The sequence below is a fragment of the Tursiops truncatus genome, chromosome 8 (assembly GCF_011762595.2).
Source record: "Tursiops truncatus isolate mTurTru1 chromosome 8, mTurTru1.mat.Y, whole genome shotgun sequence".
Taxonomy (NCBI): domain Eukaryota; kingdom Metazoa; phylum Chordata; class Mammalia; order Artiodactyla; family Delphinidae; genus Tursiops; species Tursiops truncatus.
The window spans coordinates 26367220-26511398 of NC_047041.1; the positions used below are offsets into that span (position 1 = coordinate 26367220).

A 144179-nucleotide genomic window follows, 5' to 3' on the forward strand; every position below is an offset into this window, starting at 1 on the left:
TTTTTTCTTGGGTGTATGGCAGTTGGGGTAAGACTGTTTCCCTCAGACAGAAGGGGTTGCTTCTGTCAGCTACAAAAGACAAGATATTCCCCTAAAGCTGCCATAATAAGTTTTCTGATGTTTCACGCTTGCTTTCAATTTATCCTTTTTCCTGTGTGTACATCCTGGACATCCAAAATGACTAGCCCGTGACTTCCTTGGCACTCTGGGGGCATGGGTTCGATCCCTGGTTGGGGAACTAAGATCCCACATGCTGTGTCGTGTGGCCAAAAATCAAAAAAGAAACAAAAGAAACAAAACAGAACTACTAGCCCTCACAACAGCCTCTGTAATCCCCATCATGGCCATAGTGACAAAATGCCACATCCACTTGATTTTCCTCACTGTCTTCCAACACCTCACACCACCACTAGTGATAATGTGAGTAAATGTGAAATCACCTCTTGCCACAAGTATCCATTTCCCCTGACAAGGAAGGTATTTGTATATCCACCAAATGCATGCAATTCCAGAATCCTACTTTGAGGCTGTGTTTCTAGGAGCTACTCATGGTACAAATTACTATATTATACAGGTCTGCAGCAGGAAACAGATGGCACACCCAAATTGAGTGAGCAAAGAGTGTAGGCAAGGATAAAGGAAATTACAAGAGATGGTGAAGCAGCCTGGGCTAAGCAAGAGCAAGATGTTTCTACTCAAAAGAAGAAAAGGCAAGGAAAACTGGTTGCTGAACCTATGAGATCTACTTCTGGGCTATGTCAGGAGCTGTGATGTAGAGGAATACAGCTATTTCCAAACCACTGCATGGGAGGAAGGCAAGAAAATACACTCCCTGACCTCTTTCCCTTCCCACCCAGTCTTCTCCTAATGGTTTCTCCCATTTGCAACACTCAACCAAGGAAAAGGGATTCTGGTTAATATTGTGCATAGAAGTCAACTTCCCAGGGTACTGAGCAGGGTGAAGGGTAGAGTAGATTTAGAGGGGGGAGAGCCAGTTTAGCAGGCTTCCTGCTAAGGCAGTACTAGGAAGAGCACAGAAAGAGTGCCTAGTATCAACAGAAATAACATGGTACTGTTAGGACCACCAAACTTCTGGGCTTCTACTAGCCTACTGCTTAAGGTCTAGGCCAGTAGAAGAGTGGCCTTACACCTAGCACATGGGTGCTTTCTCAGAGGTGACCTGCAAAGGTGTGCACTATGCCAAGCGTTAGGCTCTACTTCTGATTAAGTATTCAACAAATTGCACTTTTCATCCCCCTAATGTTGGTTCCCTAATGTTGGTTCCTTTCTAACTTTTCCACTGAAGAATGATCCTAAAAGAACAGTGACTGCATATTCCTAGGCAGGAAAATTCCTTTGCAGTCCCCTGCAACTTGTCTTAAAACTTGGGCAAGTTTGCATTCTATTTTACTATTATCTGTATTGCTTTCATCATATTCTTTCTGAAAATTTAGATTAAAATGAATGCCTCCAGGTGTCCTATTGTAACTCCTAAGGGTGACTGCTAACCCCTAAGGGTATGTATAATGTCCTTTAAATTTCTGCTTAAGTGAGCTGATTATTCTTACACTGTTGTCCCTTTTAAGACATCCAATCCTGATGTTTCCATTCTAATAGGAAAATACAGGATATAAGTACATAACACTATGCACAGACTATGGATGCATACACAAGTAGTTAAGTGCATAAAACTACAAGTGATACAAGTTACCTCTGGAGAGGGAAAAAGGAATAGGACTGGGGGTGATGCCGAAACTTAGCCTCTGTGCACTGGCGCTGAATTGAATCTTGGAGACAGAGTTTTGTGTGAAGTAGAAAAGAACTTTATTGCTTTGCCGGGCAAAGGGGGACACAGTGGGCTAATGCCCTCAAAACTGTGTCCCAACCTGGAAGGATTTGGTGAGGAGTTTTACAACAATGGTTCAAGGGTGAGGTTGCTGATAAAGATCAGGGTGTGTGCAGGGCCTGCATTCCTTTAATATGGCCTCAGGTGTTCTCCTGATGAGCTTCTTGTGGTCCTGGATGTTATCCAACTGTGACCTTCTCTCTGGAATAAAGAATGCTTCATCAAGTAGTTAATAACTTCCATTTGTTGGGGGTTTTAGTTCTGCAGAAGAGCTCAAAGATATTGTTATGTGTATCCCTTGAGGCAGAACTAGGACCCTGCACTATTGTTTGACTGCTCCTCCCTTGTCTCTGCATCCCCTCCCTCACCTGATTAGCAGCTGTTTGAATCTGCCCTTTGCAACTCAGGGAAGGTCATGGAGACAAGCCTATTGCCTATTCCCTACAAACAAGAAAGAGGGAACACAGAAAGGCTTCCATGCCCAAGAGCCCCACAGAGTCCTGCTTGGTTTCAGGGGTGAGAGCTATTTACCAGTATCTTTGGGATAAAAAATTTGACGCAGATATGGCAAAATAGTGTTAAACTAGTTGTTGGTGACACACCTGGCATTATTTCATGAAATCAGCAAAAACTACAAATAAAGGCTCCCAGGCCCAAGCATTCCTGCCCCAGGATTGCTTACATTCATTTACAGCAAATCACTGAATTTAGTAGAGCACAGTTCAGACTCTGGATCTAGGCTATCTGGTTCAAATATGGAGTCCACTGTATAATGGTGGTATGATCTTTATTTAGTAAGTTGCTTAACATCTCAGTACCTTATTTTTCCCACCAGTATACTGAGGATAATAGGACTTACCCTATAAGGTTATAAGGATTGAAGAGCTTGATACATGTGAAGCACTTACAAAGGAAGACAGGTATTCTACTATAAACACTCTCAGACAAAGAATATTAATTGGAGATATGTCCAAAGACTTCTGCCAATCCCAAATTCACAAACACTGATGGCATATTTTCCCCATAAAATAATTATTAGCTCTCTTCACATCCCTTTTAATATGATCTAGTACTAGGAGATGGAACTGTTTTCAGGCATAGTTTTGATCAAAGATGTATGTATATACATGTATGTACAAATCTGTTTAGTTGTTCAAGTTCAGTTGGCAGTCCTTCAGCCAGCGAGGCTATTTAGTTACCCAAATCTAATTAGTTTCTGAGGTTCAGATACTTAGTAGTAAGGATGGTGAATACTTTAATTGAAAAATATATCCAAATCTATTCAGTTCCTGAGTTTGAATAGCAAGGGGTATGTGAATATGTGTATGTGCATACGTACACACATAGATCCACACATAGATCCATCAGAGTTCCTATGCAGGAAACTATTAACAGAAACCATTTTTTTTGCCAGAGCTGAATTATGTTTACTGTACAAAGAAACTAAAACTGTCCAAAATGAGCTCAGGAATAGTGCGAGTGTGGACGGCAGCAAAGGGTAGTGTTGATATGGTGAATGCCATCTGTAGTTAGATCTCCTATACCACTCTGCAAAAAAATGTATCTCCTGTGCCCCATTTGTTCTCAGGAAGCTACTTGAGGATATGATCCACACAAATGAAGGAGTAAATCTAAGACAGACATGAGATATAGGAAATGGGAAATCAGGGAATCCAATATAGGGGAGACACAAGCAATTCCTAGGATGATGGTGAAAAGAGATTCCAAGATGACAGCTGTGCACCAGTCACAGAAGGTAAAAAGTCCAGACTGGACAAAACAGATTATTGCTCCAGAAGCAATTTCTTCAAGATGGATGAAACTGATAAAACAACTGGTATGTCTGAACATAGAGTTTTGGATTTAATTAGCAATAAGTATATAGAAACCTATGTAAACAAAATAAATTATTAAGTCAAGGAAATAAAAATGCAGTACAGGGTAAGAATAACACATCACTTAGCTGTACAGTGTTACAGTAATCTTAATGATGTAAACATTCTTAATCACAGTCAATAATGTAAACACTGAATTACATATGCTGGGAAAAGGGGAGCAGGAAGGGTAAGTGCAATGGTTGGGAAGCAGAAGAACAAAGCTTTGTATCAGGAATTAAAGAAATACCTCAAACTGAAAACAAGTAAAAGCAATATAAGCATGTTACCTGAAGATATGGTAATAAATAACAACAAAATAAAACCAGTGAAACAGTTTGCTCTGGGGACAGGAAATAGGAGAGGAAGGTCAAGGGAGTGGTATTTTTCATTTAGAAAAAGAATTTTTTATAGATCTATTTGATTCTAAACTATGTGAATCCATTTGACTCTATGTGAAACTTTAAGAAATAACAGAACCCCCCACCCCCACACCCCCAGATATCTAGCATGGTACCTGACTCATAAAAATTCAGTAATGTTAATTATTTTATTATTATAATGACAAGAAAGATGACAATTTTTCACATCACCATTACACTCATGCTAGGGATAACAATGCTTCCTCTACTATAAATGCTATTTGATCTTTTTAAAACATGTTATTTACTATGCTTGGAATATATGGGCATGCTTAATGAAATAAAAAATTATAAAACATTCCAAATTTTTTTTTTTACTTAAGCAAAGTATCTAATTTTATACAATTTACACACAACTTTTAACCAATGAAACTATTTCACTTCTTGACATTCAACAATTATAAGACTTTAACTCCCCAAGACATGCACTACAACCACAAAATAGATTCTGTCATCAATATGATGGTCTTGGCATCTTATATATAATGTTTCCACTTTAAATTAAGTCTTATTTACCAAAATAGAAACAGGCTAAGATAATGAACAGGAAGTTTATAAAAAAAGAATACGAACAGCGAATAACAACACTGACATACCAACCTCATTTGTAATGAAAGAAACACAAATTTAAAAAATAAGGTACCATTTTTCACCTATTTTGGCATAGATTAATTTTTTTAAAAAAGATCCTATCTACAGATGACCAGAGAGTATGTAGGTGGGGGGTGAGAGAGTGGTCACACATATAACAATAACTAGAAGTATAAGTTGTACAGCCTTTTTAGAGAACGATTTGGCAATACTTATAGAAGCTCTAAAAATGTTTATTTAATTCCTTTGAACCAATCATTCCATTTCTAGAAATTTACTTTCTTAAGGACATAATTAAACATGTACCTCAAAATGTGGTTACAAGGATATTCAACAAATCACTGCTTATAGTAAAAACTGCAGACATTCAAAATGTCTAACACAGAAGAAAGAACGAGTAAATTGTGGCACACCTCCATTATGGCAGACACTGGGCTTCCCCTAGATGTCATTCCCCCAGACTTTGCCTTAGCTTCTTCCTACCCAACCCAAAAGTGTCAGAGGTCAACTTTCTCAGTGACCTGATCTGAGTCAACAGAAACTTTGTGGAAATTTTCTGGGGGCTCTTAAGAGGAAAAAATCTTCCTCACTGACAAAACTGAGATGTGAGAGGAAAAACAGCCTTTCCTGCCTTTTAGATACAATTTTTATGAAGATGTGAAGCTGGAAGTTACAGCAGCAGCTCTTACAACCACGAGGGAGACAAGCCTAAGGCAAAACCAATAAGCTGAGGCTAGGCAAAAAAAAGCGTCCTTAATGACACCTCTGAACTGTTTATGTGAGACAATAAATGTCCTTGGTTATTTAAGTCGATTATATTTGAACATTATTACCTCGGGTCAATAGCATCCTGATAGAAACCGTACAACACAATACTTTAGAGTCACTAAAAGTTACACTACAGCAGTCTATTTATGAACAGTAGATGTACAGTTCAGAGAAAAAAAAAAATTAAAAATAGTTATGTTCCCATTTAAAAAAAGAGTAACTATGTTAATATGGAATCGTTTGCCAAGAAAAAGGTCTGGGAAGATACTCCAGGTTTTAGGGATAGTTACCTCTGAAATAGTTATCTCTGAAAGGTAGGAATTCGAATGTTCCCTTCTTGTGAATTCACATTTTCTGTTGCTTTCTAAAATGAACATATATCACTTTAAGATTCTCCCACCAGTTTCTATTTCTTCAGTAAATCCAATGCGATTTTGGGGAGGAAGAAGAGGTAAACATGCATTCTAGTGAGCTATCCTGAACTGGGAGTCTGCCTTTTTAATAGGAAAAGTTGTTTCTTCTTTTTTAAACTGTTTTGTGAAATAAAATTTGATACTCTCAGGCATTTATTTTTTAGTGAATACAGAAGATTACAGTTTTCATTTCCCTTTTTACTTAGAAAATCATATCATGACTTTGTACCATTTCGTATTGAAATTTCTTCTGTGAAGCAAAAACAGTCCCAAAATGAAGGATCTTCAGGGGTCATAGGAACAGCAGATGATATTAAATCATTAAAGGTGAGAATAGTAAACTGCCTCTGGGTTGGTTTAGAATCACCTTGAAATGAAACCTAAAAGGGTAAAAAATTAGATTACCTCAATGTTATACTGCATATTAATCTTATGGTCAATTTTGTAATTAGGAAAATAAGAAATCAGTAATCACATTTCAGCAATATTAAATTATACTTCAATAACATTAAATTACAACACAGTAGCATTTCTAGATAATTGCTTCTACTCCTTATATTAGTGTTGCCAATATAACAAATCAAGAAAAATATGAAATAACCTGATTCTCAAACTTTTTGTAGATAAAAATAACCTGTGGTATTTGTTTAAAATGTAGATTTACTGAGCCACACATCCAAAAATTCTGATTCAGTAGATGAGTCAAAAAGGATCCCAAAATATATAACTTTAACAAGCAGGTGGGTTATTCTGATAGAGAGGGACCACCAGGCAAACTTTTGAGAAATACTCTAGAGGGTGCGTCTGATAAAATACCCATAACCACACAGAGATGCAACACTTCATTAGGAAATGACTCATTCAACACTAAATTTAAACTATATCTTATACTCCGTGATAGAGCCCTTGTTCACAACTCAGCCCAGTGTGGACTGTCTTTAACATTCTATACATTCTACTAAAGATAGTACTTGGGTCTTCTACAGTGCTTTTACAAGGTTAATATCTATTTTATATGATGTAATTCTCATAACTATGCTGATATGGTTGTTACCTCAACTCTATAGATGGGGAAATTGAGGCTCAGTAAGATCAATCAATTTATACAAGCTTACAACACAGGTTAAATGGTAGACCTGAGCCTGAAACTCAGCCAGGTCTTCTGAATAGTACCCTCACCCTTTTCTCACTATGCCAGTGCTGCCTAAATAGGCTGTCTCCAGGGAAATAAAAAGAAAGTACTGCCATGTGCAGACATTACAAAAAATATAAAGCTCTATGGAATCATAAGGTATTAGCAGAAAGGGTAATGCTGAGACTTCAGCACACAAGGACAGGTAACCTGGGTTGGAACATCTTCAGATTACAGGGGTCAATTTTAACATGTCATTCTTTTAAAAGAAAATAATCTATGAAGAATTTTAATCTTTTTAATCTGTCAAAGGCATGATCTGTAGACTGAGCTTTTTTTCTAAAAGTAATGATGCATACATATTGATCACACTACATTCTCTCATGCAGATTCCCTAAAAATAGTAATAAGCATATAGTTTCAATTATTGTGACATTATCAGTATTCCTTAAATAAATACTTCCACAGAATCACAACTATATGTAGGCTGAGAGCCAAGACCCTAAGGTTTCTTTTTTAAAAAATTTCTCAACTTACCAATTAAATAGCAGAAGAAAGTAAAAATCGATTTTGATTGGAAGAATTGATGTTATGCTAGAATATATCACAAGATCTCTCACATTTTTGACACTTTGGAAATAATTTAGCAGAGTATTATAAAAAGGGGAAGGAGTTCAATTTGACAGATAATTCCATTACTCACTATCCCTCAACTTGGTACCCTTAATATTCAAAGACAGCCCCAATTCACCAGGAAATAAACCACTGTTAAGATGACCAAGACAGTGATTATCTTGAATATCTACTGAATATATGAATACTAGGACAGTACCACCAAAATTTTTTGTCATATTTAAGTGTATTTGAATGTGAAGAAGCAAGTAACATACTTTTAAAACATTTCTGTGAAATCCCAGATGATCTTAAGGATTAGATAATGAACACTTCTAAAGTCTATAATTAAAAAAAAAAAATGCCCAAACCTCTAACCTGATATAAACCAAATGATTATTTCCATCAATAAATAACAAATTCAACTTTAATACATGCTTTTTAGAAAAAAATCAGAGAAATCTTAAAATCTTACATCCTGATGTCTAGATCCATTGGGTTTCCTAAGAGCTACTGCAACAAAATGGTGCTCATCTATTTTGCTTTCCTGAAAAATAAAACATAAGTAAATAGAGAATACTAAATATAGAAACATAGATATATTTCTATTTACATTTAAAAAATTTCACTCCCCCCAACCATATACACACATACATACATATATATCTCCACTCCCCCTGACTTGAAGGAATAGTCACATATATTTTGGCCCTTTACTCTGTAATATTTCAATATATATTTCCTAATAGGGACATTCTCTCACATAACCACTGTAGTTAATAACTTTGGTAAATTTAACATTAAAATAATACTTAAATCTACTATCTGTACTCCAACTTTTGTGAATTAATCCAGTAATGTCCTTTTATATCATTTCCCCACCTCCAGTACAGGAGGCAGTCTAGGGTCAAGTATTACATTCAGTTGTCACTGTCTTCCTAGCTTTTCTTTTGTCTTTTATGATGTTAGTATTTTACAATACAAGCCCCATCCCCCACTTTTTACTAATAAACGTTGGCTATTTTCAGTCTGATGGTTCTTAATGATTACACTTATATTATACATTCTTAGTAAGAATACTACATAGATAAAGTATCCTATCTAGAGGCACATCTAGATAGCCATCTGCCCTCACTGGTGATGTTAGTTTTGTATATGCTTAAAGTGTACATTTAAAAAAATTAGATTGCAGCACTGGTTTATAAGCATTTAGTTAACTACATACTACAGCCAATGGAAAATCATGGTGGAAATTCATAGGTAAGACTTAAAAATAGACATTGAGGCAGTTACCAGAGAAAAGTATGAACAACTGTTAAAAACTAAACAAAATTTCACCAAAAAGCCACTTTACTAAGGCAGTCTTCCATAAGACATGAGTTGAAATAGGAAACTACAATCAGAAATAGTATTACTTAGGGACTTTTCATCCTTCATCCTCTTCCTCATATCTTCATATGTTAAGATAGCCAAATTAGCAATAAATAAATAAATAAATAAAAGAAATTCAAAAGAGATAAATTTAGGAAAACACTTCAAGAGAAGAAAAAATAACTAGCTAAGTATGAGAAAACATTTAATAGGTCAAAGTTTGTTACCGTAAACAAAACTATTCTTTTTGAACATGGTTCTCCCATTCTTTACACTGAATGTATCAATAATATAAACACTAACATACAGAGATGTTTTGGCTATAATTATTTTTGGAAAACAACTTAGATCAGCAGTTTTTGTAGTGTCTGTAAGGCGGAATATTAAGAGGTAACCGTGGGCAATAACTAGTTTTCATCCAGCCTGTCCACTAAAATGCCACTTAAATGCTCAATTTGTTTACTTACCTCATTATAAGCTAAAATTCAATGAGACTGATTTCAAAATATTCACCATATCTACTCGGACCTCATCAACATCACATAAATATGAAATTTGAAAACAGCAAAACTAGGGAAGTTATTTTACAATGACTCCAGTTTATCAAACATTAATATTCGATGTCTCACTAGAATAAAAGTTCTATGAGGTGATCACCTTTCCCTAAATCCTTTCTGCCTAGTACATCTATAATAAATGTTAGTTGAAAAAAGAAATGAACCCAGCAAGCTAGCTAGCTAGTTAAGCTAGTACATTCAATGCTACTGAACTTGACTTAATTTTAAGACTTTATAAATTTTCAAAAGTTTCCTAAGCTTATAGTTTTTTTATCCATAAAACTATTGTGAATAACAAAATTTCCTTAAAATCTCCAACAAACCCAAAGGGAGCAAGAATATTTTACTTTTTCAGGAGATAGTTTAGCATTAGATTACAAAGATTAACCTGCTTTAGTCAAATTTTATGTCATTTTCTTAGTATGTATTTTCACCTTATAAACAAAGTAAAATAACAGTTTAAGGTATAACTTAAATCATTCAACTTTTACAATGTTTTCCCAATGGTAAAGTACTAAAGAAAATCTCATAAATGTTAATATATCTTTTTTTTTACATCTTTATTGGGGTATAATTGCTTTACAATGGTGTGTTAGTTTCTGCTTGATAACAAAGTGAATCAGTTATACATAGACGTATGTCCCCAAATCTCTTCCCTCTTTCGTCTCCCTCCCTCCCACCCTCCCTATCCCACCCCTCTAGGTGGCCACAAAGCACCGAGTTGATCTCCCTGTGTTATGCGGCTGCTTCCCACTAGCTATCTATTTTACGATTCGTAGTGTATACATGCCCATGATACTCTCGCACTTTGTCACAGCTTACCCTTCCCCCTCCCCACATCCTCAAGTCCATTCTCTAGTAGGTCTGTGTCCTTATTCCTGTCTTACCCCTAGGTTCTTCATGACATTTTTTTTCTTAAATTCCATATATATGTGTTAGAATATGGTATTTGTCTTTCTCTTTCTGACTTACTTCACTCTGTATGACAGACTCTAGGTCCATCCACCTCACTAAAAAAATAACTCAATTTATATTTATGGCTGAGTAATATTCCATTGTATATATGTGCCACATCTTCATCCATTCATCCGATGATGGACACTTAGGTTGTTTCCATCTTCTGGATATTGTAAATAGAGCGGCAATGAACATTTTGGAACATGACTCTTTTTGAATTTTGGTTTTCTCAGGGTATATGCCCAGTAGTGGGATTGCTGGGTCATATGGTAGTTCTATTTGTAGCTTTTTAAGGAACCTCCATACTGTTCTCCATAGTGGCTGTACAAATTCACATTCCCACCAGCAGTGTAAGAGTGTTCCCTTTTCTCCACACCCTCTCCAGCATTTATTGTTTCTAGATTTTTTGATGATAGTTATTCTGACTACCGTGAGATGATATCTCATTGTAGTTTTGATCTGCATTTCTCTAATGATTAATGATGTTGAGCATTCTTTCATGTGTTTGTTGGCAGTCTGTATATCTTCTTTGGAGAAATGTCTATTTAGGTCTTCTGCCCATTTTTGGATTGGGTTGTTTGTTTTTTCGTTATTGAGCTGTATGAGCTGCTTGTAAATTCTGGATATTAATCCTTTGTTGGTTGCTTCATTTGCAAATATTTTCTCCCATTCTGAGGGCTGTCTTTTGGTCTTGTTTATGGTTTCCTTTGCTGTGCAAAAGCTTTGAAGTTTCATTAGGTCCCATTTGTTTATTTTTATTTCCATTTCTCTAGAAGGTGGGTCAAAAAGGATCTTGCTGTGATTTATGTCAGAGTGTTCTGCCTATGTTTTCCTCTAAGAGTTTGATAGTTTCTGACCTTACATTTAGGTCTTTAATCCATTTTGAGCTTATTTCTGTGCATGGTGTTAGAGAGTGTTCTAATCTCATACTTTCACATGTACCTGTCCAGTTTTCCCAGCACCACTTATTGAAGAGGCTGTCCTTTCTCCACTGTATATTCCTGCCTCCTTTATCAAATAAAGGTGACCATATGCATATGGGTTTATCTCTGGGCTTTCTATCCTGTTCCATTGATCTATATTTTTGTTTTTGTGCCAGTACCATACTGTCTTGATTACTGTAGCTTTCAGTATAGTCTGAAGTCAGGGAGCCTGATTCCTCCAGCTCCGTTTTTCATTCTCAAGATTGCTTTGGCTATTCGGGGTCTTTTGTGTTTCCACACAAATTGTGAAATTTTTGGTTCTAGTTCTGTGAAAAATGCCAGTGGTAGTTTGATAGGGATTGCATCGAATCTGTAGATTGCTTTGGGTAGTAGAGTCATTTTCACAATGTTGATTCTTCCAATCCAAGAACATGGTATATCTCTCCATCTATTTGTATCATCTTTAACTTCTTTCATCAGTGTCTTATAATTTTCTGCATACAGGTCTTTCGTCTCCTTAGGTAGGTTTATTCCTAGATATTTTATTCTTTTTGTTGCAATGGAAAATGGGAGTGTTTTCTTGATTTCACTTTCAGATTTTTCATCATTAGTGTATAGGAATGCAAGAGATTTCTGTGCATTAAATTTGTATCCTGCTACTTTACCAAATTCATTGATTAGCTCTAGTAGTTTTCTGGTAGCATCTTTAGGATTCTCTATGTATAGGATCATGTTATCTGCAAACAGTCACAGCTTTACATCTTCTTTTCCAATTTGGATTCCTTTTATTTCCTTTTCTTCTCTGACTGCTCTGGCTAAAATTTCCAAAATGATGTTGAATAAGAGTGGTGAGAGTGGGCAACCTTGTCTTGTTCCTGATCTTAGAAGAAATGCTTTCAGTTTTTCACCATTGAGGATGATGTTGGCTGTGGGTTTGTCATATATGGCCTTTATTATGTTGAGGAAAGTTCCCTCTATGCCTACTTTCTGCAGGGTTTTTATCATCAATGGGTGCTGAATTTTGTCGAAAGCTTTCTCTGCATCTATTGAGATGACCATATGGTTTTCCTTCAATTTGTTAATATGGTGTATCACATTGATTGATTTGCATATATTGAAGAATCCTTGCATTCCTGGAATAAACCCCAACTGATCATGGTGTATGATCCTCTTAATGTGCTGCTGGATTCTGTTTGCCAGTATTTTGTTGAGGATTTTTGCATCTATGATCATCAGTGGTATTGGCCTGTAGTTTTCTTTCTTTGTGACATCCTTGTCTGGTTTAGGTATCAGGGTGATGGTGGCCTTGTAGAATGAGTTTGGGAGTGTTCCTCCCTCTGCTGTATTTTGGAAGAGTTTGAGAAGGATAGGTGTTAGCTCTTCTCTAAATGTTTGATAGAATTCGCCTGTGAAGCCATCTGGTCCTGGGCTTTTGTTTGTTGGAAGATTTTTAATCACAGTTTCAATTTCAGTGCTTGTGATTGGTCTGTTCATATTTTCCATTTCTTCCTGATTCAGTGTTGGCAGGTTGTGCATTTCTAAGAATGTCCATTTCTTCCAGGTTGTCCATTTTATTGGCATAGAGTTGCTTGTGGTAATCCTTCATGATCTTTTGTATTTCTGCAGTGTCAGTTGTTACTTCTCCTTTTCATTTCTAATTCTATTGATTTGGGTCTTCTCCCTTTTTTTCTTGATGAGTCTGGCTAATGGTTTATCAATTTTGTTTATCTTCTCAAAGAACCAGCTTTTAGTTTTATTGATCTTTGCTATCGTTTCCTTCATTTCTTTTTCATTTATATCTGATCTGATCTTTGTGATTTCTTTCCTTCTGCTAACATTGGGATTTTTTTGTTCTTCTTTCTCTAATTGCTTTAGGTGCAAGGTTAGGTTGTTTATTCGAGATGTTTCCTGTTTCTTAAGGTAGGATTGTATTGCTATAAACTTCCCTCTCAGAAATGCTTTTGCTGCATCCCATAGGTTTTGGGTAGTTGTGTCTCCATTGTCATTTGTTTCTAGGTATTTTTTTAATTTCCTCTTTGATTTCAGTGATCACTTCGTTATTAAGTAGTGTTTTGTGTAGCCTCCATGTGTTTGTATTTTTTACAGCTCTTTTCCTGAAATTTATATCTAGTCTCAGAGCACTGTGGTCGGAAAAGGTACTTGATACAATTTCAATTTTCTTAAATTTACCAACATTTGATTTGTGACCCAAGATATGATCTATCCTGGAGAATGTTCCATGAGCACTTGAGAAAAATGTGTATTCTGTTGTTTTTGGATGGAATGTCCTATAAGTATCAATTAAGTCCATCTTGTTTAATGTATCATTTAAAGCTTGTGGTTTCCTTATTTATTTTCATTTTGGATGATCTGTCCATTGGTGAAAGTGGGGTGTTAAAATCCCCTACTATGAATGTGTTACTGTCAATTTCCCCTTTTATGGCTGTTAGTATTTGCCTTAGGTATTGTGGTGCTCCTATGTTGGGTGCATAAATATTTACAATTGTTATATCTTCTTCTTGGATCGATCCCTTGATCATTATGTAGTGTCCTTCTTTGCGTCTTCTATTAGTCTTTATGTTCAAGTCTATTTTGTCTGATATGAGTATTGCTACTCCAGCTTTCTTTTGATTTCCATTTGCATAGAATATCTTTTTCCATCCCCTCACTTTCAGTCTGTATGTATCTCTAGGTCTGAAGTGGGTCTCTTGTAGACAGCATATATATGGGTCTTGTTTTTGTATCCATTCAGCCAGTCTGTGTCTTTTGGTGGGAGCATTTAATCCATTTACATTTAAGGTAATTATCGATATGTATGTTCCTATTCCCATTTTCTTAATTGTTTTGGGTTTGTTATTGTAGGTCTTTTCCTTCTCTTGTGTTTCTTGCCTAGAGAAGGTCCTTTAGGATTTGTTGTAAAGGTGGTTTGGTGGTGCTCAACTCTCTCAGCTTTTGCTTGTCTGTAAAGGTGTTAATTTCTCCATTATATCTGAATGAGATCCTTGCTGGGTAGAGTAATCTTGGCTGCAGGTTTTTCTCCTTCATCACTTTAAATATGTCCTGCCAGTCCCTTCTGGCTTGCAGAGTTTCTGCTGAAAGATCAGCTGTTAACCTTATGGGGATTCCCTTGTGTGTTATTTGTTGTTTTTCCCTTGCTGCTTTTAATATGTCTTCTTTGTATTTAATTTTTGACAGTTTGATTAATGTGTCTTGGTGTGTTTCTCCTTGGATTTACCCTGTATGGAACTCTCTGTGCTTCCTGGACTTAACTATTTCCTTTCCCATATTAGGGAAGTTTTCAACTATAATCTCTTCAAATATTTTCTCAGTCCCTTTCTTTTTCTCTTCTTCTTCTGGAACCCCTATAATTCGAATGTTGGTGCGTTTAATGTTGTCCCAGAGGTCTCTGAGACTGTCCTCAGTTCTTTTCATTCTTTTTCTTTATTCTGCTCTGCAGTAGTTATTTCCACTATTTTATCTTCCAGGTCACTTATCCGTTCTTCTGCCTCAGTTATTCTGCTATTGATCCCTTCTAGAGTATTTTTAATTTCATTTATTGTGTTGGTCATCGTTGCTTGTTTCATCTTTAATTCTTCTATGTCCTTGTTAAATGTTTCTTGCATTTTCTCTATTCTATTTCCAAGATTTTGGATCATCTTTACTATCATTATTCTGAATTATTTGTCAGGTAGACTGGCTATTTCCTCTTCATTTGTTAGGTCTGGTGGGCTTTTATCTTGCTCCTTCATCTGCCGTGTGTTTTTCTGTTTTCTCATTTTGCTTATCTTACTGTGTTTGGGGTCTCCTTTTTGCAGGCTGCAGGTTCGTAGTTCCCATTGTTTTTGGTGTCTGTCCCCAGTGGCTAAGGTTGGTTCAGTGGGTTGTGTAGGCTTCCTGGTGGAGGGGACTTGTGCCTGTGTTCTGGTGGATGAGGCTGGATCTTGTCTTTCTGGTGGGCAGGTCCACAGCTGGCAGCATGTTTTGGGGTGTTTGTGGACTTATTATGATTTTAGTCAGCCTCTCTGCTAATGGGTGGGGCTGCGTTCCTGTCCTGCTAGTTGTCTGGCATAGGGTTTCCAGCACTGTAGCTTGCTGGTCATTGAGTGAAGCTGGGTGTTGGTGTTGAGATGGAGATCCCTGGGAGATTTTCGCCGTTTGATATTACGTGGAGCTGGGAGATCTGTTGTGGACCAGTGTCCTGAAGTTGGCTCTTCCACCTCAGAGGCACAGCACTGACTCCTGGCTGCAGCACCGAGAGCCTTTCATCCACACGGCTTTTTTATGAGAAGAAATTCTGCAGAATCATTTCAGAAACTGAGGGAGGAAAGTGAATGAAGACAAAAAAGGCCCTTTTCCTGCAATCCCTGGCCTCCTGGTATGAAGACACTAGGACAACATTCAATATTTCTACTTTTTAAAGCACTTCCTTTCAAAAGCAAAGAATTTCTGTTTCATCTAATTTCATCATTTGAAACTTTTTGTTGGTAAATTTAACTTTCCTAAGAGAAACCAGTTACGAAAATTGAGAGCCTATGAAATCATGAGATTCCTCTTGGCATAAGAATTCATATTTCTTCTAGAGTATTAATTTTCCAGGTGTGAGATACAATACTCAGGTAAGTGGAAAATCCTTTGGAGGATTTGTTGTAATAAATAATGGATTCTTGATGATGTCCACGCTAGCATTTTAGGTCTACAACAGATACAATGCTAAGTAAGATACTGCCCCTGCCTTCAGGGAGCCCTGGGAAAGTAAAGCAAGTAGAGAAGTACAAAGATTATGAGGCAAAATGTGGTATGTTGTAAGAAAGAAAAAAAAAGCTTGGTCTTAAATGAAATAAAGAAAAGGCTCCTGAAATGGATTTAAATTGTTCAAGGAGAAGGCAAGGTGGAGATTGCGGCAGGGTGGATGGGTGGGTGGTGGTGAGAACACAGAAGAATTGAAACAAATATAAATACAAGAGGGTTGGAGATATTTAAAGAATATCAGATAGCAGGTTGTGATTTGGCTGCAATGTGGAGTGTATATAGGGAAACGACGGCCAAAAATGAAGAAGGATGAAGCAAAATAATGGAAGAGGAACCCAGTTAGGAGGCTACTGCATTAGTCTAAGTTGGATGTAAACAGTGCCCACACTAAGCGTTTTCAGAGGGGAGCATGTCACTGTTAATTAGAGGGTTTGGTATAACAAACAAGGGGAGGAGGAGGGGAACTTAAAATGGGTCTGGGCTTTCTTAATCCTGGATGACTGGATGGTGGTACCATCAAAAAAAGTAAAGTTAGAAAAAGAAAATAACTTGAAGGGCAATTATTATTTTGACTTATCTGCAGAATTTGTGGTGTCTGTGTAGTGTTCAAGGAGAAGTACATAGCAGTGAGAAATAGGAGTCTGAAGAGTGAAAGAAACTGAGTTAAAGGTTTGGTAGTCATACGCAGAAAGGTAGTGTGCTTGAAACTGCTAATTGTGAGAGTGGATTCATGAAAACAGTAGATGCCTGGGAAAATGTCTATAATTAGAAGGTAGCAATGAAATGTACTTCTTAAATATAAGAGTTTTAGGGTTCAGTCTGTTGTCTTCTTTTCTATATACTTCTAGATGGTTTCACAGACTACCTTCCACTAACAGCTCTCGTTTAATGACAAGCCTATTCTTTCCTTAAAGCTCTCAGCTTCTATTTCATAGCTAAACTCTCATCTTGAATGTTATTCAAAACACTAAGCAGATTTTTTAAAAAATACTCATTTGCTTTATAATTTTCATTTCATATTCTTCTTTTGAGTCTCCAAGTAAATAAACACTCCTTTTTCTCCCAGGATGCAGAATTTTACCATATGTCCTATGATGGCACTGTCCTTTAGTTCTGCTTAAATGAGGATAGTATCCTTAGCCTTCTGCACCATTAATTTGTGTGCCAATAGATACCACATATCCACACGTGCAGTCTAGACCCTATTTCTGGTATCCTGCAGGCATTCTTTTAATGCTGCCTGCAGGAACAGGGCTATTTTTTCCACTTAGCTTATCAATTCTCACACTAGGAAGAGAATCTATGAGTCTGAAGTAGTTCAGTTATTCACTGGCTATATGCATTAATTAATGAAAACTACAGTCTCTGACATGTACTATTTCTAGGTATTTGTCCCACCTCCAACCCAGGTAACAGTACTTTCTAAAATACCTTTAAAGGTACTTTCTAAAATACCCTGTGTGCTTACATTTAGTCATCAAATACGTATTTCTCCCATCTCCAACCCAGGTAACAGTACTTTCTAAAATACCTTTAAAGGTACTTTCTAAAATACCCTGTGTGCTTACATTTAGTCATCAAATACTTATGGAGAAAAAACCAAGCCATGGGGCTAATCATGTTTGGCTATGACTCTGTTTCAAGAAGTTGTGTCTACACAGTACAGAAAGGAGAGAAGAGCAAGATGGCTACAAAGTTGTCCTGTGCAGAGGTTTCATTTGGAGTTACCCATGAAAAGTAGGGAAGGGTTGAAACTTCTTCCTACCTTGTTTTCAGTTTACTAAAGCAGCTGGACTCTACAGAGTAGGAACAGAAGGCAACTTATTCTCTCTCACCATTTCCCTTTAAACAAGTTCTGACAATTCATTTTTCTGTTTCCCTGGATGAAATCTTGATCAGATCTCATAAATGACATTTCTGGTCATTCTCAGTATCGAATTTTCTCTGAAAAATGTTTGATCCAAATTAAATTTTATTCTAATTTCATAAGAAATTCTTCCTCCCACTATCCTAGCTCAAACCTAATTCAGGGTTGGAAGTCTCCAATAGGGAAAGGAAGTGATTTCCTCTCTTCCTAACTGCAGATGCTCCCTCATTCACTATGCTGCCACCTCTAGTTCTTCTAGTGTGGGTGAATTTAGTGTGTATGAGTGAGAAAGGAAAAGACTGAATAAAAGGGAGGAAAGGACAGTGAAGATCATTCACGCCACGGTTGTACACTGAAATCATAGCCCTTCCTCAGCTGCATACCTAAAGACTGGTTCTTTATCTTGTGGGGGTACTTGGAGATGCCCAGACAGGAACCTCCCGTCTGTTTCTTGACTCTAGGTATGCCTCCCCTGGCTCTACGTTCATCATTCTCCCCTCAAACCCTGGCTTCTGGCTATCCATACCACCAGATTCATTCTGTTAAGTTCACTCTCCCCTTCCAGGCCTGTTTATAGTATAAAAATAATCCACACTTAAATATATGCATCTAACATATATTATTTTTATATTTTTCTAACTGGTACACTGAATGGGTAAAACACCCAGGTACATTCAGTAAAGAATTTAATTTTTCTTCCATAGATGTCTTCAAATATGCCCTGCTGGATCTCCCTTCCCACCTTCTGAACAAGCCCTTAGACAAACCCCATAGCTCTTCAGTCACTTTCAGCTTAAAAAAAAAATCCCATTTCAATTCTTAGAACACATTCTTCTCCTTGGCCTCACCTTGCTCTTCTGCTCTGGTTTCCTTAAGGTAAGGTGGCAGAGAGGAAAGGGATGGAGGAAACAGGCAAAGTAATGATCAATGATGTTGTAATCTAGTTTTTAGAACTCTGGGTCATATCAAGTATCCAAATGCTGGCTTAGTGAGCATCTGAGGAATTTTCAGAGAACTACTTCCAGTTCCTTTGTCCCGTACCACTGCCTGGAACTAGCAGTGCATTTAACGGCTGACTTCTTGTAATTCTTACCCTCATCAATTAATACACAGTAGAATGCACAATGCCTCCTTTTGGAATTCCTCTTGGGTAGGGTCCTTTCAAGACACTTCAGGCCCATTTTCCACAGCATCTATTTTGGTCCACAGGAACTCAGACATCTTTGTCACCCAAAACGTTTAAGCACAGCTGGCCCAATCACTGACTCTTCCCTCCTCACCCTGCTACTAGGCCTACTCCATCTGGCACCACAAAGGATTTCCCCATGAATGAAATGGCTGACGTTTGCCCCTTTCAGTATGAATTATTTTTTTAAACAAATGTATTAAAAAATACAGTATCCTAATATAATATAATTTACTTTTTAATTCATAGAATCCCTACCTTACATGGTATGTTAGCAGTTTTGACACAACTCTCTTTCTCAAGATACTTTCTGCCCTTGGATCCTCCTAACAGTACTTTCGTATTTTACTTCTTACCATTTTGGTCATTCTTTCTTATTCTCCTCCCCACTCCACCTTTAAAAAGTATTCTCAGGACTCTGTCCTTGGTCTTTCTCAATTCTACCTTAGGTAATCTCATTGCCGCAACTGTAAATCCCATGGCTTCAACTACCATCCACGTGTTAATGATTATGATTTTTTCCCTTTAGCCCAGCCTTTCATTCTATTTGCCTGCTTGACAACTTCACTTAGATGTTTTTATGGTATCTCAAACTTAAATCCCGCTTGTTCTCTAGTATTCAGTATCTCAACAGATGGTCATATAAGTCACAGAATTGATCATGACATCTTTATCACCTCACTTCCTTAACCTCCATATACCATCATAGACGGAACATGGTTTTAAAATACAATTCTGATCTTACCACTCTCTATTTAAACCTTGTTAAATTCCCTTGAGAAAATTAGTAAACACCTTCTATTTTATCCATTCATCATGAATTCTTTATTCTGGATACTGACTTTCTCTGTACACAATTCTGATGACTATGGGAACAACCACATTATAATACAATCCATTTGCTGGGCTCTGGACACTTGATACAAGTTGTAACACACTTCCTTGGCTACAATGATTGGTCAAGAGATAAGCACCTAACACCCAACCTAAGCCTTTCTCCAGGGCTTATAGGGCTTGAACAGAAAGGGAGTTCACCAATCTCTTAGGGTTTTTAAACTACAAACTGTTACACATAAGAGTGGTAGGCAGTCATGTTTCCTGCCACACAGACCAGATAAAGTTAAGAAAGCTGGTGTACAGAATAAGAAATGTGGGTGGGAGAAAACTAAAGCCAGGAAGGCAAAAGTAAAAGATAAAATGAGTTCTGAGTTTTCCAGTCCCTAATTCTAGCCAATTCTGAAACCTGGTTATATGAATTACTCTAGTAACCTACAATAATGTCTTTTTGGCTAAAATGAATTTGTGTTAGGTTTTTCTCACTAGCAACCAAGAATTCCTAGTGACAAAAACCAAATAAAGAAAGAGACCAAAATATTAACCAACCCATAATGCCCTACATGATATCATCAGCCTAACATAGCATCTCTCTCAAATCCCCTCAACACAGTACACTGGCAAAATGGCATCCTTTAGTTGTTCATACACACAAAGCTGTTTTATTCCAGGGCCTCTTTTCCCCTCTCTTTTACTTAATGCAATATGACTTATCTTTCAAGTATCAGCTTAAATGTTATTGTGCTCAGAGTATCCCTGACTTTACCTTCAGAGCACACAGACTGGATTCCAAATGTGTCTAGTTTCAATGACTAGCCTCCCCAAGTTAAGCGTATGCTCACATGCACAAAATAAGAAAATGCTTATAGTTATAGCAATTCTGATAAATCTCTTACCTCAAATGCCCATTCTTTTTCTTCTTCCCCATCCAGAAACAAACGTGTTTCTTTATAAACTTGGCCTATATCCAGGTTTAATGGGGATATATCAAATTCAAGCCGCTGCAATTCAAATCCTAATCCAACACCTATTGCTTTTATGAAGCTTTCTTTCAGTGCCTAAGATACAGACAGACATTTTCTCTTAGAGCTTTAGTAAATTGTTCATAAAATCTACTGTCCCCAAAACATATGGATTTTTAATTCTTTACTACTTTACAGCTATAAGCTATTTATTTTTACCCTTATAGTAGCATGGAAACAAACCAGTTGTGAGAACTTAAGACAAATCATTTAAGCTCCCTTTGCCTCCATTCCCTCATGTATAACATGTAATAATAGTAGTACCTTACTAGTGGGGTTGTTATGATAATTAACTAACTTATGAAGGGCTTACAATAATGTTTTCTGGCACATAATAAATATTATATGCTAAATAAGGTCTCATGTGTATGAGATCCTTTAAGACAGAAAACCTTATTTATAAATACTGATAAACTGTCTTGTTTTTAGCTTTAAGAGTATCTTCTAGTTGAGCATTAAATATATGTTAAATTTTCTTAAATGTCATTGGAATATAATAATGTGTACATAAAAATCATGAAGTTCCCAAGTAATGACTTATTTACTTCAAACACTGTATGAACTACAGGTTTACCACAGGACTTTTGCTCCTGTTTTTAGCAAAGATAATGGAATCAACACAGGGGCTTACTCTCAAAACTAGAAAGAAATTATACCCAATTCCTATAAAACATATCCAGCTGAGTCCATTCATCCTTAAAGCTTCTGATTGTTTCCCATTCTTTGTTGGTAAACTTTCTTTTCATAATATGAAAAAATTCTGGAATTGAACCACGACCTGTCAATTGAGGAAACAGAGAATTACCAAAATTATTAGACAGCGCATAAAAGAAAACTATAGTCCAACTTTACTTTTAAATACAGTCACAATAACCCTAAACAAAATATCAGCAAATCAAAATAAGCTGAGAGAAGGGTAGCTTAATAGAACAGTGAAATTCTGTGAATTATTAAATAATTAAGGAGAAAAAAACATATGGTTCTATATAGATGCTCACCAAAAATTTGATAAAATTTAGCAGCCAAGCTATTATAAATCTTAAATAACTAGGGGAAATTTCCTATATATGAGAGAATATCAGAAATCCAAAACAAGTACTCTTAAAATAGAGCAATAGTATGCTGGGGTTTAAAATTTTGCTTTGCCATTTCACAGGAAAATCAGGGAACAATTTCTTTACTATAATTTTGGGGGAACTGGTAGAAAGCTAAGGAGTGTTCTTTTATCCTAAGTTATTAACATGACTGGAAAGTTAATATACACTTACTTCCTTCACAATAACTGTTTTTAAACATGTTTTCTAATATGACTTTTCCAAACAAAAACAGATTTTAATTTCTGTTCTATTGGCTCATTTTTTAAAAAATCTCAAGTATATCCTTAGCTCCACTGTTCCATAGACAATAAAATTTTACATAGCATCCTAAAAATGAATAGAACTCAAAGGATCTGACTCCCAGAACTAAGACACAAATTAAAATATATGGTATGTCTTTCATATATTTTTTCAAAATATTATAATTATGTGTTTGTCTATCTTTACTACTAAACAGAAACCTTCTATCATCATTCATTTACTTATTGTACAAGTATGTAGAATGTGTACAAATACTATACCAATATGAATTGACCTAATGGTTAAAAACAAATCAGTCATGGTTCTTAGCCTCACACAATTACAGCCTAATTGGTCAATCAGAAAGTCTGGCAACAAGGTAGGTGAATCACAAATGTTTACTATATGAATAAATGTACATTAACTATTATGTGGTAAATTACTCCTAAATGCTCTATTGCCCTGTATCCTTAGTTCATGATTGCATTACTTCCAGTAAGCCTCTTGAAAGTAGTCCCTCTGCAGATTCTGTTAACATAGCTTGTCTACTCCGCAACTCCCATTTCTAAAATACTCAACTCCAAAATCTGACATTCCCAACTGGCTGCAACCATAGCATGTCTGGAAAGAAGAAATATGTCAATTCCCCTACTTAATGCTTTACTGGCATTTAACAACTAACTAACCCCATGAGAATTCAACATTTAGAACGACAACTATATCATTCACTCTAAAAATACCCAAGTGCTCGATGCCAGGAATATCATGATAATCAAAACAGACATGGGTCCTTATGTTCATAGAGAGTTTAAAGTTTCTCCTACAGTAACCAAGTACCTTTTCCATAGTTACCTCAAGGGTAGAAAATATTAAAAACGAGCTCTCCCACAAAATCGTCTACAATTCCCCCACTATCCCTACTTCAAAATGGTCAAAACAGTCTCCTCTTGTTTACCTAGGAAATATTTCTAATGACATTCCAGTGATATGTGGTTCTTCACTTCACTTCTTCACTTCCTTGTTTGTTTTCAAGTTCAACAGACTCATTTAATTAATCTGTCTACTCTTTAGTCCTCTACTATTCGTAAGAAAGATAACTTTACAATCCATTTTTATTAATCGACTAATGTTTATTGTTTGTATCTGTTCATATTAATGTTAAAAGGCTATTATTTCCTAAAAGCCCTGCAAAGCTGTAAAGTCATTTCACGCAACAGCACTGAAATATTAAACTGGGACCTTAGGAGTTCCAGGGCAGGGCAGGAGATTCTTACCCTTTTGGGTCTATGAACCCCCTTTGATAGTCTGGTGCTTATTCCTCAAGCCCCTTAAATAAAGACTGTCTTATTAAAATGCAATGCATCACTAGTACATACTGGCTTGACAGATAAAACACTAAAGAAAGTAAAGAAAGCAAGCTTGCAAAAGTTATAAAAGTAAATCTGGAGATTTTAAACACTGGGAGCACTATACCTACATAAATTGTAAACTGTTTCCTCTTGAATAGATTCGGGTACAAATAGTGTAAATAAGAACAATGAGAAGAACAGCTACCTTGGATTTTGGAAGACAGCATTATATATTTTGAGTGGAATTGTAGTTTTAACAGAATACTATCCAAAAAGCCTAAAATTTAAAAAGATATGCCTGTTGTCATCTATAGTGTCATTATGTTCGTTGGTTTCTTCAAGTTATAATTCCATAACCTTCAAGAAACCCCCTGATTTTTACATAAATATGATGGGGCAATCGAAGAAAAAATTTAAATATTCACACTAATAAAAAAAAAACTCATTTAACATAAAAAGCAATCTAGCACAACCACTGGAAAAGAATCGTAACTGATCATGTACAGCTTAAAAATATCCGATATGAGTGTGTTTTCATATACTTTTGAGAGCATCATATCCCACAAAATAAGAGATTGACAGCAACAGAAAAAGATGACTTTGTAAATATTCAGCCAAAGACAACAGCGCCACATTGTGGCATTATGGTGAAAATACACAGTGAATGAGTACTCTGTTAAGGACTTAGTTTATCTAGGAAATTGGAATTTAAAAAAAATCAGTAGGAAATACCAGAATAGTACGTTTGCCCCTCAAACTAGCTGAGACAGCACAATTATTAGACACATAAGTTGGCAAAGCCTCCTAATAATACCAACACATATTCATGTCTATTACAATATTTGATTTAATAGACATATAAGAACTTAAGTTAAAAAAAGATAAAGATAAAATAACTGAGAAACTTACATAGAACCACTAACCAGGTTTAGAAAAGCCAGATCCCTCATCTTATAGCTTAATCTTTAGGGAAAGCAGCACTAGATATTAACTAAGTGTTCTGCAATGATCAACTAACCAAGGTCACAGAGCAACTAGAAAGTTTATTAAACAGAGTAGTAACCTACAACAAAATAATTTATAGAGTTGAGCCTTGAACAAGGCGGGTTTGAACTGTGAGGGTCCATGTCTTCCAAAACTCATGCCCACACAGAAACTAAAAATGTGACCTTATTTGGAAATACAGTCTTTGCAGGTGCAATCAAATTAGGATGGATTAAGGTGGGTCCTATATCCAATGACTGGTGTCCTTATAAGGAGAAACATTTAGACACGAAGAGAGAATACAGGGAAAAAGGCAACATAACAATGAAGGTAGAAAGTAAACTGATATAGCTACAACTCAAGGAATGCCAAAGATTGCCAGGACACTAGGAAGAAGCAAAGAAGAATTCTTTCCTGGAATCTACAGAGGTAACATGGCCCTGTCAACACTTTGACTTCTGGCCTTCAGAACTGTCAGAGAATAAATTTCTGTTTTTTTAAGACACCAAGTTTTTGGTACTTTGTTAGGAGCCCTAGGAAACTAATACATTCATGCACACAATTTAATTCATTTATACAGACACACTCATATACTCTTAGCTTTAGTGTTATACCCCTGGAGTCAAATGTTCAAATCCTGGCTCTAACACTTCTTTACTATTATTTATTTAACTTCACTATGGCTGTTTCTTAAGCTATAAAATAGGGAAAAAGAGCTGCATAGTTTAAGAAATAAACATATAAAGGGCCTGGAGCTATTAAGTACCAAATAAATGTTAGCTCTAAGGCTATTGTGGTAGTTGTTTTATATATATATCCTCTTTTGTGAAATGTTTTATCAAGTCTTTGTCCATTCATTACGTAAGTCTTTCTTTTTTTAATGTATTTTTTTTTTTTTTTTTTTTGCGGTACGTGGGCCTCTCACTGTTGTGGCTTCTCCCGTTGCTGAGCACAGGCTCCGGACGCGCAGGCTCGGCAGCCTTGGCTCACGGGCCCAGCCGCTCCACGGCATGTGGGATCTTCCCGGACCGGGGCACGAACCCGTGTCCCCTCCATCGGCAGGCGGACTCTCAACCACTGCGCCACCAGGGAAGCCCTAATGTATTTTTTAAAAATTAATTTATTATTTATTTTTGGCTGTGTTGGGTCTTCGTTGCTACGTGCCGGCTTTCTCTAGTTGATGTGCGCGGGCTTCTCATTGCAGTGGCTTCTCTTGTTGCGGAGCACGGGCTTCAGTAGTTGTGGCATGTGGGCTCTAGAGCACAGGCTCGGTAGTTGTGGCGCACGGGCTTAGTTGCTCCGCGGCATGTGGGATCTTCCTGGACCAGGGCTCGAACCCATGTCCCCTGCATTGGCAGGCGGATTTTTAACCACTGTGCCCATTAGGTAAGTCTTAAGTGACTTTTCTATCAATACTTACAAGTATTTTAAATATTAACAATATTAACCTCTGTCTGTCTTATTTGCCCCAGTTTGCGAGAAGAGATTTAATATAAAATCAATTACATATGCTAACTTTGCCCGTTCTTCTTATCTTTGTAAGTTTAAAAGGCATCCTTCTTTCAGAAATCTGGCCAAATATACAATTCTATTGTGTTCTAGTAATTGTTATTAAAATTTAATTCTAATTAATTCTGTTGTACACTGTGTAACAAGGATCTAATGGCTTTCAGACAATTTTACTCATGAAAAAAAAAGTTGATGGGTTACAATCTTTCTTTTTGTTGGCTCTATAAATTACATCTAATATAGTGTTTCCCAAACGCTAATAGGTCTAACAATCACCTGAGAAATTGTCTGAATATAGAATCCTTGGTTGTATCTAAGAAATTCTAGTTGAAGAGGTCTGGGAGGGTTTCAATGAACCTGCATTTTTTTCAAGGAACCTGCATTTTTAACAGGCATCCTGGCTGATTTTAATATCCTGGCCACCATTTCAGAAACACCATTCTATACATATAACAGTAATAACTATCACAACCACCTTAGAGCTAACATTTACTTATTAAGTACTTAATAATTCCAGGCACTTTACATGTTTATTCCCAATCTAGCCAATGCTAGTGGTGGTATGACTGTTGAGCCATCAGTATGTAAAACATATACACACAAGTTTTAGGGGAATTAAAGATTTAAATGTTAAAAAAAAAAAAGTGCAATTTTAGAACAAAATCTAGGAGACTCTATAACCTACAGTTGGAGTAAATCTTTTACCAACTTATTTTTTTTTTAAATGAGACAGAGTTCAGAATTTATCAAGGAAAAGTTAGATATATTAATTAAATAAAAGACAAAATTCATATGGCAAAAAATACAACCAAATTCAAAAGATAAACAAATAATAGAGTGGGAAAATAGTTGTAACAGATTTGGTCAATGAAGTGTCAATATCCATAATACATAAAGAGCTTTTATACATGGATTAGAAAAGATTAATAAGTAGTTCACAGAAGAGCAAATTCAAGTAGCTAACAAGCTACCCTAGTGATTAGTGTAATGCACCATTTAATAAATAATCTTTAACCGCTGAATTGAAATATTATGTATAAATACTGGGCACTAACCTTTAACCCTCCTAGCTGTCTATTCTTTTGCTAACACCACACTCTTTTGTTTACAATGCCTAATATAAAAAATTGTTAAGGCAAGTTCCCTCTCACTAAACTTCGTATACTCTTCTTAGATATCAGTTCCTTCACAAAAACTTTAAATTCATTTAACCCAGTTCCATGGAATTTTTCAGATTTTGTACTTGCAAATCCTTAAACAGGTATCAATAAAATCTAGTATTGAGAGGTCATATATTATAGAATGCAGTGTCTAAAAATATAGGCTTTGAGGTATGGGTTCAAATCCATGATATGCTACTTTTCAGCTTGGTTGCCTTGGGCAAATGTCTTAACCTACTCCATAAAATAACAATAACTTATAACTTAGGCTTAAGAGGGTGAAATAAGATAATGCATAGAAGGCATTTAACACAGAGAAGTTGTTCAATAAATACTAGTTCTATGTTGTGATCCCACTCAAATCCTCTGCACAGTGGAAAAGACCCATCCTGTAACTTGGAAAGGGGGAAAACTACCTGCCAGTAAAGACCTGGTTTTCCAGCAAGTTCAGAGCACAAAGAGAAGTGTGACTTATTTAAGCTGCTTGCTGGCTGTAAATCTCCAAGTTAAAAAAAAACAAAAAACAAAAAACAACATTTTGCACATCCTGCAAAATGCAGATCCAAAAAGAATGTAGATCAGCTTAGAATGTAGATCACAAACAATAGTGGAATACAGATCTTCCTTGACTTACGATAAGGTTACGTCCTGATAAACGCATTACTAAGTTGAAAATAGTTTAGGTCAAAAATGCATTTAATACCCCTAACCTATGGAACATCACAGCTTAGGCTAGCTTACTTTAAATGTGCTCAGAGCACTTACATTAGCCTACAGGTGGGCAAAATCATCTAACACAAAGACTATTTTATAATAAAGTGTTGAATACCTCATGAAATGTACTGAATACTGTACTGAAAGTGAAAAACAGAATGGTTGTACTAGTTGTTTTACCCTCGTGATTGTGTGGCTGACTGGGAGCTATGGCTCACTGCTGCTGCCCAGCATTATGAGTATGGAATGGCATATGGCTAGCACAGGAAAATGTCAAAATTCAAAATTCAAAGTATGGCTTCTACTGAATTGCTTTTAAACCATCATAAAGTTGAAAAATTTTAAGTTGGACACTATAGACTGTAGCAGCAACAAAGTTGGAAACCGAATCTGATGGATGCAAATGCAGGAGAGAAGAAGCTAGGGAGATAAATGCAGGGTGAGGAAGAAGACTCGAAGGAAGAACTATTTTAAATCACAACTCACTGATGAGAACAGTTTATATTCCAACTAGAATCTGATATGAATATCATTTTTCACTGTAGTTGCATAACCACTTTTTAATTTTTCAACAAATTTTAGGAATATTTTGTGTGAAACTGAGAACTCCTATTATTTGTACATTCAATAAATATTTACTGAGCACCTGCTATGTGCTAGACATGCTGCTAAGTACTAGGTATACTGTGGCAAAAACAAAACAAGCATAGCTCCTGAACTTATTTAATGAAGGAGAACAGATAATAATCAAATAGCTAAGTTATAATTACAAATGAGAAAGGCCATGAAGGAAAACAAGATCAGGTGGTCAGGAAAGTCCTTTCTGAGGAGGTACTGGTACTGGCTACTTCTCATCCTTCATGTCTAAGGTACTCACGAAAGAGTGGGGAGAAGAACAGGCAGAGCGATCAGCTTTTCTGAAATGACCTGAACAGGAAAAAGTCTACTACATTCAAGGTAATAAAAGATGAGTATGGACAGAAAATAGTGAGCAGAGAGCAGCTAAAAATGCAAATGGAGAGATAAATGAGAATAAGACGATAAAATCATGTTAAAGGGACTGAATTTTATTATGAACCAACCTAAAAGTTTTAAGAAAATTGCTTTAAGGAAATTTTTAAAGACCACTCTAACTCTGTACCAAGAATGTACTGAGAGAGAACAGAAGTGAAGAGGGGGAACCAAACAGGAAGCTATTAAAATAGTGCTATAAATAGTATGGTGGAAAGAGACAACAAATAGGCTCTACCATAGCTACCATATAATATCACCACTTACTTTATACTTACTGTACGTAATTTACATAACAACTGTTCAAGAGGAGTAGTTCTATGATACAGTCATTTCAAAGTTATTAAATTAGTATTAAATCTCAAAATATTGAGTCATTTTGTCCTGCCAATTAATATCCAGCAAAGTTTATAACAAAAATGTGAACTTGAAAGTATAAACCTGTGGGGAAAAATATTTTCAGTCTTTTCCCAAATTTTAATAATTTTTATACTGTATCTCTTATCTTGCCTTGTAAACATGGGAACCAAACTGAACAATTCATACTTTTATACTTTATACAATCCTTACTTTTATACTTCTAACTGCAAAAGCCTTTAGTGGTAGATAAAAATTAGAAAATGAAGGAAAAACAACCAATATTTCTCAATTGGGTACAGCAAATTATAAAGATGACCCACAAAACACCTCACCCCACTCCTGACCACAGGGTTGGGATTGTATTGCACTGGCAATTTATCTATACTAGGGCCCCCAATATCTTATAATCCCTCTTCTCTGGATATCCATTAAACAATTATTTACTGAGTGCCAAGTATGCACCAGTTACTTCTGTATAAGTTTCCTCTCTCCATTAAGTAGAGAATAACGTGGTGGTTACAATAGGGTCCTTCTAGCATCTGGCTAGAAGGGAGAAACCCAAAACTTCTTACATCCATCAATATATTCTCTCCTGCCCTGCCATAGCAGCAATGGGAGAACTGGGAGATGGCGGGAAATGATCTGCACCTAGCAGAAATGTCTAATGTGATAAGGAAAGACTCCACAAGTTCCTACATGATGTTGACCTGCAGACAAAATGGGAGTAATAGAACTGAGTCTTACAATATACTCACGATGCCCCCAAAGTCTAACTCCATCTTGAGAGTTGATAATCTAATAACAATGCCCGAAACAAAGTACAATACTTCCCTTGCTCCTATACTGTTTTACCCTCCACCATTTAGCAACTCTTGGAAACTTTCCCTGCTCAATTTCCTCACTTACTCTGATAAGCAGAGCATTTCAAATGAATCGCCAGTGAAGTAAACCAGTGTCTACTTTCCTGAGAAATGATGCTGTGTCCATTAATCTTTCAGACACTAGTGACACAGTAACAATACTAATGGCAACTGGAAAACAGCTCTTCCCCAATGCATTACTGGATATATCAATAGCTTTTTGGCAATGAAAGAGCCAAATAGGAAAAGGCCTGGATACTGTGATTAGTTAAACAAGAGCAATGAAAAAAGATGGTGGATAAAAAAAGTCTAATAAAATATAATTAACAGAATCTTCACTTTTTGCTCAATTACCTTCCTATCATTTATTAAGTTTCAATTAGTACTTACTTGTTTATCTGGTATTGACCATAAGCCAACATTGCCCATTAAGCCAACTGTAATTAAATCTGTGTCTCACAGGCATAATTTCTAAGCAGATATCAACCTGATGAGCCAACCATTACTGTGTAATTGTACTGACTGCATTCTAAGGAGCAATGGTCTCTCCAATAATTTCTGATTTTTAGGGAAAGGTCACATAAGGACCACAGAAAGCTATGAAGTTTATGGGCTCATTTGCATGCTCACTCTGAATCCTCTGTAACAGTGGTTCGTTGATAAGGTTCACAATAAGCCTTCTATGACCCTGCAAAAAACCAGATCCTCTCTCAGAAAAATGTACCTGTGCATACAAAATGTAGCAAACAATTTCAGGAGGTTAAAAAAAAATGACTTGATGCTTATCCAGGGTCAAGAACCCCTGCTATCATTAGTATAGCCTCCTTCTGAACAAAGTTAAGAATAGAGGTTTAATAGATTTATGAGCAGGTCAGAGAAAAAGCTGTTGGTGGGAAAATTCAAAGCAAAGACACTGACAATAAAGATGAGAGAGGAGATTCACAGCAATACCCTGAGGCCTAACTACTGCAGCACAAAGTGCTTATTCATTCATTTGACAAATATTTATTGCACATTATTTTGAACTAGGTAGGGTGCCAGACGTGATAGCAGATATAGCTACTATCAGAAGTAGCTAACATAGTTCCTGCTCTCATACAGCTTGTAAGGACCAGTGGGAAGAAAATCAACATCCTGAAAAATAATTATAAAATGAAATATATAATTGGAATGAAGGAAATATACTTTATGAGAGCCTAGAACAAAAGAACCTGGCTTAGATTGAAGGTCCACAAAGGCTTCCCTAAAGTAAGACTAAAGTGAAAGCTAACCAGTAAATAAGTTACCTATGCAGAAATGGGGGTGGGGGTAAAGTTATTACAAATATTCCAGTCCAAGGGAAACATAAGCAAAGATCCTGTGGTAGACACAGTGTGGAGATTAGGGAACTGCACTATGAAATTAGGAAAATGTTGGTTCTCTTATTTTAACAGCTTTCTTCTTATCCTGTTACTTATCTTCTGATAAAAATGATAGTATGCTGTGTCCCACCCACCCCATAATATACGTAAGGCACTTAGGAAAATGCCATGGCACACAGTAAGTGCACACTAATGTTAGTGATGATGAAAGTTATAGAGTAGTTGAGAGAACTTGTGTTCTAGTAAAATTACCTAGGTATAGTCAACACCACAATAAATGTTAGCAGTTCCTACAGCCACCAATTACAAATTTCTAAGGCAAAATATAAACAACTTAAAATATTTTAATAATTGCTTGCTCTTCATTTCCATTTATATAAATGTGCTACAAAGAGCTATATTTAGATACAGTACAAATACATGTTATCTCTACTTAAGGACTACAATATACTTTACCACTGAGATTATTCTTTTTTAAACAAACCAACAACTAATTGGTTAATTCTGGGAAAGACTTAAATGAAACCAAGTTCTTACAATACATATAATTACTATTTTTTTAATAGAATGATACTCAAAATTGACTCCCTGTTGAGTTCAATTTGATTGAACATCTACTACTTAAATAAAAAATATTGAGCTATGGAAAAACTGTTCTTTAGAAAATTTAACAGTCTTTGAGAATAGTTTCAAATTTAGTCTTACTTAACAAGCTGAGGTATAATTCAAAAAGAAAACCTTTGTTTTCACTTTGCCTCTAGGCAAAGTATTATACGAATCCCCAGTAACGAAGAATCTATCTTTTATGTAGAAGTCTGTTAACATTCAAGAAAATATATAGTAAACAAAGGATGTTGGGGCCCTCAAGCCAACAGCCACCCCCAACTGTGCACCCTGAGGGGATTCAGGATGGAGAAAAGCAGGATACTGGCCCTAGACAGTTAAGGTGCATATCAAAGGAATAATTTCAGTAAGCCCAAACTCTTGCATCTTCTCATACATAGAAAAGTGCTAAATTCATTAATGAAATGTTTGGTTTTCTTTAATTAACAGTAATCTTTTTATGTTCTGACTACCGGGTTTTTGTTGCAAAAAACTCCTATATATCCTGGTTCCTCCCTTATCTCTTTGGAGCAGTCTCTCAGAGCTATTTGAGAGGCTGCTTCCTGGACTTGAGTCCTCAGAAAGTCTGCAGAATAATTCTCAAGTTTTGGGTTGTGCATTTTTTTCAGTCGACAATACCCTGCTCTCTCAGATATACTACCCTTGAGTACGAGCACATTTTTCCTAAACTTAAATATCTACATCTCCTTGTCTGATATTATTCAACAGGTAAGAACTAAGAGAAAACACTTAATAACTCTTGTACTACAAAAATGCAACATTACCTGGAAAACTAGTCTTCATTATATCAATTCCAACTTGTAGCTCAGACTCCGCAGCAAGTACAGCATAGTCTCCTTGATGAGAGATGTTAAAGTTGAAATTGGGGTAAGGATTCAATGAGTCTTTCGCAAGGATTGGTTTTCCTTTTGCAGTTCTTTGCAAACGAATATTATTCCAAGGTATATTCAATTTCTCTGCAACTAATTTCCTCATCATCAGACGACCAGCCTGTTAATAAAACATTTGTTAAGTATTGATGTCTGTACTAAAGATTTAGGTAACACTGCCTATAACATACAAAGTCTATTTTTGTGGTTTCTAAAATATTCATTTCTTAAAGTTTTTAAAAAGTACCTAAGTATTAAATACCTGCTTTAAGATTTAAGAAATGCTTATGAAGACAGACAACTTAAAGTCCCTCTTTAGCAATTCCCTCCCTCCCCTTAACAAGTAACCAACCAATGTTATCAAGTATTCATCCCTTCAGTCTTTTCTCTAAGTACCCAAAATATGTTCATTTGCTTTTACTATCTATCCATTTATATGAAATCCTACTATATGTACTATTCTACCATGTATAATCTTTTAAATTTCTAAGTGTTGGGGATTATTTTATGTTTGTATATAACCATCTGGCCTGTGCATTTCATACTATCAAGGTACCACAACTTGACTATCCCCTATTGTTGGATATTTTAGGCTGGCTCTAGTTTTACTATTATAAAAAAAATTCCCCATTGAGCAACCTTGTTGTACTTACATCTCTGTGCATATGTGCATGTATTTCTAGATCATATATACTTATCACTGGGCTCAACAATTAGCAATGCATGACCTATCTTTTTTCACATATACCCCATCCACTCTCTCCCTCCATTAATTATTAAGAAAGAAATGGGGCTTCCCTGGTGGCACAGTGGTTGAGAATCTACCTGCCAACGCAGAGGACACGGGTTCGAGCCCTGGTCTGGGAAGATCCCACAAGCCACAGAGTAACTAAGCCTGTGTGCCACAAATACTGAGCCAGCGCTTTAGAGCCCACGAGCCACTACTACTGAACCCACGTGCCACAACTACTGAAGCCCGCGCACCTAGAGCCTGTGCTCTGCACCAACAGAAGCCACTGCAATGAGAAGCCCGCACACGGCAATGAAGAGTAGCCCCCCACCCCACCCCCCGCCGCAACTAGAGAAAGCCCGTGTGCAGCAACGAAGACCCAACGCGGACAAAAAGAAATAAATTAAATAAATTTTAAAAATATATGTATATTTTAAAAAAGAAATGACTAAAATCACACAAAAATACCTAAGGGTATAACAAGGGATATAATATTTTGAAAAATCTTCCAAGTTTTTTTCCCTTCAGTTCTAAACAATGACTTTTAAATACTGCACGAGTTTGAATTTGACAATTTCTTACAAATTACAGAAAGTATAAAAATATTCACCAATATGCCTTCAAAAATCAATCAGCCCATATTTCAAAAGAAAAAGTGCTTTGACAGAGGAACATTTTCAAGGTAACAGTCTTTGATGGTAATTAGAAGCTGTTTCAAACTGCGCTATATACACAGAAGTTGTTTTGAAACCCGTTTCCATTTGTTGCTAAAAATACGTAAGTAAAATAAACAATTATATCTAAAGTACTGTTTCCCAAGCTATTTAGTCAGAAAGGTATGCCTAGGACTGCATCCTTCCTTGACTTAAGTTTCCCTGGTAAAAGGAGGCTGGACTCTTCCAGTTCCACGGCGTGCAAGGCTAAAGTAAGTCATAACTGTCAATATTTCTTAGGGCCTATCACGTGCAGAAGAATGGTAGGATACTTAACAGGCTAAGAATGTGCTATGGGCCCAAGCAAGGAAAAATACATTTTGATAACTTAAAAATAAGAAAAAAAAAATTGTGGGTAAAAAGAACTACTTTGTAGGCCTTCTCAACACCTATTTTAGGGTTTAGCACGATCTCTATTTTCAATTACAACGGGGGAGGGGCTAATATTTACAGCGGACGAGGCCTCCGAGGAGACTACAAAGACGGTGGAGACCAGGCCGCGCGCACACACGGTAGAGTCAGCAGCACCTACCACTCTCGCCCTGGGGCGGCCACAAACTGGCGCCGACGCTAGCGTGGGAGGGGGGAGTCTCTACAGCCCGGCCCACCATCCCCAACATCTGCTTCCTCGGCCCTCAATACGAAAGACCTGTAGTACCAAAGCTGCCTTAGCGTCGCGTGCAAAGACGAACTGGCCAATGCGCTCCTTCTCCTCGGGCTGGATCGATCGCACCGCGAGCAGCCATTCGGCTCGGCTCGGCAGCCAAGCGCCACAGGAAAAGGCCCAGCGCACGCCCTCCATTGCTGGCACCAAGCAGAATCGCTTAGCGGGGAAAACCATACACTGAAAACCTCACCGCCACCTCGGGCTTGATGGCGCGGACGCTAAAAGTGCCCCACCCACTTCCTCCTGGCGCTCGGGCGGAGGGGGCGGAGCGTCGCGCTACGTCAACTGCACGTTGCTCACCGAGAGCCCTCACTTCCACGCCGCCTACTCTGCCACCTCCTCCCTCGGGAGCGGAAGTGGAGACCCTCCTCTGCGCTTTGCGGCAACGCGTGACCGTCACGTGGGGCGGGGCTTCGGAGGCGAGCGAAGGGAGGGACAAAGGCCAAGAGCGTATAGAACGCCACTCACACTTGGAGAAGAGATAACGGGACAGAGGTGCAAGCCAATCGCAATCAGGCCTGTGGAGGCAGAGACTGGGGTGGAGACTTCGGAGACTGCAGTTCCAGGTGGGTGATTTCTGAGCTGTGAGAGAGGAGTGGGATGGTAGCGTCTTATTCCTGGGGACCAGGATCGGCCCCTATTATCCACAGAGAAGAGAATTTTCTTGGCTTAGGCTACCAGTGCCGCTCCTTCGTGTTCCAGGGCGGGAGAGGTTTCTGTGGCAGGAAGGGGACTGCATGGTGCCCCCAAGAGTTGTGTTTCCCGCGGCCCTGAGTTGCCTTCCTCCCCTGTCCCCTTAGGCCGAAACTCATCTAGACACTCCAACCCTAGCAGCCCTCCCTGAAACCTGCCTTCTAAGGCTGGGGCAAAGACTCTGCATTGCCTCCAGTGTAGGGCGCGGACCCTGCCTGAATCCAAGGCTGCTACCAAGCAGCTAACTGTGTTGAGGCCATAAAGTGACCCAGGTGCGGTTTTTGTGGCTGCCAAGCCTGGGCCAGAGCCCTAGGGAGAAAACTGAGGATTCTGTTGTTGAGGCACCGGTGGGTGGTCCCATTGTTATCAGAGGTCTTTGCTCTGAAAGCAACAGAACCAAGTTGCATAATTTCAGGAGCCCTTCATAATTAACTCTGTGCCTTTGCTCAGTTATTTGCTTGTGATCAAAGATCCTTGCGGTTTTGGTCCAGGGAAAAGTTGATCTGTGTAGATGAATTTAAATGCCTAACTTTGTGGTAGATTAAATGCGACACTGGGATTCAGCCGACTCCCTTCTTCCTTTGGCTGCCAGGGAATGTCAACTAAAAGCCAGCAGTAGTAATTAACAGTTACTTGCGGCTTATTTCCATCCTCTTTAAGATAGGTTTTATTCTGTTTTCATCTATATTTGTTTCTGTTAACTTTTCGTGATATCATCATTCCCCTCCAATCATTTGCAAGTAAATGAGATCTTGAACATACACAAACACAAATCCTCAAAGGGCTGTAAAATGAAGTACTGGCTTCATACATCAGTTTAGCTAATACTATGTGTCAGGTGCTATATCTGCTTACAATCTGGCAAAGAAGATAAGACATGTACAAAAAGCTACAGTAAGAGAAAATGTAAAGATATGTAAAGTATAAAGTACTGTTACCCATACCAGCAATGATTTTAAGTCATTTGTCCACTTTTAACTTTATGTATCTAAGCACCATATTAACACTTTTCCATTCTTGTCTTTTTGAACTGACTATTACAATTTTGGTATATTTACTTTTCTATTTCTAAAAACACTTCTATGTCCATTATATCCCATGCTCGTCTATGCAGTAATTTTTACCGTTGGAGAAACAGATGAGAAAGAGAATTTGTGGAATTATTTAAACTCAGGTTTAGGAACGTATGGTCCACTCTTTTACCTTTCAGCTAAGCTTTGTGTATTCAATCTATAGAGCCTAATAAATGTAGGTAATGTAGTGGTTTTTTGTACTTGTTTTCTCAGAATGTTCTCTTCTCCTCCCATCAGCACATTCCTTGTTCCTCTTTGTCATTCAGGACTCAGCTCAAATGTCATACGAAAGAGAATGTCTCCACAGACACGTATAAAAAGCTCACTCTTCCCACTCCCTATCCCCCAGCCCTGAGCCTAGTACCCTAGTGGACACTCTTTATAGGTTTGTTTAATCCCCTTCCCTATCTACTTTTTAAATTCTTACTTGTCCATCAGGGCTTAGCTCAAGCCTTACTTTTCCTAAAGGACTACTACAGAGTACTTAAAAAAATATATATATTGTCTATATAATTAATTTGGCAATTAATCTAGTACTGCCTTATTGGCCTGAATTATTTATATGTGTGTTATCTTGCAAATTAGAATGTAACTGCCCGAGGGGAAGTTCATGTGTACCTTGCCTTTTACAAATAGTATACTTCAGCAAATGTTTTTGATGAACTTTTAGAATAGATTTTACTCTTCATGAGCTAATACTGATATTTATATTCTGTCTACTTCATTCCCTTTTTTCTTAAGGCAGTATAAAGTGTGCAGTTAATAGCTTGCCTAACTATATTCAGTAAACCCAAAAATGTATTATAGTATTTTTTATTGCATTGGTTAGGGGGAAAAAGGACTAAAGTGATAGCTCAGCAAGCTTGTAGTAGTCATCTTACCAGATCCTGATCTGTGGCTTCTTAGGATTCTGAGAGACTTGTGTTCCAGTTTCAGTTCTATCACCAATTATCTATGTGACTTTGGGTAAATCACATAACCTCTCCCAGGTATCAGTTTCAATGGAAAAGCATCAAATGAGATCATCTCTAAGATTTGGTGATTTTTTTAGGTAATGTTCATTAGCTTTTTATTCTATTGCAAAACCTTGATTTCCCCTTTTCCTTTAATTCCTGTATCTGTTCTATCGCAAAGTTTTATTGGTTCTACTACTAAAATAGAGCTAAAATCTATTTCCCTCCATCTCCAGTCTCTAGTCTAAACCACCATATTTCTCACCTGAAATACTGATTAGTTTTCTATCTTGCTCAAGAAAGGGAAACATTCTCTTGCTATGTCTGTCCTCCATGCCATAAGCACTCCTGAAACAACCTGTCTTCAGAGCTAAGTCTAGAGGTCCATGCTCTTAATCACAGTGCTATAGGCCTCCTTAATTAGACTGAGAAGGAGATAAGAAACTTGAAAAGTGTTGTGGCACAGAAAAGAATGGGGAACTAGTTAACAGTGTGAATACTTCTGAGAGGTTAATAAGATGAGGGGAGTGAAGTTAGCATTTGACTACAAGATGGTAGTGTGGTGACATTGATATGAGCAATTTTATTTATTTTATTTTCATTTTTCTTTGATTATTTTATTCATTTATTTTATTGAAGTATAGTTGATTTATAAAGTTTCAGGTGTACAGCAAAGTGATTCAGTTTTATATATATTATATATATAATATAATATAATATATATAATATATATATAATATATATAAAATATAAAAATATATACTATATATGTTATATAAATATATATAAATATATGTGTATATATAATATATAAATTATATAAAGTACATAAATTATATATAAATTGTATATATAATATATATGAATATAATAAATATATATAATAAATAATATATTTATATAAATATACAAATAAATATATATAAATTTTATATAATATATATAATATATGTTATATAAAATATATATATATTCTTTTCCAAACAAGACATTGAATACAACTCCCTGTGCTATATGGTAAATCCTTGTTGTTTATTGTATATATAGCAGTATGTATATTTTAATCCCAAATTATCAATTTATCTCTCCCCCCTTTCCCTTTTGGTAACCATCAGTTTGTTTTCCATGTCTGTGAGCCTATTTCTGTTTTTTAAATAAGTTCATTTGTATCATTTTTTAGATTCCACATATAAGTGATATCATATGATATTTATCTTTCTGTGTCTGACTTACTTTACTTAGATGATAATCTCTAGGTCCATCCATGTTGCTGCAAATGGCATTATTTCATTCTTTTTTATGGCTGAGTAATATTCCATTATATATACATACACACACACACACACACACACACACACACACACACTACATCTTCTTTATCCATTTGTCTGCCAATGGACAGTTAGGTTGCTTCCATGTCTTGGCTATTGTAAATAGTGCTGCTGTGAACATAAGGGTGCATGTATCTCTTCTTTTTTTTTTTTTTTTTTTTGCGGTACACAGGCCTCTCACTGCTGTGGCCTCTCCCATTGCAGAGCACAGGCTCTGGACGCGCAGGCTCAGCAGCCATGGCTTGCGGGCCTAGCCGCTCTGCAGCATGTGGGATCCTCCCAGACCGGGGCATGAACCCGTGTACCCTGCATCGGCAGGTGGACTCTCAACCACTGAGCCACCAGGGAAACCCCTGTATCTCTTCTAATTAGAGTTTTTGTCTTTCCTGGATATATGCCCAGGAGTGGGATCATATGGTGATTCTATTTTTAGTGTTTTAAGGAACCTTCACACTGTTCTCCATAGTGGCTGCACCAGTTTAGGTTGCCACCAACAGTATAGAAGGATTCCCTTTTCTCCACATCCTCTCTAGCATTTATTATTTGTAGATTTTTTGATGATGGCCATTCTGACAGGTGTTTTGATTTGCATTTCTCTAATAACTAGCAATGTTGAACATCTTTTCATGTGCCTATTGGCTATCTATATGTCTTCCTTGGGGAAATGTCTATTTAGGTTTTCTGCCCATCTTATGTTTGTTTTTTTTTTTTGATATTGTGTTGTATAAGCTGTTTGTATATTTTGGAAATTAAGCCCTTGTTTGTTTGCATCATTTACAAATATTTTCTCCCATTCTGTAGGTTGTCTTTTTGGTTTTTTTTAATGGTTTCTTTTGCTGTGCAAAAGCTTTTAAGTTTAATTAGATCCCATTTGTTTATTTTTGCTTCTGTTTCCATTACTCTATGGGAGAGATCCAAGAAAATATTTCTGTGAATTATGTCAAAGAGTGTTCTGCCTATGTTTTCCTCTAGGAGTTTTACATTTAGGTATCTGGTTTTACATTTAGGTCTTTAATCCATTTTGAGTTTATTTTTGCATATCGTGTTAGAGAATGTTCTAATTTTATTCTTTTACATGTAGCTGTACAGTTTTCTTAGCACCACTTATTGAAGAGACTGTCTTTTCTCCACTGTGTATTCTTGCCTCCTTCATCGTAGATTGATTGACTGTAAGTGTATGGGTTTATTTCTGGGCTTTCTAACCTGTCTCATTTATCTATGTGTCTGTTTTTGTGCCAGTACAATACTGTTTTGATTACTGTAGCTTTGTAATAGAGTCTGAAGTCAGGGAGCGTGATTCCTCCAGCCCTGTTCTTCTTTCTCAAGATTGTTTTGGCTATTTGGGGTCTTTTGTATTCCATGCAAATTAAAAAAAATTTTGTTCCAGTGATATGAGCAACTTGAATAGAGTGAAAAAGAGGAACTTGATTGTAGTGGGTTGCGATGATAACTGGTGGCAAAGTTACTGCAGACAGTTCTTTAAAGAAGTTTTTCTGGGAGTAAAGAAATAGGATGGTAGCTAGAGGAGGGTAAAAGATCAAAGGATAGATTTTTGTTTGATATTTGTTTAAAGATGGGAGATACTAAAATTTGTACATTGATCGAAAATGTTCAATAGAGTGATAGAAATTGTGGATATAGGAGTTTGTGTGTTCACCACTCTAAAGTGTACTCCAGAGTGGAGGACCTTGTCTCTATTGTTTTTGACTGTATGCCCAATATCTGGAATAGTGCTTACTACAATAATAGTTACTTCATAAATTTTCTATTATTTGTTGAATAAATGAATGACTTGGACTCTATTTATCTTACCTTCTCTCAATTCATCATTCACACATCAGCCAGAAAAAAATAAATCAAATCATGTCGCTGTCTAGTTCAGTCTTCCATAATTCCAGTTGCACTTAGAACAAAATTCCAGTTCCTTGTGGCCTATAGGATCCTGCATGAGGTAGCACCAGCCTTCTGTAACCCTATCTCCCCAACATTCTTGCTCTCATTAACTATACTCCAGCAATGCTGGCCTTCGTTCATATCCTAAAACTGAAGGACCCTTTCCCATTCTAGGGCTTTATACATGATTTCTCTCACCAACCCCTTACCTTGTCATTATTCGGGTGTCAGCTTAAATGACACCTTCTCAGAAAGGCTCTTCCTAATATTGTAGTGGATGAGAGCATGGGCTCTGGAGCCAGAGTGCCTGGGTTTACATCCCATCTCCTTGCTTACTTGCTATCTATTATTATCTTTAGGGTTTTGTTCCAAGATACTGAAAACCCATTCTTCACATTTTAATTCACATACACATGTAATGACAAATATGTCATGATTGCTGCCTGTCAAAAGTGATTGTAAGGTATCTATTTATCAATTTCAGATATCTTAAGCCTCATTTTCCCTGTATATAAAATAGGGACAATAGTATTATCTATTTTATAGTAGTTGTTTTGAAAATTAAAGAGTGTGTAAAGCATGTGGTACAGAGCCTGGCACAGAGTAAGCACTACGTAAGTGTTCACTGTTAACATTGTCATTATCTGAAGTTGAATACCACCCGCTGTTCATTTTTATATCTATTTCCCAGTTGTTTCTTCACAGTATTTATTGCAGTTTACAATTTGACAGTCTTCTTTTCTAGATACTAAACATCAGGAAAGGAGGGATCATGTCTGCCTTTATTCTCCATGCTCTCTCTAGTGCTTAATACAGTACCTGGTATATAGTTAGCACTCTGTAATAAGTATTGAATAGAATAGGCCAGCAAAATGCTCTATATTGAAACATCAGTGACCAAACTAATATCAGTGGAAGACCCAATGAAATCAAAGCCCACATCAGTCACAGCACAACTTTAGTTTAATATTCCACTTCTATCAAGTTGCATATGCTCTTTTTCTTCTTTTTTTTTTGTTTTTGCGGTACGCGGGCCTCTCACTGTTGTGGCCTCTCCCGTTGCGGAGCACAGGCTCTGGACGCGCAGGCTCAGTGGCCATGGCTCACGGGCCCAGCCGCTCCGCGGCATGTGGGAACTTCCCGGACCGGGGCACAAACCCGTGTCCCCTGCATTGGCAGGTAGACTCTCAACCACTGCGCCACTAGGGAAGCCCTGCATATGCTCTTCTGTCGTTACTTAATATCAAAGGCTTGGTTCTTAGACTTGATTCTTGTACTTTTATTGAATAATTTTTTAAATCAAATTTTAATGGAACACATTAAAAGTAAAAACAAGAGAATAGTTTTGAAAATTGATTCAATGTTTTCGGCAGGAAGGTATTTCGTTGAAGCTGAGATGCATTCTTATAAAATACAAGACTGTTTTTTGTGCTACTAAGAAAGAAGAAAAGTGCCATTTAAACTATGACACAGCTTTCCATGACTTGGAATTTTTCGTACTTATGGAAAGCCCTTTTAAAAAAAATCATATCAACCTTGTACACACATTAAAAAAAAGTAAGCAAAATCAATTAGCTGAGATGCTCACATTCAGAATCTAACTCTTCTAATTCACCTTCGCCTCAGCATCTCAGTGTCCATGTTTTTCTACATAATGTTGTTCTCTGTTATCAGGAGCATTGATGATGTATCATTTCTTAAATGAGTGTCCATTTTTATCTTTAGGGTTTTCTTCAAAGACACTGATACACATCCTTCATATTTTGATGCACATACATATGTAATGACAAATATGAGTGTTATTTAACTAAAGTGATTATAAGATACCTATCTGTCAATTTCAGATATGTTAAGTGTGAAAGAATGTCTTAAAATTAGTGAAATATAATGTTGAATTTACAGAATATTTTGGAGGAAAAAAATTGCCTTACAGATATTTTACCAAGATTTAAGAATTGTTTAACAATTAATAATGTTATTGTCAAAGTATATGTTATTACTGATTTTAAACATTAATATTTTATATACCATTTGACAACGTTAGTTTAACATCAGTATCATTTAAGCATCACAACAGTACAATGTAATTGGCGTGTCCACTTTGCAGATGAGGAAGCCAAAGCCTTAAAGAGCCTCAATAGGGGTCACTACTAAGTGATGGATCATGTAAGACCCTGTTCCGTCAGCTCTCAATCCCAGGTTCTTTGCCATTTGCAAAATATATAAGTACAGACTTACTCAAACCTAATTTAAGAAATGAAAGCTTCAGCTTCTTGGATTTGTCATTCTGTGTAGAGTATACATGGCAGGCTTTATCTTTTAACAACATTTATAAAAGTGAATAGCTGTGTATGATCCTAATATATTTGAGAATACTTGAAAATTTCTAGTAAAGTTTGCTTTTTGTGACTATCTTTGTAGAAGTAAGAATTTCTTTATACTTATATCATTGTGTTTAATTCTTATTCATGAACAGTGAGACTGAATAATTGACTTAATTCAACACAGATCCAAATTACATTCATATTTTTAATGACAATGAACTTAATATAAAAAATTTGTGGTTGAGTTTTTTAAGTTGATGTTCTCAAGACCTATGCCACTATGAAGAAATATAGTTTTTATCCTTTTGAAAGTCTCAGGTTTGGATACCTTTTAGCTGTTTTGTTTTACATTCAACTTATTTTTAAAAACTGAGGAACCACCAAAAATAAAAGGAAATTTTCTTTGAATGTTCTAAGTGTTTTGAACAAGAACAAAACTGTAATGTCAAAGTAGTTTCTGATTTGAATTTATATATCATTGTCTTTTTCTTTTAATTTTTATTTTGAAATAATTACAGATATACAGGAAGTTACAAAAATAGTACAGAGAGATCACATGTATCCTTCACCCAATGTCCCCAGTGGTTATATCTTACATAATTATTGTCCAAATTCAAAACCAGGAATTTAACATTGATACAGTGTGTGTATAGTTCCATGTCATTTTATCACCTGTGTAGAGTACTGTAACTGTTGCCATAGTCAAGTCTCCTTTGTGCATATCCACCTCCCCCAACCCCCCACAACAAAGTCCTTAATCCCTGGAAACCACTACTTGCTTTTTCATGCCTATAATTTTGTCATTTCAAGAATATTATAGAAATGGAATCAAACAATATGTGACCTTTTGAGATTGAGTTTTTTCACTCATGATAATGTCCTTGTAATCCATCCAAGCTGTTGTGTATATAGTAGTTTGTTCCTTTTTAATGGTGAGTTATACTTCATGGTAAGAATGTTCCACAGTCTGTATACTCATTCATTTATTGAGCAACATTTTGGCTGTTTCCAGTTTTTGACTATATAAATAAAGCTGCTATGAAAAGTTATGTACAGGTTTTTAAGCCCACATAAGTTTTTGTTTCTCTAGGATAAATACCCAGGTCTATGATTATTGGGTAGTATGTTATATGTTTAGCTCCCCACCCTCCAGTTTTTTTGAGATATAATTGATATATAACATTGTATTTTTGGTGTACATGACTTGATATATGTATGTATTGCTGAATGATTACCACAATAAGTTTAGTTAACATCCATCACCTACAGTTACAGTTTTTTCTGATTTGAACTTGTAAGGTCTACTCTCTTAGCAGCTTTCAAATATTCAATACAATATTGTTAACTATAGTCATCATGCTGAATGTTACATTTACAGAACTTATTTATCTTATAACTGGAAATTTGTACATTTTGACCCCATTTACCCAGTTCTCCCTCCACACACACACCCCCACCTCTGGCTAACACCAATTTGTTCTATGTTTCTATGACTTTGGGTTTTTAGATCCCACATATAAGTTAACATCTTACAGTATTTGTCTTTCTGTCTGACTTAACATAATGCCCTCAAGGTCAATACATGTTGTCACAACTGGCAAGATTCCTTATTTTTTATGACTAAATAATTTTCCTCTGTGTGTGTGTGTTGTGTGTATCATATTTTCTTTATCCATTCATTTACCCATGGACGTTTAAGTTGTTTCCATGTCTTGGCTATTGTAAGTAATGCTGCAGTGAAATGGGGGTACAGATAATCTGTTCAGGACAGTGATTTGATTTCTGTTGGATGTATACCCAGAAGTTGAATTGCTGGATCATATGGTACTTCTACCTTTAAGTTTTTGAGGAACCTGCGTACTATTTTCTATATTGTCTATACCAGTTTACATTCACAACAAATGTATACAAAGGTTTCTTTTCTCCACATCCCCAACAGCACTTGTTATTGCTTGTCTTTTTGATAGTAGCCATGCTGACAATTGTGAGGTGATATATTGGGGTTTTGATTAGCATTTCCCTGTTGATTAGTGGTGTTGAGTACTTTTTCATGTACCAGTTGGCCATTTGAATATTTCTTTTGAAAATATGTCTGTTTGAGTCCTTTGCCCACTTTTAATTGTGTTATTTGGAGTTTTTTTGCTATTGAGTTGTATGAGTTTGTTATACATTTTGGAAATTGGTACTTTATCAGATGAGTGGTTTCAGAGTATTTTCTCCCATTCTATAGGTTGCCTTTTCATTTTGTTGATTGTTTCATTTACTGTACAGAAGCTTATTAGTTTGCTGTAATCCCACTTATTTTTGTTTTTGTTGCTTATGTTTTAGGTGTCATATCCAAAACAATCATTGCTATACCAATGTCAAGGAGCTTATTCTCTATTTTTCTTTTGGGAGTTTTATGGTATCAGGTTTTACATTTAAGTCTTTAATCAATTTTGAGTTAATTTTTGTGGATATTGTGAAATAGGGATCTAGTTTCATTCTTTTGCACGTGAATATACATTTCTGCAAACACCATTTATTGAAGAAACTGTCTTTTTACCATTGAGTTTGTGGCTTCCTTGTCAAACATTAGTTGAACATATATGTGTGTGAGTCTACTTTTGGGCTCTTGTTTCTTTCCCACTAGTCTGTGTCTGTTTTTGTACCAGTACAAAACTGTTTTGATTACTATAGCTTTGTAATAGAGTTTAAAATCAGGAAGCTTTGCTCTTTCACAGGATTGTTTTGACTATTTGGCATCTATGGTAGTTCCATATGAATTGTAGGATTTTTTTTTCTATTTTTGTGAGAAATGCCTTGGGAATCTTGATAGGGATTGTATTGAATCTATAGATGGCTTTGTGTAGAACAGACATTTTAATAATATTAATTCTTCCAATCCACAAACGTGGGATGTCTTTCCATTTATTTGTGTCTTCAATTTCTTTCATTAGTGTCTCGTAGTTTTTAGTGTGTAAGTTTTTCACCTACTTGGTTAAATTGACTCCAAAGTATTTTATTGTTATTGATGCTACTGTAAATGGGTTGTTTTCTTTATTTACTTCTTAGTTAATTTGTTGTTAGCATGTAGAAATCTGATTTTTGTATGTTGATGTTGTGTCCTGTAACTTTACTGAATTAATTAGTGCTAACATTTCTTGGTGGAGTCTTTAGAATTTTCTATATATAAAATCATGTCATCTGCAAACAAAGACAATTTTACTTCTTCCTTTCTGAATCTGATGCCTTTTATTTGTTTTTCTTGCCTGATTACTCTGGCTAGAACTTCCAGTACTATGTGAGAGTGGGTATCCTTATCCTGGTAGTGACATTAGAGGAAAAGCTTTTCAGCCTTTCACCACTGAGTATACTGTTAGCTGTGGGCTTGTCATATATGGCCTTTATTATGTTGAGGTACTTTTCTTCTATGCCCAGTTCATTGAGAATATTTATTGTGAATGGGTGCTAATTTTTCAAATGCGTTTTCTGTATCTGCTGAGATGATCATATGATTTTTATCTGACTGTTAATGTGATGAATCACATTTATAGATTTGCATATGTTGAACCGTTCTTGCATCCCAGGGATGAATCATGGGATATGATCTTTTTATTGTGCTGTTGAATTTGGTTTGCTAGTATTTTGTTGAGAATTTTTGCATCTGTATTCATCAGGGATGTTGGTCTATAGTTTTTTTGGGTTTTTTTGTAGTGGTCTTATTTGGCTTTGTTACCACAGTCATCTTGGTCTCGTAAAATGTGTTCAGGAGTATTCCCTCCTGTTCACTTTTTTTGGAAGAGTTTGAGAAGAATTGGCTTTAATTCTTCTTCAAGTGTTTGGTAACTTTCACCAGTGAATCCATCTGGTTCTGGACTTTTCTTCATTGGGGATTTTCTTTTGATTACTGATTTATTCTTAGAGAAATTGGACTATTCAGATTTTCTGTTTTTTCATGATTCAGACTTGGTAGGTGAATGTTTCCAGGAATTTATCCATTTCTTCTGGGTTGTCCAGTTAGTTGGCATATAATTATTAATGGTAATTTCTTATGATCCTTTGTATTTCTGTGGTATCAGTTGTAATGTCTCCTCTTTTACTTATACTTTTATTTATTTAGGTTCTCAATCTCTTTGTCTCTTTCTGTCTCTGTCTCTCCCTCTGTCTCTCCCCTCCCCCTGGATTAGTCAAGGTAAAGTCTTGGCAATTTTGTATTTTTTTTTCAAAGAACCAACTCTTAGTTTTGTCATCCTGTTTTCTATTTATTCATTTCTGTTATGTTTATTATTTCCTTACTTCTGCTAACTTTGGGCTTATTTTATTTTTCTAGTTCCTTGAAATGTAAAATTAGGTTGTTTATTTGAAGTCTTTCTTTTTTCTTGATATATGTATATATTGCTGTAAACTTCCCTCTTAGAACTGTTTTTGCTCCACCCCATAAGGTTTGGTACGTTGTATTTCCATTTTCACTTGTCTCAAGATACTTTTTAAATTTTCTTTTTAATTTTTTCTCTGATACATTGGTTGTTCAGGAGTGTGTTGTTTAATTTCCATATATTTTTCCATATATATTATATACATATAATATATATAATATATCCATATATATAAATTCCATATATATTTCCATATATTTGTGTTGTTTAATATTCCATATATTATCAAGGTTTTCTCCTGATACTGATTTATAGTTTCATATGATTGTAGCCAGGAAACATAGTTGGTGTGATTTCAGTCTTCTTAAATTTGCTGAGACTTATTTTGTGGTCTAAAATATATTCTAGCCTAGAAGATGTTCTGTGTGAACTTGGTAAGAATGAGTATTCTGCTGTTGCTGGATGGAGTGTTTGTATATGTCTATTAGGTTCATTTGGTCTATAATGTTGTTCAAATATGCTGTTTCCTTATTGATTTTCTGGGTGATGTGTCCATTGTTGAGTGTGGGTGTTAAAGTCCCCAACTATTACTGTATTCCTATTTATTTCTCCTGTTAGTTCTGTTAGTATTTTTTTAAATATATATTTAGATACTCTGATGTTGGTTGCATAAATATTTACAACTGTTATATCTTCTTGATGGATTGACCCCAATTTCATTATATAATGCCCTTTGTCTCTTTTGATCATTTTTAGCTGAACATCTCTTTTGTCTGATACAAATATAGCTACCCCTGCTTTCTTTTGATTACCACTTGCTTAAAATAGCTTTACCCGTTCCTTCACTCTCAGTTTATGTGTGTCTTTAAAACTAAAGTGAATCTTTTGTAGTCAGCTTATGGTTGGATTTTTGTTTTTTAAATCCATTCATTCATTCTGTGTCTTTTGATTGATGAATTTAATCCATTCACATTTAAAGTAATTACTAATAGTAAAGACTTTTATTGGCATTTTGATTAACAAAATGTGTTCTGACTTCGTTTTTTACCTTTCTGTTAATACTGTTAGCTGTGGGCTTGTCATATATGGCCTTTATTAACAGTATTAACACACATCACATTAACAGTATTAACAAAATGTGTTCTGACTTCGTTTTTTACCTTTCTGTCTTCTTTGTGACTTGATGACTTTTTGTAGTGGTATTCTTTGACTCCTTTATCATAATTGTGTGTATAACTGCTATAGTTTTTTTTCTTTCTGGTTGCCATGAGGCTTACATAAAATTTCTCATGTTTTTAACATCCTATTTTAATCTGATAACATCATTTTGATAGCATACATAAACTTTACATTTTTACTTCTCCCCCTTTTCCATTTTAAGTTATTGATGTTTTAGTTAATATATTTTATATTGTGCATCAAATACATTATTGTAGTTATTACTTCTTTATGTTTTAACTTTTTTTTTTTTTTTGCGGTACGCGGGCCTCTCACTGTTGCGATCTCTCCCATTGTGGAGCATAGGCTCCGGACGCACAGGCTTAGTGGCCATGGCTCACGGGCCTAGCCGATCCGCGGCATATGGGATCTTCCTGGACCAGGGCACAAACCCGTGTCCCCTGCATTGGCAGGTGGACTCTCAACCACTGAGACGCCAGGGAAGCCCTATTTTTTAACTTTTAGAGTTATAAGTGAATTATGTACCATCATTACAGTATTAGAGAATGTCACTGTATATTTACCATTGCTAGTTAGCTTTACACTTACATTCGTCTTTTTTTATGATGTGAATTAGCATCCTTTCATTTATGCTTGAAGAACTCCGTTTAGTATTTCATTTAAGGCAGATCTAGTGGTGATGAACTCCCTCAGTTTTTGTTGGGGAAAGTCTTTATCTCATTCATTTCTGAAAGACTGCTTTGCCAGTTACAGTATTCTTAATTGACAGGCTTTTTTTCTTTCAATATTTTGAATACATCACCCCATTCTCTCCAGGGCTACAAAGTTTCTGTTGAGAAATCTGCCTGTAGTCTATGGGGGTGGTCCTTTGTATATGATGTGTTGCTCTTCTGCTCCTGTTTAAATTCTTTCTTGTCTGACTTTTGACAATGTAATTACAATGTGTCTCTGTAGCTCTTTTGGGGTACAATCTGTTTGGTCTCCTTTCGGTCTCGTAACTGTGGATGTCCATTTCTCTCCCCAGGTTTGTACAGTTTTCAGCCATTCTTGCTTTAAAAATATTTTCTGTCCTTTTCTCTTTTCTTCTAGGATTCTCATAATGCAAATATTATTCTTTTGATGGTGTCCTGTGGCTCTCATAAGCTTTTTTCACTCTTTTGCATTTTTTTCTCCTCCGACTAGATAATTTTAAATGCCTTATTTTCTAGTTCATTGATTCCTTCTTCTTCTTGACCAAGTCTGATATTAAGGCTCTCCATTGAATTCTTCAGATCAGTCACTGTGTTCTTCAACTCTAGGATTTCTGGGTTTTCTTTAATAGCATTTATGTTTTGGTTGAACTTCTTATTTTGCTCATGCACTATTTCTCTCATTTTGTTTAATTGTCTGTAAAGCTCACTAAACTTCTTTGAAGGGATTATTCTGAAATCTTTGCACACAATTCAGAGATCTCCATTACTTTAGGGTCAGTTATTGGAGCTTTATTACTTTCCTTTGATGGTGCCATGTTGGCTCAGCTCTCTGCTCCATTGCTGTTGTAAGCAAGGCAGTAGGTTGGGCTGCGCAGTGTCCTGAGAGTTCTGATTAGTTTTTCTGGTTGGGCAGGCATGGAAGCTGTATTCAGCCCTAGGCCAGGCTTTCAGTTTGCTTCCCAACTTGGGGGCTGTGTAACAGAATTCACAGCTGGTATGGCTTGCTGGCCAAGGACCTGAATCAGGCAAAACTGTGCACAAAGTTCCTTGGTCAGACAGGTTCACTAGCTGGGCTCTGCAGATGAACAGAGTCACTGGCTTGGTGCTCTGCAAGTGCTGCTGAACTGCTCTGTTTCCTGGATGCTCTGGCCAGGTTTCCAAGTAAGTGGGGCTGGGATTGTGCTCAGTAATAGGTAGAGCTAGGAATTAGCTTCCCTGCTTGGGCCAGCAGCAGCAGCAAAGCGGGCATCAAAGCCAGCAAGGTGGAGATTTAAGGTGGCAGAGGAGTAGGTGGACCTGGAGTTCATCTCTTTCCACAGGATGCATCAGGAATACATCTATAGGTGCAACAATTCTCAGAACACTGGCTGAAAACTAGCAGAAGACCTTGGACACCAGAAATGACTATAAAGATTCCTGCATAACTGTGTAGGATGGAAAAAAAGTAGAGAGAAGGAGGAGGAGAGGAAGCAGACGGGACCTGAACCCTGGGGTGGGGGAGCTGAAGCAGAGGAGAGAGTCCTGAATTTGGGGAAACCCTCTCTCCAACGGAGAAGTTGATTGGGACGGAAGGGAAGCATTTGAGGCTGTTGGAAGAGGGTGAAGCAGCCAGTCTGTGGCAGACGGGACAGAGTGAGAAATACACAGGTGGTCCGAACCTCAGCCCTACATGCCCCGGACTGGAACATGTGTTCACAGGTGTGCAAGGGGGCTGGGAGCTGCTGCGTGGGGATTGGATAACAGGCCCAGAGTGAGAACTGCTGTTGTCTGTGGGGAGATGGACTGAGGGAATGAGAGAGGGGAAATCTGCAGCAGGGAATGCCTGTGGAAGAAGACTGAACTGCCATGGAAGCAGGGCGCTATTGCTGAGTCATACGCAGGGGAAGGAGCCACTATTGTAACCTCTCTCTCCCCACATGCTGATGCCTGCCAACGGACAATAAAAGAAGCGTGTTTAAGGCTGCCTCTTGTTTGCCGGCTGCCAAGCAATAAAAAAAAAACCCCTTAGAGCTGGCCCTCAGGCGCCGGCTGCAGGACAATAATAAAAAGCCTTCTCAGGGCTGGCCATCGCATGCCTGCTGCCAGGTGCCAGAAAAACCCTGGCCAGGGCTGGCCCCCATGTGCCTTACGCCAGGTGCCAGAAAAGACCCTCAGTAGGGCCATATCTCTTGCACCCTTGGCCGCCAGCTTCCCTGTGCATTTGGTCCTGCTGGGGCTCCTGCAATCCAAGCAGTCATACCACCTCTACACCTGGTCCTCACAGGGGCAGACCCAAGAGTTCCAAGGCAGCCTCAGGACCAGACTCCTGTGGGTGGACCACATGCTGAGGTGGGGATAAAACCAAAGCTGAACCCCAGGGACGGGGTGACTAAGGAAGAATATCGAAAATCTTTCTATTGGCTGTATAAGCTACAGATTAAATCCCTAGGATCAACTATGTAGACCTTGCATCTATGGAATATCTAAGTAGACAATGAGTGTTCCCACAAATGAAAACGGTCTAGCTCTGGCAGCTGTGGATTCTGGGGGCAAGCACACGCAGGAATTGGGCCAGATCAGAGTCTGAGTGGTCCCCACAGGGCCTTCAGCAGGTCCAGAGACCAGCCCAGAAGCAGGGGGAGCCTCTTGGGGAGGCAGAGGTGGGCTGTGGCTCACGGTGTGTGCAAGGACACTTACACTGGAGACCCCAGGGAAACATAATTATTACTATTAACTTTATTATGTCTTGATTCATTCTGTTGTTGGTTTTAGCTTTTTTTTTTTGGTTTCCTTTTCTTTTTTTTGTTTTAGTTTTTTTAGTCTTTTGGGATCTCTGTGTTCTATAACATATCTTTATATATTTTTTTATACATTTTTGTTTTTACTTTTCTCTTCTGTGTTCTTTTCCTTTATTTTCTCTTTCTCTTTTTCTTTAATATATATTTTTAACATTTCCATTTATACTTTGTCTTTCTGTTGTCCTGGGTTGTTTCCCTTTTTTAAAATTTTATTTTATTATTATTATTTTAAATCATATTTATCAGTTCTGTTTCCTTGCTTTATTCTTCACTTGGCACACTGCTTTGGTTTTGTTTTTCGGTTATGTGGTTTTGTTAGTTTCAGTCCTAATTGTTTGATTCCATTTTTGATTTCTTCTATTTGTTTCATTGTTCTCTTGCTTTTTGTTTGATTTGGCTCTGTTTTTGTTTCTTTTACATGTTTTTTTCCTTGTTTCTGTTTTTACCATTTCTTTGGAGTTTTCTGTGTCTTTTTTTTTTCTTTAATATATTTTCTATTTTTTAAATATATTTCTGTTTCTACATTGCTTTTTTGTTGTTCTGTTGTCTTTCTCTTTTTTTTAAATACTGTTTTGGTCAGTTTGTATTGTTTTCTGCTTCATTCTTCAGTTGGCACTCTGTTTTGGTTTTGATTTTTGGATTTGGGTTTTTGTCAGCTTTCTTCTTAATTGTTTGATTTCGTTCTTGGGTTCTTTTGTTTGTCTGGTTGTTCTCTTGCTATTTGATTCATTTGGTTCTGTTTTTGTTTCTTTTCTGTGTGTGTGTGTTTCCTTGTTTCTGTTTCTGCTTCTTTTATTTTCTACCATTTGTCTGGGGTTTTGTTCGTTTTTTTTTTTAATCCAGTTTATTGCTGGGATGAGCCACTTGCGGGGTCTTGATCCCTTGACCAGAAGTCGGACCTGAGGCTCTGGAGTGGGAGCACCAACTCCAGGATGCTGGACCACTAGAGAATTCCCAGCCCCAGGGAAGATTCAACACCGAGAGCTCTCACAAAGGCCTCTATCTGAATCCAAGACCCAGCTCCACCCAACTGCCAGCAGCTCCCAGTCCTGGATGCCTCATACCAAACAACAAACAAGACAGGAACACAAACCCACCCATCAGCACACAGATGACCCAAAGTCATACTAAGTTCACAGACACCCCAAAACACACCAACATGGCCCTACTCATCAGAGGGAAAAGACTCAGCTCCACCCACCAGAATGCAGGCATCAGTCCCTCCCATCAGAAACCCTACACAAGAAAGTGGACCAACCCTACCATGGGTGCAGAGAACAGAAGCAAGAGGAATTATGACCCTGCAGCCTAGGGAAAGGAGACTTCAAATACTGTAAATTAAACAAAATGAGAAGACAGAAATATAGGCAAAAGAGCAAGGTAAAAACCCACAAGACCAAATAAATGAAGAGGAAATAGGCAGATTACCTGAAAAAGAAATCAGAGTAATGATAGTGAAGATATCTGAAAACTTGGAAATAGAATAGAGAAAATACAAGAAATGTTCAACAAGGACCTAGAAGAACTCAATAACTGAAATGAAAAATACTCTAGAAGGAATCAATAGCAGAATGAGGCAGAAGAGTGGATAAGACAGCTGGAAGATAGAATGGTGGAAATAACTGCCACAGAGCAGAATAAAGAAAAAAGAATGAAGAGAATGGAGGACAGTCTCAGAGACGTCTGGGACAACATTAAGTGCACCAGCATTCGAATTATAGGCGTCCCAAAAGAAAATGAAAAAACGAAAGGGTCTGAGAAAATATTTGAAGAGATTATAGTTGAAAACTTCCCCAACATGAGAAAGGAAATAGTAAAGTCCAGGAAGTGCAGAGAGTCCCATACAAGATAAACCCGAGGAGGAACATGCCAAGACACATATTAATCAAACTAACAAAAACACAAAGAAAAAGTATTAAAAGCAGCAAGGGAAAACCATCAAATAACATACAATGGAATCCCCATAAGGTTAACAGCTGATCTTTCAGCGGAAACTGCAGGTCAGAAGGGAGTGGCAAGATATAAAGTGATGAAAGGGAAAAACCTACAACCAAGATTACTCTACCCATCAAGGATCTCATTCAGATTCGATGGAGAAATCAAAAGCTTTACAGACAAGCAAAACTTAAGAGAATTCAGCACCATCAAACCAGCTTTACAACAATTGATAAAGGAACTTCTCTAGGCGGGAAACAAAGAGAAGGAAAGGACTTACAAAAACAAACCCAAAAGAATTAAAATGTTAATAGGAACATACATATTTATAATTACCCTGAATGTAAATGGATTAAATGCTGCAACCAAAAGACACAGACTGGCTGAATCAATACAAAAACAAGACCTGTATATATGCTTTCTACAAGAGACCCACTTCAGACCTAGGGACACATACAGACTGAAAGTAAGGGGATGGAAAAAGATATTCCATGCAAATGGAAATCAACAGAAAGCTGAAGTAAAAACACCCATGTCAGACAAACAGACTTTAAAATACTTTTACAAGAGACAAGGAAGGACATTATGTAATGATCAAGGGATCAATCCAAGAAGAAGATGTAACAATTATAAACATTTATGTACCTAACATAGGTGCACCTCAATACATAAGACAAATGCTAACGGTCATAAAAGGGGAAATTGACAGTAACACAATAATAGTAGGGGACTTTAACTACCCCACTTACACCAATGGACAGATCATCCAAACAGAAAATAAATAAGGAAACACAAGCTTTAAAAGACACATTAGACCAGATGGACTTAAATGATATTTATAAGACATTCCATCCAAAAACAACAGAATACACGTTCTTCTCAAGTGCACACAGAACATTCTCTAGGATAGATCACATCGTGGGTCACAAATCAAACCTTGGTAAATTTGAGAAAATTGAAATCGTATCAAGCATTGAGAAAACTGAAATTGTATCAAGCATCGTTTCCGACCACATTGCTATGAGACTAGATATCGATTAAAGGAAAGTAATGTAAAAAGTACAGACACATGGAGGCTAAACAATATGCTACTAAACAACCAAGAGATCACTGAAGAAATCAAAGAGGAAATCAAAAAATACCTAGGAACAAATGACAATGAAAACACAATAACCCAAAACCTATATGGTGCAGCAAAAGCAGTTCTAAGAGGGAAGTTTATAGCAATACAATCCTACCTCAAGAAACCAGAAAAATCTCAAATAAACAACCTAACCTTAAACCTACAGCAATTAGAGAAAGAAGAATAAGAAAAACCCAAAGTTAGCAGAGGAAAGGAATCGTAAAGATCAGGTAAGAAATAAATGAAAAAGGAAGGAAACAATAGCAAAGATCCATAAAACTAAAAGCTGGTTCTTTGAGAAGATAAACAAAATTGATAAACCTTTAGCCAGACTCATCAGGAAAAAAGGGAGAAGACATATCAACAGAATTAGAAATGAAAAAGGAGAAGTAACAACTGACACCACAGAAATACAGAGGATCATGAGAGACTACTACAAGCAACTATATGCCAATAAAGTGGGCAACCTGGAAGAAATGGACAAATTCTTTGACAGGTACAACCTTCCAAGACTGAACAAGGAAGAAATAGAAAACATGAACAGACCAATCACAAGCACTGAAATTGAAACTGTGATAAAAAAATCTACCAACAACAAAAACGCCCAGGGGCAGAGGCTTCACAGGTGAATTCTATCAGACATTTAGAGAAGAGCTAACACCCATCCTTCTCAAACTCTTCCAAAATACAACAGAGGGAGGAACACTCCCAAACTCATTCTATGAGGCCACCCTCACCCTGATACCAAAACCAGACAAAGATGTTCAGAAAAAAAGAAAATTACAGACCAATATCACTAATGAACGTAGATGCAAAAATCCTCAACAAAATACTAGCAAACAGAATCCAACAGCATATTAAAAGGATCATACACCATGATCAAGTGAGGTTTACCCCAGGAATGGAAGGATTCTTCAGTATATGCAAATCAATCAATGTGATACACCATATTAACGAACTAAAGGATAAAAACCATATGATACTCTCAATAGATGCAGAAAAAGCTTCTGACAAAATTCAACACCCATTTATGATTAAAACTCTCCAGAAAGTGGGCATAGAGGGAACATACCTCAACATAATAAAAGCCATATATGACAAAACTCACAACCAAGGTCATTCTCAATGGTGAAAAACTGAAAGCATTTCCACTAAGATCAGGAACAAGACAAGGGTGCCCACTCTTACCACTATTATTCAACATAGTTTTGGAAGTTTTAGCCATGGCAATCAGAGAAGAAAAAGAAATAAAAGGAATCCAAATTGGAAAAGAAGAAGTAAAACTGTCACTGTTTGCAGATGACATGATATTATACATAGGAAATCCTAAAGATGCTACCAGAAAACTACTAGAGCTAATCAATGAATTTGGTAAAGTAGCAGGATACAAAATTCACGCACAGAAATTTCTTGCATTCCTATACACTAACAACAAAAATTCAGAAAGAGAAGTCAAGGAAACACTCCCATTTACCACTGCAACAAAAAGAATAGTATACCTAGGAATAAACCTACCTAAGGAGGCAAAAGACCTATATGCAGAAAACTATAAAACACTGATGAAAGAAATCAAAAATGATATACCATGTTCCTAGATTGGCAGAATCAACATTGTGAAAATGACTATACTACCCAAAGCAATCTACAGATTCAATGCAATCCCTATCAAATTACCAATGGCATTTTTCACAAAACCAGAACAAAAAACTGTACAATTTGTATGGAAACACAAAAGACCCTGAATAGCCAAAACAATCTTGAGAAAGAAAAACGGAGCTGGAGGACTCAGGATCCCTGACTTCAGACCATACTAGAAAGCTACAGTAATCAAGACAGTATGGTACTGGCACAAAAACAAATATAGATCAATGGAACAGGATAGAAAGCCCAGCAATAAACTCACACACATATGGTCACCTTATCTTTGACAAAGGAGGCAAGAACAGACAATGGAGAAAAGACAGCCTCTTCAGTAAGTGGAGCTGGAAAACTGGAAAGCTACATGTAAAAGAATGAAATTAGAACACTTCTTATCACTATACACAAAAATAAACTCAAAATGGGTTAAAGATCTAAATGTAAGGCCAGACACTATAAAACTCTTAGAGGAAAGCATAGGCAGAACACTCTTTGACATAAATCACAGCAAGATCTATTTTGACCCACTTCCTACAGTATTGAAAATAAAAAATAAAAAAAACAAATGGGACTTAATGAAACTTAAAAGCTTTTTCACAGCAAAGGAAGCCATAAACAAAATGAAAAGACAGCCCTCAGAATGGGAGAAAATATTTGCAAACACAGCAACTGACAAAGGATTAATGTCCAAAATATACAAGCAGCTCATGCAGCTCAATATCAAGAAAACAAACAACCCAATCCAAAAATGGGCAGAAGACCTAAATAGCCATTTCTCCAAAGAAGACATACAGATGGCCAACAAACTCATGAAAGCTGCTCAACATCACTAATTATTAGAGAAATGCAAATCAAAACTACAATAGAGGTATCACCTCACACCGGTTAGAATGGGCATCATCAGAAAATCTACAAACAATAAATGCTGGACAGGGTGTGGAGAAAAGGGAACCATCTTGCACTGTTGGTGGGAATGTAAATTGATAAAGCCACTGTGGAGAAGAGTGTGAGGCTTCCTTAGAAAGCTAAAAAAATAGAACTACCACATGACCCAGCAATCCCACTACTGGGCATATACCCTGAGAAAACCTTAATTCGGAAAGATACATGTACCAGAATGTTCATTGTAGCACTATTTACAGTAGCCAGGACATGGAAGCAGCCTAAATGTCCATCAACAGATGAATGGATAAAGAAGATGTGGCACATGTATACAATGGGATATTACTCAGCCATGAAAAAGAAGGATATTGAGTTATTTGTAATGAGGTGGATGGACCTAGAGACTGTCATACAGAGTGAAGTAAGTCATAAAGAGAGAAGCAGATACCATATGCTAACGCACATATGTGGAACCTAAAAATATGGTACTGATGAACCTAGTGACATGGCAGGAATAAAGACGCAGACGTAGAGAACGGACTTGAGGACACAGAGGGGTGAAGGGGAAGCTGGGACAAAGTGAGATAGTAGCTTTGACATATATACACTACCAAATGTAGAATGGAAGGCTAGTGGGAAGCTGCTTTATAGCACAGGGAGATCAGCTTGATGCTTTGTGATGACCTAGAGAGGTAGGACGGGGAGGATGGGAGGGAGCCCCAGAGGGAGGGGTGATGGGAATATATGTATACTTATAGCTGATTCACTTTGTTGTACAACAGAAACTAGCACAACCTTGTAAAACAATTGTACTCCAATAAAGATATTAAAAAAAAAAGCCAGCAAGCTCATGGTTTGGGCCTCACATCAGGCAGAATTGCACATTGAGTTCCCTGGCCAAATGAGATCACTGTCTTGAAAACACAAACTAAACAGCTTTTTAAGAAACTGCCAAATAATTTCCACTAGCAATGTATGAATGGTCCAGTGTCTTTGAATCCTTTCAAGCTTTTGGTGTGATTATTTTTAATATTATATTAGCAATTCTAATAGTAATAGTTCCCTGTGGACTTAATTTTACATTTTCATAGTGGAATCCTCGGAGATATAGGGGGTTTGGTCCAGACCTCTGCAATGAAGCAAATATTGCAGTACAGCAAGTTATATGGAGTTTTTGTTTTTCCAGTGCATATAAAAGTTATGTTTATACTGTATTATTGTCTATTAAATATGCAATAGCACTATGTCTAAAAAAACAATGTACATACCTTAATTTTAAAATACTTTATTTCTAAAAAATACTAACAGCCATCTGACATCACAGGGTTGCCACAAATCATCAAAAGTACAATATCTGTGAGGTGCAATAAAATGAAGTATGCCTTTAATGACTAATGATATTGAACATCTCTTAATGTGCTTATTTGCCATCTGTATGTTCTCATTGGTGAAATATTTCTTCATGCCCTTTTCCTATTTCTTAATTGATTGTTTGGGTTTTTGTACTGTTGAGTTTTGAGAGTTCTTTATATATTCTAGATATGAATCTTTTATCAGATTTCATTTACAGATATTTTCTCCCAGCCCATATCTTGTCTTTTCATTATCTTAACATGGTCTTTCACAAAGGAAAAGTTTTTAGTTTTGGTAAAATTCAACCTACCAATTTTTTTCTCTATTCCATGGATTATACTTTTCCTGTCATATCTAAGAACTCATTGACTGACTCCTAGTCACAAAGATTTTCTCCTATAATTTCTTCCTTCTAAAAGTTTTATAGTTTTACATTTTATATTTAAATTTATGATGTATTTTGAGTTAATTTTTTTATGAAGTGTGATCATTAGATCAAGGTTCTTTTTTCATTTTTTTTGCCTGTGGATGTCCATTTGCTTCAATATCATTTGCTTTAGTACTATTCATTGAATTGCTTTGAACTTTGGTCAAAAATCAGTTGACTTTACTTGAGTGGGGCTACTTCTTAGTTATATTCTCTGTTCCACAGATCTATGTATTAGTCTTTTCACCAGTATCAGGCAGTCTTGATTACTGTAGCTATGTAAACCTTTAAGTCAGGTAGACTGATTCTTCTCACATTATTATTATTTTTCAAAATTGCGTCAGCTATTCTGTTTTCCTTATCATCCCATATATGTTTTAGAGTAAACATCTCTATCTCAAAACAATTTTTTATGGACTTTTCATAGGAATTGTATTAAACTACTATAATCAATATGGGGAGAATTGACATACTTACTATGTTGATTTTTCTAATTCATGAATGTAGCATATCTCTCCATGTATTTAGGTTTCTTTTATTTCTTATATCAGCATTTTGTAGTTTGCAGTGTACGAGTCCTGTACATTTTTGTCAGATTTATACCTGTGAATTTTTCTGTCTCTCTCTCTCTCCCTCCCTTGCTATTGTAAGTGGTATTATTGTTTAAATTGTGGTTTCCATGTGTTCGAGGCTATTTTATAGAAAAACAATTGATTTTTGTATGTTAATATTATATCCTGTGGCATTGTTGAACTTACTATATATATATATATATTTATGGATTATCTGGGATTTTTCATAGACAATTTTATAGCCTATAAATAGAGACAGTTTATTTCTTTCTTTCCAATATGTATGCTTTGTACAGGATTTTCTTGCCTTGGTGTGCTGGCTAGAGCTTCCAGTACTGTGATGAAAAGCAGTGGTAAGAGTGGATATCCTTGTCATTTTTCTCATCTTAGAGTGAAGGTATTCAGTCTCTTACCATTTAGTGTAGTGTTAGCAATAGGTTTTATTGTAGATGTTCCTTATCAAGTTGAGGAAGCTCTTCTCTATTCATTGTTGGCTGAGAGTTTTTCTTGTTAATACGTGTTGGATTTTTAAATGCTTTTTCTGTGTTTATGTGATCATATGATTTTTTCTTTCATAGCATCCTTCATGGTGGTTTATATTGATATTTGAATATTGAACTACTCTTACATCCCTGGATATGGTTGTAGTATATAATTTCTTTTATTTATTGCTGAACTATTTTTGATAATTTTTGAAATAATTTTTACATCATATTTGTCTTTTTTATTTTTGTAGTAGTGTCTTTGGGGTGCTACAGTAAAACTCACTTAATAAAATTAGTTGGGAAGTATTCCCTCCTGTTTTATATTGTGGATGAAATTGTATAGATTGATATTCATACTTTAAACATTTGGTAAATTTAATTTATTTAATAGTAACATGACTATTCAAATTTTATATTTTATCTTGAGTGAGTTGTGGTAATGTGTTTTTTGTGGAATTAGTCTATTTCATCTGAACTATCAAATTGTTATGTATAGAGTTGTTTATAGTATTCCTTTATCCTTTTGATGTTTTCAAGGTCTGTAGTAATTCTCTTGTTTCACTCCTGATATTAATAATTTGTGTTTTCTCTCTTTTATTCTTTCTTTGTCAGCCTTGCTAGAGGTTTGTCTACTTTATTGAACTTTTCAAAGAATAAGCTCTTTGTTTCATTGATTTTCTCTGCATTTTAAAAATTTTAATTTCATAGATAATTTGCTATGTATCATTTTCTCTCTCTTGACTACATTGAGTTTATTTTGCTCTTCTTTTTCTAGTTTTCTTGAGGCAGGAGCTTAGGTGATTGATTTGAGACCTTTATACTTGCATAATGTAATCATTTCCTGAGATAAAGTTTTCTCTCAGCATTGTTTTAGCTACATCCCACACATTTAAGTATGTTGTGTTTTCGTTTTCATTCAATTCAATGTATTTTTAAAAAATTTCCCTTGAGACTTTCTCCTTGCCTCATGAATTGTTAACAAATGTGTTACTTCATTTCCAGGTGCGTGGAGATTTTAATTTTTATTTATTTAAATTTTTTTTGGTTGGAGTATAATTGCTTTACAATGTTGTGTTAATTTCTGCTGTACAATAAAGTGAATCAGCTGTGTGTATATATATATCCCCTTCCTCTTGGACCCCCTCCCCATTCCCCAGTCCCACCTGTCTAGGTCATCACAGAGCACTAGGGTGAGCTCCCTGTACTATGCAGCAGGTTCCCACCAGCTATCTATTTTTCACATTGTAATGTTTTTATGTCACACCTAATCTCCCAGTTCATCCCACCCTCCCCTTCTCCCCCGTCCACATTTCCATTCTCTACGTCTGCATCTCTATTCCTGCCTTACAAATAGGTTCGTGTGTACCATTTTTCTAGATTCCATATATATATGCGTTAATATACGATACTTGTTTTACTCTGACTTACTTCACTCTGTATGACAGACTCTGGGTCCATCCACGTCTCTACAAATGGCCCAATTTCGTTCCTTTTTATGGCGGAGTAATATTCCATTACATATATATGTACCACATCTTCTTTATCCATTCATCTGTCGATTAACATTTAGGTTGTTTCCACATACTGGCTATTGTAAATACAGCTGCAGTGACCATTGGGGTACTTGTATCTTTTTGAATTATGGTTTTCTCAGGTTATATGCCCAGTAGTGGGATTGCTGGGTCATATGGTAGTTCTAGTTTTAGTTTTCTGAGGAACCTCCATACTGTTCTCCACAGTGACTGTATCAATTTTCATTCCCACCAGCAGTGCAAAAGGGTTCCCTTTTCTCCATATCCTCTCCAGCATTTATTGTTTGTAGATTTTTTGATGATGGCCATTCTGACTGGTCTGAGGTGATACTTCATTGTAGTTTTGTTCTGCATTTCTCTAATAATTAGTGATGTGGAGCAACTTTTCAGGTGTTTGTTGGCCATCTGTATGTCTTCTTTGGAAAAATGTCTATTTAGGTCTTCCTCTCATTTATTGATTGGGTTGTTTGTTATTCTGTTATTGAGCTGTTTGTATATTTTGGAGATTGATCCTTTGTCCGTTGCTTCCTTTGCAAATATTTTCTGACATTCTGAGGGTTGTCTTTTCATTTTGTTGATGGCTTCCTTTACTGTGCGAAAGCTTTTAAGTTCCATTAGGTCCCATTTGTTTATTTTTGTTATTATTTTCATTACTCCAGGAGGTGGGTCAGAAAAGATCTTGCTGTGATTTGTGTCAAAGAGTGTTTTTCCTATGTTTTCCTCTAAGAGTTTTATAGTGTCTGGTCTTACTTTTAAGTCTTTAATACATTTTGAGTTTATTTTTGTGTATGGTGTTAGGGAGTGTTCTAATTTCATTCTTTTACATGTAGCTGTACAGTTTCCCCAGCACCACTTATTGAACAGATTGTCTTTCTCCATTGTATATTCTTGCCTCCTTTGTCATAGATTAGGTGACCATAGGTGCGTGGGTTCATCTCTGGGATTTCTATCCTATACCTTTGATGCATATTTCTGTTTTTGTGCCAGTGCCATACTGTCTTGATTACTGTAGCTTTTAATATAGTCTGAAGTCCTCCAGCTCCACTTTTCTTTCTCGAGATTGCTTTGGCTGTTCAGAGTCATTTGTGTTTCCATACAAATTGTAAAATTTTTTGCTCTAATTCTGTGAAAAATACCATTGGTAATTGATAGGGATTGCATTGAATCTGTAGATTGCTTTGGGTAGTATAGTCATTTTCACAATATTGATTCTTCCAATCCAAGAACATGGTGTATCTCTCCATCTGTTTTTGTCATCTTTGATTGCTTTCATCAGTGTTTTATAGTTTTTTGAGTGCAGGTCTTTTGTCTCTTTAGGTAGGTTTATTCCTAGGTATTTTATTATTTTTGTTGCAGTGGTAAATGGGATTGTTTCTTTAATTTCTCTTTCTGATCTTTTGTTGTTAGTATATAGGAATGCAAGAGGTTTCTGTACATTAATTTTGTATCCTGCAACTTTACCAAATTCATTTATGAGTTCTAGTAGTTTTCTGGTGGCATCAGTATTGGTGTCAGAAAAGATGCTTGATACGATTTCAATTTTCTTAAATTTTCCAAAGCTTGATTTGTGACCCAGGATGTGATCTATCCTGGAAAATGTTCTGTGTGCACTTCAGAAGAAAGTGTATTCTGTTGCTTTCACCTGGAATGTCCTATAAGTATCAATTAAATCTATCTGGTCTATTGTGTCATTTAAAGCTTGTGTTTCCTTATTTTCTGTCTGGATGATCTGTCCATTGGTGTAAGTGGAGTGTTGAGGTCTCCCACTGTTATTGCATTACTGTCATTTTCCCCTTTTTTGGCTGTTAGTATTTGCCTTAGGTATTGAGGTGCTCCTATGTTGGGTGCATAAACATTTATAATTATTCCGTCTTCTTCTTGGATTGATCCCTTGATCATTACATAGTGTCCTTTCTTTTCTCTTGGAACATTCTTTACTTTTAAGCCTATTTTGTCTATATGAGTATTGCTCCTTTAGCTTTCTTTTGGTTTCCATTTGCATGGAATACCTTTTTTCCATCCCCTCACTTTCCATCTGTATGTGTCCGTAGGTCTGAAGTGGATCTCTTATAGACAGCATATATACAAGTCTTATTTTTGTATCCATTCAGCCAGTCTATGTCTTTTGGTTGGAGCATTTAATCCATTTTCATTCAAGGTAATTATAGATATATATGTTCCTATTACCTTTCTCTTTATTGTTTTGGGTTTGTTTTTGTAGGTCCTTTTCTTCTTTTTCTCTTGTGTTTCCTGCCTAGAGAAGTTCTTTTAGCATTTGTTGTAAAGCTGATTTGGTGGTGCTCAATTCTCTTAGCTTTTGCTTATCCCTAAAGCTTTCGATTTCTCCATCAAATCCAAATGAGATCCTTGATGGTTAGAGTAATCTTTGTTGTAGGTTTTTCTCTTTTATTACTTTAAAAATATCCTGACCCTCCCTTCTGGCCTGCAGAGTTTCTGCTGAAAAAACAGCTGATAACTTTATGGGGATTCCCTTTTACGTTATTTGTTGCTTTTCCCTTGCTACTTTTAATATTTTTTCTTTGTGTTTAATTTTTGTTAGTTTGATTAATATGTGTCTTGGTGGTTTCTCCTAGGGTTTATCTTGTATGGGACTCTCTGCAGTTTCTGCACTTTGGTGGCTATTTCCTTTCCCATGTTAGGGTAGTTTTCAACTATAATCTCTTCACATATTTTCTCAGATTCTTTCTCTTTTTCTTCTGGAACCCCTATAATTCGAATGTTGTGTGTTTAATGTTGTCCCAGAGGTCTCTGACACTGTCCTCAATTCTTTTCATTCTTTTTTCTTTATTCTGCTCCTCAGCAGTTATTTCCACCATTCTATCTTCCAGCTCATTATTTGTTCTTCTTTCTCATTCTGCTGTTGATTCCTTCTAGTGTATTTTTTTGCTTCAGTTATTGTGTTGTTCATCACAGTTTTATGTTCTTTAGTTCTTCTAGGTCTTTTTTAAACATTTCTTGTATTTTCTCAATCCATGCCTTCATTCTATTTCTGAGATTTTGTATCATCTTTATTAGTATCATTACTCTGAATTTCTTTTCAGGTAGGTTGCCTATTTTCTCTTCATTTATTTGGTGTTGTACGTTTTTACTTTGGTCCTTCATCTGTAACACATTTTTTTGTCAACTCATTTTTTTTAATGTGTGGGGCTTTGTTCCTGTCTTACTGGTTGTTTGGCCTGAGGTGTCCAGCACTGGAGTTTGCAGGCAGTTGGGTAGAGTGAGGTCTTGGTGCCGAAGTGAGGATCTCCGGGAGATCTCGCTCTGATTAATATTTCTTGGTGTCTGAGGTTCTCTGTTAGTCCAGCGGTTTGGACTTGTTATCCCCACCTCAGCAGCTCAGGCCCGACCCTCAGCCTGGGAAACAAGATTCTGCAAGCCGTGTGGCGTGGCAAAAAAAAGAAGAAAAAAAAAGTATGATATCGAAGAATAAAAAATAAAGTGAAAAATAAAAAATATATTGGAAAAACTAGAAATATAAGTGAAACAACAACAACAAGGTAAAACAGAACCAAAACAGGAAAAAAAAAAAAAGAGGCAGGGAAGAAACCAAAAGGAACAGAACAATCACAAAGAGTAAAAGATAAAATAAAATTAGAAAAATGAAAGACTTAATAGAAAAAATAAAAATATAAATGATACCACCACAAGGTAAACAGAACCACAACGTTTAAAAAAAAAAAAAAGAAAAAAATGAAGAAAAGAAAAAGGGGCTGGAAAAAGCCTTGGCTTGGGTCAAGGACCTTAGGTGGTGGTGGGGGTTTAAGGTGGGGGCGGGCCCCTAGGCTCAGGACCTGCACAGCCGGAAAGGACAACATGGCTGGAGGGGGCCTCAGAGCGTGGATTAGAGTGCAGGGGCAGGGTTTGGGCTCTGCACAGCCAGTGGTGGCCTTGGAGTGCAGAGGATCAGGCCCAAGACCTCAGCCGGCTCCGTATGGCCCAGGTGGGCGGGGGAAACACTGGCTTTGTTCCTTTCTGATCCTCCAATCTCCCAAGGGTCTCTCTGCATCCCCGTTGCTCTCCTCACTGTGGGTGGGCCACTCTAGGTGTGGGAACCCCTCCCCCAGCCGCCCCACAGGGGCATCCATCCCATCCTGCCTCCATTTCTTCTCCCCCACGCCACGTCCTGCCTGGTTACTTGGGGGTTCTTCCCATCCCCTTCGGTGTCCGTGGCCCCTCACAAGTGCCTGGTAGGTGCCCTAGTTGTAAGGAGATGTGAACTCTGTGTCCTCCTATTTTGCTATCTTGACTCTGCCCCCTCAGATTTTAGTGTTAACCTTTCTCTTAATTGATTTCTAGTCTCATTTCATTGTGGCCACATAACATAATCTGTGTGCCTTCAATTCTTTTAAATCATTTAAGGGTAGGTCAGGATATGGTCACTTTTGCTATATGTTTCATAGGCACTTGAAAATCATGTGTATTCTGTTGATTAGATTCTGTTGGTTGCTGGTGTTATTGAGTTCTTGTGTATCATTGCTGATTTATTGTGTTCTTGTTCTATTAATTTTAGAGAGGACATTCAGGTCTCTAGCATTATAGCTATAATAAATGCATTTGTCTGTTTTTCTTTTCAGGTCTATCAGTTTTTGCTTCCCATTACTGCACCTCTTTTGTTTGATATGTACACATTTAGGTTTGCTATGTCTTCTTGCTGGATTGACATTATGTGATATATCTCTTTGTCCCTGATACTTTTCTTTGTTGATGTCTACTTTACCTGATATTAATATAGCCACACCTGTTTTCTTTTAATTCATGCTTATATAGTATATCTTTATCTTTTGACTTCCAACCTACTTATATCATTCTGTTTGAAGTGAGTTACTTTTAAGAAGTATAAAGTTGGGGTTATTTTTTTTTTAAATCTATTCTGCTGATCTCTGTCTTTTAATTGGTACGTGTGTATGTATGTGTGTGTGTGTGTGTGTGTGTGTGTGTGTGTGTGTGTGTGTGTACCATTTACATTTAGTACAGTTATTGAATATGTTAGTACTGAAGTTTGCTTTTTGGTTGTTTGTTTTCTGTTTATTCTGGTTTTTTGTTTTTTGGGGGTTTTTTTGCGGTATGTGGGCCTCTCACTGCTGTGGCCTCTCCTGTTGCAGAGCACAGGCTCCAGACTCACAGGCTCAGCGGCCATGGCTCATGGGCCCAGCCGCTCCGTGGCATGTGGGATCTTCCCAGACCGGGGCACGAACCCGTGTCCCCTGCATTGGCAGGTGGACTCTCAACCACTGCGACACCAGGGAAGCCATGTTTATTCTGTTTTTAATTTCTCTTTTTTCTTTTTTCTGCCTCCTTTGGGTTACTTGAACCTTTTTTAGGATTCCATTTTCCGTTTTCATTCTGTTATAATGATTCTGGGTGTATCTCTTTGTATAGATGCTTTAGAGATTGTTCTAGGATTACATCACTTACATATGTACATGTATACATTCAGCCCTCCATATCTGTAGGTTCCACATCTGCACATTCAGAGGACTGAGCGTACTATGCCAGCCATTTAATATAAGGGAGTTAAGCATCTGAGGGGTTTGGTATTGGATGGGGAGGAGTGTCCTGGAACCGATCCCCTGTGGTTACCAAGGGACAACTGTATATAATATATATATGTGCATGTATATAATATATACTTTGTAATTGCTCACTGAGGTTTTTCTGTGATGGCTGCTTAAAATTCTTGGCACATAATTCTGACATCAGTGTCATCTCACTGTTGATGCCTGTTGATTGTTTTTTCTTATTTAATTTGATATATTCCTGGTTCTTAGCTCTATTGAGTATTATATAAGACTCTAGATCTTATTTAAATCTTGTATTTTAGTGGGGATTTTTTTTAACACTGCTCTTTTCGGTTTAGGTTACCACCTCATTGCTGCCAGGTTGAGAAGGAAGTCCAGACTTTCCACTATACCTCTGTTGATACCTAGGAGAGGAAGGGCTCCTTTCTACTGCTGGACAGAATTAGAAGTTTAGGCTCCTCTCTCTGCATCCTCTGATACCAATCTCAGCCTCAGATTATCCGCTGATAACAAGAGGCACCTTGTTATTGCTCCTCACGTGGTCTCCAGTGACATCATTGGGGATGGCCTTGTTGCTGCTAATCGGTAGTGGAAGTCCTGATTCTTTACTTGGCCTCTGACTCTACTCCAGCCAGGAGGGGGTGGAATGCCATGTTACTGCCAGGTGGGGGTAGAAGGTCAGGCTCCCCACATGCCACATGATTGCCACTGATTGGGGGGGTTGTTGGTGGCCACTTGTTACCACCCAGAAATGATTAATGTCCTGACTCCCCACTCAGCCTTCACCAACAGCATTCCTTTGGGGGAATGGGAGGAGGAGAGCTGAGGCACCTCATTACAGTCTGGCAAGGGTGGAATTCTTGGCTCTCCATTCCACTTTTGCTGACATTGGTGGTATAGAGCCCCAGTTTTTTTGTGGTGTTTGTCAAAACTTTTGTCTTGCTAGGTTGCTCTTTTTCCTGGTCCTTTGCCTAAAGAGATCATGTTTTTCTTGGATCTCTTTATGTGTGTGCCCATTGGTGTTCAGTGTTGTCAGCTTCTTCACTATCTATGATATATTAGGCAAAAATAAAACCCAAGGAACTCATCACTGTCTTGTTCCTTGGGTCTGAAGTTCACTAGCCAGCCTGCCTGTTTCTCTCCACTTCTCACAGGCTCTGTATGTTTGTGAGATATATTTTTATATATGTCCAGGGTTTTTAGTTGTGCTTAGCAGGAGATACAGGGAAAAGTATGTCTACTCTACTTTACTAAAGCAGAGGTCTCATTTTTTATAGGAGTAATATTTATAAGAATTAAATTAAATGCTGTGTGAGACCCATGGCCCAGTACCTAACACATGGTACTGGCTCTATAAATGTTAGCTCTTATTTTTGTCATATATGTCTTTCTTATTCAGAATGATCTTAAATTGTCATGGTAAGTTTTGACCAGTACATTTATGGTTGGATCTTTTGAGCACTAAAATTACTTTCTGAGCTTTCATTTGATATTAAAATCCAGGGTCAGAATAGTATTGAAAAGAGCATGGACTTTGAGTGAAACAAGCATGTTTCTGTTAGTTTTGTGTCTTACACCTTATTGTTTAATCTCAGCCTCAATTTCCCATTTTGAAAAAGTCATTATTAATACTAATCTTAAAGGATTATGAGCATTGAATGAAATAGCTGTATAAATTACTTATAAATTCTAATATTTTCAGGTTTGTTATATCACAGATAAACTATGAAAATTGAGTCTCTAACCATTCATTTGCTTATCAGTGTTTACCTGTTAACAGAAATGAAAGTTTTGCCATATAGTATTGTTCTCTGATTTGTTGCTTTAAAGGTCCAAAATGATTCGCTTTGATAGGGATGTAAGTGCTTAATTTAGATTGTTGTAATCATTATCAAAAATTTCCCTCCATATCTCCCCTTTTTTGTCAGTGTATTAACATGCTCAAATTTCTCCCATCTAAAGCAAAACAATATTTCTTAGAATTGCACCTCTAGTCCCAACCTCACTGAACTTAAAAGAAAAATTTATACAAATTTGTTCATTATTCCCTCTTAAAACCACTGTAATCTGGCCTCTCCCCACCCCACCCTCAAATCATCGGTGACTTCAGTCCTTACCTTACCTAATCTCTCTCAGCTTTTGATAATATGGGAACTGCTTCATTCTTGAAATTCTCTTCCTTTGGCTTCCACCATCTTTCCTAATTTTCTTGCATTTCTCTTCCTGTTCTTTGTGAGTTTTTTCTCAGCTGTAGAACTTTTTCACCTGTATCTACTACAGATGTATTTTCCATTATATTTTCAGTTTGTGTAGACCATCACCTGGTATGTAGCAGATGCTGCATAAATAATTCTTCAACTTAAATTGTCTATCCCTTAAGATTAGTTATCCTTGGTGTTCCATCCTTGGCCCTCTTCTCTGCTAATTCTACTTACTTTCCTTGATTGATTTTTATTAATTTCAATGGCTTTAGTTATCTTGTGGATCAGATCCCTCTTCCCCTTTCATATATTTTCCAGTGCCCTTTCTCTTTTTTTTTTTTTTAAGAAAGAAATGCAAAATTTTATTTGAGCCAAATTTGAGGATTATAACCTGGGAAGAGCATCTCAGAAAGGTCTGAGAACTGTTCCAACTGATTCACTTTGTTATAAAGCAGAAACTAACACGCCCTTTCTCTTTGATTGTGCTTATAATCGTTGATTAAGTAAAGTCTCCATGTAGAAATTCACTCAAGCCAAATTGACAAAATAGGACATTTCAGCTTCTCTGCTTGACCATTCTACATAGAGTAAACATGGAGGGCTTTAACTTTTAACCACTTTACAAAAGTGAATACCTGTGTGTAATGCTGATGTATTAGGTGATACTTGAAAATTTCAAATAAAGCCATTTTACTTACATTACTAGTTATAGAAATAAAAATTACAATGTACATTTATCGTTGGTTTCACTTCTTATCTGTGAACTATGAGCCTCAGTAACTGACTTAATCCAAGGTCCAAATTATTTATGTATGTATTATAACTTGGTATAAATAATTAGGTATAAATTATATATACACATACAGTGATATTTAAACGTATTGCAAACCATGTTGCTTTTATTCAACGTTGTACAGGAGGTCTTAGCTACTACTGTAGTACAAAAAAAGAAATAAAATTGGTAAAAAATAGGAAAGAAAAGCAACCTTAGTATTTACAAATATGTAATTTTTATGCAGAAAACACGAGAGAATCAACAGATAAATATTTAGATTAATAAATGTGTTTATTGAGTTGCTGGGATTAAAATTAATATTCATCAATTAAGATAATCCTATTTGTTGTAATAGCTACATCTCAGTGGCTTAACAAAATTAAATTTGTTTTTCATTAAGAAAAAGTGTTTGGATTTTTTAAAGTTGATATTCTCATTACCAGTGCCAGTGAACATGCATATCTGTCCCATTAGATAGTAAGCTCCATGAGGATAGGAGCCACATCTTTGTTACTCACTGCTATATTCTTAGCAGAATGATATTTCTAAACTGTAAATCCAGTGGTATAATGCCACTCCTTAAAAGTTTTCTAAATATTCCTCATTACCTATAGAATGAAACCCAAGCCCCCTTGCATGGTATGTAAGACTTTGCATGAGCCATTCCCTATTTACTACTTAAGCTTTTTTTACCCTATCCCCTGTCCTCAACTTTGTATTTCTCCAAAGGGGCCGTAATAACTCTTATCCATGCCTTTGCATTTATAAATTAATTTTTTCTCTTGGAAATGTCTTTCTCACCTTTGGTAACCATTTTCCTTTTTTTTCTTTTTTTTTTTTTAACAGCTCAAGTACTGTACTCATCAGGATGGCTTCCTCAATCCTCCTCCTCCCCTCTCTATTTTGTCCTTTCCACCCCTGAAAGCAAGTCTGAATGTTGTCCTTCCTCTATGCTTCCATAACACTGCTCATATCTCTATTATGACCCTTATACAGTTTACTTATTTCTTTCCCCACTAGCCTATAAACCTGTAAGAGCAGGGATTCTGTGCCTCATTTATCTTTATATTCCCAAATGTATGCACAGGTTTGAAACCCAGAAGATTTTAAATAAAAGTTTATAGAATAAGAAAGATCAGTGTTAAGGCTGTTGGGGCAATTCAAGTGAGAATGATGAGAGCTTAAACTAAAAGAATAGCAGTAGGGATGAAGAGAAGTGGTTTTAAAATGGATGTATATGGTTGGTGAAAGACGGCTTCCAAGTGTCTAGCTTGGGAAGTGTAGTGGCCGTTCATCTAGATGAGAAATAGAAAAATAATAGAGTTATGGCGGGGGAAAACCAACATGATATTACTTAAATTTTGGTAGTTTCCAGTGGTAATTATGACCACATTAAAGAATTGGAAAGTAGAGGTACCCTTAAATGTCCAATAAGAATGTATTTTAAAATTAAGTTGTAGAAAAAAATTTTATGTATACACACACATACGTAATCAATCACATACAGAATGAAAGTATTATGAAACAAGTATTCAGTATCTACCCAAATCGTTTCCTTCATCTCTCCCTGATTAGACGGCTTAGAAGTCAGGGTAGTAATTTCTGCTGTAGATTGTCCCCTGTGGATCAAAAATCCTTGTCAACACCTATAATCCTAAACTTTGAGGGAATTTTTAAAAACCCAGACGAATCTAGACTTATAGGAGATAAATTTGTTTTTCCATCTTCAGTATCTAACTTCCTCTAATAAAGAAGGATTTAAATACATATCTTTAAATGGATGAGAATTCGGAGCAGTTCCAATGGGTGTGTAGGTGATAAGGACTGAGTCTTTCAACCAATTCTGTGATTCTTTGAGGCAGGCCATGGAGAGACCCTATATTGCTGTTACAGATTATTGATGCTGTAGCCCATTGCTAGACTTGAGAAATAGACCAGGAGTAACACCCTGGCCTCATTGTGTTGTTGAGAAGATGCTTTGATCCTTTTCACAGCACTAACTCATGTCTATCTAGTGTATATCACGCTGGTTACCTGCTCTGTTATACTACCCCTTGTGTAGTATAAATACTCCCTGGCTAGTCCCTTTAAGTATTCCTTTCTATCATTATGGAGTCAGAAAGAGGAGGCTGGCTCAAGTCTCCACCAGTTGTCTCTTCTTTTCATTGATCCTGATACTCCATATAAAACTACTTTGCAATGATAGCTCTTATGTTCAGCTTTCCTCTTAAGCCCTAGGAATTATTAGAGAACTGTTTCTGCTGTCCCTCCCCCTACCACCTTTTAAATGTAAACATTTTGATTAATGTCATTTAAATGATTTCTTTGGCTTTTATGTTAACTTTCTAATAGAAAATAAGTACTAACTTTCATTTATTTAGCACATAGTAAATGCTAAACTATTTATTATTTTTAATCTTCTCAATAACACAACTAGATAGGTAAAGTTTATCCTTATTTTACAAATGAAGAAAATGAGAATCAAAGATCAGAAGTTACTTGCCTCAAATGTATCACAAGTATATTGCTGAGCCAGCATTGGAACTCAAGTCTTATCCTCTTCTAAAGCCCTACTCCTTCTTCTGTTTCATATTACATCATACCCCTGGGAAGATATATGATTTTATAGTTATTAGAAAAGGAGGAAAAACATGTAATTTTATAAACAGTTTTACAGGTGACTTAAGAAGTATGCCTTGTGAGGTGAGGAATTACTGGGATATTCCTTTTCATCCTAGGTCAGATGTTATCAACATTCTTTTGTTGTTGTTGTTGTTGTTTTGTTTGGCCGTGCCACACATCTTGCAGGATCTTAGTTCCCCTACCAGGAATCAAACCCAGGCCCCAGCAGTGAAAGTACAGAGTCCTAACCACTGGAGCACCAGGGAATTCCCTCAACATTCTTAAGTAAAGATTTGCACTGTTGTGATGATTATCTTTGTACCCCACTCTAACTTAGAGTATTCTTTTCATCCTAGATCAGATGTTATTAACATTCTTACGTAAGATTTGCACTGTTGTGATGACTAGGCCACAGGGTGCCCAGACATTTGGTCAAACATTTTTCTGGGTGTGTCTGTGAGGCTGTTTCTGGATGAGATTAACATTTGAGTAGATAGACTGAGTAAATTATTGCCCACTCTAATGTGGGTGGGTCTTATCCAATCAATTGAAGACCTGAAGAGAACAAAAAGGCTGAGTAAGAAGAAACTTCACCTACCTGACTGCTGGAGCTGGAACATTATCATTTTCCTGCCTTTGGACTTGAACTGAAAAATCATCTCTTCCTAGGTCTCCAGCCTGCCAGCTTTCAGACTAGAACTTATACCATCAGCTGTCCTGGTTCTCAGGCCTTTGGATTCAGACTGAAACTACATCTTTGGTTGTTCTGAGTCTTTGACTTGCCAGCCACGTATCTTGGGACCTCCATAATTTTGTGAGCCAATTATTTATATGTATATACATATATAATATATTTATATATGCACACATATACATACATACACACACACCACACACACATCACACATATACCAGTAGTTATATATATAACAAATAGGCTTATAGCCAAATATATAGCCTACTGGTTCATTGGTTCTGTTTCTCTAAAGAACTCTAATACAACTGTTTTCTGCCTTACTTTTCTTCACAAATGCTCCCAAGCCTCTCATTACCTTTTTTCCCTCCACGACACCCACTCTCATTCTTAATATGTCTGTTTGCTTACAGTTACTCAGAACACTGCTCACAAAATTACTGCAGGTAACTTATTTTTCCAATACTACTGTGAATTGCATCCTATTAATGGCCCCTGCGTGTGCATGCACACACTCTTATACAGGCACATTATTCTTCATATAGTACATCAGCTAGTCAGTAACTTTCTGTGATAATGAAAATATTCTATGTTTGTGGTATACAATATAATAGCCATTAGCCACATGTATTAGCATTCTCCAGAGAAACAGAGCCAATTGGAAGGAGAGATAGATAGATAGATAGATAGATACATAGACAGATAGATAGATAGGGAGATTGATTTACTGTGTGGAGTTGGCTTATGTTATTATGGAAGCTAAGCAGTCCTAAGATCCGCAGTCGGAAAACTGGTCCAGGAAAGCCAATAATAAAGTTGCAATCCAAATTTTAGTCCAAAGGCAGAAGTCTGATATTCCATCTCAAAGACAGTGGCAGAGAGAAAGAATTCTATCTTACTGGGCCTTTTGTTCTATTCAGGCCTTCAGTGGATTCAATGAGTCCCACTCACATTAAGGAAAACAATCTGCTTTCCTCAGTCTACTGATTCAAATGTTAAGCTCATCCAAAAAAACCATCACAGACACACCTAGAAATAATGTTTAGCCAAGTGTCTGGGTACCCTGTGGCCCAGCAAGTTGACACATAAAAGTAACCATCATATTACATATGGCTACTGACCGCTTAAAATATGGCTAGACCAACCAAGGAACTAAATTTCTAATTTTTATTTAATTTTAAGTAATTTAAATGTAAATAGGTATACATGGCTCACAGTTACTATTTTGTTTTTTTGTTTTGTTTTGTTTTGTTTTGTTTTTTTATATATGTTCCCATATCTCTTCCCGCTTGCGTCTCCCTCCCTCCCACCCTCCCTATCCCACCCCTCCAGGCTGTCACAAAGCACCGAGCCAATATCCCTGTGCTATGCGGCTGCTTCCCACTAGCTATCTACCTTACGTTTGGTAGTGTATATATGTCCATGCCTCTCTCTCGCTTTGTCACCATTTACCCTTCCCCCTCCCCATAGCCTCAAGTCCATTCTCTAGTAAGTCTGTGTCTTTATTCCTGTTTCACCCCTAGGTTTTTCATGACATTTTTTTCCTTAAATACCATATATATGTGTTAGCATACGGTATTTTTCTCTCTCTTTCTGACTTACTTCACTCTGTATGACAGACTCTAGGTCTATCCACCTCATTACAAATAGCTCAATTTCGTTTCTTTTTATGGCTGAGTAATATTCCATTGTATATATGTGCCACATCTTCTTTATCCATTCATCCGATGATGGACACTTAGGTTGTTTCCATCTCTGGGCTATTGTAAAAAGAGCTGCAATGAACATTTTGGTACATGACTCTTTTTGAATTATGGTTTTCTCAGGGTATATGCCCAGTAGTGGGATTGCTGGGTCACATGGTAGTTCTATTTGTAGTTTTTTAAGGAACCTCCATACTGTTCTCCACAGTGGCTGTATCAATTTACATTCCCACCAACAGTGTAAGAGGGTTCCCTTTTCTCCACACCCTCTCCAGCATTTATTGTTTCTAGATTTTTTGATGATGGCCATTCTGACTGGTGTGAGATGATATCTCATTCGCAGTTACTATTTTGGACAACACAGTGGTAGATTGTCTCAGTCCTAGAATGAAGCTTTGACTGATGCTGCAGGACCATTCAGACTACTTCTCCAGTATCTGGCTTCCACCTGGGCTTGAAACACCTCCTCTGGGAGAACACAGCCACCATGTAAAAAGTCCAACTACCCTGAGACTGCCATGCTATGAGGAAGTATTAAGCTAGTCACATGGAGAGAGTATATCAAGAGAGGGAGAGAAAGCCCTATCTGTTCTAGCCATCCATCCCATTTGAAGGAAATGTGAATGAAGAAACTGTATTGGACCTCTAACCCAATCAGGCCTTCAGGTGACTTCAGCCAGAGCTGCCACCTGACTCAATGAAAACTCACAAGCAAGAAGTTCCATCTAAACCTGCAGAACCATGAGAGATAATAAATTGTTGTCTTAAGCCACTCAGTTTTGGGGTGATTTGCAAGGCAATAAATAACCAGAACAGAAGTATGCTAAGGAATCAAGGCTTCCTATTTTTCTGGCTCCCCTAGATCCCAATCTTCTTTTCTTTCTGTTTTCTACTTTCTGCTTTTTGTGGTATAAACTTTTATGCTTAGAACTAAATTAGCAGTTTGGGAAAGTCACAGTTATCTGGCCTTCAAGTATCTTGGCTTTTTGACCTCATATTTAAAAGGCTTTCCTGCTTTCAGATAGGCCAAGTTGGACCAATGTTTGCCTTTTACTTCCTTAGTAAAGGCCATAACCAGTTAATACAATCTAATACCCTGATCTTTTTCAATCAGTTGTCTTTTTTTTTTTTTTTTTTTTTTTTGCGGTATGCGGGCTTCTCACTGTTGTGGCCTCTCCCGTTGCAGAGCACAGGCTCCGGACGCGCAGGCTCAGCGGCCATGGCTCACGGCCCTAGCCGCTCCACGGCATGTGGGATCTTCCCAGACCGGGACACGAGCCCGCGTCCCCTGCATCTGCAGGCAGACTGTCAACCACTGCGCCACCAGGGAAGCCCCGATCAATTGTCTTTTAAAAGTCTAATCCCAGAAGACATATACCTATGCTTCAATATTAACATTTTAATCTCTACTTTGCTACCAGAAGAAAATGGATGGGAGGGAGAGGGATGTGTTGGGTAAATATTCAAATGATACCTGCTATATAAGCAATACCTCTTACATATAACAGACTAGTCATATACTCAGATCCTATATAAGTTATTTATACAACTTATAAATTGTGCTATTTAACACAGTTATATAGCCTTGAACTTTATCCCTTAATAATGTACTTTTTATTCCAGTGAGCTCAATATTTATAAAAATTTAAAAGGAATTTATTGCTAAATGTCAGGAAAACAAGTGTTTAGGACACGATTTACTATTATGATTGTTCTTAGTGAGCATTTTTTTGTGATTGACACTAAGAGGGCAAATTTTGGATCTGAAAATTTCATTAGGACTCTGTTACATCAGTGATTTGTTTTTTTCATTCCAGTTCTAAGAACAGATGGAAGTGGCTATGGATAATTCATATGATTTCAATCAACAAGGCTCATGTAATGGAATTCCATCTGAGAAGAAAAACAACTTCCTCGTGTCAGAAGATCATGGACAGAAAATCTTAAGTATACTACAGAATTTTCGAGAACAAAATGTCTTTTATGATTTCAAAATAATCGTGAAAGATGAAATAATCCCATGTCATCGTTGTGTGTTAGCAGCATGCAGTGACTTTTTCAGGTACTTTACCTTGTCTGTTTATCCCTCAGATTTTATGATACCACTAATTAAGTTATTTTTTACGGCTGTACTCAATTTCCCCCCACAGAACATGAAACAGTAATCTTTAATACTTAAAAAAAAAAAATTAGAACCTAGATTAACTAATGATTTTTGAATATGAAAATATAAGAGTACCTTTTTTAAAGTTCAAGTCTTCCCAGGCTAGGATTGGGAAGTTCTGTGGAACATTAGTCCCTTGAATTGTTCTGGAAAAATATTGTTTTGATCTGGGGTCAGTTTTGTTTGGGGGATCCCTGCACTGTATAATTTGGGAAAAGAGGAAAGGACAGATTGAGCAAAAATGGAAGCCAAGTTCAAAGAAAATGAGGAGTCTGAGAAGAAAATACATTTCAGTCATGTATTATATCCCATGATTGTCCAGGAGAGAGGGACTCTAATGCAGAGAATTTCTCTTCACTTTAGCCAAGATAGTCCTACAGTAGGGAAAAGTACTTCCAGAACCATTTCTGGAGAGCACCCAACTTTTTCTGATTCTAATTCTGAATATAATTTGGTTCCCCATGTAGATCGTCCTACAAGGAATATCCTAGTCATGACACTGTAAGAATCCACTGTGATGACAGTGGGTTTCTGATTCTTAACAGTGATTAAGGGTCATGACCTTAGTACTGTGGTAACTGTATCAAGGTAATACCTGTGAGGCCTATTCATCAGACAGACAAACCTCTCTTGCTGACATCTTGACCTTCAGCCCTCCTAGTCATACTGCAATAAACTCAAATCCTAATTGCAGTATTTTGCATTATGTTCAGTTTTAGAAACAATTTTTATTCTAAGTAAGCAGGGGTTAAATCTCTTAACAAAACACCTGTTTCTGTAGGGTTTCCTGCTTTGAATTTGGGAGCAGTGGCTCAGTGCTGCATCACAGTTTACTGGGGACAAGGGGGGCTACAACTTTTACTAGCCTGTTGCCTAACTAGACTATATGTCTTCATGTATTCTTTTCATTTCTTCTCTCATGTATCCTAAGTTATTCTTCTTCAGACTCTACTGGGGCCCTAACTGTTCTTATGTTCTCCCACTCTCAGGTTCCGCTAGTTTCTTCCCACCTCTCTTCTAATCCACTTTTTCTTCCAAGTAACTTTCTTGCTCCCTTATTTTTCATATCACCTCTTCATCAGAGGAAGCTGTACAGTATAATGGTTAAGTACTTGGCCTCTTAATGCACATGCCCTAAATCTAAATCCCAGCTCCACCACTTACTAGGCTTGTGACCTTAGGTAAGTTACACAACCTCTTCAGGCTTCAGTTTCCTTATTTGTAAAAATTTAAGATAATAAAAATAGGACCTAACTCATAATGAGTGTTGAATGAAATATTGTGTATATATATTTTTTTTGCGGTATGCGGGCTTCTCATTGTTGTGACCTCTCCCGCTGCGGAGCACAGGCTCCGGATGCGCAGGCCCAGTGGCCACGGCCCGCGGGCCTAACCGCTCCGTGGCATGTGGGATCCTCCCGGAGCAGGGCACGAACCCGTGTCCCCTGCATCGGCAGGCGGACTCTCAACCACTGCGCCACCAGGGAAGCCCAAAATAATGTATATTAATGATTATGTCAGTGCCCACTACATTCAATTAATGTTAGCTGCAATTATTATTATTTCCAAACCTAGCCAAAAAATGGAAATAATTTGGTATGAACACACAGTCTTATTTCTCCATAATGTTTTCATGTTAACAAAGTAAGAAATTCGTATAAGCATTTGAACTGGCAGTCCTCTACTCTTTATGTTGAAGTTATTTATTAATTAAATGTATTTGCACATATATTTGTCCATAGTACTTTGTTCAGCCTACTCCTAGCTTTTTAGGGATCTACTTTCAATTTTTAAAAATGATTGTTAAAACAACATGTTTTTCAAAATTCGCATCTGTTTTGAAGTAAAACAAATGACAGTTTTATAATGACCTAGATCCTTTATTATATATAGTATTTTACTAAATGAGTATATAGTTCACATAAAAATATGTACAAATGTAGATAGAAAGTCTACATTATTTACACTCTTGTATGATAAGGCCACTAATTCATAATTTTGTGTTACGATCAAACTCACTGGAGTATTGGGATATAAACTCACAGAAATATTGGGGTATATAAAATTAAAATAGAAAATTACATAGTGCATGGTAAATGCCCTTTAAAATATTTTTGGAAAATTAAAATTATGATTGAGTGTAAAGTCACTGGAGACAAGATTCAAAAGGAATCACACGTATTGTGTAAACACTTTATGATAACATGGTAAATTTGAGATAGAAGTTAACTGGATACTTTAAAGATGAGTAGGATGAAATATAGAAATATATTACTTGTGTTTTCTCAAAGAAAATGTGGAAGTTGGTGGTAAATTAGAAATACATACAATTTTAGAAAACTTTTTTTCTTAAAATGATATTAATAATAGTTTGCATCAATTAACTTAGTTATTTCTCTCACAGCTCAGTGAAATAGGTACTACTAGTATCCCCATTTTCAGATGAAGAATTTGAAGCACAATCAAGTTGTTAACCTCCCCAAGGTCACACAGTTAATAAGTGGTATAGGCTAGATACCCACCCAGGCAGTCCTGTTCTAGAGGCCATGCTCTTATTATTACCCTAAACTGACTATAGATATCTTAATAATCTAATTATAACCACAGGTTAATGTTTCTAAGTTGATATACATTATTGAAATATCCTGCATAATGTGTAACATGTATAAATTTTTGTAACTCTATTTATTCGTTATTGTGTTAAAAAGTATTGAATACTCCTAGTAGAAAGGGGCGTTAGCATCCTTTTCCTAAGGAGTATTCTGTGTTTGGAAGGCTCCTCATATTTTTCAGTTGGACACTTGTGCTGTAGTAACTTTAGCTACTCTCTATAGTAGACTTTAATAATGAAGTTTGGTTTTCCCCCAGAGTACTTGGGCGCCTGAGCACTACTCACAAAGGTGTCCTGGACAGTACTGGAACAAATACAAACCAGTATTAAACCAGGACCAAAATCAGATGATCTTTAGTCTTAATGAATGTTCAACTGGCAGTCTTTAGTTCTTTGTTGTAGCTCTTTCCTCTTTATCTTTATTTGCAGTTCTACTGAAAACCATCATAATGGGTTTGTTTAAAGTGTAAAAATGAATAACTCTGGATATGAAATTAATATAAGGATGGACAGCAATATTGATCTTACCAAAGCCAAATGTAAAATATATCTTAGTCTCCTGCCTAAATATTTCCGAATAATTTATATTTTTGCTTAAACTGAGCCAAAAAATTTCCTATTTCCTTAGAGTCTATCAGCTTTACCAGATGGGGATAAATTAGAACTTATTATGAAGAACTTTCAAGCTGGTCTAATTATTCAGATCTGGAGACCCGTCTCCATCTCTCAGTGGCTATTTCTACAAAAAACTTATTTTTAGCCTTTTTAGTTTGGTGTGGTACACTGTTGTTTAGTTTCATAAAATCATATTCCCTTTTTCCTAAAGTGCTGTATGAAATGTGTTTTTAGACATGTATTCAAGTTTATCTTATTTGGTGGATTTCCCCACACAGACAGAGTCATTGGAAACATCTGATATCTCACTGTATTCCATCTTTTACATATTTCACTGCTGCCAAATTGAAAATTATTTTGAAAAAGACTTTTAAATCCTAAACCCAGAAGCTTTTATATATTTTAAGTAATTTTAGTTATCACCTGCAGAGTTGATACTAAATTAACCCATAAGTAAATAAATTCAGCCATTAGAGAGATTTTACCCTAATTTTATGAATAATATATAAGAACATCGAATCAGATGCAAAATTTGAATCTTTTTGTAGCCTTTGGATCCATTGCTGTGGGTCAGCTATAATGTGTATATTTTGCAATATGGGAGTTATGTAATACGTATATTTTACAGATAAATCATATGGTCTCTAACTATTATAGATATTAAATTAATTTATTAGGATGCTTTAAAAATATATTTTGTAAATGTATTTTACATCAACCTAAGAGTAAAGGAAACCTCTTTAAGGTAATATTGAAAATTATCGTGGAATAAAATATTCCTGTTTATTTGTTCTCCTGTGTTTTTCATTTTTGCAGGGCTATGTTTGAAGTAAACATGAAAGAAAGAGACGGTGGAAGTGTTACCATTACTAATTTGTCCTCCAAAGCAGTAAAAGCATTTCTTGATTATGCCTATACTGGAAAAACAAAGATAACAGATGATAATGTGGAAATGTTCTTCCAGTTGTCATCATTTCTTCAAGTTTCCTTCTTGTCCAAAGCTTGCAGTGACTTTTTAATAAAAAGTATTAATCTTGTGAATTGTTTACAGTTATTATCTATATCAGATAGCTATGGTTCTGCCCGTTTGTTTGATCATGCTTTATACTTTGTACAACATCACTTTTCTTTATTATTTAAATCCAGTGATTTCTTAGAGATGAATTTTGGAGTACTGCAAAAATGTCTGGAATCAGATGAATTAAATGTTCCTGAAGAAGAAACTGTACTGAAAGTTGTCCTTAGTTGGACTAAACATAACTTAGAATCAAGGCAAAAGCATCTGCCTTATTTGATTAAAAAAGTAAGATTATATCAGTTATCTGAGGAGACACTTCAAGATTGTTTACTCAATGAAGAGTGTTTACTCAAAAGCACAAACTGTTTTGACATAATCATAGATGCAATTAAGTGTGTGCAAGGTTCTGGTGGACTTTTCCCTGATGCTCGACCATCCACAACTGAAAAATACATATTTGTTCACAAAACTGAGGAAAATGGAGAAGATCAATATACATTTTGCTATAATATTAAAAGTGATTCATGGAAGATACTGCCACAATCACACCTGATTGATTTGCCAGGATCTAGTCTGTCTAGTTATGGGGAGAAAATATTCTTGACAGGCGGTTGCAAAGGGCCGTGTTGTAGAACAGTTCGGCTTCATATTGCAGAGTCATATCATGATGCCACTGATCAAACCTGGTGCTACTGTCCGGTCAAAAATGATTTTTTCCTGGTATCAACTATGAAAACACCAAGAACCATGCATACATCAGTTATGGCTCTCAACAGATTATTTGTCATAGGTGGAAAGACTAGAGGATCCCAGGACATTAGAAGTCTCTTAGATGTTGAATCTTACAACCCTCTTTCCAAAGAATGGATATCTGTTAGCCCATTACCCAGGGGCATATACTATCCTGAAGCAAGTGCATGCCAAAATGTAATTTATGTTCTTGGATCAGAGGTAGAGATTACAGATGCTTTTAACCCATCACTTGATTGCTTTTTTAAATACAATGCTACAACTGATCAGTGGTCTGAACTAGTAGCAGAGTTTGGGCAGTTTTTTCATGCAACACTAATTAAAGCTGTCCCAGTAAACTGCACACTGTATATATGTGACCTTTCCACTTATAAGGTTTATAGTTTTTGTCCAGATACTTGTGTTTGGAAGGGTGAAGGGTCTTTTGAATGTGCAGGCTTCAACGCAGGTGCAGTTGGAATTGAAGATAAAATTTATATATTAGGTGGTGATTATGCACCAGATGAAATCACAGATGAAGTGCAGGTCTACCACAGCAGCAGGTCTGAGTGGGAAGAAGTTTCACCAATGCCAAGAGCCTTAACTGAATTTTACTGCCAGGTGATTCAGTTTAATAAATACAGGGACCCATGGTTTTCTAATCATTTCTAAAAGTAGTGTGTGATTAGATATTCTAAAACTATTGCAGTTTTAGAAACCTGCAGTAAATTTATTAACCTTAATTATTGGTAAAACCGTCTTTACAGCTTAATACCATAAAATGCACCTTCTATGAGAGAATTACTATGAATGTATACCATATATGAATTAGCAGTTCCCAGAAACTTAAAATACAAAATAAATTTTACCAAAAATTATATTGTATTTAATTTAATCTTGGAGAGTCTAGAATATTACTATTTTCATATGTAAATAAAATTCAGGCTTTGATGTTTTGATTTTTAAAGTACTTTATCCATGAAACACTAGTTAAAAACAAATCAAACTTCACAGAATTGTACAGTTAAGATGGGAGAAATCTCTCTAGGTAAAAATTATTTATTTACACTGTATTATATGAAGTGAAAAATAAATTAGAGTCGAGAATCCTATCTTGTTACTACAGGTATAAGAGTTGTCGAATTCCTATTTTTTCTGATCACTGGTTAGCTGCTTTTAAGCCCTTTCTTTTCTTTCACCATTTTTTAGTCAGAACATTTTCTGAAATGCAGTGTATTTCCCCAGCCTTCTAAACTGTACACTAAACATGGTTTAACTCTTTTCATGATTCGACTCTTCGTTAAGAGCATAATGTACTGTGCTGTATTGCCCTAATGCCATTGGCAGTTACTGAAATGTCTTAAAATTTGCTGATTCTATTAGTTTTCAGTGTTAGTTGGTTTCAGTTTTTAGCAGTATTATACCTTATTTTCTGGCTCAAGCTCAGTAAATTAACATTTTTGATTTAAATAATCAGTTCTAAGTTATACCTGACCTGAGTTTATCTTGACATGTAACCCATTTAGTGAAGTTCTTGGTTTCTGGGATCGTAGTCCTAAAATACTTTTTCTGTATCATTGCCAGTTTCCAATGTAAGTGAGGATGTAGAAAATCTGACCTCTAGATAAGTGGACCACTATTGTTGGCATTTCTTAAACTTTTACATGTACAAATTTGAGTTACAATAAGAAATTTCAGCGTTTAAATTAGTACCATATCAGTTTTCTGTGATGATATATACCAGCTGTAAAGTGCTGTGTATGTTTACTACTTCAGTAAATTATTCACAGTGAATTATTTTCTAAATTTAAAAATATGACTAGGCTTTTGGTATTGATAGTAGTATTTGAAACTTGCGTCTTGTTAGATGTTTAATCATCTTTAACCCAAACAATGAAAGAGTGTTACTCATCCTTGTTTTCAGCTAAGATGATTCTGCCTTGTAAGAGGATATGTTTCTTTATCAGTTTTACAGATATAGGTATTTTAGGTTTTAAGATACCTGACTTATATCTCAGGTAATGTGCAGGTTGTATTTCTGTGGAATCAAATGTAGATTCCCACACACTGTAGTAAATGTTAGTCTGTTGTAAATGTACATATTCTTTAGAAGTGGAAATATACTTAAATGAAGGTCCTTTTATTTTACTATATAAATTTTTGCAATCATAAGTTTCAAATATATTTTTTAAAATAGAACAGAATATTAGACTGAATTATCGTGCAAGTCCAAAATCAGGGATTGTCTGTAATCAGATGACAGTTGCATAAAAAGTATTCTGTAGAATTGGTGGTTTCCTACCTTAGTTGGCTCTGCCCTTTCCTCTGTGTGTGTATTGTGTGTGTAAGAAAAAAAGAAAATTCAATGGAGGCTTTCTTTTACGTGTTACGTGGCATTCTGGAAACAAGTTATTTGAGAAAGACCATAACACAGTGGGGACTAAATTGTTAACTTAAGCATATATAAACAAATATTTCCAGAAAGGGAGAACTAAAGCAAAATAGAATCCATTCCTGATCTTGTTTCATTAATTTTATCTTGATTTCTACCATTCTTGTCATTGGCCATTGATTTCTGATGTTACTAGAAATATCCTTGTTATCAAGGCCTAGGTGACTCCCTCTGTATTTGATTTAATACACTTTCTAACGCACAAGGCTTTCTGCTTTAGTTTCTACAATTGCTGCAGGTTACTTGTTAATCACTTTCACTTATTGCCATCCCTTTACATCTGTACCTGAGTGCTCTTCATCAGTTATAACTGCAAGAAAAGTAGTCTGTCTAGTCATAAAACCCCAAACTCTTCCTTTACTTACTGTTCTTTTTCCTTGGCACCATAGCAATCTGTGCTGGGCTTGGCTCTGTTAATAATTGATCTTGTTCTCTCTAATTTTGCATCATCTGGTAAAGGTAACAGTTTCATTTGATCTATCAAATGGTTGTTGAAAATGGTTCTGGGTGTTCAAAATCCTCAAGGAACCGAATCACATACACACATTGTCAGTGACTGAACTGGTATTATTGATATCTTTCCGATCTTGCCAATCACTGCAGCTTCACTAAGAACCATATATATTATTCTGGCCTTACCCTCCATTCTGGATTTCTGACATGCAAATCTCAGTGCTCTCTCAAGTCTATTCTCAGTACCCAGAAGGAGCCGTCTTTCCTGTCTGTAAGGTTAGGAAATAATATCCCTTTATGACTTCTTCCCTTAGTCTTTTTTTTTTTTTTCTTTAAAGTCTGCTTCCCTTTCATTATCATCCTTCAGCCAGTGCTGCAGTGTAAGATACAAAATAATTATGCTCATTATCCAGATTGCTTTCATTCTTGTGGAAAAATTCTAATTAACATTTCTAAATCCTTTATCATTTGTCTGGGTCCACTACATTTGGCTTATGCATGCAAAAAATTTCCAATATTGTAATGTCTTCTAAAATTGAAAGTAGGTATGTGTCACTATTAAATATAAAAAAGGTTAAATTCAACATTTATACGAGATCAAAGTTAATGAACATTTTTAGAGCAATCTTCAAACTTGATTTACAATGTGGAGCACCTTTTGTTCATCTATTGCCTGTGAGACTAAGCAGTATGAAGAATATTTGCCTAATCAAAATTTACTGCATTCCCATAACACTCAACTCTGGTGTGGGGAGGGAAAGAGGTCTTTATCACAGCAGTATTCATTATATGTTACCCTTGAAAGCTAGAATATTATTTGAGAGCAACCACATCCTGTAACATGATTCAATTTTTCCCAGATACCAAGAAGAGCAATTGAATACATGTACAGGGTACCTAGCTCAAGGCATATGATTTGAAAATCAGAGTCAAGTATAGAGGGAGACATCTGTTTACCTTTTGAGATTTGGAAGCAATAAATGTAATGATTAAACATATTGTTGAATACATGATATTACTTTTAGATCATCATTCTCAGTTTAATTGGATCCAATGTTTGGAAACTCGTATGTCTAGAATTAAATGTGTTAAGACTCAAAAATGTCTTCCAATGGGCAGCTCTTGAGAGCAACCTAAAAACAAAAGCTGAAATTTATAAGGAAGGAGATTTCTGTTCAACATAAGAAACAGTTTTACTCCACTTTATAAAGCCATATTTAGAATAAGACTAGTTATCAAAGACTGTGGCATATGGCAGATAGATGATTAGCCCAAATAAATTCCTACACAGGAGTATACAACCAAAGATTTCTACATTCTATTTACACATTTTGATCTTAATAGTTTTCTGACTCTTGACTAATTTCTTCCTCCTTCAGTTTATTTAGCGTTTAGGCATTCTGAGTAACTTGATTTCAATGATTCTGCATACTCAAGATTTCAATAAGACATGAATCTTAAAATTACATCATTTTAGGAGCATTCTTGTTGAAGGAAACTTGTTCTTTTTTTTTAATCACTCAGGAAGAAGTCTGTAAAGGGTGCTGACATTTATAGTGAGCTGCTAATAGGGATTTTTCCTTCTGTCTACTGTAAGTGCACATTTGTTTTATAGTGAATAGAAGCTGAAAGACCAGTACCTAAATTTCTCCTGAATTGTTCTTATTTCACTGCAAATGGAGCTATATAGCTAAATGTAATGATTCTAATTAAAGATTATGTGATTTGAAAGAATATCTTTACATCTTAAAAATCTATATATGTTTATAAATTATATTTGATGGCACTATGATGCTTAATCAAATTTAATCTATAAATAGGGAATTTAATCACAGTATGATATTACACACTAATCAAAAGATAACTTTTCTAAATCATAGATTCATATTCAAACTTGAAAATAACCTTAGAATCTAATACAGTTTCCAACCTTGTATAGAAAGCCCCTCTAAATTCTAAAATACCCTTGACAGATGATTTTTTTTTCAAAATCTAATTCAGTTCTTTCAGGGTAAAGAGCTCACTACCTCCATTTTTGAACAGTTCTGTTAGAAAGTTCTTCCTACCATTGAAAGCAACTCTGCCTACCTGTAATAACTTTCAATCCCTGGTCCTAGGTTGCTGTCTCCAAGTATTGGAAACAGCATGTCTTCCATTCCTCTAAAATCAAGTCCTCACTTTCCTTCTTGTTCAAATGCTTAACACTTTAAAACTTGCCACAATGGCCAGGATTACATGCCTTCACCTTGTACAGTTGCCTCAGAGAATCTATCCTAGCTCTATTGCTTTTTTGGTGTGTTGAGCATAACCAGCATTGCAGAATCTCTTGATAATGCAATCATCTCATTCCCTTAACCAGTTCTCTAGCTCTTATAAATCCAATATCGGCTAGAGCCTTGCTGTATCTCTCTCCTTCTACCCCCTGTCAACATAATCACAAACATATACTTTCTGAGAGAGGAATTCTAAAGCCAAATTTTAGTGTCTTGATCATTTGTCATTGGATGTGGTTTTCAGAATTTTAAAAGCGTTTCTAAAAGAGACCCTAAAAAGTATACAAAAAATAGAAACCAAAGCAGTCACATCCTTCGTAGTTAATGAAGGGACAATTTGCTCACAAATGAATAAAAACAATTTGCTCACAAATGAAAAAAAACATTATGATAACAATCTAAGTTTGGAGATTCATCTGTGCTGATTGTTCAGTTGGATAGAGCATGATAATTCCATAAAACAATGCCATTATTAAATAACTCTATAGGTCAGTTAGCTTTATTCATCTCATTAACTTTGACAACACTCTCAGTCATATCTAACTAGCTCAACAAATTATGCTATTGGTTCCAAGGGTAACAAGGTTGCTGGAATAACTCCGAGTACATTCTCTGAGTATCACATTGTGGTGTAAATATTTCTTTACATGTCTGACTTCCTTACTTAATTGGAAACTCTTAGGAATAGGGACATATATTTATCATTTCTGGACCTAGCAATTAGCACAGTGCTTGCATATAATAAGGCATTTAATAAACTAACATTCTATTAAGCCAATATATGAAGCAAAATTTATTATAGTTATATTGTTATTGAATGGATTCGATATAAATGTACACTTTGCAATTTATTTTCATGTACAAAAGAAATTAATTTACATTAGGATTTTACATTTAAGAATTCTTCACATTGTACTTTAGTTATCTACTAATGTATGTGTTAATTCTTTTTGTAGTATTTGATATCTTGCTCATGTTCAAAGTCTGGGCTAGGTAATTTATACAACTTTTTGTTAGTATATGTTGTATATTAATTTTTGTTAGTATATGGAAAAGTTAATAATGAAGTATTTTTTGTTTGAGAATGAAATTGCATTACACAGCACATTGCCCTCATTTGGAGAACATGTATAGTTGGTTGTATAGTCGTATAGTATATGTATATTTGGTTCTTGAAAGTGAAATTATACTTTAAAATAATTTATTTCCTTAATTTTTTAGTGCTTGAGATTATTCTCTGAATTTTAATTATAGTATTTAATTCTGTGTTTCCTTCCAAATGCAATAATAGATAAGACAATGACTGAAAGTTTCATTAGTAAACATGCAACACCCATTTCTCCTACAAGAGCATAATAGCTCTAGTGACTTTTTTCCCACTTGGGGAGACTGTTCAAAGCTACTTACATTGCATACTTAAGTGATTTACTTCATTTCCTGTTAGTAGAATATGGGCTTTTGCCATATGCTGTGAGACATAAAATCAGCATTTTTGCAGGTCCATGTTAACCATATTAACATGTAGTAAAACATTTCAATTATATAAAATAATTATTAATGTATTAAAGTGTATCTCAGAAAAGAATATATATATTCTGTTTGTATTTATTGTTATTAGAAATAAAAAAAGGTAGAAAAAGGTGGATGCTAAAGCTTTCATTTTCTTGCCACCCCCTTCCCCAGATGCTCTGAGTAGCTCTAATGAGTCTCAGAATTCCTGAGAGAGTAGTGGTGGTGGCGGGTTACTGTCAGAAGGGGCTCTGTAGCTATGATGACATATCCAGCAACATAGACTTCAAGGTGGACATCCTGGTCTGAACAAATAGAATACAGCTAGATCTCAAATGAGTCATAGGTGGGGAGAGACCTCGAGGTTCTGACTGAACTAACAAAGAACAGACTAAATGTCCATGAGCCACAAATGAAAGCAGTAGAAGCTAGCTGAAGGTACAGGGTCAGGCACTGTCCAACCCTGCTTCACTGGACATCAGCCTCACAAGAATCAGCCAGCTGCCAGGGTATAAGCCTTGTTCCTACCTCATGTGTCCAAATGCTCGGGGGAAGCTAGTGAAGGGGTCCAGAGTCTGAGAGACTAAGCCGTACCATAAAAAGACTTTTAAAATGTTTACGTTGGACATTTGCTCTCTTAATTCCAGTTCGTATAATTTTTCCTCTTTCTGGACAGGCCCACTTGCTATCATGTTTCTGGTTTTCCCATGCAATGAGTTGTGATTTACTAAACAACCTTGGAGCCCAAGCCCTCTTCTGGACTACTGCTCAGGTTGAAACAGAGTTCATCTTTGAAAACCCAACCCTTAAAAAAATCAACTGTCCCTATCCCACATGCTTGCATAAACCTAGTTACTTTCTCTGAATTTCTTAGGCTCTCTTAGCAAATCCTTGGTCCCACCTTATTGCTCCAGACTTAACCTTTATTACCTCCAATTCTCCATGTGCTTCAGATTTCTGTAGTTTACTTTGCCATCAAATATTGACTCATCACCTTCTCTTTAATCCCCCTAGACAGAAGCCTTTAACAAAGTTAATTTAAAATGTAAGGATATTGTAGGGAATTTACCTGTTACCAGGTTGTTGGGGATGCTCCCCTCAAAGGAGAAGTCTCCTCTCTTGGTGAACATTTTAACACTTGCTAGCTTTCCTCTCAAGTCAATTAAACAGAAATGTTAATAATCTCGGTCTGATGCATTGGCATTTGAAGTTCTTTCCCTAAATTCTGAACTGCCTGAATTTGTCCCTTTCTCTCCACTACAGGAGAAAAGCCCCTTAATGACAAAATTTAATCTCCATATTCACAGAAAATAAGTTGCAAAACCCATTTAAACTAGCAGTTTGTCCCCTTTCCAACCACTAAGTAACTAAGAGTTAATATTGTGCTACAGGCTCTTATGCAGTTACAGTATGTTACAAATATGTTTTGTCAAAAACTATTTGTAGGGCTTCCCTGGTGGCGCAGTGGTTGAGAGTCTGCCTACCGATGCAGGGGACATAGGTTCGTGCCCCGGTCCGGGAAGATCCCACATGCCACGGAACGGCTAGGCCCGTGAGCCATGGCCACTGAGCCTGTGCGTCCGGAGGCTGTGCTCCACAACGGAAGAGGCCACAAACTATTTGTAGCAATTTAGCCAATATACAGATTTTAATAGATTTATATGTGTATTTTTCAAAGAAAATAATAATCCTAAAAAGTAATTATTCTTTTCACTATGAATATGGAGTTTCAAAATAATGTTTATAAAGTGTTTTGAGGTTTTTGAAACTACAAAATATCGAATTTTTAGGCAATGTGGCACTAAACCAATCTACCTAATGAACATTAATTAATCAAACTTCAGGTTATTTTAATTATTTTTATTTATGTTTATAAAACCCATGTTTCCAGGATAAAGTTTTTTTGCACTTATTAAATTTTGCAATTCTAAAGACTTCTATAAAGCTTAATGAAACTAATCCCAAGATAGCAAACTTAAAATTCATGAAAAACTTAAGAAATTTGTGGGACCTATCTTAAAATAGAATTTAAGCATAAATATTGAACAGATCATCCTAGTATTTACAGTGTTAGATATCACTGGACCTGATAAATATTTTTGCATTTCTTCCAAGTTCAGGGCTTGTTTAAACTGATTTTGCTCTAGTAGTCATTAGTGAATCTTCCATGGGAGGTTATTTACCCTTACCTAACCTTGACCAAAACATATGGTGCAAAATTAGTTTAAAATTTTCAATCAAGAAAAGCCTTTCTCTGGGGCCTTTTCAGATTTAAAAATCCAATTAGCTTAATTTTTTCCTTTTAGAGATTAACCACACTTTTATGCTATGAAACATTAATTGGAATTCAAGCTATAGCTCTTTTTTAAACAAACTTTCAACAAATCAGTAAATTTCTTCTTTTACAAATAGTATTCACCTTGTATCTATTCCTGAAGGAATAAAATATACCACAATATTCTTCCATTTAAATACAATTCACACTTCTCTTACAAGCACAAATTAATGAGCACTCTTGTTTCTAGGAATTTTCACAAAGAGAATTATTCGGTAGTTCAAAGCATCTAAATTTCTTCCCTTGATAAATGAAGTATTGAAGCTCTAACCAATAATTATTTTTATGGGATGTCTACCCAGGAATATATGTGTCAGGCAGTATTGCTTAAACTTGCTTCGAAAAACATATCTGGGAGTCTGTTAAAAATACCGAATCCAGGACCTTACTCGTAGGGATTTTCAGTTAGTAAGTCTAATAGATTCGGGTCCTAGGAACTAATATTTTTAACAAGCACTGCAAAATATTCTTATCAGTAAGCAGGCCTGGAAACATACTGGGGTAGAGATTGAGAGCCCAGCTCTCAAGTCAGGCAGGTCTGGGTTTATATCTCAGATCCACCACAGAGTGGTTTAAAAGCTGTATAAGCTTGAGCAAGTTACTTAAACATTCTGTGCCCCCAGGTTTTTTATTGGCAAAATTGAGATAATAGTTGTACCTCCCACAAAATGTTGTTGTGAGAATTAGATCAAATAATGCAGGTGACATGCTTGGTAATAGGAGATGTTCGATAAATGTCTTTTGTCTCCTCTCTTTTTTCATGTTTGATTTCAGCAGAAGCCATCTTCCCCTAACTCTCCAACATGCTACCATAGCCTTACATTCTACAATTAGAGATAAAATTTTAAATCTGAAAAGTACCCAAATCTACCTTGGCAGAGGGAATTGATGGGACAAAGTAAAACTTTGCCTAATACACAGTTTAGCTTTGACTTGGCCCTAACCATTCCCTCTTAGGCTCAACCATGGGTATCTCATTTATTAATTTATTCATTTAACAACCATTTCTTGAGTTCCTAATGTGTGTCATCAGTATACTAGGCTTGAGGGTACAATAGCAAGAAAATCAGATGTGTTCCCTATTCTCCTTGGACTCACTAAGTATTCTGCTGCTTCTGCAAGTCCCTCCAGATTTGTTTTGCCTGATCTCTATTGATAACAAACACTTTCAGTTTGGCCCCATTTTTGTTTTCCACTCTCTCTTTCAGGGCCTTGTGCCTTAGTAAGTTCTTTGGCTTCCACATCTGCTCTGCCCAGATGAGAATTCCCTTTTTCTCCTTGGCCCACATCTCTCAAGTTCAACAGTGGCTCCTGTGGCTGATGACAGATGGAGAATGAAGCCCAGATCTCCTGTATACACATGAGCAGAGGGTCAGACAACCAGATTACAGAACCTAAAGCAGTCATAAAATGGGTGAGAGCTCTTAGAAGTCTACAAGGAATTTCAAATCTATTGAATGTTTTATTTTCACAAACTGAAATGTAGAAGAATGTATAAATCTTTGAACACAATTCAAAAAGTTTTTTCTCATTCGTTTCCCACCCTGGTATATGTATTCAGCCCTATGTAACATGTCATGTTGACAGACTCTCATATACCATGCAGAGTACTATTTTAATATTTTTTCACCTGGTAAATTAAGATTACCATTTCTCACCAGTTCCCCAAGCATTCAGTTTCCCCCTCACCGAAATAACACAGACTTAAGAAAATGTGCAGAGGTCAGCTTATTGATATTTAGAAATACAAAATGAGGATGGTCAGTCATGAAAAATTGCACTTATGTATAATGATCCCTCTCATTAATAATTTGAGTCCACCTCGATCTTGCAAATGTAATTAATGCAGCATCAGGGGAGTAAACGAAAGCAGAGGCAAGTAGTATAAATTCCATGTGACCAGGAATACTGATGATAAAATGCAGTCAGGACCTCAGTAGTAAGGGGAGGGCTGAAGGATAGAAACTAGTGATTGTATAAGAAGAGTTCGATCAGCAGCTGCTGTAAGTTGTCATTCCGCAACCCTGTTCTGCTCAGCCAACATCTCTAGCCTTAAGTGGGCTACACTTACATATGGCCAGGAATTATGACAATCTATGTCTTTGAGTGGGGGAAAAAAGGCAGAAGGATATATTATGGGAAGTAAGAGGGGTCTGGACTTACAAGTTTTGTTGAGTCCAAAACATAGACACTCAAATCCAGTGGCTGGGGCCCAGATTTCCTTGTTATAAACTTCCGTTGTATCATAGAGATCTCTCTGAACAGGGGTGAGAAGCTTGCACATGAAGACCCTAATGCTTAATAAATGAAAATGGTTCTTTCTACTTTGAGTGCCTCAATTTATTTAGCTGGGCCTAGGTGCAGTCCACACTTCTGCAGAATAACAGTGTCATAGTTTGAATGGAAAAGCACATGGCATTAAGGTGTCACATAAAAAAGGCCAGCTGGGGCTTCCCTGGTGGCGCAGTGGTTGAGAGTCCGCCTGCCGATGCAGGGGACACGGGTTTGTGCCCCGGTCCAGGAAGATCCCACATGCCGCGGAGTGGCTGGGCCTGTGAGCCGTGGCCGCTGAGCCTGCGCGTCCGGATCCTGTGCTCTGCAATGGGAGAGGCCACAGCAGTGAGAGGCCCGCGTACCGCAAAAAAAAAAAAAAAAAAAAAAGACCAGCTGGCTACCCCAGACAGGTCCTCATAGGATGGCAGGACTTTTTTGCCACCATGTCTATATCAGTTACCTATTGCTACATAACAAACTACCTCAAATCTAATGGCTTAAACAATCCTATTGCTCAATGATTCTATAGGTCAGGAATTTGGACAGGGCTCAGAAGGGGCATCTTATCTTTGTTCTACATGGGCTGGATAAATTCACATAGGGATGGAGGCCTCACACATCTGGTACCTTTGTGCTAGCAGTCAATGGGACAGCTCAGTTCTCTTCCCTGGGGCTTCTCTCTTTGTGTAGTCTCTTTCCTCTAGGGCTGCACTGTCTAATATGGTAAGCACTATCCACATGTGGCTATTTACATCAAAAATTATATTAATCAAAATGTTTTAAAATTAAAAATGTAGTTTCTGAATTACAAGTCACACTTCAAGTACTCAGTAGTTATGTGTGGCTAGTGGATGCCACATTGGACAATATAGAGTATTTCCATCATAGCAGAAATTTCTGTTAGAAAGCACTGCTCTAGGGCGTTTCTCTCCATGTGGCTCCAGCAGGATAGCCTGAACTTCTTTCTGTGGTACCTGGCTTCTCTCTAACCTAGCTATGACAGCATAGCTACAGAGCCTCAAGACATGGGCTCAGATGTCCCAGACACCACTTCTATATTCTATTGGTCAGGGCAATTCACAAAACAACACAGATTTAAGAGGTGGGAAATAGACTCCATAGCACATAGCAAAGACATATTGTAAAGGGTACAGAAACAAAGAGGTATGATTTATTGCGTGTCATTTCTAACAATCTACCAACATATCAAATCCAATTCTGAGTTCTCTCTAGGAAGTACTCACAGGTCAGAATCTGGACTCTTGAGCCTCTTCTCTCTTTACTCACATTCTCTGCACTATTTTTGGCAGCCGTATTCTCTCAGACCTCTGCTTCTATATCCTCTCTTTCTCCCTTACCATTGCAAGATAAAATTACATCATACGGTAAAAATTGCTTAAATTCCATTGTCAAAGTTTATGATCACTGCCATGCTTACACGGCATGCTCAAATCCTTTGCCCCTCTCTTGCTTTGTCATACTTACTGCACAAAATCAAAACTGAAGTGATCTGATGAGAACTTCTATAAATTCCCACCACCAACCACATCTACCCACCTCCTGGCATCTTTGTTCATATACTCAGTATTCCCCCTCTTTACAATAGATGAACTGTCCTTGTGGACACTCCCTGCTTGTGAGTAGATCAAATCCCCTCTCACTTCAACAATTCTTCCCCCTTTCTCCTTCAGCATCCCCATTTTCATGCATCATTTCCACCAGCATACAAACATGTTGATTCCATATACCTTCCAGCAACTGCCCCATTTCAACTGCATCCATTTTTTCATCTTTCTTCTCTGAGGATTTTGCCAATCATTTCACCAAAGCTGCTTTTGTTAAGGCCATCAGTGGCCGCATGATACTTCTTGATACCTGAATTATCAGCAGCGTTTTATCCAGTTCATCACTCCCTCCTCCTCGATATACTTTGCTCATGGGGCTTCCAGAATTCCACCCTGTTCTGGCTTTCTTTTTGCCTAACTCCACCTCAGTCTCCTATGCTTCTTCCTTCTCTTCTCCCACATCTCCTAATGTTAGAGTGCCCCAGAGATCAGCTCTTAAGACTTCTTTTCTTTTCCATCTACACTAACTCCCTGGGCAATCCTATCCAACAGCAAGGACTTAAATTCTATCCATTTTGTTGTCAAATCCAAGTTCCTATGCACAACACACAGTGATGCCAAACAAACTGAAATGTTTGGAGCAGAAAGGTATATTGCAAGCACCAAGCAAGGAGTATGGGATGCTCATACTCAAAAGATCTGAACACCCCAATGGATTTCAGGGACGCGTTTTTTTTTTTGTTTTTTGTTTTTTGTGGTACGCGGGCCTCTCACTGTTGTGGCCTCTCCCGTTGCGGAGCAATAGGCTCCGGACGCGCAGGCTCAGTGTCCATGGCTCACAGGCCTAGCCACTCCGTGGCACGTGGGATCTTTCTGGACCGGGGCACGAACCCATATCCCCTGCATCAGGCAGGCAGACTCTCAACCACTGCGCCACCAGGGAAGCCCCAGGGAAGCGTTTTTAAAGACAAGGTGAGGGAGAGAGTCGCAGGGTACATGATCAGCTCATGCACAGTTCTTTAACTGGTTGATGGTGAAGTCACAGTGTTCTGTCATAGGGGTTAACATCATTAATCCTCAGGTTCAGCTGGTCTGGAGGCTATATGCTGGTGGAGATCATGCAGTTAGCTTTTATTCATCTGGTAGGGGGTTCATTATCTGGAAAACAACTTGGGAATGTGCATCAGACTCTGTTATCTATGTCCTTCAGGGAGAAAATAAAGATTCTGTGACTCAGTTATATGGCTGATCTATTGTTTAAGTTGTTACCAGTTCTCCTGGCCCAACTGCCATTTTTGTTATTACATATTCACAATCTTTCAATCAGAAATTCTTGAACCAGCCTTTTGTGATTCAGGGGAGACCTGGGAGACTAAAGGTTTTCTACAAATGAGAGGCAGGAAGAGGACATGGGGGCAGGGGAGGTCTGTACCAGAAAGGGCCCAAAGGTTCCTGCTTGGTTACACATTTGTTGATGACTTCCAAATGTATAGTTCTAATCGACATGTATCTCAAAATTCCTACAAACTATCTCTTTTTTTAAAATTTTTATTTTATTTATTTTTTTATACAGCAGGTTCATATTAGTCATCAATTTTATACACATCAGTGTATACATGTCAATCCCAATTGCCCAATTCAGCACACCACCATCCCCACCGCCCCGCAGCTTTCCCCCCTTGTTGCCCATATGTTTGTTCTCTACATCTGTGTCTCAACTTCTGCCCTGCAAACCGGTTCATCTGTACCATTTTTCTAGGTTAATATGTGTTATTATACATACATGTGTTAATATACGATATTTGTTTTTTCTCTTTCTGACTTACTTCACTCTGTATGACAGTCTCTAGATACATCCACGTCTCAACAAATGACCCAATTTCGTTCTTTTTTATGGCTGAGCAAACTATCAGCAAAATATACAATATATTTTGTATATATCAGCAAAATATACAATATTCACCAAAACCTTAAGGTTTCCAAAACTAAACTACTATACTCTCTTACAGCTCTGTAATGGCATCTCTACCCTATTTCCTCAGGACAAAGTTTTTTGTTGTTTTTTCTTTTATTTCTTTTTTCCTTTTTTACTTCAAGTATACTTGATTGTGTTAGTTTCAGGTGTACAAAAAAGTGATTCAGTTACAAATATTTTTTGCTTGTTTGTCGTTTTTGTTTGTTTGTTGTGTTTAGGTAAGAATTGGATTTATTTAGAGAGAAACACACTCCACAGACAGTGTGAACCATCTCAGAAGGTGAGAGGCATGGTTAGTTTTTTGTTTGTTTGTTTGTTTTGTTTTGTTTTGTTTAACATCTTTATTGGGGTATAATTGCTTTACAATGGTGTGTTAGTTTCTGCTTTATAACAAAGTGAATCAGTTATACATATACATATGTTCCCATATGTCTTCCCTCTTGCGTTTCCCTCCCTCCCACCCTCCCTATCCCACCCCTCCAGGCTGTCACAAAGCACCGAGCCAATATCCCTGTGCCATGCGGCTGCTTCCCACTAGCTATCTACCTTACTACGTTTGTTAGTGTGTATATGTCCATGACTCTCTCTCGCCCTGTCACAGCTCACCCTTCCCCCTCCCCATAACCTCAAGTCCGTTCTCTAGTAGGTCTGCGTCTTTCTTCCTGCCTTACCCCTAGGTTCTTCATGACATTTTTTTTTTTCTTAAATTCCATATATATGTGTTAGCATACGGTATTTGTCTTTTTCTTTCTGACTTACTTCGCTCTGTATGACAGACTCTAGGTCTATCCACCTCATTACAAATAGCTCCATTTTGTTTCTTTTTATGGCTGAGTAATATTCTATTGTATATATGTGCCACATCTTCTTTATCCATTCATCCGATGATGGGCACTTAGGTTGCTTCCATCTCTGGGCTATTGTAAATAGAGCTGCAATGAACATTTTGGTACATTACTCTTTTTGAATTTCGGTTTTCTCAGGGTATATGCCCAGTAGTGGGATTGCTGGGTCATATGGTAGTTCTATTTGTAGTTTTTTAAGGAACCTCCATACTGTTCTCCACAGTGGCTGAACCAATTCACATTCCCAACAGCAGTGCAAGAGTGTTCCCTTTTCTCCACACTCTCTCCAGCATTTATTGTTTCTAGATTTTTTGATGATAGTTATTCTGACTACTATGAGATGATATCTCATTGTAGTTTTGATCTGCATTTCTCTAATGATTAATGATGTTGAGCATTCTTTCATGTGTTTGTTGGCAGTCTGTATATCTTCTTTGGAGAAATGTCTATTTAGGTCTTCTGCCCATTTTTGGATTGGGTTGTTTGTTTTTTTCTTATTGCGCTGCATGTGCTGCTTGTAAATTTTGGAGAATAATCCTTTGTCGGTTGCTTCATTTGCAAATATTTTCTCCCATTCTGAGGGTTGTCTTTTGGTCTTGTTTATGGTTTCCTTTGCTGTGCAAAAGCTTTGAAGTTTCATTAGGTCCCATTTGTTTATTTTTGTTTTTATTTCCATTACTCTAGGAGGTGGGTCAGAAAGGATCTTGCTGTGATTTATGTCATAGAGTGTTCTGCCTATGTTTTCCTCTAAGAGTTTGATAGTTTCTGGCCTTACATTTAAGTCTTTAATCCATTTTGAGCTTATTTTTGTGTATGGTGTTAGGGAGTGATCTAATCTCATACTTTTACATGTACCTGTCCAGTTTTCCCAGCACCACTTATTGAAGAGGCTGTCCTTTCTCCACTGTACATTCCTGCCACCTTTATCAAAGATAAGGTGTCCATATGTGCGTGGGTTTATCTCTGGGCTTTCTATCCTGTTCCATTGATCTATCTTTCTGTTTTTGTGCCAGTACCATACTGTCTTGATTACTGTAGCTTTGTAGTATAGTCTGAAGTCAGGGAGCCTGATTCCTCCACTCCTTTTTTCGTTCTCAAGATTGCTTTGGCTATTCGGGGTCTTTTGTATTTCCATACAAATTGCAAAATTTTTTGTTCTAGTTCTGTGTAAAATGCCATTGGTAGTTTGATAGGGATTGCATTGAATCTATAGATTGCTTTGGGTAGTAGAGTCACTTTCACAATGTTGATTCTTCCAATCCAAGAACATGGTATGTCTCTCCATCTATTTGTATCATCTTTAATTTCTTTCATCAGTGTCTTATAATTTTCTGCATACAGGTCTTTTTTCTCCTTAGGTAGGTTTATTCCTAGATATTTTATTCTTTTTGTTGCAATGGTAAATGGGAGTGTTTTCTTGATTTCACTTTCAGATTTTTCATCATTAGTATATAGGAATGCCAGAGATTTCTGTGCATTAATTTTGTATCCTGCCACTTTACCAAATTCATTGATTAGCTCTAGTAGTTTTCTGGTAGCATCTTTATGATTCTCTATGTATAGGATCATGTCATCTGCAAACAGTGACAGCTTTACTTCATCTTTTCCAATTTGGATTCCTTTTATTTCCTTTTCTTCTCTGATTGCTGTGGCTAAAACTTCCAAAACTATGTTGAATAAGAGTGGTGAGAGTGGGCAACCTTGTCTTGTTCCTGATCTTAGTAGAAATGCTTTCAGTTTTTCACCATTGAGGATGATGTTTGCTGTGGGCTTGTCAAATATGGCCTTTATTATGTTGAGGAAAGTTCCCTCTATGCCTACTTTCTGCAGGGTTTTTATCATAAATGGGTGTTGAATTTTGTCGAAAGCTTTCTCTGCATCTATTGAGATGATCATATGGTTTTTCTCCTTCAATTTGTTAATAAGGTTTATCACATTGATAGATTTGCGTATGTTGAAGAATCCTTGCATTCCTGGAATAAACCCCACTTGATCATGGTGTATGATCCTTTTAATGTGCTGTTGGATTCTGTTTGCTAGTATTTTGTTGAGGATTTTTGCATCTATGATCATCAGTGATATTGGCCTGTAGTTTTCTTTCTTTGTGACATCCTTGTCTGGTTTAGGTATCAAGGTGATGGTGGCCTCGTAGAAGGGATTTGGGAGTGTTCCTCCCTCTGCCATATTTTGGAAGAGTTTGAGAAGGATAGGTGTTAGCTCTTCTCTAAATGTTTGATAGAATTCGCCTGTGAAGCCATCTGGTTCTGGGCTTTTGTTTGTTGGAAGATTTTTAATCACAGTTTCAATTTCAGTGCTTGTGATTGGTCTGTTCATATTTTCTGTTTCTTCCTGATTCAGTCTTGGCAGGTTGTGCGTTTCTAAGAATTTGTCCATTTCTTCCAGATTGTCCATTTTATTGGCATAGAGTTGCTTGTAGTAATCTCTCATGATCTTTTGTATTTCTGCAGTGTCAGTTGTTACCTCTCCTTTTTCATTTCTAATTCTATTGATTTGAGTCTTCTCCCTTTTTTTCTTGATGAGTCTGGCTAGTGGTTTATCTATTTTGTTTATCTTCTCAAAGAACCAGCTTTTAGTTTTATTGACCTTTGCTATTGTTTCCTTCATTTCTTTTTCATTTATTTCTGATCTGATTTTTATGATTTCTTTCCTTCTGCTAGCTTTGGGGTTTTTTTGTTCTTCTTTCTCTAATTGCTTGAGGTGCAAGGTTAGGTTGTTTATTCGAGATGTTTCCTGCTTCTTAAGGTGGGTTTGTATTGCTATAAACTTCCCCCTTAGAACTGCTTTTGCTGCATCCTATAGGTTTTGGGTCGTTGTGTCTCCATTGTCATTTGTTTCTAGGTATTTTTTTATTTCCTCTTTGATTTCTTCAGTGATCACTTCGTTATTAAGTAGTGTATTGTTTAGCCTCCATGTGTTTGTATTTTTTACAGATCTTTTCCTGTAATTGATATCTAGTCTCATGGCGTTGTGGTTGGAAAAGATACTTGATATAATTTCAATTTTCTTAAATTTACCAAGGCTTGATTTGTGACCCAAGATATTATCTATCCTGGAGAATGTTCCATGAGCACTTGAGAAAAATGTGTATTCTGTTGTTTTTGGATGGAGTGTCCTATAAATATCAATTAAGTCCGTCTTGTTTAATGTATCATTTAAAGCTTGTTTTTCCTTATTTATTTTCATTTTGGATGATCTGTCCATTGGTGAAAGTGGGGTGTTAAAGTCCCCTACTATGAATGTGTTACTGTCGATTTCCCCTTTTATGGCTGTTAGTATTTGCCTTATGTATTGAGGTGCTCCTATGTTGGGTGCATAAATATTTACAATTGTTATATCTTCTTCTTGGATCGATCCCTTGATCATTATGTAGTGTCCTTCTTTGTCTCTTCTCATAGTTTTTATTTTAAAGTCTATTTTGTCTGATATGAGGATTGCTACTCCAGCTTTCTTTTGGTTTCCATTTGCATGGAATATCTTTTTCCATCCCCTTACTTTCAGTCTGTATGTGTCTCTAGGTCTGAAGTGGGTCTCTTGTAGACAGCATATGGTTAGTTTTTATGAGTTGGGTAATTTCATAGGCTAATGAGTAGGAGGACTATTTCAATAATTTGGGGGAAGGGCATGGATTTCCAGGAATTGGGCCACCGCCCACTTTTTGGCCTTTTATGGTTAGCCTCTGAACTGTCATGGCACCTGTGGGTGTGTCATTTAGCATGTTAATGTATTACAATGAACATATAATGAGGCTCAAGGTCTACTGGAAGTCAAATCTTTCACCATCTTCGACCTAGTTGGTTCTAACCAATTTCTGTAATGTCCTATGGCTATGTCATTCTTTTAAAGGTTGTGCCCTGCCCCTTTCCTCCTGTTTCATCCTTCCCTCAGAGATTTTACTCCCATAATCTTATGGGAAGCAGAGGGGCAAAGGTCCATCTTCTGTAACAGCTGAGTAGGGGTGTTGACCCTGCCTGTCAGGGAGTAAAAATCTCTGGATGCCTGACCTAGGTGGCCCAGGGGCAGGAGAGCGATTTGTTTTAAGTTGGTATGGGCTGGAGCCCTCTCATAGCCATCATCTTGATGTGGAACTGTTGTAATTGTTTCCTTGGCCTTCCTATGAATCTTCTTGATGATGAATCACTTTTTGTAACAGCATCAGAGTAAAAGATAACTATCTATAAATGACAAAAGACTTAAAAGGCACTGTTAAACATCTGATTATAGTGTAATTGATGAACTTGGTTACAATAACCAAAATTACAAATGACTACATTAACATACCAAATAATCCTAGTTTATTTAGTATTTTTCTTCCTGCTGATAAACTCTGTAACAGGAATAACATAAACTTGAACTTCAGTAAACCTAGGTACTACAGAAGTATTATATTTAACACTGATAACTCTAAAGATATGTCTGTATTAATCAAACCAACAAGCTTAAGCCAGCTTTAATAGCAGATATTAATTTAATGTTGAATATTTCCTAGATCACTTGAACCCAAAATTCATTTTGGCTGGTGATCTTCATATTTATGATATTTGTATGAGCACTTAAGTTCCTTTAAGCCAATTAAATAGAGCTCTTTTTTTTTTTTTTTTTTTGCGGTACGCGGGCCTCTCACTGTTGTGGCCTCTCCCATTGCGGAGCACAGGCTCCGGACGCGCAGGCTCAGCGGCCATGGCTCATGGGCCCAGCTGCTCCGCGGCATGTGGGATCTTCACGAACCCGCGGCCCCTGCATCGGCAGGTGGACTCTCAACCACTGCGCCACCAGGGAAGCCCAAATAGAGCTCTTTTATGAATTAATTTTGGCAATATCATACATCTGCAACACACATACAGATACATAAAAACACACAAGCAAACAGAGACCTCATAGTTCGCATTTCAGAATTTCAGCCATGAATCAGGCACAACAACATAAAATCCATCAGTTACAAGGGGTTGGATTCAAATTGGTCTTCTGGCAAATGGAGCAAATCAAGGTTACATGTCTAGATGGCTAAACACTTTTTACTAATGTTTATAAAAAGACACTTAGGATTTCTATTTATCCAAATACTAAATTACTTTACCCATTTTTTCAAATTTTGCATTTTAAAAAGATGGTGGACGTAAGGGTTACTAGAGATGACCAGGTAGAACATTTGCATCTCAAAGGCACAGGCAAATTCCTCCTAGGATGACTTTGTTCCCTTGAGGCCAGAAAAATATTTTTTCTTCTTTTTCTTCTTTCTCAAAGAATTGGGTAGCCACCTCAATGATATCAAAAGACTGACACACCCATTTCACCGATGTTGTAAGGTTTTACTTTCCCTCAAAATTCCTATCAGGCTCTGAATATCATCTATGGTTAGTTTAGTTAGACCAGTGGCCTCCCATTTTAGTAATCTATTTACAAACCCTTTCAAGGATCTTCCTGGTTAAAGAAATTTGTGCCTTATATGTAGACACTCTATAACCCTTTTTAACTTAATAACCACCAACTGGATATCTTTGGCCAAGCCCAGAACCTCGATATTCCACACTCCAGGGTCTACTAAGGCTTCTATTTCAGCTCCAGATTCAATCTGTTCCTTTACACTTTCTGTTAGAATCATTTGGTGATGAAGGTGGTTACCTTGCCCCTAGAGAAACAGAGTGGCCCCTAGCTTAGGTAACAAATCTCTTCCCATTAAAGGGATGGGACAATCAGGCACAAACAGAAAGGAATGTAAAAACAACTGGCCATTGATGTTGCACAAAAGGGGTTCCAGGAAAGTGTGCCCCTGCCTCTTCCCTGACACCCCCATTATATACTCCTTATGATTGCTAAGGTTTCCAGTCTTTTTGATTAAGACTGGAAAGGTTGCAATAGCATATATAAAAAATTTTATCAAGTGGACCACCACATCAATGACCACCCAAAGCTCGACATTAGTTATGTAGATAGTATTTCTAGACAGAGTCATTTTTGGGCTCTGGCCACTTCAGTCTTCTGATTGTAAAACCATCAATGGCCAAGGGACCCCCATTGCTCTCTGGCATCTGGGGCATTCCCTCTTTTAATGCCCTAGCTGTTTGCAAAGGGTGCATTGATCACAATCCTTCCTCCATTGCCCCTTTTGTCCACACAGGGTACACTGGTCCTGTCTGGGTACCCATGGGTCTAGTGGTCCACCAGGGCCAGATTGGCCCAGAAAAGCTGACCCCCACCCCCGCCACTGGTGGTCTCTGAGAGGACAAAGCCACTGCAATCATTTGGGCCTTTTGCATATTTCTCTGGGTGCGTTCAGTCTTTTTGGTCATATTCCTATTATTGAAAACCAAATAAGCCAATTGGAGCAAATTATTCATCAGAGTCTGAGGAGCAGTAGCTGCTTTCTGAATTTTGTGCCTGATGTCTGGGGTACACTGGGCTATGAAATGCATAGCCAAAAGGGCCTGTCCCTCTGGGGAGGAGGGATCCACATTTGTATACTTCCTAAAGGCCTCCATTAGTCTCCCTTGGAAGACTGCAGGATTTTCATCCTGTCCCTGTTGGACCTCTTTTGCTTTTTCATAATTAACATGTTTTACTGTAAGTTTCTTCATAAGCTCTATTAAACAGGTGATCATATGGTCCTGTCTATACCTATCAATAGAATTCACCTGGTAATTCCATTGTGAGTTCAACTTGGGACAGTGTTGTTCCCCACCTGGTGTACTGCATGGCCCCATAGGGTGGGTCTGTTAAAATGTCCTCTGTGTCTTTCCTAGAGTTATTCCTCTGAGCTACACATGACTTAGTTTTTAGGGGGGTCCATTGCCTAAATACAAGGCCATGAAAATTTGAACATATGGTACCTCACTCCATTTAAATTTCCTAACTCAGATTGTGGCCAAACCTGATTACATAACCTAATAAGTTTTTTCCTTTTTAATTCCTGTTGTCAGAATTTTTCTCAATCTTGGAATGTGTGGCCCAGGGGGGTATTGGTTGGGAATGATGCAACATGATCCATTTCAGACCCAAGCCTGAGGTGATGTCTCTAAATCCCATGCTATCCAAAATTCCACTTTCATGACAAAACCCACCAGGAAATTTGGTCAAGATTGGCACTTAGGATTTTAGATGCTATCCCTTCCAAAGTAGTCTCCCAACCAGGTGATAGTGCCCCAAAAGTTGATGCAAACAAATGTATAGAAGGTGGCCCCAACAGGATTGACAATGAGTAGGAGTTGGTCTAGCTATAAGTGGGAAATAAAAGGTCAGCACTTATCAATAAAAAGTACATCTTGGCAGCCACACAGGGCTTCTGGGGTTTAGAAAAGAAAGAAAGAAAGAAAGAAATGGTACAGACATGAATATAGAATGTAGGAGAAAAACCTCAGAGTCAAGATGAGTATAGATTATCAAATCCTGCAACAACAATTCTGTCCTGGTCCTGCTGTTGTATGTGCATAAGCATAGCCATTCCACACCATCTTTCTATAGCAAACCATGCCAGTTGCCATCATTCCCCTGGTCTGGACCTAGGTTCCCGATCAGAGTCCCAAAACATTTGGGGTTGACCAGCCTGACAAACATAGGCAAACATTGGCAGAGCAGCCTCCCTGGTACAGCTGGCTCAGTGTCCATTCTAACATGTCAGCTGAAACCGTGCACCTCAGATTGGACTTTAACCCACGTGCAGGGACTAGAACCCAGCCAGAACCCACTCTCTTTTAATTGAGATCACACACTGTCTCAGGACTTAATGAAGCTCAGGTTATTTATGTCTAATCACAGAAAAAATTAAGTGAGAGATAAAGTGTAGGTAAAAAGTGGATTTATTTAGAGAGAAACACACTCCACAGAGTGTAGGCCATCTCAGAAGGTGAGAGGAGATAAATAAACAAATATATATATATATATGAAAGAATATATATATTCTTTTTCATATTCTCTTCAATTATAGCTTATTATATGATATTGAACATAGTTCCCTGAGTAGGTCCTTGATGTTTATGTATTTTATATATAGTAGTGTGTATCTGTTCATCCTAACTACCTAATATATCCCTCACCTGCGTTCCCCTTTGGTAACCATCGTTTTCTGTGTTTGTGAGTCTATTTCTGTTTTGTAAAAATGTTCATTTGTATCAATTTTTTGGATTCCTCATATAAGTGATATCATATGATATTTGTCTCTCTGTGTCTGACTTACTTCACTTAGTATGATAATCTCTAGGTCAATCCATGTTGCTGCAAATGGCATTGTTTCATTCCTTTTTATGGCTGAGTAATATTCCATTCTCTCTCTCTCTCTCTCTCTCTCTCTATATATATATATACACACATATATGTGTGTGTGTGTATATATCTATATCTATATCTATATATATGTATATATACCACAGCTTCTTTATCCATTCCTTTGTTGAAGGACATTTAGGTTGCTTCCATGTCTTGGCTATTGTAAATAGTGCTAAAATGAACACTGGGGTGCATGTATCCAATTTTTTTAAAAAAATCTTTATTGGAACGTAATTGCTTCGCAATGCTGTGTTAGTTTCTGTTGTACAACAAAGTGAATCAGCCATATGCATAAATATATCCCCATATTCCCTCTCTCTTGAGCCTCCTGCTCACCCTCCCTATCCCACCCCTCTAGGTAGTCGCAAAGCACCAAGCTGATTGCCCTGTGCTATGCTGCTGCTTCTCACCAGCTATCTCTTTTACATTTGGTAGGGTATATATGTCGATGCTACTCTCACATTATCCCAGCTTCCCACCCACCACCCATGTCCTCAAGTCCATTCTCTATGTCTGCATCCTTATTCCTGCCCTGCAAATAGGTTCATCTGTACCATTTTTCTAGATTCCACATATATGCATTAATATAGGATATTTGTTTTTCTCTTCCTGACTTAATTCACTCTGTATGACAGTCTCTAAGTCCATCCACATCTCTACAAATGACTCAGTTTCATTCTTTTTTATGGCTGAGTAATATTCCATTGTATATACATGCCACATCTTCTTTATCCATTCACCTGTCATTGTAAATAGTGCAGCAGTGAACATTGTGGTACATGTCTCTTTTTGAATTATGGTCTTCTCAGGGTATATGCCCAGTAGTGGGATTGCTGGTTCATATGGTAGTTCAATTTTTATTTTTTAAGGAACCTCCATACTGTTCTTCATAGTTGTTGTATCAATTTACATTGCCACCAAGAGTACAGGAAGTTTCCCTTTTCACCACACCCTCTCCAACATTAACTGTTTCTAGATTTTTTGATAATGGCCATTCTGACCAGTGTGAGGTGGTACCTCACTGTAGTTTTGATTTGCATTTCTCTACTAATTAGTGATGTTGAGCATCTTTTCATGTGCCCCTTGGCCATCTCTATGTCTTCTTTGGTGAAATGTCTATTTAGATCTTCTGCCCATATTTTAATGGGGTTGTTTGCTTTTTTGATATTAAGCTCCATGAGCTGTTTGTATATTTTGGAGATTAATCCTTTGTTGTTTCATTTGCAAATATTTTCTCCCATTCTGAGGGCTGTCTTTTCGTCTTGTTTATGGTTTCTTTTGCTGTGCAAAAGCTTTTAATTTTAATTAGGTCTCATTTGTTTATTTCCATTACTCTGAGAAGTGGGTCAGAAAAGATCTTGCTGTGGTTTATGTCAAAGAGTGGTTTTCCTATGTTTTCCTCTGTAGTGTCCAGTGTTACATTTAGGTCTTTAATCCATTTGGTGTTTATTTTTGTGTTTGGTGTTTATTTTTGTATATGGTGTTAGGTGGTGCTCTAATTTCATTCTTTTACATGTAGCTGTTCAGTTTTCCCAGCACCACTTATTGAAGAGGCTGTCTTTTCTCCATTGTATGTTCTTGTCACCTTTGTGGTAAATTAGGTGACCATATGTGTGAGGGTTTATCTCTGGGCTTTCTATCCTGTACCATTGATCTATGTTTCTTTTTTTGTGTCAGTACCATTCTGTCTTGATTACTGTAGCTTTGTAGTGTAGTTTGAAGTCAGGGAGCCTGATTCCTCCGGCTCCATTTTTCTTTCTCAAGATTGCTTTGGCTATTCGGGGTCTTTTGTGTTTCCATACAAATTGTAAAATTTTTCTTCTAATTCTGTGAGGAATAACATTGGTAGTTTGATAGGGATTGCATTGAATCTGTAGATTGCTTTGGGTAGTATCATCATTTTCACAATATTGATTCTTCCAATCCAAGAACATGGTATATTTCTCCATCTGTTTATGTCATCTTTGATTTCTTTCTTCAGTGTTTTATAGTTTTCTGAGTGCAAGTTTTCACCTCCTTAGGTAGGTTTATTCCTAGGTATTTTATTATTTTTGTTGCAATGGTAAGTGGGATTGTTTCCCTAATTTCTCTTTCTGATTTTTTTTGTTAGTGTATAGGAATGCCAGAGATTTATGTGCATTAATTTTGTATCCTGCTACTTTACCAAATTCATTGATTAGTTCTAGTAGTTTTCTGGTGGCATCTTTAGGATATTCTATGTATAGTATCATTCATGTTATCTGCAAACAGTGACAGTTTTACTTCGTTTCCAATTTGTATTCCTTTTATTTCTTTATCTTCTCTGATTGCCATGGCTAGGATTTCCAAAACTATGTTGAGTAAAAGTGATGAGAGTAGGCAACCTTGTCTTGCTCTTGATCTTAGTGGAAATGCTTTCAGTTTTTCACCATTGAGTATGATATTTGCTATGGGTTTGTCATATATGGCCTTTATTATGTTGAGGTAGGTTCCCTCTATGCCCACTTTCTGGAGAGTTTTTATCATAAATGGGAGTTGAATTTTGTCAAAATCTTTTTCTGCATCTATTGAGATGATCATATGGTTTTTATTCCTTAATTTGTTAATATGGTGTATCACATTAATTGATTTGCATATATTGAAGAATCCTTGCATTCCTGGGATAAATCTCACTTGATCATGGTCAATGATCCTTTTATTACATTGTTAGATTCTGTTTGCTAGTATTTTGTTCAGGATTTTTGCATCTATGCTCATCAATAATATTGGTCTGTAATTTTCATTTTTGTGTTATATCTTTGTCTGGTTTTGGTATCAGGGTGATGGTGGCTTCATCGAATGAATTTGGGAGTGTTCCTCCCTCTGCAATTTTTTGGAAAAGTTTGAGAAGGATCAGTGTTAGCTCTTCTCTAAATGTTTGTTAGAATTTGCCTGTGAAGCCATCTGGTCCTGGACTTTTGTTTGTTGGAAAAATTTTAATTACAGTTTCAATTTCATTGCTTGTGATATCTCTTTATATTTTCTAATTCTTCCTGGTTCAGTCTGGGAAAATTGTACTTTTCCAAGAATTTGGCCATTTCTTTGTGGTTGTCCATTTTATTGGCATATAGTTGTTTGTAGTAGTCTCTTATAATCCTTTGTATTTCTGTGGTGTCAGTTGTGATTTCTCCTTTTTCATTTCTAATTTTATTAATCTGTGTCCTCTCCCTTTTTTTCTTGATGGGTCTAGCTAAGGGTTTATCAATTTTGTTTATCTTCTCAAAAAACCAACTTTTAATTTTATTGATCTTTGCTATCGTTTCCTTCATTTCTATTTCATTTATTTCTGCGCTGATCTTTATGATTTCTTTCCTTCTACTGACTGAGTTTTTTTTTTCTTTTTCTCTCATTGCTTTAGGTATAGGGTTAGACTGTTTATTTGAGATTTTTCTTGTTTCTTGAGGTGAGATTGAATTGCTATAAACTTCCCTCGTAGAACTGCTTTTGCTGCATCCCATAGGTTTTGAGTTATTGTGTTGTCATTGCCATTTGTTTCTATGTAGTTTTTGATTTCTTCTTTGATTTCTTCACTGATCTCCTGGTTATTTGGCAGTGCAGTGTTTAGCCTCCATGTATTTGTGTTTTCTTACAGTTGTTTTTCCTGTAATTGATTTCCAATCTCATAGCATTGTGGTCGGAAAAGATGCTTGATACAATTTCAATTTTCTTAAATTTTCTGAGCGTTGATTTGTGACCCAAGATGTGATCTATCCTGGAGAATGTTCTGCATGCACTTGAGAAGGAAATGTATTCTGACAGTTTCACGTGGAATGTTCTATAAATATCACTTAAATCCATCTGTTCTATTGTGTCATTTAAAGCTTGTGTTTCCCTATTTATTTTCTGTTTGGATGATCTCTCCATTGGTGTAAATGGGGTGTTAAAATCCCCTACTATGATTGTGTTACTGTCGGTTTTCCCTTTTTTGGTTGTTAGCATTTGCCTTTTGTATTGAGGTACTCCTATGCTGGGTACATAAACATTTATAATTGTTATATCTTCTTCTTGAACTGCTCCCTTGATCATTGTGTAGTGTCCATCTTTGTCTCTTATAAAATTCTTTATTTTAAAGTCTATTTTGTCTTATATGAGAATTGCTACTCCAGCTTTCTTTAGATTCCCATTTGCATGGAAAATCTTTTTCCATCCCCTCACTTTCAGTCTTTATGTGTCCCTAGGTCTGAAGTGGGTCTCTTGTAGACAGCATGTATATGGGTCTTGTTTTTGTATCCATTCAGCCAGTCTGTGTCTTTGATTGGGGCATTTAATCCACTTACATACAAGGTTATTATCAATATGTGTGTTCCTATTACCATTCTCTTAATTGTTTTTGGCTTGTTTTGGGGGGTCTTTTTCTTCTCTTGTGTTTCCCACCTACAGAAGTTTCTTTAGCATTTGTTTTAAAGCTGGTTTGGTGGTGCTGAATTCTCTTAGCTTTTGCTTCTCTTAAAAGCCTTTGATTTCTCCATCGAATCTAAATGAGACCTTTGCTGGATACAGTAATCTTGGTTGTAGCTTTTTCTCTTTCTTCACTTAAATATATCCTGCTACTCCCTTATGGCCTGCAGAGTTTCTGCTGAAAAATCAGCTGATAACCTTATGGGGATTCCTTTGTATGTTATTTTTTGCTTTTCCCTTGCTGCTTTTAATATATTTCCTTTGTATTTAATTTTTGTTAGTTTGATTAATATGCCTTGGTGTGTTTCTCCTAGGGTTTATCCTGTATGGAACTCTCTGCACTTCCTGGACTTGGGTGACTATTTCTTTTCCCATGTTAGGGCAGTTTTCCACTATAATCTCTTCAAATATTGTTGCAGTTTCTTATGTCAGGGCTGAGAGTAAGCTCATCACACAAGATGAATTGTGCAGAAACATGACAGTAGAGGGCTGCTGCTCTCTCAGGCAATAACAGCCCCGTCTCATCCTGCTGTGGTGACCTTTATTTAAGCATTATCTAAGTTTACATCTTAAGACTTGTTTACTTAACATTCCAGAAATACCAAAGCAGCCAGATATGCTTTTACTGATTATACAATACAATGGGCTTTCTTAAGAACATGCTGTGTTTCGTCCTTGAATGCAAAAGCAGCACAAGGACATTTCCTTGTGTTCCCATTATTCTGATTATACTGAGGACATTTCATGGATCAGTGCCCAAAGTGGCCAGGACTGTTTGCAGTTCTGGCTTTTTCTCACGCACCCAGCTTGCTGGGGGGGAGAGCTCATGGGTCACGTCTCCTTCCATGTCCTCAGTTATTTCTCTACAAATATTTTCTCAGACTCTTTCTTTTTCTCTTCTGCTTCTGGGACCCTTATAATTCAAATATTGGTGTGTTTACTGTTGTCCCAGAAGTCTCTGAGATTGTCTTCAATTCTTTTCATTCTTTTTTCTGCTCCTTGGCAATTATATCTATCATTCTGTCTTCCAGCTCACTTATTCGTTCTTCTGCCTCAGTTATTCTGTTATCTATTCCTTCTAGTGTAGTTTTCATTTCAGCTATTGTATTGTTCATCTGTGTTTTTTTGTTCTTTAGTTCTTCTAGATCTTTATACAACATTTCTTTTATTTTCTCAATCTGTGCCTGCATTCTATTTCCCAGATTCTGAATCATCTTTACTATCACTACTCTGAATTCTTTTACAGGTACATTGCTATATCCTCTTCATTTATTTGGTCTTCTGGGTTTTTACCTTCCTACTTCATCTGTGACTTACTTTTTTGCCGTCTCTCTTTTTTTTTTTTTATGGCTGGGATTTTTTTCCTGTCTTACTGGTTGTTTGGAGTGAGGCTTCCAACACTGGAGTTTGTAGGCTGTTGGGTAGAGTGGGTCTTGGTGCCAAGATAAGGACGTTTAGGAGATCTCCCTTTGATGAATATTCCATGAGGTCTGAAGTTCTCTGTTAGTCCAGTGGTTCAGACTTGGAGCTCTCATGACAGGAGCTTTGGCCCGACACCTGGCTCATGAACCAAGATCCTGCAAGCCAGATGGGGTGCAAAAAAAAAAAAAAGGAGAAGAATAACAAAGTGTAAAAAACAAAATTAGACTAGGAAACTAACAGATATGTTAGAAAGAATATAAAAATAAAAATATAGATGAAACAACAACTGGAAGTTAAAACAGAACCATAAGAGTAAAAAAGAGGAGAAGAAAAAAAGTGCGGAAAAGGCCTTGGCTGTGGGGGGCGGGGCTTAGGCAGGGGTGGGTTTATGCCATGGGCGGGGCCTATGCTTAGGACCCACAGGGCTGTAAAAGGCCCTGGGTGGGGGAGTGTGTGTGGGGGGGCTTAGGCTCAACAGAACACAAGGGACCCAGTTGTGCCTCTGGTCTCAGAGGGCTGGGGACGTGACCTGGGATCTCAGCTGGCTTCCTAGGCCCGAGTGGGCAGGGCAAATGTGCTCCACTCCTCTCCCACTCCTCTGGTCCTGGGGAACCCCTCCCACCTGCCTCTCTTGTTCTCCCCCAACCTCCCTCTTACACCCCCAGAACCATGTGGCCTGTAGGAGGCTTTGGAGGGAGGCTCCGACCTGGGAGCCCAGCAGGTTTCCCTGCTGAGTGGGCGGGGCAAATGTCCTCCACTCTTCTCCTCTCCTATGGTCCTGCAAGGCCCCTCCCACCTGCCTCTCCTGTTCTTCCCCAACCTCCCTCCTATGCCCCCAGGACCAACATAGTCTGGAGGGGGTCTCTCAGGTTGTACGACCTGGCCCAAAAGCCGGGCAGGCTTCCCAAGCCAGTTGGTCAGGGGAAACGCTTGGTGCACTCCCCCATGATCCAAGCTCCCAAGGGTCCCTCCAGGCGTGGGCACCACTTACCCCTGCCAGAGAACCCTCAGGGACACTGGCCCTGTCTGGCTTCTACTTCTCATCACTCCTGAATCCCCTCACGTCCTACCAGTTCACTTGGGGGTTCCTCCCATGTCTTTGGGCATCAAGGTCACCCACCAACATCTGGCAGGCACACTAATTGTGGGGAGAAGCGAACTCTGCATCTTCCCACACCTCCATATTCTGATTCCAAATCTTTATGTTCTTTCTGTATGCATCCTTATTTTTTTGACATCTTGATTGGAGTATAAATGCTTTACAGTGTTGTGTTAGTTTCTGCTATATAACAAAGTGAATCAGCTATGTGTACATATATCAGCATATCACTCCCCCTTTCATCTCCCTCCCAAACACCGTACTCCACCCCTCTAGGTGGTCACAAAGCACAAAGCTGATCTCCCTGTGCTATGCAGCTGCTTCCCACTAGCTATCTATTTTACATTTGATAGTGTATATATGTCCATGCCACTCTCTCACTTCGTCCCAGCTTACCCTTCCCCATCCCCATGTCCTCAAGTCCATTCTCTATATCTCCGTCTTTATTCCTGTCCTGCCCCTAGGTTCGTCAGAACCATTTTTTTTTTCTTTTTTTAGATTCCATATATATGTGTTAGCAGATGACATTGGTTTTTCTCTTTCTGACTTACTTCACTCTGTATGACAGACTCTTGGTCCATTCACCTCACTACAAATAACTCAATTTCATTTCTTTTTATGGCTGAGTAATATTCCATTGTATATATGTGCCACATCTTCTTTATTCATTCATCCTGTGATGGACACTTAGGTTGCGTCCATGTCTGGGCTATTGTAAATAGTGTTGCAATGAATATTGTGGTACATGGCTGTTTTTGATTTATGGTTTTCATAGGGTTTATGGCCAGTAGTGGCATTGCTGGGTCATATGGTGGTTATATTTTTAGTTTTTTGAGGAACCTCCATACTGTTCTCCATAGTGGCTGTATCAATTTACATTCCCACCAACACTGCAAGAGGGTTCCCTTTTCTCCACACCATCTCCTGCATTTATTTTTTGTAGATTTTTTGATGATGACCACTCTGACTGGTGTGAGGTGATACGATATTGTAGTTTTGATTTGCATTTCTCTAATAATTAGTGATGTTGAGCATCCTTTCATGTGTTTGTTGGCAATCTCTATATCTTCTTTTGGAGAAATGTCTATTTAGGTCTTCTTCCCATTTTTGGATTGGGTTGTTTGTTTTTTTGATATTGAGCTGTTTGTATATTTTGGAGATTAATCCTTTGTCAGTTGCTTCATTTGCAAATATTTTCCCCCATTCTGAGGGTTGTCTTTTCATCTTCTTTATGGTTTCCTTTGTTGTGAAAAAAGCCTTTAAGTTTCATTAGGACCCATTTGTTTATTTTTATTTCCATTTCTCTAGGAAGTGAGTCAAAAAGGATCTTGCTGTGATGTATGTCATAGTGTTCTGCCTATCTTTTCCTCTAAGAGTTTTACAGTGTCTGGCCTTACATTTAGGTCTTTAATCCACTTTGAGTTTATTTTTGTACACAGTGTTATGGAGTGTTCTAATTTCATTGTGTTACATGTAGCTGTCCAGTTTTCCCAGAACCACTTATTGAAGAGGCTGTCTTTTCTCCATTGTATATTCTTGCCTCCGTTATCAAAAATAAGGTGACCATATGTGCGTGGGTTGATCTCTGGGCTTTCTATCCTGTTCTAATTATCTATATTTCTTTTTTTGTGCTTGTACCATACTGCCTTGATTACTGTAGCTTTGTAGTATAGTCTGAAGTCAGGGAGCCTGATTCCTCCAGCCCCATTTTTCTTTCTTGAAATTGCTTTGGCTATTCGGGGTCTTTTGTGTTTCCATAAAAATTGTGAAAGTTTTTGCTCTAGTTCTCTGAAAAGTGTCATTGGTAGTTTGATAGGGATTGCACTGAATCTGTAGATTGCTTTGGGTAGTATAATAATTTTAACAATGTTGATTCTTCCAATCCAAGAACATGGTATATCCCTCCAACTGTTTGTATAGTCTTTAATTTCTTTCATCAGTGTCTTATAGTTTTCTGCATACAGGTCTTTTGTCTCCTTAGGTAGGTTTATTCCTAGGTATCTTATTCTTTTTGTTGCAGTGGTAAGTGGGAGTTATTCTTTAATTTCCCTTTCAGATTTTTAATCATTAATGTATAAGAATGCAAGAGATTTCTGTGCAGTAATTTTGTATGCTGCCAAATTCATTGATTAGTTCTAGTAGTTTTCTGGTAGCATCTTTAGGGACCTCTATGTATAGTATCATGTCATCTGCAAACAGTAACAATTTTATTCTTTTCTGATTTGGATACCTTTTATTTCTTTTTCTTCTCTGATTGCTGTGGCTAAAACTTCCAAAACTATGTTGAATAATTGTGGTGAGAGTGGACAACCTTGTTTTGTTCCTGATCTTAGAGGAAATGGTTTCAGCTTTTCACCATTGAGAACAATGTTGGCTGTGGGTGTGTCATTTATAATGTTGAGGTAGTTTCCCTCTGCCTACTTTCTGCAGAGTTTTTATCATAAATGGGTGTTGAATATTGTCAAAAGCTTTTTCTGCTTTTATTGAGAATATCATATGATTTTTATCCTTCAATTTGTCAACCTGATGTATCACATTGATTGATTTGTGTATATTGAAGAATCCTTGCATTCCTGTGATACACCCCACTTGATCATGGTGTATGATCCTTTTAATGTGCCACTGGATTTTGTTTGTTAGTATTTTATTGAGGATTTTTGTATCTATATTAGTCAGTGATATTGGCCTGTAGTTTTCCTTTTTTGTAACCCCTTTGTCTGGTTTTGGTATCAGGGTGATAGTGGCCTCGTGAAATGAGTTTGGGGGAGTTCCTTCCTCTGCTATATTTTGCAAGAGTTTGAGAAGGATGGGTGTTAGCTCTTCTCTAAATGTTTGATAGAATTCACTGTGAAGCCATCTGGTCCTGGGCTTTTGTTTGTTGGAAGCTTTTAAATAACAGTTTCAATTTCAGTGCCTGTGATTCGTCTGTTTATATTTTCTATTTTTTTCTGGTTTAGTCTCAGAAGGTTGTGCATTTTTAAGAATTTGTCCATTTCTTCCAGACTGTCCATTTTATTGGCATATAGTTGTTTGTCATAATCTCTCGTGATCCTTTGTATTTGTGCCGTGTCAGGTGTTACTTCTTTATCATTTCTAATTCTGTTAATTTGAGTCTTCTCCCTTTTTTTCTTGATGAATCTGGCTAATGGTTTTATCAATTTTGTTTATCTTCTCAAAGAAAAATCTTTTAGTTTTATTGATCTTTGTTATTGTTTTCTTCATGTCTTTTTCATTTTTTTCTGATTTGATCTTTATGATTTCCTTCCTTCTGCTAACTTTGGCGTTTTTTTGTTGTTCTTCTTTTCTCTAATTGCTTTAGGTGTAAGTTTAGGTTGTGTTTTTTAAGATTATTCTTGTTTCCTGAGGTTGGATTGTATTGCTATAAACTTCCCACTTGGAACTGTTTTTGCTGCATCCCATAGATTTTATGTCATCGTGTTTTCATTGTCATTTGTATGTAGGTATTTTTTTATTTCCTCTTTGATTTCTTCAGTGATCTCTTGGTTATTTAGTAGTGTATTGTACAGCCTCCATGTGTTTGCATTTCTTGGGTTTTTTCCTGTAATTGATATCTAGTCTCATAGCTTTGTGGTCAGTAAAGATACTTGATATGATTTCAATTTTCTTAAATTTACCAAGGTTTGATTTGTGAACCAAGATATGATCTATCCTGGAGAATGTTCCGTGAGCACTTGAGTAGGAAGAGTATTCTGTTGTTTTTGGATGGAATGTCCTGTAAATATCAATTAAGTCCACCTTGTTTAATGTATCATTTAAAGCTTGTGTGCTCTTATTTATCTTCATTTTGGATGGTCTTTACATTGGTGAAAGTGAGGTGTTAAAGTCCCCTACTATTATTGTGTTCCTGTCGATTTGACCTGTTATGGCAGTTAGCATTTGCCTTATGTATTAAGTTACTTCTATGTTAGTGCATAGATATTTACTATTTTTATATCTCCTTCTTGGATTGATCCCATGATCATTATGTAGTGTCCTTCTTTCTGTCTTGTAATAGTCTTTATTTTAAAGTCTATTTTGTCTGATATGGGAATTGCTACTCCAGCTTTCTTTTGATTTCCATTTGCATGGAATAACTTTTCCCATCCCTTCACTTTCAGTCTGTATGCATCCCTAAGTCTGAAGTGGACTCTTGTAGATAGCATATATACAGGTGTTGTTTTGTATCCATTCAGCTAGTCTATATCTTTTGGTTGGAGCATTTAATCCATTTACATTTAAGGTAATTATCGATATGTATGTTCCTATTACCATTTTCTTAATTGTTTTGGGTTTGCTTTTTTAGGTCTTTTCATTCTCTTCTGTTTCCTGCCTAGAGAATTTCCTTTAGCATTTGTTTTAAAGCTCGTTTGGTGGTGCTGAATTCTCTTAGCTTGTGCTTGTCTGTAAAAGTTTTAATTTTTCTGTTGAATCTGAATGAGATCCTGCAGGTAGAGTAATCTTTGTTGTAGGTTTTTCCATTTCATCACTTTAAATATGTCCTGCCACCCCCTTCTGGCTTGTAGTGTTTCTGCTGAAAGATCAGCTGTAAACCTTTTGGGGATTCCCTTGTATGTTATGTGTGCTTTTCCCTTGCTACTTTTAATATTTTTTATTTGTATTTATTTTTTGATAGTTTGATTAATATGTGTCTTGGCATGTTTCTCCTTGGATTTATCATGTATGGGACTCTCTGTGTTTGCTGGACTTGACTATTTCCTTTCCCATATTAGGGTAGTTTTCAACCCTAATCTCTTCAAATATTTTCTCAGTCCCTTTCTTTTTCTCTTCTTCTCTGGAACCACTATAATTCTAATGTTGGTGCATTTAATGTTGTCCCAGATGTCTCTGAGGCTGCCCTCAATTCTTTTCATTCTTTTTTCTTTATTCTGATCTGTAGTGGTTATTTACACTATTTTATCTTCCAGGTCACTTATCCGTTTCTCTGCCTCAGTTATTCTGCTGTTGATTTCTTCTAGAAAAATTTTAATTTCATTTATTGTGTTGTTCATCATTGTGTGTTTGCTCCTTAGTTCTTCTAGGTCCTTGTTAAATCTTTCTTGTATTTTCTCCATTCTATTTCCAAGATTTTGGATCATCTTTAGTATATTACTCTGAATTCTTTTTCTGGTAGACTGCCTATTTCCTCTTCATTTGTTTGGTCTGGTGGGTTTTTACTTTGCTCCTTCATCTGCTGCGTATTTGTCTATCTTCTCATTTTGCTTAACTTACTGTGTTTGGGGTCTCTTTTTGCAGGATGCAGGTTCGTATTTCACGTTGTTTTTGGTGTCTGCCCCCAGTGGGTAAGGATGATTCAGTGGGTTGTGTAGACTTCCTGGTGGAGGGAACTGGTGCCTGTGTTCTGGTGGATGAGACTGCATCTTGTCTTTCTGGTGGGCAGAACCATGTCTGGTGGTGTGTTTTGGGGTGTCTGTGAACTTATTATGATTTTAGGCAGCCTCTCTGCTAATGGGTTGTGTTGTGTTCCTGTCTTGCTAGTTGTTTGGCATGGGGCGTTCAGCACTGGAGCTTCTGGCCGTTGCATGGACCTGGGTCTTAGTGTTGCAATGGAGAGCTCTGGGAGAGCTCTCCCTGATTCAGATGCCTTAGGGCTGGGAGGTCTCTGGTGGTCCAATGTCCTGAACTTGGCTCTCCCACATCAGAAACTCAGACCTGACACCAGGCAGGAGCATCAAGACCCTGTCAGCCACAAGGCTCAGAACAAAAGGGAGAAAAAAGAAAATAATAATAAATTAAAATTTTATTAAAATAAGAAAACAGTAATAATAATATAAAAGAGAGCAACCAAACAATACACAAATCCACCAATTATTACAAGTGCTAAAAACTAATCTAAGATAAACATAAAATCAGAAACAAATCAGTCACAGACAGCAAACCCCAAGTCTACAGTTGCTCCCACAGTCCACTGCCTCAATTTTGTGATGATTCATTGTCTGTTCAGGTATTCCCTAGATGCAGGGTACATCAAGTTGACTGTGGAGTTGTAATCCAATTCTCCTGAGGCTGCATGTAGAAATTTCCCTTTCTGTTCTTTGTTCGCACAGCTCCTTGGGTTCACATTTGGTTTTGGACCCATCTCTGCCTATAGGTCGCCCTCAAGAATCTGTTCTTCCCAGAGAGGATGGGGTTAAAGCAGCGGCTGATTAGGGGCTCTTGCTCATTCAGGCTGGGGGAGGGAGGGGTATGGTAGTTATATTTGTAATGCAGGGTGAGTCTGCAGTGACAGAGGCCGCCTGACATTGCAAATGCCTGAGGTGCACCATTTGTTCTCCTGGGGTACTTGTCTCTGGATCATGGGACTCTTGCTGTTGTGTGCTGCACAGGCTGCTCCCACGGGGGGTGTGGATAGTGACTTGTGCTTGCACACAGGACTCTTGGTGGCAGCAGAAGCAACGTTAGCATTTCACATCATCTCTGGGGTCCAAGCTGATAGCTCTGGCTTGTGTCCATCTCTGGAGCTCGTTTAGGCGTTTGCTCTGCCTTCCATGCGCAGACAGAGAAGGAATCCCCTCTCCTCATGCACCCCAAAACAATGGCCTCTTGCCTCTTAGGCAGGTCCAGACTTTCTTCCGGACTCCCTCCCATCTAGCTGTGGCACACTAGCCCCCTTCAGGCTGTGTTCACGCAGCTAACCCCAGTCCTCTCCCTGGGATCTGACCTCCAAAGCCTGAACCTCAGCTCCCAGCCCCAACACACACCAGCAGGTGAGCAGACAAGTCTCTGAGACTGGTGAGTTCTGGTCAGCACCAATCCTCTGTGTGTGAATCTCTCTGTTTTGCCCTCTGCACCCCTGTTGCTGCACTCTCCTCCATGGCTCTGAAGCTTCCCCCCTCCCATCCCCCCATCTGCACCAGTGAAGGGTCTTCCTAGTGTGCAGAAACTTTTCCTCCTTCATAGCTCCCTCCCAGAGGTACGGGTCCCATCCCTATTCTTTTGTCTCTGTTTTTTCTTTTTTCTTTTGCCTTACCTGGGTATGTGGGGATTTTCTTGCCAGTTGGGAAGTCTGAGGTATTCTGCCAGCATTCAGTAGGTGTTCTGTAGGAGTTGTTCCACATATAGATGTATTTTTGATGTATTAGTGGGGAGGAAGGTGATCTCCACGTCTTACTCCTCTGCCATCTTGAAGGTTCCCTAAGCTGCATGTATTTTTTGAATTAGAGTTTTCTACAGATATGCCAGGAGCAGGATTTCTGGATCATGTGGTAACTCTATTTTTAGTTTTTTAAGGCCCCTCTGTACTGTTCTCTTTAGAGGCTACACCATACTGTTCTCCTTAGTGGTTTACATTCCCACCAACAGGGTATGGTGGCTCCCTTTCCTCCACACGCTCTCAACTTTTATTATTTGTAGACTTTTTGACGATGGCCATTCTGACTGGTGTGAGGTGAAAACTGATGGTAGTTTTGATTTGCATTTCTCTAATAATTAGTGATATTGAGCAGCTTTTCATGTGCTTTTAGCCATCTGTATGTCTTCTTTGGAAAAATGTCTATTAGATCCTCCACCCATTTTTGGATTGGGTTGTTTGTTTTCTTGATATTGAGCCACATAAGGTGTTTGTATATTTTGGAGATTAATCCCTTGTCAGTTGCTTCATTTGCAAATATTTTCTCCCATTGTACAGGTTGTCTTTTTATTTCATTTATGCTTTTCTTTGCTGTGCAAAAGCTTTTAAGTATAATAGATCCCATTTGTTTATTTTTGTTTTTATTTTCATTTCCCCAGGAGGTGGATCATGAATGATCTTACTGCGATTTATGTCAAAGGGTGTTCTGCCTATGTTTTCCTCTAAGAGTTTTATAGCACCCAGCCTTACATTCAGATTTTTAATCCACTTTGAGTTTGTTTTTGTATATGGTATTAGAGAATGTTCTAATTTCATTCTTTTACATGTAGCTCTTTTCACCATTGTAATTCCCTGCCTCCTTTTTCATAGATTAGGTGACCAACAGTGCGTGCGTTTATCTCTGGGCTTTCTATCCAGTTCCATTGATCCATATTTCTGTTTTCATGCCAGTACTATACCATTTTGATTGCTGTAGGTTTGTACTACAGTCAGAGAGCTTGATTCCTCCAGGTCTGTTTTCGTTTCTCAGGATTTCTCTGGCTATGTGTGGTCTTCTGTGTTTCCATGCAAGTTGTAAAATTTTTTGTTCTAACAGTGATAGTTTTACTTCTTCCTTTCCAATATGGATTCCTTTTATTTGTTCTTCTTCTCTGATCACTGTGGCTAGGACTTCTGAATCTATGTTGAATAAAAGTGGCGAGGGTGGGCATCTTTGTCTTGTTCCTGATCTTAGAGGGAATGCTTTCAGCTTTTCATCCCTGAGTATGATGTTAGCTGTGGGTTTGTCATAGATGACCTTTATTACGTTGAGGTATGTTCCCTCTATGCCCATTTTCTGGAGTTCTTATCATAAGTGGATGTTGAATTTTATCAAAACCTTTTTCTGCATCTATCTAGATGATCAAATTATTTTTATACTTCAATTTGTTAATGTGGTGTATTAATTTTCAGATATTGAAAAATCTTTGCATCCCTGGGATAAATCCCACTGGATCATGGTGTATGATTCTTTTAATGTATTGTTGGGTTTGATTTGCTAGTATTTTGTTGAGGATTTTTGTATCAATTGGCCTGGAATTTTCTATTTTGTGTTTTATCTTTGTCTAGTTTTGGTATCGAGGTGATGGGGGCCTCATGGAATGAGTTCACATGTGTTCCTTCATGTGTACTTTTTTTGGGAATATTGTCAGAAGGATAGGTTTTAACTCTTCTCTAAATGTTTGGTAGAATTCACCTGTGAAGCCTCTGGTCCTGGACTTTTGTTTGTTGGGAGTTTCTAAATTACTGATTCAATTTCAGTACTTGCAATTGGTCTGTTCATATTTTCTATTTCTTCCTGTTTCAGCCTTAAGAGATTGTACCTTTCTAAGAATTTGTCCATTTCTTCTTGGTTGTCCTTTTTACTGGTGTATAGTTGCTCGTAGTAGTCTTACGATCCCTTGTATTTCCATGGTGTCGGTTGTCCCTTCTCCTTTTTCATTTCTGATTTTATTCATCTGGACCCTCTCCCTTTTTTTCTTGATGTGTCTGCCCTATGGTTTATCAATTTTGTTTATCTTTTCAAAGAGCCAGGTTTTAGTTTCATTGATCTTTTCTATTGTTGTCTGAGTCTCTATTTCATTTATTATATCTCTGATCTTTATGATTTCTTTTCTTCTACTAACTATGGGTTTTGTTTGTTTTTTCTCTAGTTGCTTTAGGTGTAAGTTTAGGTTGTTTATTTGAGATTTTTCTAGTTTCCTGAGGTAAACTTGTATCTCTATAAATTTCCCTCTCAGAACTGCTTTTGCTGCATCCCATAGGTTTTGGATTGTCTTATTTTTGTTTTCATTTGTCTTTAGGCATGTTTTGAGTTCTTCTTTGATTTCTGCAGTGATCCGTTGGTTGTTTAGTAGCGTATTGTTTAGCCTCCACGTGTTTGTATTTTTTGCAGTTTTTTCTTGTAGTTGGTTTCTAGCCTCATAGCATTGTTGTTGGAAAGGATGCTTGATATGACTTCAATTTTCTTAAATTTACCAAGGCTTGCTCTGTGGCCCCAACATGATGTATCCAGGGGAATGTTCTATGTGCACCTGAAAAGGATGTGTGTTCTGCTGCTTTGAGATAGAATGTTCTATAAATATCAATTAAGTCCATCTAGTCTAAAGTGTCATTTAAGGCCTGTGTTTCCTTATTGATTTTCTGTGTGGATGACCTGTCCATTGATGTAAGTGGAGTGTTAAAATACCCCACTATTATTGTGTTACAGTCAATTTCTCCTTTTGTCTGTTAACATTTGCCTTATATATGAGGGTGCTCCTATGTTGCACACATGTATATTTACAACTGTTATATCTTCTTCTTGGATTGATCCTTTGCTCATTATGTAGTGTTCTTCTTTGTGTCTTGTAACAGTCTGTATTTTAAAGTCTATTTTGTTTCATATAATTATTGCTAATCTGGCCTTCTTTTGATGTCCATTTGCATGGAATAACTTTTTCCAACCCCTCACTTTCATTCTGTATGTGTCTCTAGATCTGAAGTCAGTCTCTTGTAGGCAACATATATACAGGTCTTGTTTTTGTATCCAGTCAACCTGTCTATGTCTTTTGGTTGAAGCATTTTGTCCATTTACATTTAATTATTGATATGTGTGTTTTTATTGCCATTTTGTTAATTATTTTGGATTTGTTTTTGTAGGTCTTTTGTTCCCCTTTCTACTTTTGTTCTCTTTTCTTGTGATTTGGTGACTATCTTTAGTGTTATGTCTGGATTCCTTTTCCTTTTTTCTGTGTATATCTACCATAGTTATTTGGCTTGCAATTGCCATGAGGTTTCAGTATGAGTCTCTCTCTCTCTCTCTATATATATATGTACACATATATGCACACACATACATGATTGTGTTAAGTTGCTGATCTCCTAATTTCAAATGCATTTTAAATATACACCCTTTGTACTCTCTTCCACTCACAAATACTGTTTTTGATATCATATTTACATCTAATTATTTTGTGTATCCCTTAACTACTTATTGTGGATACAGATGAGTTTGCTACTTTTTTCTTTTAAGCTCCCTACTAGTTTGTGTGTGGATGATTCCCTACTTTTACTCTATGTTTGCCTTTACTGGTGAGCTTTTTCATTTCATAATTTTCTTCTTTCTAGTTGTGCCCTTTTCTTTTTCACCTTGAAAATTTCCTTTAATATTTTTTATAAAGGTGGGTTAGTGGTGCTGAAATCGTTTAGCTTTTGCTTGTCTGTAAAGCTTTTGATTTCTCCATCAAATCTGAAGGAGAGCCTTGCTGGGTAGAGTATTCTTTGTTGTAGGTCTTCCCTTTCATCTCTTTAAATATACTATGCCATTCTCTTCTGGCCTGCAGAGTTTCTGCTGAAAAGTCAGCTGATAGCCTTATGGAGTTCCCTTGTATGTTATTTGTTGCTTTTCCCTTGTTGCGTTTAATAGTCTCTCTTTATCTTTAATTTTCATCATTTTGGTTATAAGGTGCCTTGGGATGTCCCTCTTTGAATTAACCTTGTATGGAATTCTCTGCACTTCCCGGACTTGGGTGACTATTTCATTTCCCACATTAGGGAGGTTTTCAGCTATTATCTCTTTAAATATTTTCCCAGGCCCTTTCTCTCTCTCTTCTCTTTCTGGGACCCCTATAATGCAAATATTAGTGTGCTTGATGTTGTCCCAGAGGTCTCTTAAACTGTCCTCATTTCTTTCATTTGTTTTTCTTTTTTCTGCTCTGCAGTAGTGATTTCCACTACTCTGTCTTCCAGTTCCATGATCTGTTCTTCTGCATCTTTTAGTCTATTACTGATTCCTTCTAGTGTATTTTTCATTCCAGTTATTGTATTCTTCAACTCTCTTTGGTTGCTCCTTATATTTTCTAGCTCATTGTTAAAAACCTCTAACTTCTCACTCTGTGCATCCTTCCTCCCGATTTTTTTGATTATGTTTGTGATCATTATGCTTTCTTGGGTAGACAGTTCACTTAGTTCTTCTTCTGGGGTTTTATCTTGCTCTTTCATCTGGAACATAGTCCTTGCCACCTCATATTGTCTAAGTTGCTGCTTGTATTTTTATGTATGTGGTAGCTTAGTTACATTTCTCAACCTTGGAGCAGTGGCCCTCTGTTGGAGTCATCCTATATGTCACAACAGTGCACTCCCCTCTCATCATCCAAGCTATATGCTCAAGAGGTTCCCTCTAAGAGGGCTTCATGGGTCTTTCTATTGTTGCAGGCTGACATTGTGGGTGGTCTAGTAGGCTTTGTTGAGCCCCTGACTTTTGCTTATGCTTTGGGCTGCCTGGTCACACGTTGGCTGGTTGCAGAATCCGTGGTGTCCTCAGGGATAGTGTTGGCTCACTGCTGGGTGGAGTCAGGGTCTCAAAGGCTCTGGAGCTGTTGCCGACCCACTGCCAGGTAAAGCCAGATTTGGGGGTTATTTTAAGACCGCTGGCCGACAGAACTAGTTCCTGGAATTTGGATGCAGAGTCCTGGGATCGCAGACCTTGTTTCAGATCATTGTTGGAGGTGGTGCCAATTCCTGACACAGTTAAGTATGGGGTGCAGGGTGTCCTGGAGGTGGCATTGGTCTGCTAGTGGGCAAGACCAGGGCCCAGCTGGTCCCAGGGTAGAGACTGCCCTGTATTGTGGAATTGTGATTTTCTTGCTTCTGGTTGCCTCCTGGTAGGTGAGGCTGGTCTAGAGGCTTGTTCAGGCTTCCTGGTGGGAAGGGCCAGTGCCTGTCCAGTGGTGGGTGGTGCTGGGTCTTATACCTCTGGTGGGCTGGCTGGACCTTGTCTAGTGGTGTGTCCAGAGGCAGTTGTGGGCTCTTTAGTTGTTAGTCAACCAGTCTACTTATGGGTGGGGTTGTGTCCCCACCCAGTTAGTTGTTTGGCCTGAGGGTTCCCAGCACTGGCATCTCCAAGCTGTTGGGTGGTGCTAGCTTTGGCAAATATGAATGAAAATGGCAGCTGCTTACAGCAGCAGTGTTCATGGCACTGAATGTTCCACAATATGTCTGACACCAGTGTCTGTGTCCCCAGGATAAGCCACACTCCCCCCTCCCTGCCTCTGCAGGAAACTCTCCAAGACCAGCTGGTACGTCTGGCCTAGGCTCCTATCAAATTATGTATTTTGCCCTGGGCTCCAGTGTGTGTGAGATTTTGTTTGCATCCTTCAAGAGTGAAGTCTCTATTTCCCCCAGTTCTGTGGGACTCCTGCAATTATTCCCCACTTGCCTTCACATCCAAATGCTCTGGAGGCCTGTCTTCCCAGTTCCAGCTGCCCAAGCTGCAGAGTCTGATGTGGGGCTCAGAATTCTCAGTCTTATGGGAGAACCACAGCAATATAATTATTCTCCACTTGTTGGTTACCCTACTGGAGGGTATGGGTTTTGATTATATTCTGAATCTGCCCTTCTTCCCCATCTAACTGAGGTTTCTTTTTATGTCTTTTGCTGTAGAAGATCTTCTCTGGTAGGTAACAATTTTTTCCATCAGTGGTTGTTATGTGGTTAGTTGTGATTTTGGTGTGCTTGTGAGATGCTGTGAGCTCAGGGTCTTTCTACTCTGCCATCTTGGCCACTCTCCATATAATTATATATATATATATATATATATATATATATATATATATATATATATATATATATATATATATTTTAACACAAAAAGCCCCTCAAAACCGCAGGGAATTTCCTTACTAACTTTTGTGGCCCTTAATTGCCATTAATCTCCTACTTATTTCACTGAAAAACAGGCAAAAATATTCTCCTTTACCTATTAATATTTGATTTAAATGTAACATTTCATAAATTAAAGCTGTTTTTGTACAGGTTTAATGTAAAAGGCTTATTCTTAATAACAAAAAGATTGCTTTACTATTGTTCTACTCTCGTAGTTTCCTGCTAGATATTTTTCTATATTTAAGCATGTTTTTAAGTTTGATTAACATGTAGCAGGAGATTGGTTCAAGATGGCAGAGTAGAAGGACGTGCTCTCACTTCCTCTTGTGAGAGCACTGGAATCACAACTAACTGCTGAACAGTCATCAACAGGAAGACACTGGAACTCACCAAAAAAGATACCCCACAGCCAAAGACAAAGGAGAAGCCACAATGAGATGGTAGGAGGGGTTCAATCACAATAAAATCAAATCCCATAACAGCTAGGTGGATGATTCACAAACTGGAGAACAATCACACGACATAAGTCCACCCACTGGAGTGAAGGTTCTGAGCCCAATGCCAGGCTTCCCAACCTCGGAGTCTGGCAACAAGAGGAGGAATTCCCAGAGAATCAGACTTTGAAGGCTAGCGAGATTTGATTGCAGGAGTTTGACAGGACTGGGGGAAACAGAGACTCCACTCTTGGAGGGAATACACAAAGTAGTGTGCACATCAGGACCCAGGTGGAAGGAGCAGTAACCCCATAGGAGACTGAATCAGACCTACTTGCTTGAGTGGGAGGGTTTCCTGCAGAGGCAGGGGTGGCTGTGGCTCACTGTGGGGACAAGGACACTGGCAGCAGAAGTTCTGGGAAGTACTCCTTGGCATAAGCCATCCCAGAGTCCACCATTAGCCCCACCAGAGAGCCTGTAGCCTCCAGTGCTGGGTTGCCTCAGGCCAAACAACCAACAGGGAGGGAACTCAGCCCCACCCATTAGCAGACAAAGGGATTAAAGTTTTACTGAGCTCTGCCCACCAGAGCAACACCCAGCTCTACCCACCACCAGTCTCCCCCACCAGGAAGCTTGCACAAGAACTTAGATAGCCTCATCCACCAGAGGACAGACGGCAGAAGCAAGAAGTACTACAATCCTGCAGCCTGTGGAATGAAAACCACATTCACAGAAAGACAGACAAAATGAAAAGGCAGAGGACTATGTACCAGATGAAGGAACAAGATAAAACCTCAGAGAAACAACTAAATGAAGTGGAGATAGGTAACCTTCCAGAAAAAGAATACAGAATAATGATAATGAAGATGATCCAGGACCTCAGAAAAAGAATGGAGGCAAAGATTGAGAAGATGCAAGAAATGCTTAACAAAAGACCTAGAGGAATTAAAGAACAAACCCCAGAAGAATTAATTAAAGAACAAACAAACAGAGATGAACAATACAATAACTGAAATAAAACGTACACTAGAAGGAATCAATAGCAGAATAACTGAGGCAGAAGAATCGATAAGTGACCTGGAAGAAAGAATGGTGGAATTCACTGCTGCAGAACAGAATAATGACAAAAGAATGAAAAGAAATGAAGACAGCCTAAGAAACCTCTGGGACAACATTAAAAGCACCAAAATTCACATTATAGGGGTTCCAGAAGGAGGAGAGAGAGAAAGGACCCTAGAAAATATTTGAAGAGATTATAGTTGAAAACTTCCTTAACATGGGAAAGGAAATAGACACCCAATTCCAGGAAGTGCAGAGAGCACCAGGGCAGGGTAAACCCAAGGAGAAACACGCCAAGACATGCAATCAAATAGTAATCAAGTTGACAAGGATTAAAGACAAAGAAAAATTATTAAAAGCAACAAAGGATAAACGACAAATACATACAAGTGAATCCCCATAAAGTTAACAGCTGATCTTTCAGCAGAAACTCTACAAGCCAGACGGAGTGGCAGGATATATTTAAAGTGATGAAAGGGAAGAACCCACAACCAAGATTACTCTACTCGGCAAGGATCGCATTCCGGTTTGATGGAGAAATCAAAAGATTTACAGGCAAGCACAAGCCAAGAGAATTCAGCACCACAAAACCAGCTCTACAACAAATTCTAAAGGAATGCCTCTAAGTGGGAAACACAAGAGAAGAAAAGGACCTACAAACACAAACCCAAAACAATTAAGAAAATGGTAATCGGAACAAACATATCAATAATTACCTTAAATGTGAATGGATTAAATGCTCCAACCAAAAGACACAGGCTTGTTGAATGGATACAAAAACAAGACCCATATATATGCTGTCTACAAGAGACCCATTTCAGATCTAGGGACACATACAGACTGAAAGTCAGGGGATGGAAAAAGATATTCCATGCAAATGGAAATCACAGGACAGCAGGAGTAGCAAACTCATATCAGATAAAATAGATTTTAAAATAAAAAATGTTGCAAGAGACAAGGAAAGACACTACATAGTGATCAAGGGATCGATCCAAGAAGAAGATGTAACAATTATAAATATATATGCACCCAACATAGGAGCACAGCAATACATAAGGCAAAGGCTAACAGCTATAAAAGAGGAAATAATAGTGGGGGATTTTAACACCTCACTTACACATCCAGACAGAAAATTAAAAAGGAAACACAAGCATTAAATGACACAATAGACCAGATAGATTTAATTGATATTTATAGGACATTCCACCCGAAAACAGCAGATTACACTTTCTTCTCAAGTGCACACAGAACAGTCTGCAGGATAGATAACATCTTTGGTCACCAAACTAAGCCTTGAGAAATTTAAGAAAATTGAAATAATATCAAGCATCTTTTCAGAACACAATGCTATGAGATTAGAAATAAATTACAGGGAAAAAAACCTAAAAATAAAACACATGGAGGCTAAACAATACATTATTAAATAACCGAGAGATCAACGAAGAACTCAAAGAGGAAATCAAAAAATACCTAAAGACAAATGAGAACAGAACTGTGACAATCCAAAACCTATGGGATGCAGCAAAAGCAGTTCTAAGAGGGATGTTTATAGCAATACCTCAAGAAACATGAAATATCTCAAGTAAACAGTCTAACCTTACACCTAAATAAACTAGAGAAAGAATAACAAACAAAACCGAAAGTTAGTAGAGGGAAAGAAATCATAAAGATCAGAGAAGAAATAAATGAAATAGAAACAAAGAAAATAATAGCAAAAATCAATAAAACTAAAAACTGGTTCTTTGAGAAGATAAAAAGATTGATAAATATTTAGCTAGACTCATCAAGAAAAAGAGGGAGAGAACTCAAATTAATAAAATTAGAAATGAAAAATGAGAAGTTACAACAGACATTGAAGAAATACAAAGCATCATAAGAAACTATTACAAGCAACTCTATGCCAATAAAATGGATAACCTGGAAGAAATGAACAAATTCTTAGAAAAGTATAACCTTTCAAGACTGAACCAGGAAAAAATAGAAAATATGGACAGACAAATCACAAGTAATGAAATGAAACTGATTAAAAATCTTCCAACAAAAAAATCTCCAGGACCAAATGGCTTCACAGGTGAATTCTATTAAACATTTAGAGAAAAGCTAACAGCCATTCTTCTCAAACTCTTCCAGAAAATTTCAAAGGAAGGAACACTCCCAAACTCATTCTATGAAGCCCCCGTCACTCTGACACCAAAACCAGACAACGGTACTACAAAACAAGAAAATTACAGACCAATATCACTGATGAATATACACGCAAAAATCCTCAACAACATACTAGCAAACAGAATCCAACAACACATTAAAAGGATCATATACCATGATCGAGTGAGATTAATCCCAAGGATGCAAGCATTCTTCAATATATGTAAATCAATCAATGTGATATACCATATTAACAAATTGGAGAATAAAAAACCATATGATAATCTCAATTGATGCAGAAAAAGCTTTTGACAAAATTCAACACCCATTTATGATAAAAACTCTCTAGAAAGTGGGCAGAGAGGGAAACTACCTCAACATAATAAAGGCCATATACGACAAACCCATAGCAAACATCATTCTCAATGGTGAAAAACTGAAAGCATTTCCTCTACGATCAGGACCAAGACAAGGATGTCCACTCTCACCACTATTATTCAACATAGTATGGAGGCTCTAGACATGGCAATCAGAGAAGTAAAAGAAATAAAAGTAATCCAGAGTGGAAAAGAATTAAAACTGTCACTGTTTGCAGATGACATGATACTATACATAGATAATCCTAAAGATGCCATCAGAAAACTACTAGAGCTAATCAATGAATTTGGTAAAGTAGCAGGATACAAAATTAATGCACAGAAATCTCTTGCATTCCTATACACTTACAACAAAAGATCAGAAAGAGAAATTAATGGAACAGTCCCATTCACCACTGAAACAAAAGAAAAAACATGCCGAGGAATAAACCTACCTAAGGAGGTAAAAGACCTGTATTCAGAAAACTATAAGACACTGATGAAAGAAATCAAAGATTACACAAACAGATGGAGAGATATACCATGTCCTTGGTTTGGAAGAATCAATATTATGAAAATGACTGTATTACCCAAAGCAATCTACAGATTCAGTGCAATCCCTATCATATTACCATTGGCATGTTTTACAGAACTAGAACAAAAAATCTTAAAATTTGTATGGAGACTCAAAAGACCCTGAGTAGCCAAAACAATCTTGAGGGAAAGGAATGGAGCTGGAGGGATCAGATTCCCTGACTTTAGACTATACTACGAAGTTACTTAATCAAGAGAATATGGTACTGGTGCAGAAAACAGAAATATAAATCAATGGAACAGGATAGAAAGCCCAGAGATAAACCTACACACCTATGGTCAACTAATCTATGACAAAGGAGGCAAGGGTATACAGTGGAGAAAAGACAGTCTTTCAACAAGTGGTGCTGGGAAAACTGGACAGCTACATGTAAAATAATGAAATTAGAACACTCCCTAACGCCATACACAATAAATAAGCTCCAAATGGATTAGAGACCTAAATGTAAGACCAGACACTATAAAACTTTTAGAGAAAAACATAGGAAGAACACTTGACATAAATCACAGCAAGATTTTTTTTGACCCACTTTCCAGAGTAATGGAAATAAAAGCAAAAATAAACAAATGGGACATAATGAAACTTAAAAGCTTTTGCACGGCAAAGGAAACTATAAACAAGACTAAAAGACAACCCTCAGAATGGGAGAAAATATTTGCAAACCAGTCAATGGACAAAGGATTACTCTCCAAAATATATAAACAGCTCATGCACCTCAATATTTAAAAAAACAAACAACCCAATCAAAAAATGGGTGGAAGACCTAAACAGACATTTCTCCAAAGAAGACATACAGATGGCCAAGAAGCACATGAAAAGCTGCTGAACATCACTAATTATTAGAGAAATGCAAATCAAAACTACAATTAGGTATCACCTCACACCAGTTAGAATCGGCATCATCAGAAAATCTTCAAAAAACAAATGATGGAGTGGATGTGGTGAACAAAGGAACCCTCTTGCACTGTTGGGAATGTAAATTGATACAGCCACTATGGAGAACAGTATGGAGGTTCCTTAAAAGAACTAAAAGTAGAGTTACCATACAACCCAGGAATCCCACTACTGGGCATACACCCAGAGCAAACCATAATTCAAAAAAAACATGCACCCCAATATTCATTGCAGCACTATTTTACAATAGCCAGGTCATGGAAACAACCTAAATGCCCATCGACAGATGAATAGATAAAGAAGATGTGGTACATATATACAATGGAATATTACTCAGCCATAAAAAGGAATGAAATTGGGTCATTTGTAGAGATGTGGATGGACATAGAGATTGTCATACAGAGTGAAGTAAGTCAGAAAGAAAAACAAATACCGTATATTAATGCATATATGTGGAATCTAGAAAAATGGTAGTGGTAAACCGGTTTTCAAGGTAGAAATAGAGACACAGATGTAGAGAACAAACATATGGACACCAAGCAGGGAAGGTGGGGTGGGTGGAGAGGTCGTGGGATGAATTGGGAGACTGGGATTGACATATATGCACTAATATGTATAAAATAGACAACTAATAAGAACCTGCTGTGTAAAAAATAAAATAAAATTCAAAAATAAGAAATAAAATCTCTATGTTAAAGAAATATTTATTTGAATTTCAACAACAACCAAAAAAAAAAATGTAGCAAAGTGTGTCTCATGTTGTCCATGTCCTAGTGCTAGAAAACATCCTCATACTTCTTGTGCATTAATAGTACTGGCCTTTCCTTCTTCTTGAGGGGTGAAAGGGGCTTTATTTTAATAGAATTTGGAAATGGTGTCAGAATCCAAGATTACATTACTATAGCAACAGAGAGTAATGGAAAGACTAAATGTCAAACAGATTCACTGTTGCCATAGTGACAATCAGTTGCCTTACCAAGTATGTTTACTGCTATGTTCTGGTTCCATTTTTAAAATATGCTTATCTATATGAATGCTCCAAAAGGGGAGAAAAAGTCAAAATGATGAAAGACAGAGAGAAGCTCTTCAAGAGATGAAAGCAATTTGTTTCACTATGCATTATTTAATAAGAAGCCAGAGTCCACAAAAAGCCTACAGGGGAAATAGAAATAACCATTTCTGTTCAAATAAGTATCTTTTCTATTTGCAGTCAGAGAAATTGAAGCATGGAGTCTAAGGCATGTCTGTATTGTCATTTCATGCTACTTCAAATGATTTTTTTCTGAGCTCATGAAAATAGGGAATTCTGCCACCTTGAAATGGAGGAGTTTTTAAGCAGTAGCACCTGAGGACAGCACATGCATGCCAGACAGCTGAACCTGAGGCAAAATCATTAAAGCAAGCAACAATTTATTTTAGCCCCTTTGACTATCTTTTCCTTTTCCTTTCAGCAGCCTCCTCCCCTTGCTGACAAAACATTCTCATTATAGGAACTCATCAAGGCCCTCCCCATCCCACAGCTTCCTAGTGACCCCAATTTGTACCTTTCTCTACCTCTTCCCATAATTATTTCCACTAGACTAAAGCTAGGGAGGGCAGTGCTCACTCTTACCATTGAAAATGCAGTTCCTTTTTTAAAATCAGGTTGTTTTTTGTTTGTTTGTTTGTTTTTGCGGTACGCGGGCCTCTCACTGCTGTGGCCTCTCCCGTTGCGCAGCACAGGCTCTAGACGCGCAGGCTCAGTGGCCATGGCTTACGGGCCCAGACGCTCCGCAGCATGCGGGATCCTCCCGGACTGGGGCATGAACCCACGTCCCCTGCATCGGCAGGCGGACTCTCAACCACTGCGCCACCAGGGAAGCCCGGGTTGTTTGTATTTTTGATGTTGAGTTGTATGAGCTGTTTATACATGCTGGATTTTAACCCCAAATTGGTCATATAATTTGCAAATATTTTCTCTCATTCAGTAGGTTGTCTTTTCATTTTGTCAATGATTTCCTTTGCTGTGCAAACGCTTTTAAGTTTAATTAGGTCCCATTTGTTTATTTTTGCTTTTATTTCCTTTGTTTTAGGAAACAGATCTGAATAGACATTTTTCCAAAGAGGAAATACAGATGGCCAGAGACACATGAAAAGATGCTCAACATCACTAATTATTAGAGAAATGCAAATCAAAACTACTTTGAGATATCACTCCACACATGTCAGAATGGCTATCATCATGAAGAACACAAATAACAAATACTGGCAAGGATGTAGAGAAAAGGGAACCCTTGTACACTGTTGGTAGGAATGTAAATTGGTACAGCCACTGTGGGAAACACTATGCAGGTTTCTCCAAAAACTAAAAATAGAACTCCCATATGACCCAGCAATTCCACTCCTGCGTATATACCCCCTCAAAAAAGCCAAAAACACTAATTCAAAAAGATACATGTACCCCAATGTTCATAGCATCTTTATTTACAATTGCCAAGATATGGAAGCAACCTAAGTGTCCATCAACAGTTAAATGTATATGTATACAATATTCAGCCATAAAAGAAAGAATGAAATTTTGCCATTTGCAGCAACGTGGATGGACTTGGAGGGCATTATGCTAAGTGAAGTAAGTCAGACAGAGAAAGACAAATACTCTATGTTAGCACTTATATGTGGAATCTGAAAAAATAACAAATTACTGAATATAACAACAAAAAAGAAGAAGACTCACAGATATAGAGAACAAACTAGTGGTTACTAGTGGAGAGAAGGAAGAGGGAAGTGACAAGATAGGGGTAAGGGAATAAGAGGTACAAACTATTAGGTATAAAATAAGCTACAAGGGTATATTGTACAACACAGGGAATATAGCCAATATTTTATAAAACTGTAAATGGAGTATAACCTTTAAAAATGGTTAAAAACAAACAAACAAAAAGTAACCAGTAAAATAAATAAATAGATATTTGTTTTAGAAAATGCAATTCCTAGTATAATGCCTGACTCATAGTAGGGCACAATAAATATGAATTGAATGAATGAGCTTCCATCAAATGATATCCTTTTTTTAGTTTTCTAAGATCCACTAGGTGACTGAAACACCAAATCCAAAGTTACATGTAAATAGACAGTAATGGCCCAATAGGTCACTTTCTCAAAGTCTACTTTAGAAATGACTGGTATTTAAAGGTTAATTTTGGAGGTGGTTGTTGGGAAATCAAGATGCATTTATTCTACAGAAGCAATGTGTGAAATGGTAGTTAAGTTTCTGCATTGACCAGCAAAAATACATGTAATGCCAAATGTGCCTGAGCTATAAAAATAATAGTCCCACTTCCATAATTTCTAACCCATTTGTAAAATTGTTTCAATTGTTCAAAATTAACTTCCATTGTCATTTCAGGAGCTTGTCTCCACCAGCAAATAATGGTAGTTCTGGCAACAGAAAACATTCTTAGGTATCAGTAATGTGCTGACTAACTATACTTCTGTAGTAGGCAGGGTAATTTCCCATGAAAGATGTCCACATCCTAACTCCCAGAACATATAAATATGTCACATGGCAGAATGGATTTTCCACATGTGATTAAGGATCTTGAGATGGGGAAATTATTCTATATTATCTTGGTGGGCCCAATTTAATCACAAAGTGTACTGATAAGTAAAAGGGAGGATGAGAGTATCATAGTGATGCAGTGTGAGAAGACTTAACAAGACATTGCTGGCTTTGAAGAGGGAGTAAGGAATCATGAACCAAGGAATGTGGGCAGCCTCTAGAAGATGGAAAAGGCAAGGAAATGAATTTAACCCAGTGACTCCTATTTGGAATTCTGACATCCAGAACTATAAGAGAATAAATTTATGTTGTTTTAAGCCACCAAGTTTGTGTTCTTATTAAAGCAGCAACAGGAAATTAGTGCAACTTCCACATCTACATAAAGGAAATGAGCTCTCAGAGAGCAGTGGTTTTGAAATGCTTTTGATTTGGCCCACTTAAATTCCATTTAAAAACTTTTCCTTCACCCACTACAGCTATCCTTACTTTCCAGTGAGCAAAAGAACTCTAATCATACTGAAAATGTACAAAGTAACAATAAAAATGAGAAATAGCCATCATTAAAAGACAAAAAATCAGCAAAAGTAAAAATTTTATGAATATATTAACAGCAGTCAAAATCCACAACCAGATTAAACCAACACAGATAATTCAATAACAATTTTCCTTCCAGAAAACTTTGGGGATTCCAATGATCTGCATGTGCCCATACCCAAAGAGGAAGTTTGCAATGTTGTCAAGAACTATGTGAAGTCAGACTCTCACTGAACTCATTATGTGGTAGTTTTAGTTTATGAGCATCAAATTTTATTAACCCTTAATAACATACTAGGTAGCCTACTTGGAATTAGCCCTTATCCATATGAAAATTAGTCCTTATCCATATGAATAGGGCTTTTGAAATGGACCCTTAAGAACGAAAAATCAGCCCTTGATTTGGAACATTCTAAGACAAACAGTAGGAGATCAAACTTTGACAATTCTTCCTGCAACTTTTGTATAACGTATTAGAGAGGAAATACTTATTGTGTGCATAAGATAAGGAACTGTGAAGAGGGGTTGAAAGAAGGTGAAAGAAAATAATTTCAAATTTTGAGAGATGATCCCATTCATTATGTAAGTCATTATAAATTGATTCTTTTTCTTGGAACACTTTGGTTTAAACTTTTATTTTTCATTCATCTATTCATGTTTCATAATGTATATCTAGAATATAAGGGATATGATGTTATCACAACTTAATCTAGGTTTAACAATTAACAATTGTTACAGTTTAATCCAGGTATTAGAGTTACCCTACCAGACAAAAATAATTTGGTTGCTATATTTTCAAAAATCTCCATAGAAAACTGATAGCAGATGTTCCAGATATTAAGATGGGAGCCACTGAATCACAAGAGTGAAAGGGTCTCTACAGGTGACCAGCTTCAAATAATTTAATAAATGTTTGAATCTCATCTACCCAGCACCACTAAGAACTTTCTACCAAAACAATCCCAATTCCTTTAAGTAATTTTCAAAACAGGATTTCAAGCCTCGTCACACCTTGGTCCTTTAGAATACTTCTAGTATTCTTTTTTTAAATGTTATATGCAATATTCTAGATATAAAATGGGATCTCCCCATAGCAGATCAAACCATAATTTTCCTTATTAATGAAGGCTAATATTACATTGACCTGCTGTTTATTTTGATTGCCATATTTATTCATTCAACAAAAATGTATTGGGAATCTACTATGTGAACAAAACAATAAAAAAATCCCTGCTCTCATTGAGTTTACACTATATGACGTTGTAAATGTATAAGTCCTAAATTCATTTTGAATTTATTTTAAATCTATCCATCCAGGTTCCTGCCAGCTTCACACCACGTTTAAGCCACTGCTTGTCCATGAGATGTTTGCTTCTGCTCTGTTCAGAAAATTTTCTTCAAGTTTTCGTAGCTTACCATGTGTAAGAGTTGCCATTCTTTCACAATAAACAGATCTTTAAATGAAAATATTTTTATTCACTTTTTACACTTATCATTTAACTTAAAATTATTTACTATTTCCTTTCCTTCTTGAAAATTATAATCTCAAGTGAGAAAAAGCAGAATAGTGAAGTATCTTAGAAAACTAAGCAACAACAAAAAAACAAAAGATACAACCTCAGCACTTTGAGAATGATGAAAAGAAAAAGAAATTATGCATAAATACAGGAAGCTAAGCATTACTTTGTAGTTAATTGCCAAAATGAACAGCAGAACACTACTGAGGGCAATTATTAAGAAGCACATCACCCAGTATTCTCTATGTTGGCTATTGGATTACACTTGTTTTCATTCATGCATGTGGACTTTAAACATTATTTTTAATTATGCCATAAAGAAAGCTGAACATGCTTTTTGTTTCATGCAGAAAACAAAATGATTTTGAAGCATCACTGACTAAAGTAATAACTTATTTCAAGGCACTTTTTGAAAACATGAGTCACTACTTTTGCTGGAAAGCAAGACTCCCTAAGGTCATTTGATTCAACATACACTAATCCACCAGGAGTTTCTCACAGCTAACAAAGGAAGGGAACATTCTAACATGACTGGCTGTATTTCTCCTTCACCAGCAAAACTAATAAGTCTTTTTGATTTTCTTTCTTCAGTGTTTTTTTCAAAACTGTTTCATTCTATCTCCTCTGTGTTGTGGTTCTCAACATCTTTTGCCTATAGAAAATATGGTCTCCTTAATAATCCCCCTGCACCAATCCATCTTGTTCACTGCTATCAAGATTCTTATCTTGAAGCATAGATCCCATCTTGCTACTCTCTTCCTCAAAAAATCTCTACCCTCCTGGGCTTCCCTGGTGGCGCAGTGGTTGGGAGTCAGCCTGCCGATGCAGGCGACGCGGGTTTGTGCCCTGGTCCGGGAAGATCCCATGTGCCGCGGAGCGGCTAGGCCCGTGAGCCATGGCCGCTGAGCCTGCGCGTCCGGAGCCTGTGCTCCGCAACGGGAGAGGCCACAGCAGTGAGAGGCCCGCGTACCGCAAAAAAATCTCTACCCCTCATCCTGCTCCCTATTGTTCTTTTTTATACCAACATCTCATTTATAACTTCTGAGTTTTTACAAGGTAATTTTTATTTTGTTTTCTTATCACTAACAAGCTCTTTACCCTGCCTCTCTCTCTTATCTGGGATTTTATACATGTGGGGATTTTTGTCTCTTTGTATTGTTTGCCTAGGGGAGAAAAAGGGGGTGAGGGAAGGTGAGGAGTCTATGTGTTTTTAGGCTGTGCTACATTCTAATGAATATGTGGATTCCTGTCTTTTTAGTAGGAAGGTAGGTAATAGTATTAATAAAACAAAATTCATATTTTATGGCAAGACAAGAAAAATTTAAACATAAAATTTTCTCTCAGCCCATTTGGGCCTCCGTCCCTCCTCTTTAGTGAGCACTGTACATGCGCATTATTCATTAACCAGACCTTAGAAGACACAGGAATGCCTGCTCTACTGAAAAGAGCAATTTTTCTCCTGGCACCAGCAAGGTAGCTCCTTAGGAGATAACATTCCTTTCTCAATCCTGTAAAGGGTCACAATGACCCCACTACTCGCCTTGTATGTGTAGATCTGGACTATGTAAACTGTCAGTATGTTACTTTGATGTATAATCCTTTTCTCAAAATATATGTAGCTGTTGCTTTGAACTCTAGTGGATAGAACAGTCCTAAGAGCTTTCTGAAAGACTGTCTGCTGAATTATAATCCTCAGGTTGACTACAATAAAATTCTTTATTTCTTTTTTAGGTTGACTATTATTTAAGTTTTCATCGACAGTATCTTGGACAAGCATTGAAAGTTGGTGAGAAGATTAGACAGGACAGTAAAGTATGCCTGACAAGAAAAAAGTCTTCAGTGACAATACAGAGGAGGGGTTTAAGTGAGAAATGGGGAAAGAACAGCAGGCAGAGTTGGAGCTCTGGTGGCTGGTAGGTGTCAGTATCACAGCAACACAAGGATTTACAGTAGAGGCTGTAAGAGGTTAAAAGTAGTCTTGAGCCATTTCTCTAAGAATAATTAAATCAGCTTGGTGCAAAATACTGTACAATCCATGGTGGTATTAGAAATTTACTAGATGGATATATTTAAAAGTCATTATAATGCAAGTTTAAAACCATATACATTTATTGAATCTGTTTTGTTGTTTTCCTATGGAGCAGTTTGATGTGGTGGAGACATCACTGGATAGAGATTAAGAGAATCTGAGTTTATGGAAGATTATATGTTCCAGAGATGACCACAACAATATCTCCCACCCTCCACATTCTTCTACAATGTGACTTTACCACTACCCATTAAGAGAGGGAGTCTATTTGTCCTCCTCCTTGAATCTGGGCAGGTCCTGTGACTACCTTGACCAAAACCAAAACAAACAAAAATCTCCAACCACAACAATAAGAAAACCAGCAGAAGCAGTGTTATCATGCCAGTTCTAGCCATAACCCTTAACTGGCATGGCAGCTTCCACTTCTGCCTCTTGCAAGGCAGCCACTATATAAGAAGTGTGACCACCCTGATACTACTAAGTGTGTGAGAAGTCTATACCTAGAGAGGTCCTGGAGGATAAAATGTGATGTGGAGATGGAAAGACACCATGAAGCACTGAGGTGGCAGACATGTATATGAAGAAACCATTTTGGAAGTTGAACCCTCACCTGCTGGCCCAGCTGATGCTTCACAGATCAGAAAAAAACCACAAGCCAAACACTTCTGAAATTCCTCATCCACAAAATGGGAGGGGAGTGGCAGATGCAATGGTGGTTCTAAACCGGTAAATTTGGGGATGTTTTGTTACATAGCAATAGATAAACAAAATAGGGTCTTATTCCATTTGTCTTTTAGTAATCCAGTGAATGAAGAGGTCCACCTCTAGAAGATGGGAATACCAATCCTTGTCTATCTACCTCATATACTTGCCTTGATGTTAAAAGAAGATAAATAGGTGAAAGTGTTGAGGAGGCAAGATATTATTATTGTTCCATGAACAATGTCTATGTGTCTATATTACTAGTTTGTGTTTGCCCATGTATATATGTTTTCATTACCTCATGATTGTTCTTTCCAATTATAAGCTGAGATATTTGAGATTTGGTCACTGTATTCCCTTTGTGGTAGCTTTCAATTTAGGTGGAATATCTTTTATTAAACATAGAAATTATCCTATGTTATTTTAATAACAATCTTTTAAGCAATATTAGCATTTTTCATTCCAAATATACATTTTTGTTCTATATGATTAGAAAGCATACTACATTTTTAAGTTATCAAAATAATTTTCTAATTGTTTGACCGAGTCACAAAGCCTTAAAGGAATTCTATGGTTCATTGTTTCTTGACTAAGGTAATTTGAAAGAGGAAATAAAAATCAATTGTGCTTCTCTGAATAATAGAAAAGCAAATGAGAAATCAAAGTAGCAATAAAATTGTATTGGCTGTTTTTCTTTCTATAGAGCAAGCGTATTTCTAATTTATAGTCAGCTGAGTGACTCATTCTGTAGAGTTGGTCAATAGTGTATTTCAATCATTCTCAAACTTTGAGACACTTTAGTTAATGACAGAAGGGCTCACTTTTCAATAATTCAGATGGATAATAACCTTATAATGTTGAACAAAGATTAGATTTTTTCTAGTAATAAAGTAGAAACATTGATCAAATAAAGTTTCACAACTATGCTACTTCCAACTATGGTGTCTTGGAATTAAGTGTTCTAGTCAATTTAATAATCTGATTAATAAAAACTTTTATAGAGAGGCAGTGTGTTTTCAAAAAAATAGTTCTAGGTCCTATCCTGAGCTGCTCATCTTACTAGTTGTGTGTCTTCAGACAAAGTATACAACTGTCTACACCTCAGTTTACTCACCTTTTAACTCATAAAATGAAGATTATGATATCTATATGATTAGAGTGTGATGAATAAGAAATGTATATAGAGTACCTATTATTATTCTTTATGTCTAGAAGTTTTCATTGGAATCTGCTGTTTGATATCTATCTTGGAGGGAGGACTGGGCATTTTGCTGCCTATATCACTAATATCAGCCTTGTCACTTCTATAACTACTGCTATCACCCTTTACTCCCACTACTTGTTATTGCTCATGATGGGTCAGAGGCAGACCCTCTCTTTACCAGAGGGTCCTGAAAAGGATAACCTCATATTTTAACTTTTCTTATAGTCCTTTTTTTCTATGTAAGTTTCCCTTGAGCTTGGTTAGTGGAAACTTGAATCCTGCCCACAGTCAGTCACAGTGCCAGAAGAGCTCCCAGAGGTTAGGGCAGCCGTTGTTGTTTCCCTCTACTCCACCCCACAAACACACAACATATTTCTTTGAGACTTTTAATTTTAGTGTCTATTTGACAGTCCCACAGTCTATAGGTGCAGGGAAAAGGACTCCCCATGACTTACCCCTCTTCATTCTGAAATTTCCAGTAGATACAATCTTTCTCCTAAAGCCTTAGGGACATCACATTTAAAGGTTTCTGACTGCCTGTAGATGGTTTTCTGTATGGCAATTCCTCTTTTAGCACTTGCTACTCCAACTAGAGAATCATCTACTATATCAAGTTATAGAACTGGACTTGCCTTGAGAGTATTATATGGCTGTGCTTAAGGCCTTATACAGCCTAAGGGACTGAATAAGAAGTTTCTTCTTTGATTTGCCTTTCTAACATGGTTTAAAAGGAACGAGAATAAAAAGGGAAAGAAAGAAAACAGTGCACCGAGTTTATTCCATTTATGAAAAATATTTCAGCAAGCAGGCCACACAAATTTTCATTAAAAAATTAGATCAATATAGTAATCAAACAAAAATCCACTAAGCTTTGAAACAGCAGAGCTACACATCTATGTTGTCTTTGCATTTAGTTGTTAAGGGATAAAATATTCAGAGGAAAGATGAAGTGAGTCCTTGGTTTTAAATAGATTTAACCTTGCAAATACCATTTGTATATGCAGTCTCTACTACTAGAAAGACATGATGGTCAAAAGTGCAAGTTACTTTACCAAAATATCAGAACAAAACATTAAATAGTGTTTTTGAGAATCCTGAAATATTATCATTAAATGTTTAATAAGCACCCACAGGATGGACTGTATTCTGTTAGGTACTTTGGGACCCCTGTAATTTTAATTAGAGCAGTTCTTGTCCTCAGAAACTTTATTTTTTAATTAATTTTTATTGGAGTATAGTTGCTTTACAATGTTGTGTTAGTTTCTGCTGTATGGCAAAGTGAATTAGATATATATATATATATATATATATATATATATATATATATATATTCCCTATATTTTTTTGGATTTCCTTCCCATTTGGGTGACCACAGAGTACTGAGTAGAGTTCTCTGTGCCATACAGCAGGTTCTCATTAATTATCTATTTTATATATAATAGTGTATATATGTCAATCCCAATCTCCCAGTTCATCCCCCTTCTTCCCCGCCCTTGGAATCCATGTTTGTTCTCTACGTCTGTGTCTCTATTTCTGCCTTGCAAATAAGTTCATCTGTATCATTTTTCTAGATTCTACATATAAGCAATATTATACACATATATTATAAGCAATATATATTATAAGCAATATTATAAACATATAAACATATATATTATAAGCAATATTATACATATATATACATATATATGTTTTTCTCTTTCTGACTTACTTCACTCTTTATGAGGTCCATCCGTGTCTCTG

The 144179-nt window shown here is 37.1% G+C and overlaps 2 protein-coding genes across 5 annotated transcripts; one reads left to right on the top strand and one right to left on the bottom strand.

Annotated features, from left to right (window-relative positions):
• Positions 1–1800: 1800 nt before the first annotated feature.
• AASDHPPT (aminoadipate-semialdehyde dehydrogenase-phosphopantetheinyl transferase) lies at positions 1801–35616 on the bottom strand. 3 transcript variants are annotated; one of them, XM_019948754.3, is made up of 7 exons: positions 35364–35616; positions 33158–33383; positions 21781–21902; positions 20999–21160; positions 8134–8205; positions 6144–6294; positions 1801–2047 (listed from the first exon to the last, which is right to left on the bottom strand). In XM_019948754.3, exons 1-7 carry the CDS (start codon positions 35544–35546, stop codon positions 1923–1925), a joined length of 1041 nt encoding a protein of 346 aa, XP_019804313.1. In that variant the 5' UTR covers positions 35547–35616; the 3' UTR covers positions 1801–1922. The 3 variants fall into 3 exon arrangements, with proteins under 3 accessions (XP_019804313.1, XP_019804315.1, XP_019804314.1); XM_019948756.3 differs by having other exon boundaries at positions 35238–35373; XM_019948755.2 differs by lacking the exon at positions 1801–2047 and having other exon boundaries at positions 4252–6294; positions 35364–35613.
• A 122-nt stretch (positions 35617–35738) lies between these two features.
• On the top strand, positions 35739–84215 carry KBTBD3 (kelch repeat and BTB domain containing 3). 2 transcript variants are annotated; one of them, XM_019948752.2, is made up of 4 exons: positions 35739–35938; positions 74400–74544; positions 77945–78189; positions 82334–84215. In XM_019948752.2, the coding sequence occupies exons 3-4, from the start codon at positions 77957–77959 to the stop codon at positions 83934–83936; spliced, it is 1836 nt and encodes a 611-aa protein (XP_019804311.1). In that variant the 5' UTR covers positions 35739–35938; positions 74400–74544; positions 77945–77956; the 3' UTR covers positions 83937–84215. The 2 variants fall into 2 exon arrangements, with proteins under 2 accessions (XP_019804311.1, XP_019804312.1); XM_019948753.3 differs by lacking the exon at positions 74400–74544.
• The last annotated feature ends 59964 nt before the right edge of the window (positions 84216–144179 follow it).

What these genes read in the sequence shown, in the direction of transcription:
- AASDHPPT (XM_019948754.3), bottom strand. Translation starts at nt 35,546, where the DNA reads ATGGTTTTCCCCGCTAAGCGATTCTGCTTGGTGCCAGCAATGGAGGGC. An exon ending in GCGACGCTAAGGCAGCTTTG is followed by an intron (nt 33,384 to 35,363) that starts GTACTACAGGTC and finishes TTTTATTAACAG; the next exon opens with GCTGGTCGTCTGATGATGAG. An exon ending in ATATGTTTTATAGGAATTGG is followed by an intron (nt 21,161 to 21,780) that starts GTATAATTTCTT and finishes TCTGTATCTTAG; the next exon opens with GCACTGAAAGAAAGCTTCAT.
- KBTBD3 (XM_019948752.2), top strand. Translation starts at nt 77,957, where the DNA reads ATGGAAGTGGCTATGGATAATTCATATGATTTCAATCAACAAGGCTCA. An exon ending in GCATGCAGTGACTTTTTCAG is followed by an intron (nt 78,190 to 82,333) that starts GTACTTTACCTT and finishes TCATTTTTGCAG; the next exon opens with GGCTATGTTTGAAGTAAACA.